The sequence below is a fragment of the Periophthalmus magnuspinnatus genome, chromosome 6 (genome assembly GCF_009829125.3).
Source record: "Periophthalmus magnuspinnatus isolate fPerMag1 chromosome 6, fPerMag1.2.pri, whole genome shotgun sequence".
Taxonomy (NCBI): Eukaryota; Metazoa; Chordata; class Actinopteri; order Gobiiformes; family Gobiidae; genus Periophthalmus; species Periophthalmus magnuspinnatus.
Window position 1 is genome coordinate 2,462,547 of NC_047131.1, and position 144,179 is coordinate 2,606,725.

Sequence of the window (144,179 nt, forward strand, 5' to 3'; positions counted from 1 at the left end):
ACATATCTTACTAATAAATTGTCTGACTAAAAGAAAATGAGAAGTTAATAATGTAACTTGAAACCAAGATGAACGTTACAAATGTAGTGGATGGCCTTGAATGTTCCACAGTATGGCATTATACTTCCATAGAGACCACATTCATCTCTGAGGTGGTCAGAGCTCTGTCCACTTTAACATGAACCCGAGCCTTCTGCGGCCTCTGTTAAAGATCACCTGTACGTGGTGCTCGTTTGGCGTGAGTTTGAAACAGTGCTGTCTGCTCCTTCAGAGTGCACACTTGATGTTATAGTTTTCTTTTTAGCCTCCGGTGCTGTTGAAAGATGTTTACATAATTACCAGTTTGAATTGAGCGTGGGAGTGTCTGGCAGATGTCTCTGGTCTAAATGAGATTCCGTATATGTTCATTGTGGCACATAACATTTTATTAGCGCAATAAAAGTAATACAATTAGTCCATTATTCACCATTTGGTTGTATTTAAAGGTATACACGTTACACAGAGAAAATATATACTGTTTTAAAATGAAAGCCCCAGTGCATTAGTTTTAGCCAAAACATAGGTGAAAATAAAAGCTTTTTGTTTTTATTGCACTGAAAAACTGAAAGAAAAATGGCTATACAGTATATGTTTCCATGGCAATTATGTTCCTTTGGCTATAAAACTTCACAGTGTGGTATATCTATGGTTTTAACTTTCCATTTCCATAGATGCAGGTGACATGCCACCTCCAAAAAGTTACAATGCATAATGCTGCTTTAAGTAAAGTTTCCACTAACTTTTCCAGTGGAGGGTCCGCCACCTGCTGGTCTCATGATGTTATTGTTTTGCCTGGAGAGTTCCACAGTATGGCTTTAAACTTATCTCCATGGAGACGATTAGGAGATGCTGTAAATTGATCAAACAGAGGAGGCAGTTCAATACCATAACATTCCAGGCATAGAAAAGTTACATAGTACTTCTTTAATATGTTGTGTGTCTGCTTTCTGTTTCCTTCTCCTTATGTTCTGTTGATTTCTCTTATCAACATCATATATATTTTTCAGTCCATAATGTTCTATGCGTGTGATTGGTGCTGTGCGTCTGTGCGTCGTCTGTCTGCGCCTGCACGTTGATCCGGGGGGTGCAGAGCGGTGAAATATGAGGCTGGTGCTGCTTCTGTCAGGACTCTTACAGTGAGAGTAGGCCGGCCTGGCGCACTCTTGTTTGGGATAATTGTACTCTGTGGAGCTCTGTGGTCCTCTCCATGTCTCCCTGTGGCTGTCTCATCCGTCCTCTGTCCCACAACCTCCCCATGGAAAGGCCAGGGACAGAGAAAGGTGTCTCAATGTATTAAAGATCCTATATTATGCAAAACGGACTCTTGCGAACATCAAGCCATGTTAAAATGTTGTTTCCAAAGCAGAAACTTACCTTGAGTTGTGTTTTGTTTCATTCACACAGGTTTGAGTAATCTTGTATTTTTGGGCTGTCCACACCTCCAAAGCTCAAACTGCTCCTTGTGATGTCATGAAGTGGTAGTTTTCAAGTTAACGGCAACCTTTTACCTTCAGTTCAACAGAGATTCCAAATTCCAGGGCTGAAATTATCTGAATGATTCTAGTGAAGGTGTATGGAGTTTAAAACAACGGAGCATTTCCTGTATTACCACATGGTGACATCACAATGTGGAGGGAAGTGTTTTCTGTTTGAGAGAAACAGTTAGCCTAAATCTGCAGAGTTTGTGTGTTAAACAGGTGTGAACGAAACGCACAACTCTGATTATGTTTTTTCAGAAGGAAATAACAGATCTGTCATAACATCTGGGAGATCAAAGTTTGACAAAGTTTATTACAAGCAAGGAAAATGTGAATGTTGGTTGATGGAGCGGCGTCTTAGGCTGACATCTTCAAACCAGTCATGGAAGCTGGGTCGGAGGCTGAGGTGTTCGTACCGGTCGTGGAGAGCTGGGTCGGAGGCGGAGGTGCAGGGTAGTTCCAAGTTGCAGGATCTGGTGAAAAACGAGAAAAAACTGCTGAGTACTGAGCCCATAATCCCGAAAACTAGACTGAACCAAACAGAACCGTACCACGGAGGATACACGGTAGACACACAGAAGATCTGGCCCCGTGTGTAGGATCTTCAGTCCCTTTTCACTCCGGAGGTGCAGGCTTGATTGCTTATGAGCAGCAGGTGTGTAGTGGGTGATGCCAGAGTCTCCGCCCAGCTCCAGGCAAGCACACAGAAGAGGGTAAGACAGCACAGAAAACACAAAAACTACAAAAATGGCGTAACATGGACAGTTTAAAGATCCCATATTATGCGCCATTCAAGGTTTTTTTATTAATTAATTTATTATTTATCATTTATTTGTTTTGCCACTATACAGATATATTGTATAAGCAGCACTTGAGGTCAAAATACGTCCGTTGTGTACTGTCTGCAACAAATTACAAAGCATTATTTTGCATGCAATTGTCGTTAGCTTTACCGTAACCACAAACTCTGCTCTTCTGAAAGTTGTGAAAGTGATTATAAACTCCTCACGGTGAATAATTGAAATGCTTGGAATGCAAAAGGTAAGAAAGGAATAACGTTCAATCACGTTCTGCACTTTTAATTATCAACCGTACTGAAATTGAGTTTGAACATTTAAGCATCGAGACAACACCAGCTTCTCGTCACAAACTGTTTAGCGTTGACCCCTCCGCCCCTCTCTTCTCTGCAGGGTCACTCAACGTGCACTTTTTATTACCAGTACAGCTGCTCCGTGGAATCTCCTTATCTCCGGATGAATACAGGAGCGCAGTGCTTTTGACATTATCAGTGGATTCATGTCACTCCATTGTGCCGCACACTTCTTTGATCTTAAGATGGAAGACTGAGAAAATAAGCCGTAATTCTCGGCTAATAAGTGCTAATTTGAAATACGCGTTTCGGACATGGTCGTACCTGTGTTCTGCTGACAGGTCGTCTGCTACTGTCTATCATAAACAAACATGCACTGTGATTAATGAGCACAGAAAGTATTAGCTTTAGGGAACGGCACGTGTAAGACTCTGAAATCTAGTGGTGAAGTTAAGTCTTGTTGCCAGTAAAGAATTAGGTCATCGATGTTGTTTTAGTTAGCTTGGTAAAATGTGTTGTAGTCTTCAGATACAACGGAAAAGCCAATTATTCCTGCTGATTACATTGTGTTCTTGCCATAGAATATCCAAAAGGTAAATTCACAAATACTGACCAGACTCACTACTTACACTGGAGCCTGCTACTTTGGTTACAGGACACAGCTCTTCACCCTCAGGTCGACAAGAGGCCGAACACATTCTGTACTGTACAAGAGACACGGCACGGAGGAGAGTGATTGACAATGGTCTGCAGTCTCTTAGCCAATCAGGACGCAGAACACAATGCGCGTTGATACACTGTAAAAAAAGCATGTAAAACTGTAGTGGTAAAATCTGCAAAATAGCGAGACAGCGAAAGGTGAACCGTGATGTAGCGAAGGACAACTGTACATCTTTTCAGTGACCGCAAGCATCTTTTAGTGACTTATTCTACCTTACTGTAAACAGCTAATGGTATATCCATTTATGACCTTGTATGGAAAGTATGTAAAATGAGTTAAGCCGTAGGACCTTTCTCAGGGTGTAGGTACTGGAAAAACTCCCTTGAAATGTAAAGCATGTGCTGCTGTCTGTAACTTCATTCATCTGATCAGATAAACTTCTTTCATCTCTTTACCTGGTCTGTGATCTCTTCCTTCACAATTACATTTTGTCTGTTTGGGTCCACACTGATCATGATTCAGCCAATAGCGTTGCTGGATTATGGTTAGCGGGTTTTAGATTTGCTACCTTTAACAACTACTTTTCTTGGCAATACTTAATACTTACTTAAGTCTCCAACTTCTTATTTATTAGTGAATATGATCAAATACAACATGTATTTGATACTAAATATTGTACAGTTTACTCTATTTTATTGCCCATCTGTTGTTGCTATGACTAAGTGAAAGTATTTATCGTATATTGGTTTCAACCAGCTGCAAATACTATGCAGAAAGTTCCGCTAAAGTTTATTTATTTGAAAAGTTCAATGGAAGCAGACGGATCATGTAAACTTGTATGTTGAGCAACAGTAGACTTGGAAGAAAGTCAAAACTCAACTCTAAACTCAAACTAAATTTTTGCTTTAGATAGGACATTTACTCAGAGTTCGTCATTAACACAGGTGATATTAATGGTGCGCTATAACTTTTCTGGTTAGGGGGGTCCGGCATGTGCTCGTCTTCATGGAGATATTATTGCGTTGCCTGGAACAGCTCATCCAAGCCTTTCCTTCAGTTGTGGTCAGATTACTGCTGGACACTGCCTTATATCTGTCTGAAGGGAGGAGCTAACTACACACAAACTGGAAACAGCTATTGACTCCAGTTTCAGCCTTAATGACCATATTCAAACGCTCTCATTCTCTGCTAATTTCTTGCTCTTTTCGAGCTCTCTTAACAGTTTGACAGTGGTAGGCCGTAGTTCTTGAGAAGATGTCTATGTAAGACAATAGCTGCCATACTGTGGAAAAACCCAGGCAAAACAATAACATTTCCATGGAGACAAAACAGGTGGCAGACCCATTCACCAGAAAAGTTCCATAGAGTGCCTTTAAATAACTAGTAAATCATCATATTTTCCTCAACACATCACTCATCACTGACATTGACCTTTTTACATCAGAAAAACTCTAGATTATTTCTTTTATCTGTCGGCTGTTGGTTTTGGTCTGGTTTCAATAACACAAAGTGAGATCTTGTTGGATTCCAAGCTGCAGCCTGCAACGACCTGTTCACCTGTCTCCCGCGGCAACAGTGCGCAGTGCGGCAGGTGTTCAGGAGGTGAAGATTCCATTGGTCCAAGTCCCATCTAGCTCTCTCCTTCCCTCATCTGCAGTTTTCCAAATACTTTAGCGTTCCTGCTTTTGGCGTGGAGTTTTTTAGTCAGCTCTGATTGGGTTTTGTAACCGCTGGGCTTGGATTCTTCCCATCACTGAGTGAACTCATCCATGATAAATACAGGGCCAAGTGCCAGGAGCATATATAATATATATATATCTATCTTTTCGTTGTATTTATAAAACGATAAAGTACTTTAATTAGATCATTTATTATTGATGACCTACTTCTTTGAATGTAACAACCTCAAATATTCTTGACATGGAAGAACTTTGCCAACAACATACCAACTTCAGTGTATGGAATTTCTGTGCTCTCTCTGTGTTTCTGATGGTTCACTCATCATCTGAAAATGTTCTAGGTCAGCCCAGTCATAATTTATTGCAAAAATTAAATGTGTTGAATGGAAAGCGAGCTCAGATATAAAGTCATGTTTTCAGAATGCATAAACTGCAGCTATTGTTTTAACTTTATTTAAACTATTTCTTCTTTTGTGTATTATTTGTCAGTTTAAATGTGTGTGTCAGTGTCAAAACCAGTGGTGGAATGGAAAGTAAAAGCCATAAAGTAGTGTACTTAAGTAAATATTCTAGGGATTTGTACTTTACTTAAATAGTGGATACTTTTTCCTTTTCCTTCAGTACATGAGCACTGTATCTGTACTTTCTACTCCACTACAGTTTTGAATATGACTGAAAAGTAAAAGTGTTTTGGGTTTTTTTGAGACCTGCTGAAAAGGCTGAGGGTTTATTTTTTTTGCACAAACAAAAATAAATAAAACCAGGCAGAAAAAAAAGATTGATTCAATTGTTCCTGTTGAACAAAATTCAGCTCAAATCTGCATCAAAATCACCACAGTTGAATCTTTATTAGACTCAAAATATGCTAGAAATAATTACATTTTTTACTGTTTATGTACATTTTTAAAAGGGTACTTTTACTTTTACTTTTTTCATGTGATACTTCTTCCCCCACTGGTCATAACTATTTTTGATATAATATTTAGATTTCAGTCCTTTATTTTAACTATAACCCTCTCATACTGGAATACACTGGGCATTTGTGGTCAGAAAGCTGTGGACAAGGTCTGAATGATTTTGCACAAATTTATCTTTTATCTAACCAGCATTGTGATTACAGTTGCAATTCCTGTTCAAAGTTCATATTTTAACATCCACAAGCGTTCACTTTTGAGAGAAGACATATTAACCAATAGAAGAATCACATGTCTTACACAACATGTTTTTAGAGTTACACAATAAGATAATGCATTTTGTCTTGTACAGACTAAATTATTAAAATTAATTAAACAAATTAATTAAATATGTCATCATTCAAATTGCTATTTCGATTAGATTTATCATGCAGCCCTAGTGTAAACAATATCACAATAGAGTCAGCAAATTACAAACTCTCTTGAACTTTATTCTGCACAGAGGTCCCAAAAAGCTCTCTGAACTGGACTGTGGGTGTTCTGCATGTATGTCTATGGCGCAATGTTCCGCAATTTCCATGGTGACACAATGCACACTTTAGCAAACAGCCAAAAGAGTTTTAAGATTGTCTTAAATGCAATAAAAATACAAAATGGATTTAAACAGCACATTTTCAGGAGCCTGTGATTAATCTGAGTGTTCATGGTCCCTCACATTCAGATGTGTGATGTTCAACAAAAAGACAGTTAACTAGCTAACTAAAAAAACCTGATGCTAGCTAGCTTGTGACCTTAATGTTATTCTAGAGGGACTTGTTTAACAAATCATCTCACCTGTTGTAGTTCCAGCTCAGTCCGCTCTTTCACACTCACAGGGAATGACATCAGCTTCAAACTCAATAACTGAATGAAGTCGTAGTTCTGTGTTCTCACACAGACACAGTGTCACATCACTACACACACCCACCCACCGCCCCCCCCCCCCACACCCACACCCACACACCCCCACATCACTACACACACACACACACACACCCACACACCCACAGTGTCACATCACTACACCCCCCCCCCCCCACAGTGTCGCATCACTACACACACACACACACACACAGTCACATGATTACACACACGCCTCCACAGTGTCACAGCTGCTCCTCGTGCTTTCGCACAGATTAGACCAAGACCAAACTCAGAACAAAAACAAATCTAAACATATGCTACAGTGTGTGCAGAGCACTGCGACATCTGGGCTGAAGTTTGCATAATAAAAGTGCACAAATCCAGTGTATTTGCTGTAGTAAATGTGCAGAGGCTGGAGAATATCACTGCACGTCCAGTAAGATCATACAACTCCAGTTATGAACAGACTCTCAAAGTGTGGGTGAGGGTCCAAACAAGGACCACAGAGTGTTTCAGTATAACACAGTTTGTTTGGCTTTGAAGCTTAGAATTTACTATCCTTTGTTCTGAACAAACTACCCGATCCACTCGTTTCTCTGTAAACTGAAATTGCATAGTTCCAAAAAGATCCTCGGCCTTTGCTCAATCGGCTTTTTCTTATCAAACCATTAGGCAGTGGAATCAGCTTCCAGACAGTCTGAAATTGTCTGTGGATTTTAATAGTTTTACTAGAAATTTGAAAAAGTACATTTTAAATAATCAAAAGTGTCCATCAGTCTAGTTAGTTGGTGCTGCTCTGTGCTCACTGTATAAACCTGCACATAATGATTTTTATATTAGTCTGGACTGGGGGGGACATACTGTATTGGACATGGGGTCATTTTTTTATTGTATTTAATTGTTATTGTTGTATGGCAAATTGGTAGTCGTATATTGTAATTGTTAATTGATATGTATTTTTTAATGTGTGTTCACCTGCCCAGGGACTGCAGATGGAAAGTAGCAGTAGCTAAATCTGGTACAAATCATCTTTTCCTTGTAAGATTAATGAATTTGTACATGGTCCCTGTCAAATAAAGAATAAAGGAAGAAAGAAAACAGCATTAATCTGATGAAATGAAGGTAGATTTATATGTGTCAAAATGACAGTAAAATACAAATAAATGCAGAAAATAACCAAGTTGGTCTTGGTCCCGATGGGCTGTGGTGTCTCGTCTGGACTCAGAGGTTTTGGTCTTGTCTCTTGTCCTGGTCTTAGGACCCTGTGGTCATGGACAGGTCTTGGTCTCGATTAGTGCGGTCTTGAATACAACATTACTTTATTGCCTAACATTGCCTATTTCCTCATCCAATGTTCCTACAATTTCCCAAAACCAGTTTGTCTGTGGCTCTGTGCTCTGTGCTACCGCGTACAACATTTTACTGGTAATGACTGACTTCTTGTTATTGTTTCCTAACCTCATCCCCGTTTTCCAGTCAACCCCATATTCTTTTTGTATTCACTGTCCTGTTTCCTGTAGATGCTTATAGTGGGGCTCCTAACTGGAATATCCATACACATTTTCCACTGAGTGTCTGGCAAGAGTTGTTCAGCACGAGATCATCCCCTAAAGGCATCCTCTGAGATTAGAAATAGTGAGGTGCTTAGTAATCATCGAAAGACTTAAACATGCAGATCAGTCATGTTCTGGGGAAAACCATCATTATGAAATGTAGTATGGATTTCTTGAACTGGATTCTTGGATTTCTACTGAAACGTTGCGATGTTTGTAAAATGTAACGTAAATAAAAGTACTTATCGTGTAGTGAAGGCTTTATGAGATGTAAACTAAGATTATGCTAAACTGACGATTTTAAGCTTTTAAAGGTGCACTTTGTAACTTTTACTTTAGACGACCAGCTGGAGATGTTATTGCTTTGCCTAGAATGTTCCACCATATGGCATTATACTTGTCTATCCTGCATTTATTCAATTACTCATGTGTTTATTGCTGAAAAATACCTTGAAAAAAATGTAGTAGTCTAGTGGCTTCAAATGCTTGTGTTTATGAAGATAGAAGTTTAATGCCATACTACGGGACAACAGCAGCTCAGTTGGTTGAGCGGTCAGACGCACCACTCATTGTGATTGTGTCTTTGGGCAAGACACTTAACCTACCTCACCCCCAGTGTCTGCGTGCACTGGTGTATGAGTGTGTGTGTGTTTTGCAGCTGTAAAACCCCTCACCACACACTTTATACACTTTTCTCACACAGGCAGTGACATTTTCTCACATTTCTCTTTTGTTTAAACTCTCTCAAAGTTCAAACCTTCGTAGGCGCCTTTGTCGGTGCAGAACGTTTCATCGACATTGTGGGTTTTGTCGGGGAGAAAACAAATTGCAAACGTATAGCACTTCAGAGTCACACTGAGATCCAACGTTTATGTAAATTTGTCTGAACACATTCTGTACTGTACAGGAGACACGGCACGGAGGAGACTGACAGTCCAACAGCCAATCAGGACGCAGAACGAAGAAGAAATGATCTAACACACATCCAGGATCATCCAGACGCTTGGTCCAAGTGACAGTCAACACAATTCACAAGGAAATTATAAACATACAGTATTGAAATATGTGAAATTTATAGATTGCACAATAATCTCATCAAGGTCAGTGTTAAAAAATTCAGTTGACTCAGGGCTCTGACTTTGGGGAATATTTGTTACAGGGTCGTAATTGGGTGTAGGCAGAGGAAGCTAAGATTCTCAGCGCTGGTTCATTATGACTCACAGGTCAAGCCCTCGTGTGTGTAAACAGGATTTTTCTCACAAGTCCCATTCTGATTCACTCTGGAGCTGGTTTGAATGAGCAATAACACAAGAGCAGGTGAAGTGTGGTCATTTGAGACACTAATGGAGACTCCGCAGGTACAGTATTCCCAATTGGATATAAGGAAACTGGAGGGGTCATTGCTGTGGAAGCGTAAACTAAAAGACATCCAGTTTTATCAACACCTATCACGTGACTGTACTGAAGAACTAAGACTTTTTGTCCATTTCAACCACTATTGTGAACACTTTTTTTTATTTTACTAATAAATATTCCCATTATTATTATGAATATTAGGTAAGAAGATTAATTATGGCTGTGCCCAGAAAGTGCAATGACAAATATATAAAAAAAAAATGCATAAAAGAAAAGTGAATTGTCTGGATTATCTGGATTTTTTTATTCAAATTTTGCTTATTTTACAACCTCAACTGCCAGATCAATTATTTGTCTATTTGAAGAAAACACAGCTTGAGTACCTATGAGATGATAAACCCAAATATGTACAGAGTGAACATCCATTATTATCTTTTATTTATGTACTTTTATGTAAGGCTTAGCTACAACATAATCACGACACTAACTCCAAAAGAAAAATGTGCAGCGTGGCCTCTTCCATTTCTTTATTTGTCAGTTCAAACAGACCAGACCCTGCTGCTGTGACATGTACATGACGTCATTCAGAGTCGGGGTCATCACTTGTTGGTGGTTCGCACTTGTTGACCACAGGCACATTCACAGGATGTTGATTTGTGGCTCAGCTGACTCCTGAATTTAAACAAAGCGAGAAAGACACTGACGTTAAAAATCATCAAATGAAACCTAATCCAATCAAATCTTTACGAGCGTGTTTACAGGTGAAGAGTAAAGAGCTGTGACCTCTGCTCCTCTTCACAGATACATCTAACAGCTGACAACAGTGTGTGCTGTGTGTGTGTGCTGTGTGTGTATTCTCTGTGTGTTGTGTGTGTGTGCTGTGTTGTGTGTGTGTGTGTTATGTGTGTGCTGTGTGTGTGTATTCTCTGTGTGCTGTGTGTGTGTGTTGTGTTGTGGTGTTGTGTGTGTGTCTTCTGTGTGTGCTGTGTGTGTATTCTCTGTGTGCTGTGTGTGTGTGCTGTGCTGTGTGTGTGTGGTGTGTGTGTGTTGTGTGTGCTGTGTGTGTTTGCTGTGTGTGTGTATGTGCGAGTGTGTGCGTGCGTGTGTTGTGGGGGTGTGTGTGTGGTGTGTGTTTGCTGTGTGTGTATGTGCGAGTGTGTGCGTGTGTGTGTGCTGTGTGTGTGTGCGAGGGTGTGTGGGTGTGGTGTGTGCTGTGTGTGTATGTGCGTGTGTGTGCTGTGTGTGTGTATGTGCGTGCGTGTGCTGTGTGCGTGTGTGTGTGGTGTGTGTGTGTGTGTTTGCTGTGTGTGTAGGGGTGTGTGGGTGTGTGTGTGTGGGGGGTGTGTGTGTGCGTGTGTGTGTGCTGTGTGTGTTTGCTGTGTGTGTGTGTGTGTGTTGTGTGTGCTGGACTCCTGTAACAGAAACCATTCATGTCATTGCGTTTCATTTGATTGTTTTCCCTCCTGACTTGAGGGATACTTACATCCTTTCTTACTTACAAGATACTTTCACATCCTCACTGATACTGATACTTTTTAAGAACATGCAGAATTGCAATAATAGATAACAAATGTCAGTTGGATCCTATTTGAACAATTGTTTGTTACATCAGAAGAGCAGAGTGGTGAGCGGTGAGCTTTGTGCAGTGTGCGCCGTCTCCTCTTCACTGTCAGAGTGATGAAGAGAAGGGTTTACACTGATCACCTGTATGAGAAAGCATTTAATACGAGACTGTAAATACAAATAAAGAGAAGGTCAAATTCAAACCTGATTGAAGAGTTGCTTCCTGTGAGTCGTGTTGAGATGTGTCCTGTTCATGTGAGGCAGGAGGGACAGTGTTTTAAAATGGAGACTGCTCAAATGTAACTGAAAGCTCTTTACATTATACTGACCCATATTAATGTTAAATTTTAATTCAGTGCACACTTACTCAAAGTATTCTTCATTTGGACTTCACACACCTCAGTATTCACTGTCCAGCTGGAATCTGTCTGAAAAGGAGAGAAAAAGAACAGCACAATGAGCAGGTCAATTTAACATGTTGACACATTCCTTTCATTTTCACAGGAGCTGATGTATTTTGAGCCAGTATAAAGTTTGTGCTGGAAAACAAACTGCACATATACAAAGTACAAACCACACTATAATTATTACATTAAAACAACACGTGGTCTGTCTTACCTTTTCCAGACTCTCTTTTTTTTTTCTCGCGTCTGGTGATGCAAAAACAAACTGGGTCAAAGCCGTGTCCTTGGGGCTCCGTGTGACCTTAGCCTTCGTTAAACTCTGTTTTTCATGTTTAAACTCAATGTCCATCATTCCATAACTATACATTTTAAAAGCACGGAGCACAGACAGGACCAGCTCAGATCCACTGACCCACAGGTTGGTGGTGCAACTCCAGCTCACACAGATTAATACTGTCATTGTGTCCTTGGGCAAGACACTTAACCCACCTCACCACCAGTGTGTGTGCGTATGTGCCTTGAAGGTGGAAAAGTGTTATATAAAAAATATGACCGTTTACCATGGAACACTCCAGTCCTGGCATTAACCTCTCCATGGTGACAAGCTTTTCCATCAGAAAAGTTACACACTGCCCCTTTAATCATGATAATGCTGTTCACTCATCAAACTTGTTGTGTTTTGTTACCTTCTTTTGTTTTCTCCCACTCTCCACACTTACGCCATCTGCTTGAAATCCTTGAAGTGCATTTTCGTACCTGCGACTACATAATCACTTTTCTGTTCACTTTTTGTTTTTTATAACATCACAGAAATCTGCTCTTGATCTAACACACATCCAGGATCATCCAGACGCTTGGTCCAAGTGACAATCAACACAATTCACAAGGAAATTATAAACATATAGTATTGAAATATGTGAAATGTATTTGTTGCGCAATAATCTCATCAAGGCTAGTGGTTAAAAAAATCGGATGAATCAGGGCTCTGACTTTGGGGAATATTTGTTACAGTCATAATTGGGTGTAGGCAGAGGAGCACGTAGCACGGACAGGACCAGGTCTACAGTCATTTTATCTACTGCTAGTACTTTATAGTGTATTTAGCATATGCATAGTTTTCAAGTTAATCCAGGTCTGTTTGTGATGAAGAAACATTATAACATATATCAGAAAAGGGTGCAATAGGCCCTTTAAGATATACCATGGTATTAAAACGCCACGTTATCAATGCACTAAGGACGGGATTCTGACCGTATTTATTTTCACAGCCTTGAGTTCGGCGCCATTGTGTCGCCCAAAATGCTAAACGCAATGCTAAATGCAATGTTGCAGCAAAATGCTAAAAACTATGTAGACCGTGGTTCTTCGGTCCATTTCAGTGCAGCCATAAGGAATTACTGTATGCTAATGTTCAAATAGACTGAATGGTACGTCGATTCAAAGACTCACCATCTATAAATATCTCGGGTTTTGGCTTGATAGCCTCAGAATTATGTAAGTTTAAAGTCAAAATGATCATTTTATTAGAGAAACAAATATTGTATTCCATTAAATTACAGAAAATAAATTGTTGAAACCTTTCTTTCTGTACTGGATTATGGAGAGTGGTGCAGACTTCAGCCTCTGCTTTGAAACCGTTGGATTCACTCGTCCCTTCATTTCATCACTGTATTCTCTGTGGTAAAGTGAGTTGGCCATCGCTGTTAAAAGTGAACCACACTGTATGAAATGTATTGATAAGGGACTACTTCACAGACAGCTGGAATATCTCACTTTTTGTTAATCTTTGATATGGGATTAAATACAAGATCACATGACTGCACAAGGCTAAGGATGAGTCACAGCAGAAATGAGACGGGAAAAGGGCTTCTGGCTGTTTTGCTTCACAACAATGGAATATAGTGCAAGGACAAGCAAAATGTGATACTTTAGTACCACAGATGCAACTTAATAATGTGGTAACAAAGTTTTATAGTCACACCTGCTCCTGATTTTAATGTTTTATATGGACTTATGGACTTGTTTTTGTTTTTTGTTTTTTATTGTAATGTATTTTGAACAAGGCCCAAGAAGAAAGAATTGTTATGAGAAAAAAGTTGCATTCAGCACTAGCCTCTTTTCAGTCTGGCGATTAATACTGTGAGAATTTGGTATCCTCAGAAACTTGGTTCAAAGTTTAAAATACAGTTCTTCAGAAGTTGTCGTGTACTGCTGTTCCAGAGCTACTTCCTAAATGAAGCGTGACGGCTTGTCTTGAGTGATCAGCGGTGATTGTAGGTAATATTTACATCCTCAGAGAGACTCTTAATCCCTGCGGAGCTTGTGCTGGTCAGCTGTGGAGTAGAGCTGTGTGCATTCTTCGGCCTTGTCCAATTCAAGCCAATTCTACAATTGCGGTGTCATGAAATGCATCACGACATTTCTCAGTGACATATCTGGAGAAGCCGATGCGTTCATGGATACCTGCTGCATGTAAATGTACATTTCCATTGGGTCTGACTGGCTGAGGTGTTCACTGCAAGGGTAAAAAACAGCCAGGAAAATATTAGCCATGTGTTTGGACATGTACTCACTCATTTTAGCTGCAAAGTTTTAGAGCTAATGCTAAATGACTTGACACCCCTGAGCGCTTCACAGCCCCCTGTTTGCACCTCTTCTGTTCTGACTGGGACAGTCGTGGTCTGAAAGGTGATTTGAGTTGTGTTGTTTAGTGCAAGTATAGTAATAAGTAATAGTTGCTTTTACTTCTGCTGCAGCTGGGGCCATGTTGGAGAATGTCAAATGTAATGGCAAAGGAGATGGAGGCTTGTTGATTTAGTGTATGTATAATTATTTTCTGATGAAGGCAACTATTTTGACAATATGTATGTGGTGGGTAGGTCATTATGTGATACAGCTCTATTGTCATATATTATATTTCAATCATATTTTATTTTGTTATTTATCTTATTTAAAAAAAACGAACAACAAACAGTATTAATTTCCTGAACATACACAAGACGAACTTGGAATAACAGCTACAGTAACATTTCTTCATCCTCTGATGATTTGAAATGACTGGATCTCAGTCTTGATTCAAATGCCACCCTAAAGGTCACATTTTACTGACTTTGTTAGCATGTAAACAGCGTCTAGTGTGAGTTGAGTATTGTTTTATTTATACATGTATGAGGCTGGGTTCAGAACATCAAAACGTTTGCTCCCACTACATTATGTCGTCCAGTGCTGATCCAGAAAGTGTTCCTTAAAGTCTTTTTAAAAGTCTGTTTACAGTCACCAGCCGCGTCCGGTGCTCAAATCCTTTTCATCATTCTGCTAACTAATTAAAGTGCTTGAAGTTCTTGTTTTTGGCATAATTTAAATCACTTCTCAGTGCACCAGTGGGGGGAGTTCTTGCATCCTCTGCTGGCACTTTTTGGAACAAAAAAATAGGACTAAATTTGACTAAGTTTTCCATATATGTCCAATATTTAACTTGCACAATGAGAAAATACCAAGGTTAATGGGTACAGAAGTATTATAGCTTAGATAATGTATGACATAAGACCGTTTATCGTTAATGCCTCTTACATCTTTACATAATCAGAGTCTGTACGATCACGGTCTGCGGGGCATATGCTCAAGCTACCTAAGCATTTCATAGAACTCCCTATTACATTCCTTCAGTAAAGGTGAGATTTATAGGCCCAGTTTAAGAGACAATGGGCAGCACATTCCAGACAGAGCGCCTTAAACAGCCCAGCCAGCGATGGACCTGTCCTGCCTCTGCTCCACACCCATGGGTGCACACACATGCACCCAAGGGAGCAGGGCGTGGAGCCCAGCTGTTCCCCAGAGCGCAGGGAGGCCGGGCTATCCCAAAACACATCACCCAGGCCTGTGTACTTATTTAGAACGCAGAGAAAACTACCACACTGGTTAGAGCAGTCGTCCCCCAATCTGAAGGACAGAGGATCACGTCCTGCTCAGACCACGTTCTGTTGGTGTCTCTTTAGGCAAGACACTTCACCCACATTGACTTGTATGGAAGTGGCGTGTGCGTAAATGCTTCTTGGTGGCCAGAGAGGCTGTCAGTCTGCCCCAGGGCCACTGTGGCTGCAGTAGTAACATACCATGAGTGAGTAGAGAGTGAATGAATAATGATGTAGCGCTGTGAGAGGATCTGACAAACCTGTAAAGTGTAAGGCATTATTATTAGTAGTAGTATTAAAAGGTATAGCCTATAGTGAAATGATTTGAATTCAAAACGTTCAATGTTATTCAGGCCTTTAAAGTGTTTGTGGATACTTTGTCACTGGTATTCTTCATTGTATAACTTAAAGTAATGCGTACAGTATTCATTCATATTAAAAACATGCATTAGAGCCTGTTCCCAGCTGTATAACAGGAGCAGAGCAGAAATGTGGTCTGTTTGATGTGTATGAGAAAAGCCCTATGTTAGAAAAGAAAAACAAAAAAACATATTGATACCATAAAATCTGTGAAATATTTTAGGATAAATTCATAGCTAGGTCATAAACTATACTGCAAAGACCAAGGGAACTATATTTAAAAGGGGGATTTAAACCTGCTCGCTCACTGTTTGGCACCACTCCAAGAAGCCCAAAAGCGTTTTGAAGGACCTCTATAATCAAAGCGTACTGTGGCCAGAAAGTTGAAAGTGTGTGAAGGACTCTCCTGAGGGCATTTGAAGCCTCTCTCCTCATGATCATCCAGGGCAGGGGTATGGGCAGGCGGGTTGGTCCATCCCTCCTTCCCTCTCTCCTTCCCTCCCTCCCTCCTAGAACAGCAGCGAGTGCTAGACTAGGACTGGAGAGACTACACTACACTACATCCAGGAGTTTGGAAGAGTATTTGAGAGAAAGAGAGAGAGAGAGCAGGAGAGAGGTGAGAGGTGCGATTCCCCTTCAGATCTGCATTGGCTTTGCTGTGCATGTGTGTTTATGTACCTGTGAGTAAACATGCCGGATTATGCCTGAATTAGAGCATTGAGCAAGTGGCTGCGAGTCTGGTTTGGAGGCACTGAAGGCTGCTATTCATTCTGTGTGTGTGGATGAGACCGGAGAAGGCAGCAAAAGTTGGAATAGAAATCGCAAGTTATGTCATTTACATAAAAATTTCTGCCTTGATTTGTAGTTTAGGTGTGTAATTCTGATGCTGGATAGTTATGCACTCTTCTCTAAAGCGCACTATGCAAGTTTTACAGTGGAGCGTGTACCACCTGTTTCCGTTTCCATGGAGATATCGTAGCTTTAGCTGGAATGTTCTGCAGCGTAAATGAAATGAAATCAAGCCCACGTTTCTTAAATTACAATGCGTTCTTACTGCGAGCGGGGTTGCCTCTTTCCACAGATCTGACCTGACAGAACTTGGCTTGCCGGTGTCACCTGCCTGCGCGTCTCCATAGTAATACACATTTTTCATGCAGAGGGCTAAAAAAAAGTTATATAGTGCACTTTTAATGTCCTCTGCATGGACATTTTACTTGATTTGTTGCTAAAAAACTTGCAGCCATCTTTGACAGCAAGTGCGTTTTTGCTTTTTTCCCCCGAATGCCCCAGCCTGGACACGATGATTTCAAGAATTTCCCACCGCGTTATTAGTCGTAAAATTAGCCGTTTTGTCCGTAATGGTTCCAGCCTCCGTTCAGAAGCATGTGCAGCTATCGTCTTTTGTATATGGCTGTTTGGTTGCTAAGGCTGGTGCATGTAGCAGTGAGTGGTCATGCTTTGTCAGCAGTGGGCTCTAGTCGAGGAGATTCAAAGGCTCATCTGGCCACAATATGTTCTGTCTGCTCAGGATGCTTCCACGTTGAAAAAAAGGTTAGATTTTTTTGTTGGTTTCCAGACATCAGCTGTTATGGCGGTGATGAAAAGCAGAGGAGCGCTGATGTAAATTGATATTATTTGTATGCGATGTTTACATGAGACGTTTGGTCCTGGTCTGTTGTGCTGAGTTGGATCATGGTTTAGATCTGCTTTGAACCTGGTTTGTCTCTTGTAGTCCTGATTTGGTTTAGTCCTGGTTTGGTCATGGTTTAGACCTGGTTCTGTTCTGGATTAACTCGGTTTGTACAGGTTTAGTCCGGGTTACGTTGTGATTTAATAAGTCTATTGTTGTCTTATGTGTTTCATGTGTTTTCTGGTTTAATTCATTCTTGGCTCTGTCATGGTTTGGTCCTGATTTAGATCTAGTTTAGACCAGGCTTATTCTGTAATGTCATTTTATCTATGAAATGTAGTATATCTAAGCAGTTTATCTTTAATTTATCCTGGTTCAGTCTTGATTAAATCAGATTAAGTCATTGTTAAGTTCTGATTTTAGTTCTGGTGAAGTCCTCATTCCAGTTTAGTCCTGGTTCAGTCTAACTCAGATCTAAATTAGCCCTGGTTTGATCCTAGTCCAATATGGCTGTGTTTACATGGACACCGAAATCTGATCATTATCTGGTTTCTGGGGTTATCAGATTACTGAAATGTCATAAACAGTTACCTCCGATGTGACTAATCTGATTTCTTTCTGATTCTTCACATCTGTGCAGGAAAAATATACAAACATGTGACAAACTAATGTGGCATAGACAAAAATGAAAGAGAATAAAATGTTAAAGGTGCATAGTGTAACTTTTCTGATGTGGCCTGCTTGTCTCCATGGAGATGTTATTTCTTTTGCATGTTCAACATTTTATTTTGCCTTTGTTCAATTATATGGTTTTATTGCTCAAAAAATCTTGAAAAACATGTGTTAGTGCTGTGTGACCTTGCCTCTCCACGGATCTGACCTCCTGCAACTTCCCCTGATACGTTGGCAAAGCTGTTACTTCTCCATGGAGACAAGCAGGTGACAGACCCTTCTCCAGTAAAGTTACGTAATGTAGCTTTATGATTGAAAGAGTTATTTTAAAATGTCGATATCTGTTGTCTAACTGTCAAATATCAGACGGTGATTTTGAAAAGCAGATTTTTTTTTAAACAGAAGACAAAAATCAGACCTGGGTGATGTGATTATTCTAGTTTCAGATTCGTCCTGATTTGTTCTGTCCATGTAAACTCTCTTTTGTCATCACGAACTTTGTCTGCACTGCTCTCGCGCCTCTTCAGTGATTGAGCCGCTTCCTTTCACGGTGATTTATGCCTGTTGTGGTGAGCCCTTGTAGCTCCGCCCCCTGCTGACAGACTGGAGTGAAGACCCCGAGGCGTGGTGCGGCACCCAAGGGTGGGGTGCAGGTAGAGAGAGGTCACTGTCAAATGTCTGGCATTCCTGTTCCTCAGTGGAGCAATGAACACACCCAGCTCTGCACACTGCAAAACATGGGGCATCTACAGGGGTTAAAATGAAGTCAATCTACAGCAGAGGTGCCCAAACTCTTTTATCAAGGGCCACATCTCAAAACATATTTGAAGCGGAGGACCACAGACCAGTGATCAGTGCAGTGCGGTACTTTAAAAACAGCTTTGACAGAGCCGCTGTGTATTAATTAGGCTTGAAACACATTCATTTTAGGTCTGTATCACACTGCAATTTGATGTTTGAGGTTATAGTGGGAGAAATAGTTTAATTTGCTGTTAAAAGTACTGCTTAGGATCAATTGGGCCGGTTCAGCAGGAGGCTTGAGGGCCAATCAAAACTGGTCTGAGGGCCGCATTTGGCCCCCAGGCCTTAGTTTGGACACCCCTAATCTACAGTATAGGTTTTAGTCTGGATTTCTTTCTTCTTCTTTCTTTCTAACTATTTTCAAGGCATTTCATTTTTATCCGGGGTCATTTCTGCAGATTGGGGTCTCAAAATGATGCTTAAGAAAAGAAGCATTTCAAATTTATAATGAGTCAGTGACGGCCTGTGAAACATCGCATCGAGCCACTGATAATTAACTTATTTTCTGGACTATAAGTCACTCCGGCATCAAAAAATGCATAATAATGAAGAAAAAACGTGGTTGTCATTGTGACCATAGCCAAGATGTGAAATTATATACTCAGATGCAACTTATATTCCACATATAAGTATCTAAGTATATAAGTATAAGTCGCACCCTGTTGATGAAAAGAAAAAAAAAGTGCTTATATGGTAAAATACGGTAAAAGTGGACTATGTAACTTTTGTAGAAGAGGGTGCACTACCTTTGTTTTTGGTGTATAGAGATGTCGTACTATGGCAATGAACTTATCCATCTCCACGAAGTTAGACGTCAAGTCCGTGGAAAGGCGAACCCGCTCCCAGTAACAATGTATCCTAAGGTATTTTTGATAAATATAAACACAGTCAAATTATAAGTTAGATAAGTCTGTGGAACATTCCAAACAAACTAATCACATCGCCATGGAGACAAGTAGGTGGTAGACCCTCCATCCTTGCACTTGTAAAAGAAGAAAAATGTAGTTAAGTAAATTATCTGGGTGTAATACATCAATGTTTCTGAGCTAGTCAAAACAAATCAAGATAAACATTTTATAAAGTCCATTTTTTACAGGCCCCTTCCACACCCACACACCCACACACCCACACACCCGCCCCTCTCTCCCTCCCCTCGCTGTGGGCCTGCTCGGTCCTGCCAGGCTGCCTCCCTGTGTGCCAGCTGAACACCCATGCTTATTTAAAGGTGGAAAATCGTGGCGGGCGCTGCCAGGTGTGGCATTCCCCCGTCTGTGCCAGGTGGTCTGTCCGTGTCTGCGGGAGGAGACAGTTTAGTGCGCCGCAAATACACAAGTGTGCCATGATTTGAGGCAGATCATCACGTATATGCAGGTTTTCAACATTCTTTTCTGGTGAACTCCTTGGCCTCAGTGTTCCAAATAGGTCTTCAAAAAGTGACCAGTTGTTTCTTAGGGGAATAAATCAAGCGTGTATGTTCAAAATCAGCAACCCTTCAGAAACATTTAAGGCAATGAACTTGTTTTTGATATAAATCTACTAAATGAAAAGGTTTCTCAGCGATTACATTTAAGCCTGTTTTATGATTTTTAAAAGTATATTGTAATAATCATTTTTAGACACAACCAATTAAAGGTGCACTATATATTTTCTTCTGGTAGTAGGGGTCCACCACCTGCTTGTCTCCATGGTGATGTTATTACTACAGAATGTGGCATCGAACCTTTCCTTCTTACATGTTTTCAGTTACAATGGTTTTTATTGCTCAAAAATGGCTTAAACATTTTTTTTTTGTTTGAACAGACTACACGCCTTTTCACAGATCTGACCTGCAACTTGACCTGGTCGTGTCAAGCAGTAACCACAGAGACAAGCAAATGGCAGTCCCTACAGCAATAAAGTTACATAGTGTATCTTTAATGAGTAAAACAATGTCCCATCTCTTTACAGACTGTAGTTATTCTTTTAATGCAGTGGTTTCTTGTTGAAGCTTTTTGTAAATTCAGACTTGGATTCATTCATATACTCCTTCAATACTTGATGAAGATGTGAGTCTGGTCGAATCTCCCTGTTTTCAGATGGGTGTGATTGACAGGTGGATCAGCCAATCAGGGACACACAAGGTCCACAGTATTGGAAATAAATATGACAGGGGGCAGAAAAACATGACGGATTTCTGCAGAATCAATGGACGAAGCACTAAAGTCTGTTAATCTGAGGTGAGAGGTGAGGTGATTAATGAGCTCCTTCGTTTCACTTGTGTCACTGAAAAAAAAATCCTCTTTGACCAGACTTGAGAGGTAAAGAAGGACCAGACTGATATCAAGCTGTATAAAAAAAATACACAAATATTGCCAAACAAGGACAAATCTATTCTGAAAAATTATATTAATATTATTTCAGAGTTAGGATTTTTATTCGTATTTGCTCATGTTTGCCTCTGTATGTCGCCTAATGTATTTCCTCAAAATGCCACTAAATACATGTCTCGTCCATGACTTATTTGACTTACAAGACAATACAGTTACAACATTACCCCTGTCTATCTCCATTCTCAAATACGTGACCATCATCAGGGGACTACACAGTTAGCCCTTTGAAAACTTTATGGCCTAAATGATAGATTTATGAGATTGGAATCCGCAGGTGTATCACACCCTTGCTACCGTGAGTGCCAGATAAATAGTCCATAGAGACAAATTCAACTTCTGGCACTGGTGATTGGCGAAACAGATTTGACTTGTCCCAATGTAAGCAGAAATCTCACCCTGAGTGACGAGAGCTGAGAAGAGTGAAAGATGATGGAGGATGACCACAGTTTTGGCCCAGTAAACTCTGAATATAACCGGGTCCAGTCTCCCTAGCCTTTACCTCACCTTACCTCTGCTGCTCTGCGCTTAACTCCCCACTGCCCTGCGCACTGTTTGCCTTTTATTAGTCATCTATAAACTAAAGTTGGCTACATCCCTGCATCTCTAAAGTCAGTCTGTGTTTTAAAATGTTACACATGACAGAAGCAATGACGCGCTCCAGTTAGCTGCAAATGCCTATATCTGGAACAGCTATTGTCAGATTTTTACCCTATAGTGCAACACATTCTGTGAACAATATGGTGCTGGTTAAAATATTGCTGAGTTTCAGATGACATCACCACATTCTATAGGCCAATAATATTTAATACAGATGGGGGCAGCTAAAATAAATATTGTTAACATGTAGCTTTTTGTTGTAATAGAGTGAGTTCTCAGGTCTAGTGAGTAATAGAAACGAACAGGTTCAACATTTTGGTGTTTCATGGCAAATTACAATGTGATTAATGGGAAAATCTGGCTCAACGTGTCCCCATCTGGGAGTTTGACATCATCACATTCTAGTATCTGAAAATCACCAATATATTAGCTGATGCAATTGTACTGAAAGAAAGTTCTGCAACAAAACTGCCACTGTGAGCCAACCTCCCCGGCTTGTTTTTTTAGGTAACTTCTTGCTACAGTATGTGGTGGAAATCATAACCACTGCACCACCATGTCAGATTTTGTAGTTGCTCTTGAGGCATCTATCTTCTGCGTTTGGCCCATCCTTTATTTTAACTTTTCGCAGCCGTCCAAGCGTATGCCATGAGTATTTAGCATTACTTTATGGTTTGCGGATGATAAAAGCGCTGTACAGTGGTCCCTCGTTTATGGCGGGGGGTTACGTTCTAAAAATAGCCCGCAATAGGCGAAATCCGCGAAGTATCAGCTTTATTTTTTACAATTATTCAATATGTTTTGCAGCTGTAAAACTCCTCACCACACACTTTATACACTTTTCTCACACAGGCATTAACATTTTCACACATTCAAAACATCCACACATACACAGGAAGAACATGCATCAGGTCACAGAAGGTCATGGTGTCAAACCCAGGTAAATCTAAACACTTTACCACAAAGCAAACCAATTTATATTTCAATAAGAATACACAGTCAGTCTTTGAAAAGTCCCATTATGCTAGCTTGCACATGTCTCCGCGCTGTGGGAAGAAGCCTTATTACTCACCCGTGGGCTCTCACCTGATGGAAATTATAGATGTAAACCAGCCCGAGGAAACCCTTTTAGATTCTTAACCTCAGATAGTCAGATCGTGTGGTGCAGAGGAGAATCAACAGCTCAAGGCTCTCTAAGCTCATTGGTCCACCTCCAGCTCAACTATTACAACAACTGCTATTGTATTGTGTCTGCTTGTACTTCCTACTTTGACAGACGGCGTTACATTGTAAGCTTTTGCGGATCAAATAAAGTGGCACTGTTGTAAATTGCAGGAAATAAGAAGCAAATGGCATGGCAGTTCACAGAGAAAGCGCGGTTGGCATACTGCGCTACGATCACTAAACACTAAATAGTTATCCAGCTAAGTGCTTCCCCTGCTCTGAATCTGGTTGGGCCTCCACAGAACGGCACAGATGTGGAGACACCAGTGCCAAACACTTTCAAGTAATTTAGCCTTGTTTTGGTTTTAGGCACAGCTTGTTCTTAATCTCACTGTTAGTCTATGGGTTTGGTTAAGATGCAACCTGGATGTGCAAAGTTTATGGGTATGTTGTCAAATAAGGTTAAGATAAGGTTATGGTATACTTACTTACTACTTTATTGATCCCTAGGGTGATTAGAACGCAGCATTTGATCCAACTTTTACTGCAGCTGGGGTAACAAGGGGGGTAAGCTCCCATAGGTACTTTACTTAAGCGTACTCCTTTGACAATTATGATATTTTCAGTTTTGTATGTAACTGTTTAACTTTTTTCTACAAATGACTCAAATAAACTTAACTGAACTGAACTTGTCAGGAGCAGCTGGCAGTTGCCCGTAGAGACTCATTCCCAGATCTTGAGCTAGGCTTAGTCAGGACTACCTGAATGAATTACTGTTGTAGGAATTTGCCTATTGTAATTTTTTTTAGCTTACTAAGGGAAACCTGAGTGCCCAAAAGAAAATTCAGACCCAGTCAGTAGCATGCAAACAGTGCAAAGCTAGGTCTAGTTTAACCTGGGTATCAAACTTGGGACTATCTTGCTGTGTGGCACTCAACCAACATGCCACCATTAAAAGATCTCACATATGCAATACAAACATACACTAATTAAATTAGGTTAACTATGAGGGATCTATGTGCACGGTGGAACATATTTAACAGTGTTTATGGCAAAAATAAAGACAAAATAATTCGTGGGAAACTTGTATAACTTTCTTTACAGTAGCAGTGACGCCAGGGGCCACAGCAGTAAGTGGTGACCTTTGACCTTCTCCTGCGTTATCAGTGAGAACACTGGGCTGGGGTCAAGAGGTGGCACCAGCACCTTTTGTAGTTTAGTTTTTGATCTGGAGAGACATTCAAAATGTGAGTAGTAAAAAAGTTAAAAAGGCACTGCTGTGTGCTGTGAAGTGACTGTAGATTACTTTCGTCCAATGACTTAAAAAATAAACTAAACTAAACTCAAAGCTTGTCATTTCAATCTCTTCTTCTGCCAAAACATGCAGCTCTTGTGTCCTGGGCAAGACGTACAATCCACCATGCCTGTGTTCATCTGACAAAGGTTATTGGAAGTGGTTGGCGAGGCTGTAGGGAGGGAATCACAACCAAGCTTTCTTTACCACGTGCGGCTGCAGAGTGAACAAATAATACACCATGATAGTGCTTGGAGATGTCCTCGTGATGACCTATCTCTATTTTTTTATTTTATCAAAAACAAAATAAAAATATCTTTCAGTACTGATTTCATGAACATAACATTTAGGATGGATCAATTTCCCTATAGGGACAATAAAGTGCACCTTAACCTTAACCTGAACCTTAATCAATGCCATTTAACACAAAGTCCAAACTCTGCTTCAAACCACATTAACCAATTAAAGTTCATTTTATTGGCCAGCCCTACAGCATAACAATAGTATAACCTTACTATATTACATCAGGGAATGCCTCTCGTTGTTGCTCCTTTATACCAGGAGTAAAAACAACCTCACTGTCCTTGATATACTGTCCTGCTAATGCTGACGGCAGCTCACCTAAAGTGGCTCCACATGGCACGGTGCCCAGTGTGTCACTAGCCACAGCGGTGCATTCCCAGACTGTGAAGAGGGCTGAGTGGGTGAGGAAGGAGTATTTGCAGTGGAACAGTTGCATGGCTGGGCCGCGCGTGTCAGTCTCTGATAGTGCTTGTGTAAACATGTTTGTACGAGTGCGTTGATGCAGAACCTAATCATGTGGTTCCCAGCAACCCATTTTACCACTAGGTCCTGGCAACCCAAACATACTCCTCCAAACGGGCATTATCATTATCAAATAGTTTATAGAGCTAGTTAACTTAACATGCTATCTTCTTCATCATTCAAGCTGTCTAGTTTGGACCTTATTTGGTAAACCCTGAACTGACCCAAATTTGGTTCCTGACTCTTAGCTTGGGAATAACTGAACATATACAAAATGAGTGCTATTCCCTAACTCACTAACCATTACCAATCAAGATCCTGCTGATAAACTGTATACAGTGGTTCCTCGCTATATCACAGTTTACCTTTTGCGTTTTTTTAGTGCAATTTTACATGCTTTTTTACAGCATATGAACGTGCATTGTGTTCTGCGTCCTGATTGGCTGTTGGACTGTAGACCATTGTCCATCAGTCTCCTCCGTGCCATGTCTCCTGTACAGTACAGAATGTGTTCAGACAAATTTACATAAATGTTGGATCGCAGTGTGACTCTGAAGTGCTGTATGTTTGCAATTTGTTTTCTCCCCAACAAAACCCACAATGTCGATGAAAAGTTCTGCACCGACAAAGACGCCTACGAAGGTTTGAACTTTGAGAGTGTTTAAACAAAAGAGACGTGAGAAAATGTTAATGCCTGTGTGAGAAAAGTGTATAAAGTGTGTGGTGAGGGGTTTTACAGCCTTAAAATGTGGGCTATTTTTAAAACGTAACCCCCCCCCCTCGATAAACCAGGGACCACTGTTGCACTGTACTGATTTTGGTGCACAAATGCTTCAATAGGGTCCCATGTTCCAGTCTAGACTCTATTACATTGGTAGAATGATTGAGTAACTATTTTTATTTTATTCTGTGTCCTCTGTAAATTATTTAAATTTGCAAGGAGCCATCTGTACATCATGGCAACGGACAACAGATGAAAACTAGCCTCTTGGCTAATTCTGGCATGTTAAACAGTTATTGTTGGTCAACATGCACTGTCCGCTATAAATAAATAAATAAATAAATAAATAAATTACACCTTTAAGATACTTGTTTAGAGTGGCCCATTGGTTCTGTGGTCAAAGTGTGATGTTTGGACTGTGTGTGTGTGGGTGTGTGTCAGCGTGTGTGTGGGGGTGGGGGTGTGTGTGTGTGTGTGTGTGTGTGTAAAGTATAGACTGTATGTACGGTCTATGGTTTGGACATGTCTTTTCTGAAACCATTTTGGGATGCATTATGACGAAAGTGCTATTATTTATTTGCTAAGTGCTAACAGTTTGACAGTTCACCTGCGTCTTCACCTCATCTCAAAACACTCTCTTATGACGCTGTTCTCATATCGGTCTTAAGCAGAGAGCTGTGTCCTCTTCTCAGCTGCGTTGACTTGCAGACAGAGCTAAGCCTTTGCCTACGGGCCTTAACTTGAACCATAAGGGTGCTTGAGGTCTGGAGGTCTTTTAAGTGTTCGCTGAGACAAGCGCAAACAGCCTGGTGAAAGTGAGACTGATGCGCCTGTGTGTTGTTGAAAACTTAATTATCAGGAGTTAGTGCTGATTACGGAGGAGGGACCACGTGTTCAAGATCAAGTTAGAGACCAGGGCCGTTTCTCAGTAACTAGTATGCACACTCTGTCTCTGCACTACATCTCTCGTGTAGACTCGGAGAATGGACACACTCGGCTCTCTCAGCTTTTGGCGCAGGTGGACTTGATGACATCACAGAAAATAAAGCTCAAAATAAAGTGGGTGCTCGCTATGATAAAAGCTATTGGTCAATTTTTAACTATGTAACAGATAAAGCAAAACATTATCCCTCCCAATGTGCCCAGTATAAATGACATTCTTCTAGGAGCAGCATATCAAAGTAACTGGACACATGTACCAAAAAACTTGCTGCGTTTTAGCATCGTCGCAAATAAAACCATTGGATCATCAACTGCACTGATTTCCATATGCACTGTATCTTTCTGCTCTTGTGCACGTGGAGGAGACGGCAGCAGGTGGAGGCTTTACTGTGATTGGCTGCCAGTGTTTGCGCTATGTGAAGTGCATTGTGGGAACTATACTGGGCTGAGTACGGACATGTCTCTTCCGATGCATCCCCAGGAAAACGGGAGGAGCAAGTTCTCATCCGGGGATTTCCAGTAGACTTGCGGAGAAGCAAACTTTGAATTGGAATAGGACCTAGGTCGCGGACCGTGACGTTTCACAAATCCACAAGCACGCAAGTCTGCAGAAGTGCGTGGATTAAGAAGCAGCTCAGGTGACAGAGGAGCAGAGGAGGGAGGGGAATGAGGAGGGAGGGGAATGAGCAGGGGTAGGTAGAGATAAAAAGTTACTTTAACTAACTACCTGAGTAATATTAAAGTTAAAAGTAGTATTGAAATATTTAAATTCACAAACATCAACTGCAATGAACACTAGATAAACTTTTTTTTTTCTCTATGTGAAATCTAAGGCCCTCTATAAACAACACAACATAAATCTATATATATATTTGTAAACTATGGGGTCATTTCGTTGGACATGGCATGGATCTGATTGCAGTCAAAATATTTGATTACATTTGTTGGATCAGCTATACTTTCTAATCTAATCTAATTTGTCAGCATAAAGTTTTTGCACTCGTAATCAAGAGTTTCACAACCATTTCATCGAAACTCATATTAATCCAGTACAAGTAAAAAGTAGCGGGTGTGACGGGCCACTCTTACATGCAGAATCGCTTCAAAAGGTAAATGTAAGTAAAGTAAACAGATTACTACCTCTCCGGGACTGAGTAAGCAGAGATGTGTTAAGTCGGAGAGAGATGCCACCATCTGCTAACCACATGCAAGCCCCACAGCAGTCACATAAATCTGAGCTCTCCACAGCAGGGCTAGCATTCCGCCAGGCCCAACGTGCACTGGCTAGCTAGCTGCCTCCTCATATAAATCTGCTCTGACGACCACAGACAAACACAGAGGTGGGCACTAGGACTTTGAAAGAGTTTTTTTTTTTTTTTTTTTTCTGACAAATATTGCAACTTTGAATAATAATGATGCAAAAACTGAAAACCTGTTTCCATGTGCATATTATTGTGATTTTAATGTGTCCTACCCTCATAAATAAAGGCATTAACTAACGTGGACATTCAATATCCCTTTACCTTGCATAATTCATCATCAGTCCAGTAGAGCTGGGTACTGAAACTCGGTTCCGAGTAGGGACTGACCGAAAAGGTCATGGGACAAGCAGCACTCACATTTGAACATAGGCCTGCATGAGTCCAAACAGTGCAGTGTCTCATCTTACCAGTAAAAACAGAAGAGCTGAAGAAACCACGTGTCCGGAGTTGAAACTTGCATCCACTCAAAAACACATCAAGTCTCCAGTGCGGCCCCTTGTCTCATAAGTCCACATCCAGTCACAGTCTGCAGTGTGTGTATAAAGCTCAAGCCAATCATGTAGTATGAACTAAACTCCTCCAACATCCTCTTCTGTCCTGGTAAAAGCATTATTCTCAAATAAATGTGATGTTGTAAATATCCAGTCTGGACCATTTTTGTAAAGATGCAGCAATTTCTGTAGCCACCGCTGCCCTGGGGCAGGCTGACGGAAGTGGCTGCCTATCTACGGCATCGGCCCCTGTCACACCACCACTGATCAATGACACACATTATATTAACATGTTCAGAAGACCCTACAGGGAAAAGGATGGCTCCTGTGCAGCAATGGATATCACCTTATTTCAACTTTCCAAATTGGATTTTGATCAGTTATTCAACCTTGAAACATTTCCAGCATTAGAGTTTACAGTTTCTTAAAAAATGTTAAGTTCAAATGATTCAAAACAGCTGAAATGTGCTCAGATTCATCTCAGGTAAAGCTATGACAATCCAGATAAGACTTCCCAGAGATATGGTCAAAAATCTGACCTCTGACCCTCAGTGACAGGCTCCTCCCTCTCTGTAAATGTTGCCAAATGGTGCCGTAAAATCGTTCGTTTTTCCCCTTGTTGATTGTTGCCTGCGTTCACCTTTGACAAACTGAATGTCAGCGTGATGTTTGTTAGACGTAAAACTTGCTTTGAAGCCAGGCTATGCAGAGGACTTTCAGGGGTTTTAGTCATATGTACTAGACTTTAAAAGTATTTGTACTTCTGAGTAGTTTAGTCTTAACAAACTTTTACTAATTCAGCACTTGGGTCACATTTCTGTTCACATTCAACAAGAGTAGCAGTTGCAAAAAGAGCCAATTTATGACATTTTTTCTTTTCTTAATAAAGTGATTTATTTTATTTCATTTGTATATTTTGTGTTTAGATTTTCATCAGATTACACAAACCCATTGCACTCGAATACTTTGCTACTTTTTCTTGGGAACTTTTTTCAGACATTTGCTTGAGTAGTATCATTTTAGTAAGAGTACTCGAGTATAATTTTTACCTACTCTAACACATACTCTTTCACCCGCTTTGACCCCTCGGACTGACAGGCTACAAGAAAGAATAAAATCCCTCCCAATGGTAAATACTTCTGGGTTTTTGGGTCTAATTTAGTGGATCAGAAGATTGATTGGAGTCTTTTGTTGGTGGAGAAATGATAATGACATGTTAGAAAGCAATGACTCACCACTAATTTAACGTTTTCTGTACATATGCGCTGTGCCGTCAAGCTCTGTGGGTAAGCCAATCAGAGAGCCCGGTGATGACATCATTGGCATGCCCTTTGAAAGTTATGTGGTCCGCAGAATGTCTTCAAAGTCGATATTTAAAAGCTTGCTCATGCCAGTAAAATGACCAAAAAAGAGGAAAAGAATCTATGAATCTGTATAGCTGCCCAAAACAAAGTATAGAATTAAAGTTATTTTGACAATTATATGCAGAGGCAATGGACAAGTTGAAAATAGCAACAACTTGTGATGTTTTTTCTTGATTATTGAGATGTTTTCTGTTAAAATTTTCACTGAATCTACTGCTAATAGCGCCACGAAATCAGGGAATGTGAAAGCTTTGAGGTGCACAAATGCTAACAAATACCTGTCTTTTACATAATGGGAAATGTTAGCAATATTAGCAGCGAACAATAGCAGTGAAGTCATGTCAAAAACGCATATCACTATGGATACATGGTTAGCTTCCATTTGTGCCGCACAGACAGAACGCCATAGGTTTATTTGGAGGTCAGAGTGGGGCTTTACTGTGTGGAATTTGCTTGGTCTCTGGGTCAGTTCCCTTCTAAAACCTGCACAATAGCCTAAGTCTCCAGTTAATAGGTATCACTGTACTCAGCCTCAGATCTGAAGAAATGTACCTGGCCAATTCTCTCTAAAGGGACATTAAAGTGTACCTTATTCCCTTTTGACCAGTATGCTTAAATCTCATTACTCCTTCCAGTATTGTTCTTGTAGCTGATGGTCGACACAATGAATCTCCGCTCTGAGTCCATTATAGCGAAATGGCTTCTTGATGAAAACTTTGGTATGCAGTGTTCTTCTTCTTCTTCTTCTTCTTCTTCTCTACTGGACTGACTCCAATAGTTAATCCAGCCAGTTGTGCCTGTGCCAGTAAATCTATAGCTTTAGCGTCTTCCTCCTGTGAATCTGGTTAATGTCACATCATTTCTTGAGGAGCATTTGTTATTATTATCCTGGAGAAATCTGCTTACTTCTTCAGCAGCTGGGGCCTATACAAAGACAGCTGTGACTTCCTTATACTCCACATTCTAAAGCTGCTGCCAAGCCAATAATCTCCACTGTAAACCTATTATGCTGTGATATGATAATGTGAAAAAAGCAAAATTTTATCCTCTGGCTTGTTACTTACTTAAGACCTGGGATAGCGTTGCATCTTTTGATCTTGTCGACAGAGTTGGATGGCTTCCAGATATGAAGAAATTAGCGTCTGCCTGCTAGCAAGAAAGTTTAACAGTGCAAAGTTGATTCGTCTTTAGATGCCATTGCTCTATGACATAAAAGTTTGAGGTATATGAGCCGGGAGTGTAAATCTATCTGCTTTTATTGTCAACGTAACCATCAAAGAACAGTTGAGAGCATAAAGCATGTCAATTGTTTGTGGAATGCTAGCTGAGCTTTTATGGCGCATACGTCTTCCAAAGTAGCATTGCTGGACACAATGCTATTTTGTTTAGCAATAAGTTATTGATCTAACTAGTCTTTATGCATTTCTTGACAGTCTCTCATCCAATGCCAGATTTTTTTCAATCTGTAAGAAAATTTTCAAGAAAAGAAAATTAAAAAAATATGCAGGAGGGAGAAGAAAGAGAGGACAGTTCTAAAAAAGAAAATGTGGCTTGTATTAATCGGGACGAAATACAGCTTTACCTCATCTGAACCAAATTATACTGGTCTGCTGAACTCCGTGTCCTCGGAGAGCGGGCACAGGGCCACCCATGGGTGCAGATGGGTGAGGAGCGGCGCAGGGCTGTCATTGCACTGCCGGACATATGAACACCCCCAGCTGTTTAGGCATCACATCAAAAGGGCTTATTTATGCTGGCTCATATTTAAAGGCAGGGAAATCTAAAAATATACAGAAACCAGAAGATACTAAGACAGACTCTGGCAAATGAATGAGGAGGAGAGTTTTAAGTGGATGAACTTTGGCGAATGGATCCTGGCAGGGAAATGCTCGCAGAATTATACATTTGCGTCAGCCAAAAATCAGTGTTGATGGAGGAAGGACAAAGTGAAGTTGTATGAGAGAGCGAGTCTGCTGTTCAGGATTGCTGGCAAGACAGACAACAGTGTCCTCGGTGGATTTCCTGATATGAAGTTTAAGAGTTAACGCTTTAAAGTAAAGTTAATTTGACATAGACAAAAGCTCTTTACATTTTGGAGAATGGATTGACCTGAGATGACTTATGTTTGCTGCTGAGAATCTCACAATGATATGTATTTTAACAGCTTTTATTCATGTTTTTATGATTATATAGGGACCAGTATAATTATAGATTAACCAGATAATCTTGACTTCACTTTTTGTGGCCTTTGCACCACATCTGAGGCTCACTGCTGGGCACGCCACTTTACCAATCTCTACCATCGACTGTATAAAGGAGTGGACTAAGTGAGTGTGATGTCATCCATAGCATTCAACTCGCGCTCATTTCTGCACTATTCGTTTCACCCCTGTAACTGTAGCCTCAGAGTTCCATGTTTGGAATTCAGACCGCGAGTATCATAGCAACCAAAGAGCCAATCCAGAGCAAGGCTGTTGAAGGTAATGCTCCTTCCCTCCCGCACCACTGGTTTAGCAGCGAGCGAGCACTTAGCAACACTGTCAATCAAACCTGTTGCTAACGCTACTGGGAGCGACATCGGGGAAAGAAGGCGCCTGATTTGTCTGTTATTAATGTTCACGTCTTGATTTACAGACAAAATAGCGTAATAAAAACATCAGGATCACGTAGACCGGGTTAATACGAACATTTTAAGACCAGAATGATGAGTCTGACAGCAGCAGTTACAGAGAGAGAGGACACAGATGTTTTTATAGAAAGTGAATTGGAGCCAATGGAGCTGGAAGTGCGCCCATGATCACGTCCTATTTGAAACACAGTGGCTAGTGGGTTCGCTATGTCCATTTATATATACAGTCTATGATCTCCACCGACTTCCTCCTCTATACCAATCACTCAAACATAGGCAATGACAGGAGGAGTGTCTTGCCCAATGACACACTGGTTGGACATATAATCTTTCAGCTTTAACGCCACCAGTATGACTCAAAATCTTGCCATAAATGGTTAACGCATTCATTGCCAGCCCTTATTTATCTAACATTACTGCATATCTATTTGTCTGTCTGGTTATTGCAATTAAAATGACAACAACAGGAAAAAATGACAACAAAATTGGCGCTTTTCAGATCACAACTTTACACCTGCTGAATGCAACAGTCGAACGCTCAGTGATGTGCTTTTTTATGATGTCATGCAAAATACCCACTTAACGTGAAAATTATACAGTATGAAAATCACATAGATCCTCAGAGTTTATGAGCACATTTGAACCGTCCCAGGATGATTTAATGCCACAATCAGGGTTGTTCTTGCATATGAGATCCATGTGCACGCAGCTCCAGGCCACCAAATCTATAGTTAAGTGAGTAGAACTGGCTGTGTGGCAGCTTAAGCGTGCCAAGACTTGTGGTTTCAATGGTGAGGAGCAGATGTAGGCACAAGAGACGGCTGCTAACTCTGTCCCTGCTGCTCTGGGTGTTTAAAGGTGTGATGCACGGCAAAAAATGACACTTAAATCTTTTAACGATACAATGACTTTTTGAGTAGTGGACTAGATTTACTTACTCATGGCTTTGGTTTAATGACTGGTTAAGAATTGTTTAAACTATAATCACAACTGAAACTAGGATGCCGTATACTGAACATACATCAACAAAGAGAAAGAGAGAGCACTTGTGAATTCAAAATGGTTTTAATCATTGAATCTGGTAACCCAAAGTGAAGAGTTCATTCTTCTTTCTGACTGGATAATCGACTTGTGAACCAAAATGTTAACTTTTACATCATAACATGTTTTAGTAATTGTGAATAAATCAGTACAGTGGTCCCTCGCTATATTGTGGTCTCACTGTTTCGCAGATTTTTTAGTGTAGTTTTGCATGTTTTTTTACAGTGTATGAATGTGCATTGTGTTCTGCGTCCTGATTGGCTGAGAGACTGTAGACCAGTGTCCATCAGTCTCCTCTGTGCTGTGTCTCCTGTACAGTACAGAATACGTTCAGCTAAATTTACATAAATGTTGGATCGACACTACAGCGAAGTGACGCCAGGACGAAGAGGCACGATCAGAGGAACTGTGAAATACACAAGAGTCACTATTAATGAATTAAAGCAGAGAGAAATGTGAGAAAATGTCAATGCCTGTCTGAGAAAAGTGTGTAAAGTGTGTGGTGAGGGGTTTTACGGCTGCAAAACATATAGAATAATTGTAAAACATAAAGCTGAATACTTCGTGGATTTCACCTATTGCGGGTTATTTTTAGAATGTAACCTCCACAATAAACTAGGGACCACTGTAAGATAGTAAAATGGGAACTATTTTGGACATGTTTCCTATAAAGGACATGGACATGTAATGTTTATGAAACCCTACTTATAACACATTTGACTGGTTTCAGGAAATTGGGGCTTGCATTACTTTCCATTGGAAGATAATCTATCTTGAAATATCTAAGCCACATATACATGATTACACAAATACACATTGGCACGGTTCAGTAAGTGCATATTAAAGATGAATCTGCTCAAAGCCGTATTGACATAGAAGCTGCTTGTTTCAATGCGAGTTACGTTAACTGATTTATGTTTTAGCAGTAGAATTTTCTTCAGAGTTGGAGACATTTTAGACATGTCAAGGAGCATTGATATTTGAGAAAAGACTGAAATATGAAGTGATAAAATAGAATTCCGTAAATTTCAGAGCAGACCCACTCAGTGATTTGCCCATTATGGCCATTCACATTTCGATTTACCATGGGTTGTGACTATATTTGTAGTACTAATATACAAAATATTTGAATTCAAGTCATGTTTTGAAGTGGCACATGCTAACCCCAAACATTGCTGAGCCTTCAACCCTTGGACAGTCAAACTATACCTGATATAGGCCTTGGAGCGACACGCAGTAGATATATGGCTCTTATGTAATGTCAATGGCCAGTGGCACCAAGTCACACAGAACCTGGCGTTACTATGCTAGCTCGTAACTTCACTCATGCTTCAAGAGTTTTACAGCTGCGGAAAGTTCTCTGAGGAGCCAAATACAACCTGCCATGTGCTATGCTACATGCTATACTATGCTATATGCTATATGCTATGTTATATACTATGCTATATGCTATGTAATATACTATACTATATGCTAAAAAAGGAAAACATTTTTGTCTTTGATCTGATACTGAAGGAGGAGGGACCGTTTGATTTATTCCATTGAATGGCCATAGAAGGACTCATAAATAAGTGTGCACATGCCCCTGACAGCGGTCTCTAACAGGAACCACGGAGGAATGCCTTGCTGTGGATTAGTGACAACAAGTGAACGGCACGTTTCATGCTCCGTGTTGTCCGACACCTCACCTCTGACCCGGCTAATATTTGAACATCAAGCTGTCATTCATCTTTAGAGGTTTCAAATGAAGGTTCTGTGCTTGTCAAGTTGAGTTTGAGAGTTTCTTAAATGGTAAATGGTCACATTTTTATACAGCGCTTTTCCACCTTCAAGTCACTCTAAGCATTTTACACCAAGGAACCCCTCACCCTTTCACATATACATTTATAGACCAGTAAATGCAGACACTGGGGGCAAGATGGATTAAATGTCTTGCCCTAGGACACAACAACAGCATTCATCTGTGGGAGCTGGAGTTGCACCACCGACCTGTGAGTCAGTGGATCTGAATGCTCAACCAATGATTCTTATGTTGAGAGTGGGAAATCTCCAACCTTTGGATCAGTGGACAAACACTCTGTCGCCCTATAATAAATATTTTAGATTTGTTTCTACCATTGAAGGCCAATGACTTTGTTCTGTGTATTATATTCTAGTATAACCAGAGCATGCCAAGACTAGAGAATAGGAGCACATACAGTAAGAGACATATTCTGCAGTATGGACAGTATGGATGTCCTGTCCCTCTGAAGTGGACGTGACTGCTATCTGCTCCACACAGCCAGGGCCTGACCTTAGGGAACACTTCCCTGTGGGAGCAGAGCACAGCAGAGCCACTCGTGGGCGGCAGAGTGGTTTTATACTCAGACTGGCATTATCTCCATCTCCTGCTCCACTCAAAGGACAGCGGCACTAAATATACCCTGTGAGGCCTTCCCAGGCTCCTCTGGGCTGCAGAGATGCGGCCGCGCTTGGGCCCATGGCCAACGGCATGGCGGCCGACCTCCACTTAAAGTATTTTTAAGGTCAATTACAGGGTACAGTGCCTTTAGAGGGCCCACTGGTGCTGAGGAGCCTCATATTAAAGGTTTATGTGGAGAAGGACCAGAGACTGCCTCAGCTCACCCCAGCTCCCATTGTGTTAACACACATGGACAGGAGCATCATGAGGAGCACGTGGTCCTGTCACTCCTGAGAATGATAAAACTACTATTTAAGACGATAGGTCAGGATGACCCAGAACCCCGCACAGCTCAGCTGTCCCAGTATGAAAGTGCGCAATGGTTTTCTGCAGGACTAAATGCAGGCCTGTGAGTGCTGTGCCCCATAGAGAGCACAGGTACAGTGGACACATTCACCTCTGTGAGGAGGCTGGTGGCTTTGGTCTCCTGAAGACTGCAGTATTGATGCGACAGTGGGCTGAGGGCTGAAAGAGCAGCTTGTCCAGATGAGGTCTGAGTGCATCACTGTTAGCTCTCCTGTGGCTCAGGGACATTTGAATGGACACACTATTTTCAAACTTTCAAATATTTGTAACATTCTATTCTCCTTTACATAACATACTTATATAATATATATCACAGTCAAATAGATCCACTGTCAAACAGGGCTATAATCATCAAGTTAAAATGTCAATCATTTTTATTGCCTGAGGATTTATTCAGTGCAGAACACATTCCACTCCCTCTCCCAAGTCCAGTCTGCCCTTTGCCCTCTCAGATGTTTAAGCCCTAGCCATAACATCTTGTTTCCAAGGCAACAGGGTGAGTGGTGCTCCGCACTAGGTCAGGTACACATTGCTGTGCTGCTAACTCCAGACTGTACTGCTCTTGACCATTGTGTGAAATTCTTACAAACACAACATGGTGCTGTGGTCTGGACTATTTCAACACCTGTCTGAACTAATGACACAGGCACATGGTACAGGAGATGTGTAGTTCATAAGTTTCTAAAGTCTGTGAACTATAACTCCATTAAAATTTCAGAAATAAACAATAAAAACTAGCAACCCAACCCAATGAGTGGAGCGGAGCGTAAAGGCTATACAAGTCTGAGGCCAGGGAACACAATTTAAGTGAACACCAGGAGAAAGATATGACTATCAGAGTGTAGAGAGCAATTCAAAACTATAGCTTTAAGAGCCAGCCAAACGAATGAAAGAATTATTGTCAAAATATCTATGAACTTACCCAGTTTAGAGACACTTTATTTGCTAGCTTCCCCTTTTCTCAAACTAAAAAAAACAACATAAAAATACGAAAACCAGTTATTTACATGAATAGCCATTCACTAGAGACTGAACCGTTGATTCTAGGCCGGGCTCCTTATGACCTCATTTGACCCTGGCACAGTCTCCCACCTTACAAGTCTTCTTTTTACAGACACTTTTATAAGACTGGCCTTTTACAAGTCTTATACAAATCTTCTTGCGTATGTCTGGACAGTAGAGTGAGAGACCTGGTAAATTTCAACTAGCATTAAAAGGGGTTTGTGGATTCAGGCCTTAGGTACGTCTATTTTTATCCTCAGCGCCTGCACAGTGGCTCAGCTAAACATCTCCTCACCGTTCTTGTTTAATTAGTTTTTTTGAACCTGGTGTTGCTTCCCGTCCTCAGTATTCCCTCTGGACTCATTTACATTTAACACGATTTACATATTATTTTTTCATCATTTAAAGCGTTCTCTGTGTTGGACACTGGTGGACTGAGGGTGTGTGTGTATGTGAGCCAGTTTGAGTGGAAAGTGCTTGTTTAGACTCCAATCATTGCTGTCCTAATGGGCTCAGGGCTGGGCCAGAGGCAGACACTTTCTATATTCACATATTCACAGCACAGAGGAGCCGTCGTTGCTGCTGCTGCTTCTGTCACCAGAGAAAACACAAAAGACCTTCTCTCAATACTACAGCTATAAGTTGTGTTAATACTGTAGAAATGTGATGATGTCATTATTTCAGATGGCAGATGTAATTCTATGGGAGGTTCACTGTTTTGGGGATTGCTAAATTGCTATGTTTCAGATGACATCACGACACTGTATGGTCCAGATGGGGGGCGGTTAAAATGAATATTGTTAAATGCAGATATTTGTTGTAATACAGTGAGTTCATGGGTCTATTCAATAATGTTTCCCGGATTTTTTAATACAATTTTATACGTAACTTGCATTGTGTTCTGCGTCCTGAAGAGGCACAGTCAGAGGAACTGTAAAATACACCTGAGTCACTATTAGTTAATTAAACAAGAGACAAATGTGAGAAAATGTTAATGCCTGTCTGAGAAAAGTGTATAAAGTGTGTGGTGAGGGGTTTTACAGCTGCAAAACACATGGAATAATTGTAAAAAATAAAGCTGACTATGCGAATTTCGCCTATTGCGGGTTATTTTAAGAACGTAAACCAGGGACCACTGTAATGTTATCAATAGGAAAATGTGCTTCTTGCCCCCAAACTGGAATTATGATACCATCACATCCTAGATTCTGAAAACCACCCATACTGAGGTCCATAATATCAAATCCTTATTTTAGTTTTGGGCGTGGTTTATTCCTGGTTAAGGGATAACTTTGAGGTTAGGTTAAGGGGCTAATTTAGCCTTGATCCAGACCAAATTAGTTTCTGTGCTGAATTTAAAATGTGCAAATTACAGCATAATGGTCGATGGGTGTCAGAGATTATAATTATAGAGCAGACACGAGAACAAAAGGTCTTTTAAATCCCCAATAAAAATATACGAGTAAACGTACACTTTTCTGTCTTTGGTTATTCCTCCTCAGTGGTCTTCTGCAACATGGCATTCTGCTCTTTCAGTATCTGCATTCTGTTTCAAGATGTTTACATGCCTGCGCTAAACAATATACTTTAAATGATCACGCTGGAACTGTTTGATACACAGTCGCAGCAGCGTGTGATGTGATACGGAGCACAACATGCATTTACGGCCACATTTCTTCCCTCATCTTATCTTTTGTTTGCCATAAACTTTGATCCGAGCTGCGTTCCACTGTCAGACATTTGGTGAGCAGACATGATATGCTCTTAGCCAGGATAGCATAAATAATGAAGCCTTTTTCGTTTACTATGTCCTTGTGTGGGAATGTCTGCTGTCTGGAGACCCCAGCTCTACTCTGCCCCACGTGGTTATCAAGAGTACTACAACACTCCATTCTGAAATTTCAACCCTCGCAATCTGACTGACACTGTATAATTACTGACAATTGCACCCTATTACATGGCCACTTTGCGTTATTTTGATCTGTTTACAATTGTTCTTGTAATGGGCAGATTTTCTTCATTGTCAACAAACAAAAAGCAGTTTCAGATGTTGGATTAGCACTTTGCTTTATCTCATGGACCAAAACTTCAAACAAAACACATGAATAGTATTTCCAAGTGGTAAAATTACACCCAAATGCATCTCTCTTCCCTCGACTGTCATCCTATTTTTATTTTTTTCACGAGCTACAATGAAGGCAGCCCGTAACTTTAAGTAGTGTTTTGTGAAGCGGTGTAAATTTGACACCATCATGCAACCAAGAGGGTCTGTGGAGGTGTTAATGCTAGTGAGGGAGATTGCCAGAGATCTGCAGACTCCTTAAGCACCTAATCAAGTGCAACCAAGCCCTAGCCCGCTGACGCAACGTGAACCATCTTAAACTTTTATAGTCTTTGGCAAAGTTGTAAATGTTGGCACAGGAGTCAGTTTGGTGAAGCAAACGAGGAGTGGCAATAGTGTGTTATGTATGGTTTCTATTAGGGATGCAAAATAAACATTGTATTCATTTTCACTCTACTCAATCATCTCTTGTCAATTCAAACACAGCAGAGTTAAGCCTTTTTTTTTAGGATTTTCTCAGTATATCTATGTGCAAAAGTATGGCACAATTTACACTGTGTCCGGTGAGAGCCATACTGAACGATTTGATATTGAGTATTGTTGAATCAATAGTTTTGTTTGGGGTCAGTAAATACTGTTGTTAAAGGTTCAAGTATAATGCATTATTGAGGAAACATGTAAAAGTACTTTCAAAACAAGTAAAAGTACATTCAAAACGTTTTGGGTTGCCCGCAGAGGCCGCAAACACTGTGGAGGAAAGTGAAGGAAAAGTGGTACACACTCAGGGGTACACACTCAGAGGTACACACTCAAGGGTACACACTCAGGAGTACACACTCAGGGTACACACTCAGGAGTACAGACTCAGGAGTACAGACTCAGGGGTTCAGACTCAGGAGTACACACTCAGGAGTACACACTCAGGAGTACACACTCAGGGGTACACACTTAGGAGTACACACTCAGGAGTACAGACTCAGGGGTTCAGACTCAGGAGTACACACTCAGGAGTACACACTCAGGAGTACAGATTCAGGGGTACACACTCAGAGGTTCACACTCAAGGGTACACACTCAGGAGTACAGACTCAGCGGTACACACTCAGGGGTACACACTCAGGGGTACACACTCAGGAGTACACACTCAGGGGTACACACTCAGGAGTACACACTCAGAAGTACAGACTCAGCGGTACACACTCAGGGGTACACACTCAGGAGTACACACTCAGGAGTACACACTCAGGGGTACACACTCAGGGGTACACACTCAGGAGTACAGACTCAGGGGTACACACTCAGGGGTACACACTCAGTGGTACACACTCAGGAGTACAGACTCTTCTTAGATTGCCACCTAAGTTTAGTTAGCTAGCTGAACATTAGCATAATCGGGGGCTTAGCAATGGAAAACTGCTTAGACTATAATAATATCGAGTAAAAATCCAGGGTTTGCTCTCAGTGTTTGATATTCTGCTCTGCTCATCTGTGCAGTGTCTCAGGACTCTCTCCAGACCTCACTGGAGGAGTCGTCCGGGTGTAGTTTAAGGAAAATCTATAGAAGAAACCCATCTACGCTCAGAAGGTCCATGCTTAGAACTTGAACCCAGGACCTTTCTGCCACTGCGCCACTAGAAAAACACACAGTAAAACCCGCCCACTTTAAATGGTGAGGTATGGCTGCTTTGATTGCACTGGTCTTGAGTTAAATTACTGTGAAGGGACAGGATTCCAAGCACATTCCTTTGCAAACCGACGGGTATGGCTGCTTTTTAGGCTATAGTTATCTTTGCATATCCTCCATCTTCTACTGATGACATCACAACCAGCTATGGGCTTAAAGGAGCAGTATGGCACTTTTCATGGAGATGTTGTTTTCTTTGCTTACAGTTTGGCATTATCATATCTGTCTACATTAATCAAATACCTCTGTGTACCTCTAAGTCGCACCAGTCAAAAAAATGTATAAAGAAAAACACATATATTTCACATATAAATCGCATCTGAGTATAAGTCGCACCCCCGGCCAAACTATGAAAAAACTTGCAACTTATAGTCCTGAAAATACTGTAACACTGGGTTATTTACGTTTGCCCCAATTTGAAGAAATGACATACAATCTTCCATAATTTGACAATTTAACGGCTGTAAATTCAACAGTGTATGAATCGTGCGAGCGTTTAAAAACCTAATGACAGCTTCCTCATTCATAACTCTGCTGAAAAATGTATTCGACTTTTCTATGGCAAGAATCTCCATCCAGGAACAGGGCACACCGCCAATGTTTACCTTTCAATCTGGGGCAACTTTCCGAGCGACTCCTCTTTTTGAAACATAATCCGGCTGCTCACACTGTGTCTTTCTTGTGCCCGCGTCACTGCAGTGTCTCCGGTCGCCCTGTGGTGGCACGTGGGGGCAGGGACGGGCTCTGAGTGTACCCAGCCCCTCGTAATTACAGACGGTATAGAGCTACTGCCAATTTTCCTTGTCTGAAGACAGAGAGACAGAGAGAGTGTAGTTTGTTAACCTGAAGAAAAGATGCATTTTGTGGGGTACTATTTGAAGTATATAAATGAAAAAAAAAACATGCAATATTGGGGAAAAGGGAAAAAAAAACAAACAAAACATTAGGAAAATTACCAGGGGCGAACCAGTGAAATACTGGTAAAACAAAATTAGCTGGAACAGGTATCGGCTTCCAAATATATCCTGTTTTGACATATATATTGATGTATTATGACTATATCCTGGTCATAGTCGGCCCAGTTTCATACTTTCATGAACTTGTATTTACCCAAAGCTGTGTAGTAGTTACTTGAGGGATAAATAACAGCTACAGAACACGTTTGGATCAGTTTGTATTTTTGTTTACAGAAAGTCAATGCCGGTATTGCTCTCTCTGCCGGTATTTTTCTCTGCTCTGGTATCAGTCTCTATACTGGTATCGGTCTCTTCACTGGTATCGGTCTATGTGCTGATATAAGTCTCTGTGCTGGTGTCAGTCTTTGTGCTGTATCGGTCTCTGCTCTGGTATCAGTCTCTGTACTGGTATCGGTCTCTTCACTGGTATCGATCTATGTGCTGATATCAGTCTATTCGCTGGTATTGGTCTCTGTACTGGCATCGGTCTCTGCGCTAGTATCAGTCTCTGCACCGGTATCGGTCTATGCGCCGGTATCGGTCGCTGTGCCGATATCGGTCTCTGCGCTGGTATCAATTTCTGCACTAGTATTGGTTGATATCGGGTATCGGTGAACACTTAAAGCTGTAGTATCCAAACTGGTATCAGAACTGAAAAAGATGGATCAGTGCATCCCCGAAAAGTACTTATACTGAGAGGAGTAGCAGTATTAGTAGTAGTAGTAGTAGTAGTAGTAGTAGTAGTAGTAGTAGTAGTAGTAGTAGTAGTAGTAGTAGTAGTAGTAGTAGATGGTGGTAGTAGTAGGTGGTAGTAGTGAATAGCCTGGATGTATTTTATTAGCAAATTCTTTTTATTTTCTTCTGCCAGAACCTGGAATACATTTACACTCCATTATAGTTAATTATTCAATTTAAATGTTCTTACTTCACTGACTGATCATTCTGCAGAAAATTGAAACATTAAGTAGGAAAAAGGAAAAAGTAATACATAAATCCCGAAACAAACACACAGGAGTGACCTAATCGAGCCGTTCTGAACTCAATGTCTTGATTATGAACTTTGACCAGTCAGAATCCAACAGAAAGTGGAAATTATGGTTATTTTTCACCGCTATAAAGACTCCTAATGTCTGAGAATATCTTAGTTTTATAAAGTCACATCTGTATTTTCTTTTCTGATTGTCACAGTAGTAGCAGTTTGTTTCCTACACTCAGGTTTACAGACGCAGCCAGACTTCCCCACCCCCTCTGCAGTCTCCACACATGATCATTTCGCAGACTGGCTTTTGATGTAAATCTTGGTGCTCTAATTAGACGTTAGCTTGTGTTAAATGTTTGGTTTTATTTTTTCTCTCCATAACTGTCAAACTGATCGGGCTGAGCGCTCCCTCTCTCTCTCCCTCTCTGTCTCCCTCTCCCTCTCTCTCTTCTCTGTTTTTCTTTCCGTCTGCCCGCCTGTCTGTGTCTGTTCCTCAGCTCTTCCTCTTTCAAGTGCAAAACTACTGCCACTATTTGCCCCACTTTCAAACAATTCATTCGTCTTGGTTTGCACATTTGATATTTTATTTGAAATGGAGCTGCGTTCGGAGTAATCTTCTTTTATATAAATCAGCTCAAGGCATTGATTCTCAAAGTGAGGTGCGGGAACTTCTTCTGGTGGTGCTTCTAGTCTTGGTTTAGTATTTCAGTTTGATCAAGAGCATTTTCATACAGTATCATCACCACATCAACATTGGGACTAAACTGGAACTGAACCCAAACCTAAACCAGGACTAGTAAAGGACCAAACCAAGTCTACATTTGGACAACTGTGAATGCCTCCTCTGAGTATTACTTTTGAGTTATTGCATTTCCAGTTTTAACTTTGGTTAGACACGGTTCAGATCTGGTTTATAACTGATGAAGACATGGCTTAATCCTGGTTGAGACCTTAGGAGACCTTAAGACTTTGAGACCTTTTCTCAGGTATTTAGCGTTAATCCGCAACATATGTATCCTTATTTTAATCTGTGTACATTGTAAAGTTGATATTAACCTCAAAACTACTTCATAATACTGTAACTCTATGGAATTCCTGTAAAAAAAAAAGTTATTTGCTCCTGGCCTTAGACCCGCACTGACATTTCCCATTAGAAAGCAGCAGATTATGTGTTATTATTGTTAAAAAAAATTGCTAAATTGAACATTTTTGAACCCACTTGTATGTGCTGGCACCTGAATCTCATGCGTAATCTGTAGAAAGTACTGCAATGGGCGTAGATAGCATTCTCTGAGATTATTTATGTATTGATTTTTACATCCGTTTATTTCATTGAGCTTATCCCGACTTGGGACAGATACAGAGACTACCTCATTTTATAGCAGCACGCTTTATAACATGCCCCTCTAAGTGCATTTTTATTAAACATACTTTTGACTGCGTTAATATTGTGTAACAAAACTTGACTTGACTCTTTAAAAGTTCTTTTATGAGTTTCACATGATTTATGACTTGATCTTTAAATATGATCTTTCTGTTTTTTCCTGCTTTGATAAACGCAGCACGAGTGAAAAAAAATTAGCTGTGTACTTTTTTTTACTTTTACTTGCGTGGTTATACTTCGCAGTAACAGTACTCTTACTTCAGTGGAGTTTTTTTGGCTTCTTTCCTCTCCTCTGGCTGTGTGGGACTGAGGTTTTCCTTTGCCCTCCCCTCCCTCTCCCCCCTCTGCTCTCCCTGGGCTGTGGTGGGACGGGCCCGGCTAAGCTGCTACTGGCTGGAAGTGTGTGTGGAAGTCAGAGCGGAGGGAAGGAGGGTGGGGAGAGAGTGTGTGTGTGTGAGTGTGTGTGTGTGTGTGTGTGTGTGTGCGTGCAGGGGGAGGAGGCGTGTCCAGCTCTGGCAATGAAGTCTTCTCTTTTCATCCACAGACGGCAGAGCGTGAGTGGAAGGGCCCGGGGACTGCGCTGCTGCTGCTGCTGTGCTCCTCTGTCCTCCGCTGTTGTGAGCGCGTGTGAAGCGTGCCGCCGTCACCGCGAGCCCACCGCCCCCTCCTCGCCCCCCCTATTCCCCCCCTCCCTCCTCATCATCCCGCCGCGCAGGAGAGAGAGAGACTGACAGGGTCGCTCCTGTCATGAGGGCTAACCCGGTCCAAACGCCGTGGCAGTAAGACAGAGGTAGGACCCAATAACTCACGTGTGTCTACCTTTCTACCTCTCTCTCTCTACTTCTGAGTTCTGGTGATTGTTGTCATGGGGATGGGATGGGGGGAAAGGGGGTCATCTGTCAGGGGGGTTTGTCGCTGTAGACCCCTCCCACTTCTGCGTGCACGTGTGTGAGTGTAAATGTACATAGTGGATGTATACGCTCATTCATAAGACAGTGCAGCTGTAGGTAGATGACTCACATTTTAAATAACAGAAACTTTCTACCAAACTCATGTACTAGTATTTCAAAGCACTTTTTGTATCATTGACAAAGTATTTGCTTAGTTTGCTTTTTCACTTGAGTGTGCAAGTGTGTGAGGATGCACAGGCACTGATGTGTTGATAAAACTGTGATTGTTAGTTACTGTTACTGTTCTGAATGTGGAAAATGTGTGTTGTTATGGCAGGTTATAGGCTGTAATTCCACTATGAACTTTGATGCTTTTTGTACTAAAGTGTATTCTAGCAAACTTTGAGTAAACATTTGTCTTTTCTACCTAGCACAGATACATCAAACTTTGTCAGCTTTATTTTAAAATAAGGCTCAAACTTTTGCAACATGCACTAAGTTTTAAGTGAGCTGAAGTTACTGTGCATGTTAGCATCAGTGGACTTCACAATCCCCCTACTGGCCTGGCAGACAAACTACATCTTACCCGACAGCTGTCATTGTACTACCCGTTAGCATTTGCATTTCCCAGCCGCTTCCACTGTTCAACCACTGTGCAATGTGCTGCCTGCTGCCAAACCATCTTCAGTATTCTTTGGTTTTATAACTTCCTAGCCTTGCATTTACTCCCACAAATATTGGCTGCATTTAGTGATCACGATTATGCAGAAAAATACTTCTTTGTCTCAGTCAGTGCAAGAGGTCACAGTGAGGTTACTGATATTATGATTACAGCGTGATAGCTCTTGAGTTTGTTAGACTTTTTCACATATGCACAATAATATAAACACTATGTTGGACTCGTATGCATATGGATAAGTGCGCTCAGGCATGGGTGGGGGTCTTTTATTTGCGTTGCGGACTGCTGTTTAAAGATGTGGAGGGCTGTTAGGGCTCATCTGTGTAAATAAAGGGACAGGAGCTGCTGCAGCCTCTGGACTCACGCCTTGATGTGATGAGTCTGGACTTCTTCAACTCCCTCTAGACACCCAAGAATTCACTCACTTTGAATACAAATATATACTTGGCATATTATTGACTCTCTGATGTAGTGGTGGTAGTGATAGTCATAGTAGCAGCAGCAGTAGCAGTAGCAGTAGTATTAGTAGTAGAAGTAGTAACAAATAGCAGAGTAAGAAATAGTAGGAGTAGCACATGTAAGGCTGATACCCAGGGAAACTAGCTGCCTGCACTGCTTTCAGCTAATTTGATCTAAATAAACACATAAACAAATACCTTTACTCTAGTACCTTTACCTTCTTGTACATATGCTGTGTATATAAAAGGCAAATGTATCCAGTCACATCCTTTGCTTGTGTACTTCTTATTTGTAGGAAACATATATTTTATTTTGTGGCTATTGTGAATGGTGACAGTACTTTAGTTGTAGTAGCAGAAATTGTGTGGAGTAACAATACTTTTACTCACTACTTACTAAAGTATAAGTGCAATGTCATAGCCGATGAATTACTCAAGTAAGACAAAAGTTACAATTGGAATAGTTGGAAGGACACAGCCTTAATTTATGCACCAAATTGTTTAATATTGCCAACATAAACTTTGTCAAATATAGATCTGCACAAAGTGGGAAGATTCTGAAAACTTTTACTTATAATTATTACTCAAAGAAGAGTATAAAAATCTCTTTAAAAAGTGACTCAAGTAAATATAACTGAGTACTGCCCACCTTGGAGTAGTAGCAGAAGGGCTGGTTGTTGTAATTGGACAAGTAGAGGTAATGCAGCAGCAGGGTGACAATAACAAACAGCATTAATACTAGTAGTAGTAGTAATACTGATACTTCTATGTAGTATTTTGACTTCAGCCCATCGTAATCTGAGTACTCGTCCGTCTCCACTGGCGTCCACTGTTGCTCCTGTAGCTGATTCCCTGTGGTGCGCCTCCTATCAGCACTTCCACTTCTCCTAGCCCCTAATTTTATCCTCCATCCACACTCCTATGACACGCTTCCAGGGGCCGGGTCTTTCCGATACTTCTGCCGGAGGAGAAAAAAGAACAACTCTAAGCGACTTTCCATTAGTTTTGTGCTGGGCCATGAGAATTATGGTCTCCCAAATGAAAAGTGTACGGGAGCCGTGCTTAATTGAAAAAACACAACATTGGTCTGCCATGGACGAGACGCTCCTTGTGTCACTAAATGGACTTTCCAGAGCGAGCGAGCAGAGAGGAGGGAGAGCAAAATATTTGGACAAAGTAGACGGAAGGCGGTAGAATTTTGAAATGAAAGTGGCAGCAGAAAACGGTGCGGGTTTTGGCTATACAATTGTGTTTGCATGTAAGTCAAACAAAGGAGGAAGTAGTAGAGTTGTTTTTCTGTGCATAAAAGACAGTTTATGGACTTTGGTTTTGACAGTAAATGTGTTTAAAATTACATTAAGTGCCAGTCAGATGTCTGTGGTCATGCAGGTCAAGCGTGGAATGAAGGTAATTAGCTTGTTTTGCAATAGATGCTTCACATTTTTAGTTCCCAGATTATTTGTTATGCCTGTTTTTGTACAGTTTATAGAAGAAACATGTATTAACTATAATTAATTTATGATATTCTGATGTTTAGATGTTTAGAGTTTGCATCTCTAAGCCAAGTATAGTCTTTATACTGAAGGCTTCTCAAATGGCATGATAACACATCCAGATTTCAACTGTCAACTCATTTATATGCAGCCATGACACTTTTACCTAGTAACTTCAAGGTCGCTGGTTCAATTCCCACTGCGTACTGTCGCTCTGTCACTGCGTACCTTATGTTACCTGTATGAATTTAACAGTTCGACTATGTGACTGGTGCGTTTTAGTTGGAGAATTCAACATTAGATCAACATTTTCAACATTTCCTATTACCTTTTGGACATTTACCAATCAGAGAATACCTCTGAGCCGTGTTAGCTCGCACATACACCGTAATTAGATCATTTTCCAGTAACTGACTGAAGCTAACTATGCCAATGCCTTCTCCGTTTGTTGTAAATGCTTAGCCCCACCCCCACCCCCCACCCCAGAAGCCTTAGCCTGTTTGTGTACTTATTTGTATCCCCACAGATGGTGATGATTGAGAGGCATCTTCAGTCCGGGCTAGCACACATGTTAGCTGTTGTTGCTAGGACTTGGCGAGCAGCAGGGGTTAGCATCTTTCGCTGGACTGCCTCACTTGGGTGGCTCATTTGTTTGTGAGGCCAGAGTCACCTTTGACCTCATGCTACGGCCTCCCGCTGTGTGCTCGTACGGGCCGTGATGTAACTTTGAAACTCTAGTTCAAATGGTGATAGTAGCGGGAAAGTATGCAACAGTTCATTTGCCTACTTATGTTATTTTTGTAAATGCAGTAGTTTTTGTAGAGGTTGTCGCAACAGAACCAGTCAGTACTAGGAATATATGCAGTAGTATTAGTAGTAGTAGTGATATTAGTTTTTTAACATTATTTGTTTGCCTGTTTTTGCACAATTAGGCTAATAAATAGTAGTAACTGAGTGGTAGTACTATGGAGTAGCATTAAAGTACTAGTAGTAGTAGAATTTAGATACGCTTGATTGAACAACTGACTGTGATAATTAAAAAGTACAGATGCACCGATCCGATATTGGTATCAGGTATCGACAGCAGTAATACTTAAACATTTGCTGGATCAAATATTGTCTTCCAAATATTGGTTCAGCAGATATTCTGGCTGGGCCCAAACACTGATGTAATAAAACTATTTACTGGTCATAGTTTGCCCAGAAAGTTTCATAATGTTTGAACTTTTATTTACACAAAGCTGTTCAGTATTTACTTGGGGGATGAATAACAGCCACATAACACATTTGAATCAGTTGTGTCTTATTTTATTTTAGTGTAAAGGAAATACATGCTATTTTCAGTCTCTGCACTGGTATCGGTTGATATCGACTCTCGGCTGATGCCTAAAGCTGTATCGCATCCCTATTTAAAAGAAGTAATTCAATCCAAAAATAGCAAAGCCTATACCCCAAAGCTCTACAAGTCCACCTGGAGGACATTACTCTGGCCCATATTGTATATCATATCAGCCCCATAGCACAAATCAAGAGGCATGTAAGCTCAATTTGGCCCGACAGTGGAATCTCTGAGCATCTTCCATTATCCCAACTGTGGGAATACCGATAAGAGGCTCCCAAACAGTTATTGTCATCTAGAGACTACTTTATATTCATAAAATGTATACCTCTCAGCCTAAAGGACATTATAATGGGTCTTATGGCGGTGTATGTTTGGCATAGCAGACTGTGCCCCAGCGCATTGCTAAGGTTACATAACACAGCTCCTTATTCATGCCCTAATTCCCACGTTGAGTGATGGGGTCATGCCCTTTGACCTTTCCACCCACTCCACTGGCAGAATTTACCTGGCTCTTATTAAACTTCACAAAACTCCGGGGCAACCTTACTCTGAAGACAGTATTTTCACTTTGTAAAAGATGCTTAATCACATTACTTTGATATTTGTACAATGCTGTAGTCCAAATATAGGACATGCTTGTCTTTGCGTACTGACCTACTTTTGCCTAGATACTGCACAACAGCGACGTTGCACTACAAAAACAAAGGAATTTTGTTTTGTTTTGGCTGTTCATTTGTTTATCTTTTCATTAAATTGGCCAATTCTGATTCAATTGGCGATTGTTATGTAAATTGCAATTTCAGCATCAATTGTGCATTGAAAATAATTGTTACAAATCCCAAAAAACAATGGAAAAATATGTGGGGGTTGGTGCATCCACAACCTTTAAGACTTATTATGGTCATAGTACTACCAGATGTTTTTGTAAAGGTAAGTCAGAAAAGAGCAGTTCAGTTACTTAAACTTAGACAGTGAGAGTTCATCACTGGAGCTTTAAAACAGTTCACCTTGGCAACCACTTTTCCCTATTTCCTTTATATTGAATTCCAGTAATGAAACAGCATATTGTGAGCTTTACACAACATAACGTGAGACCAAGTTGATTTGTGACCTAGTTTTGTTGTGATACGTACTCGGTTTTCCCCATCCCACAAAGAACGTGCTACTCTTGACTCTTGCAAAGATGCTCTGGCCAAATCTGCTGATGTGAAATCCATGACTTATGGGACAGTCTAATCCCTGGGCTTCCATTTATTCATGTATTCCTCGAGCTCCCATTGTCCTCCTCCTCCTCCAAACAGGACTCTTCAGCATACTTTCCATTTTAGCATATGTCTGATTTTGGGGTTACACCTTCTATCTCAAAGGGCCCTCACTCTCATTCATTTATTATTGATTTGACCAAACCATTCCAGTGCTGCTCGTTGATAGAATTGCTTATGACAATGATATCCGGATACAATCAGTGGTGACTTTGTATTTTTCTGTGACCCAACAATTTCTGCAGTTTGCCAGTAGATTTGGGGCCATGTTTGTGCGTAGGGCTGTAAAATTCATTGAAATTGAATAAAAACAACAATTTAAATGGACGCATTATTACCAAGCAGCATCATTTCCTCCACAAACAACAAAATATCTGGTCTTATATTGCACAAAGCTGCTATCCCTGTAGTTTAGATCTGTAGAAACATCAATTCCATATGATTCTTGCATGAGTTTGTCCGTTTGTATAGTCTTCTCCTGGATGTTTGCCCATAGTTTTTGGATGCTTCTCCTGGATGCCTTTAAAACGTGAACCTTGACCAGAATCCTATTTGTTAAAACATAAATTGCGAAATTAATTGCAATGCTTGTCAGAAAAATATTATTTCCCAAATCATTCAGTGCAGTGAGTGATAGCAGATTGGAACAAATACTGGTACAAATATATTTTCCAGACTTATTCCGAAAACATCCAGTCAACATCCAGTTTTTAAACGCAAAGTCTATTTTTTAGAGATGTTACACGTTATAGTTGTTTCCCATCACCATTATTTATACACTTTTAAGTTATATTTGGAGTGATTTGCTTATTTCCAAGATGCCACTCCTCTGTACTTACTTCATTCTCCAGTTTTATTTGGGAATTCACACGTTTATAATGATCTAAATATGAAAACAAGTCCATTTTAAGACAGCTTTCTTTGCTGAAATGTGCCAAATGTACCAGTATCAGTAGAAAACAATGTAGACCTATTGACTGTACTTTGAATTGACAACTGACAGCCAAAATATCCCCGTCTTGAAGAGAAGACTTAAATGATTATAGGGTAACACAGCAGGGCTTTGGTTGGCCTTTTCATGTGTGTTTGCGTCATGTTTGTTGTGGTGACATCGGGTCCTGGTTTGAGGAGTGGGAGATGGAGGATGGGAGGCAGAGAACAGAATCACCCAGTAAATTATAGCTCCAGCACATCCCCAAATCCTTAAATTTATTTGTGCAGTGACGCTTCAGAAAAATACTCCAAATTCCATGTTTTATTTTGTTATTTTTGTATTTTTATTGAGTTGGACAGTTTGTGGGTGACGGTAGCTTGGCTGGCGTTCAATCCCTCTACAGTGTTGTTGTTTCGTTGGGTAAGACACATTTTTACACAGCGTTCTGTATACTTCACAGCTGACATGCCTGAGCTGATCCTGTGAGCAGATATATGTAAAAAGAAACCAGCAGGTGTCACCAAACTGCACAGTCACTATAGTTGATCTGCCGCTTTTATATTCACCCTATTCTGTTGCCGTGGGCGTCGTCGTTGTCATTCCGGTTGTGTTATTTTGCATGGGGCTGCTGATCTTGACAGCAAATAAGTTCTATACGGACGACAGAGATGTTTTAAAGCCTCATTGTTGACTCGTTGGTGCACATGAACATTGAATATTTTACACAAATCAACCTATTTTATATCCTATTCTATCTGTAAAACTTCTCGATTGTAATGAATGGGATTCCCAGTTAACCGGAAGTGTTGAACTTGCACACTGAGGCATTCAAATTCTGCTTAGAACGCACGTAGGTTAGCAGAGAAACCAATTTGAAACCAACAAAGCCGTGTAGGATATTCTGTGTAAGCCGTAGAGTCATCACACCGCATGCTTTTGAAACCCAAGGTAGCTGGTTCAAATCCCGACTCAAACTTTCTATAAAGTGTTGTTTTTACTTTTCGTACAGATAATTATGGACATGAAAAACAATTGAAACCAGTTAAATACAGCTTGCGACTATAACAGAGCTAAAACTACTCAAAAATCCAACACACGCTCCCTTTACATTCCTGCCCTCACGCCTAGCTGGACTTTAGCGTCGCGCTCTAGATGCTACATTGTTTGGAGACGCGTTTGTTTGGGGCGGGGTGCAGCGGAGTAAACCTGTGCACTGCTCTGATGTCATGCTCTATTTAAAGGGAACGCCATGAGAACTGCAGCGCTGTGGTTACACTTCAAACGCTCCCGTCTGCTATTCCCAATCTGTGTCACGGGCAGATGACCACGCTCATTCGTGAGTGCTGACTGACGTGTCATTTCGGAAGGTTCAGAGGAGTCCACCTTTCAGTCTATTTTGCTTTGACTTCTGGGCTCACAAATGTTATCTGGCGCTGTCATTATTTCCACTACATATTTTGGGATGGCTCATTTGTGGACAGCGTTTGATAGTCAGTGCCACAGTTTGCAGTAGAAGCAGACAGGAGCAACACCAGTAAAATGTCAGCTGGTGAAGATGAAACTTACTAAAAGTTGTATATTTGTACAAAATATGTGGCGTTGCATTAAAACAATTTGACCTTGTACAGGAAAAAAATATATTTTCAGTAGTTGTGTAACTGTAATGCCAGTAATATAGTTAAAAGTGCACTGCAGAACTTTTCTGGCAGGGGTGTCCTTCAACTCCTTGTCTCCATGGAGATGTCATTCCTTTGCCTGGGATGTGCCACACTATGTCATCAAACCATGTCACATTTATTCATTCATACATGTCTTTATTGCACAAATACCAATACCAAATGCCCAACATTGTTATGATGAATGTGAATGTCTCGTCTCATATCTGACCCGAAACCTGGGCTTGTCACAACGCGTCTCCATGGTAATAGATAAGTTTAATGCCGTACTTTACATGCAAAGTAATAACATCTCCGTTGAGTCTAGGAGATGGTCAGACCCTCCTCTCGTCGTGTAGTGCACCTTGAAGTACCAATGTGACCAGCCTGTAAATTGTATGCATCATCGTGATAGCCACTCTCAACTATTCAGGGCTATTTTCTTGTATTCTGTACAAGTTTTCCCAGGGATCTGAAGAAACAATGGTGGTTTCATGTGGGGTAATTTTTTCTGCATAGCTGAGCAGGGACTGATAGCACCGTGTAAACTGTATGTATAAGAGAAATGAAAGATGTCCTGGATTAAACCTGCTAACCTGACAGCCTGATGCCTCTTTAATTGCCCCTGTCAGTTATGGTCCTGGCACCTCCTGACACACAAGAATGAGATAATGAATCTCTGCCTTTTGGTCATGCTATCATCTGTCCTATCCATGAATGGGGTTTTGTCATTTTTGTTTCCATGCTTAAAATTTGCAGACCTAAAACAAGTTATTGTGTTGATGTATTTAGCCCATGAAGCTCCAGTGCTGCTAACATTTGATGCATTTTCTATAGATGCAAAACAGCATAAATCAGATAACTAGTCTAATCAGATAACCCGATAATTAGGTCTGATTGTACGTGTGCGTTTACGTGCACAAAGGAAATGCGATCAAAAACATCTAGTGACATGTGTTGCTTCATTAAAGGGCCCAGATTACACTGTTTTCTGATCTATGCTGTAATGTTGTTTACTCGGTTTTGTTTTCTTTCAGTTCTTTCAGCTTCAATGGTTGAGACAAAACCCTCTGTTCCACCTTGTGATGTCATCGTGTGGTAATACAGGAAGTGCTCCACTGTGTTTTTAAACTCCACACGGCTTCACTAGAATCATTTGGATCATTTCAGTCCTGGAATTTCCAATCTCTACTAAGCTAAAGGTAAAAGGAGCTGTTCACTTGAAAACTACCACTTTGTGACATCATAAGGTGGAACAGAGCATTATTTTGAGCTTTGGAGATGTAGACAGACTAATAATAAAGGATTACTCAAATGTGTGTGAAGGAGGTAATAACATTATAACCTGGCTTTAATACATTTTTCAGAGTACATGTTGGATTTGAAGTGCAATGATCTTTTTTAAACAACTTTGTCAAGTTTTAACATTTTTCATTTTAGTCTTCGCTATTTGTCCTTTTTCGCATTTTTTCCGGTCAAGTTTACATTACATTTCAATAATCAATAATCTCATAACTCAGAAAACAGATTATGATCAGATTTTTGGGGTGCATATAGACAGTTTTGTTTCGTTTATGGTTCATGAAATTACTATCTCCCGTTATGTGGATTTCCTCTTTTCCCAAATCCCGGCCTTTCCTTTCGCAGGCACTCCACACCTCTGTTGCTAAGTAATTGTGTTAATCCACCGCTGCTCTGCGAACGCACCTTTCTCCTCATGAAGGGAGCTCTTCTGTGTTGGGGATGACTGAGCTTATTGTTGCCAGAGCTGGGATCTTCTCTGGCTCTACTGTCAGATTCCCCATGAGAGCTCTGCCATCCCCACTGTTTGGCCTTCAAACACTCGTCTATTTGCCAGGCTGACGGTTCAAAAGACGACCCGCCCAGTCCCGCCGAATATTTCCGGTTCAAATGGGCATGTTTGCCACTTCCCTCTCTGTTCTCTCTGTGGCTGTTTGCTCAGGGAGTTCACAGGCAGGGGCTTCTCTGTGTGGGCCCCTGCTCCGGTCGGAGAGGGCTGGAATGACGTGACGAGACGATGGAGGTGATGAGGATCTTTCCATTCGGTCATGAGAAAAAGATGTGATTTAAGTGGAAAGTATGGGGACTTATGGCGAGTTTGGAGTAAAAGGCTGCAAGATGTGAGAGCCAATGTGACAAAATAGCAATTCAATACATTTGTAACTGAAAAAGGGTCAAAAAGGGGCTTGATTTCCTGGACTCACTGTGTGTTGTGTCCCTGGACATAACACTTATTCCACTGTCAAATTGTAACTTCAAGATACACTCCAGCTATCTGCCTGTCTCCATAGAGATGTGATTGCTTCCATTCAGTTATGAGAAAAAGATGTGGTTTAAGTGGAAAGTCTGGTACTTCTGGTGGGTTTGGAGTATAGGGCTGCAAGATGCAAAGAGCAAATGTCATGTTTTTGTGATGAGTTATGACAAAATATAAATTCAGTTTATATGCGCTGGTGAAAAATGGTCAACTTAATGGGACTAAGTTGTTATTTAAAATTCTACAAGGTTCAGGTTTGCTTTAGAGTTACTGTTGTAGACGACTCCGCTCACAGTAAGAATACATGTCAGGGCATTTTAGCAATAAATACATAACATAACTATATTGTCATATGGTGAAAGAAGGTAAACAGTGGTGGAATGTAGTAAAGTAAAAGTAGTTTAGTACTTAAGTAAAATTTTAAGGTTTCTGTACGTCACTTAAGTACATTTTAATTTGAATACCTTTTACTTTTGCTTCAGTACATTTGAGAGCAGTATCTGTACTTTCTACTCCACTACATTTTTTAACAGGACTGAAAAGTAAAAGTATTTTTTTTATTGTTTGAAACCTGCAGAAATGGCTGAGAGTTGAGAGTGACATATAACCATTTGTGGTTATATGTTACTTGTTCAAAATAAACTCTCAGCCATTCATAAACAAATGAAAACAGCTAGAATAAAAAGATTCCATTGATTCTGTTGAAAATTCAGCACAAATCTGTATCAAAATCACTACATTTTTTTTAGCTTTATTAAGTCCAAATCTGTGAGAAATACTTTACTTTTACATCAGTAGAAGCTTTTCATATGATACTTTTACTTTTACTTAAGTGTTTTTTTTTTTTGCTCCAGCATCTGTACTTTATCTTAAGTAACAAAACTGAGTACTTTTTCCACCACTGCAGGTAAAGCAATAACATTCACAGAGACGAGCAAGTGAGCGGATCATCCAGGAGAAAAGTTACGCAGTTCACCTTTAAGTAGCATCAAAAATACTACTCTTATGATATGACATTCCACTGGCCCTGTCTTTTTTTTCTCTACGAGGCATGCTTGAGCTGCAGTGTAAACAGAGCCCGGTCTCCCTGCGTGGCCGGCTAATGACCCTGCAGTTGGGCATAGCTGCTTTAAGACTGGCCGTATTTCACGACTTACTCTGCAGATCCCCGGGTTTTCAATGTAACGCTGTCATCTTGTCAAAACACACTTGCCTCACCTATGTGGTATGATCGCACCAAAAATCCATTTGTTTTCTATAGCTGTTTGAACTAGGGCTAAGGCTGTCATACGCTAACTCTAGATTTTTTTTTTTACTTTTGGCAACCGAGAGTGAGTTTTTGTATTTTGGGAGTAGTTATATTTAAAAGTGCAGATGGTTGAGACTCCAAAGTGTGGGTCTTTGTGGCCATTTGGCTGGAGTTCCCTGCCGCTGTGGTCAGCTTCAAAGGGTCGGAGCCAGGCGTGTTTACACTTTAGCATGCACAGACACACAAACAGACTGGTGGGTCATTTATACTTGTGTCCATAAAGGCGGCCGGCATGGGAGAGTGAAGGCTTGTACTGTAGGCCTCAGGAAAATAAGGCATTGTTAGCAGTGGAAGACTAGACGGATGTGCTTTTGGACCAGTAGGGCTGCCGTACCCGTACACCACTTCAAAAATGGGATTAAACCTGGGCTAGACTAGGACCAGAACATGACCAGACAAAGTGTATGCTGGGACTAAAGTAGAAAAACAATAAGGCATTGTTATCAGGGTGAAGACTAGACAGATATTCTTTTGGAGTTGTAACGTTGCCCACACGCCACTTGAAAAATGACTAAACTTGAACTAAAATGAGAACTAAACTTGGACTAGAACAGGACCAGGCAAAGGACTACAGTGGACTCAAGCCAATAAGGTATTCTTGGCCGTGGAAGACTAGATAGATATTCTTTTCAACCAGTAAGGCTCCTGTACACCACTTCAAAAACCTGGGATTAAACCTGGACTAGACTGGGACTAAAACAGGACTAGAACAGGAACAAACAAAGTCCCTCAAACTAATGTGTGTGCTCATTTACATGTTAATTATATATTATTATCATGTCAGCCCATTTTGTACACACAAAGGTCCGTTTAATTCAATTGCATTATGCTAAATTGACTTTTTGAGGTAGCCATCAATGATTCCAATTGAAACTGTCCATATAAAGTACTTTGATTATGATTATTTACAGATTATTTAACAGTTTAAAATGTATTCACTACAAAAAGTGTACCATTGAGCCTCATCATGTATTGAATTAGCCATGCTGCTTTTAGCCTTTTCAACATGGCTCATTCCCAACAGTTACCAGCAGAGGGCCCCAGACACAAATATTATTGTTCATCGTTTGAAGAATTTACAAAATGTGCTGATTACATATTGTTTCCCTCTATTAATGATACATGACAGACTCGGCAAAGTATGTGCCCAAAGTGTCATTGCCTTCATTCTTTCTGATTAACCGTGCAATTTCAGTTTAAGTTGAAGACAAGACACTGACATGAGGAAAGCCATGGACAAGAACTAACCAGAAGTAGAGCACAAAACACATGAATAATCCTTAATTGCCAGTTTAATTCTATTTTAAACAACACATTTCCATACACAGCATATCTCATCTGTTTAGGCAATTCCAAACACATGACAAAACACACTTGAACTCTAGAAACCCAGTGTGAGCCACGTCTCCTCTCACATGCACATCTGGGTGACAGCGAGGGAGGACGCTTCATGCAAACATTAGCTTTAGCGTTAGCTTTAGCATTAGTGCAAACATAACACACCAGGTACCAGCGTCACCTCTGGGTGCATCTTTGTGATCAGCACTTCCACTCCTCACAGTGTTTATGGCTGGGAGTATACAGAGCATGCAGACTGTCAGACACACTGTATACACTGCAAACCCAGCACAGGAGTGAGCACAGCTGGGACGGCCAAACAGAGCCAGAGCAGGGGCATAGACGAGGGGGAAGAAGGGAGCGTGAAGGACACTGCAGTTTCTATTGTGTTGTTGCTTTTTATTCATGGTAACGCTTTTTTTCCCATGTATTTTAACAGAGAATGAATATTACTAGATACTGCAAACCCAGTTCATATGCTTAAGAAATAATAATTTGTAGACAGATTTTTTTTCCCTATATAGATGCACATAAAGCTAATCCTCCAGCTAGGTACTCCTCTTTAGTCACGATAACACTGTGTATTTTATCCCATTTTTAAACTGCATTGACAGTTCACATCTTCTAAATTAAAATGTATGAATTGAAAACCTATTCTTTTGTCAAAGTTCTCTTTCACTTTACTCTTGAATGGTTGGATTAAGTGTCTGACTCCCTCTTCTGGTAACACTGGCTAAGAAAACATTTTGAAATGACGGATTGCCTTTGTCAACACAATGCAAGAAGATACAGCGCAGTTCTGTTGTGCTCATTTGAATGGAATCAGAGTGAAGGGATGAAGCTATTTATCATTTTTTGTGAAATCTTTGCGAGCGGGTTTAGACGCACAGCGCTTCTTTTGTGCTTTGGAGTTTATTTATGTTTTAATGTATTAGCGTAGTTCCTTTAAGTTTTACAATTTCCCCCATAAGATAAGATTTCATTTGCCGTATTGTTCTGAAAAGCGTATAAAATGAGTATAGTGAGCGAGTAGGAGATGCAGGTGGGACGGGTTGGGGTAATGACAATCTTGCCTCTGAATTACAGTTAATCATAATCATTTGGAGGGTGTGTCAGACTGTTTGAATTGCGCTTTAATTTGCTCACTAAAATCCCTTTTTTGATGTCTTACCCAAGCTCCCCATTGCAACGCTTCTCTCCACGAGACTATACAGAAGCTCGGCCATTGTAGTCTTAATGCAAAGTGAATAGGCTTATTTGTACTTTGAATACGTTTTGAGGGCTCATATGAGATTTCTGTGAGATTTGAAGGGTGTGAATAGACATGTCTGCTAACTTACTTTGAGAAATCTCCGGCGTTACAGAGGTATTGCTCAACTATTCAAATGCACCAAATTGTGTCCGTATGTGTGTGTTTCTAGGTCTAAGTCACTCTATTCAAAATAAATCCCAGCATATTTTTGCATAATTGATTACACTTCATTTTATTGTTTCTTATTGTGTTGTGGTTATCAACAGTGGTGGAACAAGTACTCAAGTAAAAGTACAGATAATTGAGCAAAGAAATACTCAAAAAATGAAAAAAAAATATACTAAAGTAAAAGTTAAAGTGCCCATTTAAAAATGAACTTAAAGAGTAAAAAGTAAAATTATTTTGCACCTATTTTGACATGTAATGAAGTTTCAAATGTAGTGATTTTGATCGTTTTTGTGCTGAATCAATCATTTTTTTTAGGGTTTTTTTTTTTTGTTTGTTTGTTTGTTTGGTGTTTCTTTCTTTTCAGCAGGTCTTAAACAATAATAAAATATACTTCTCCTTATCAGTCCAGTTAAAAAAAAATGTAGCAGAGTAGAAAGTACAGATACTGCTCTCAAATGTAGTGATGTAAAAGTAAAAAGTATTCACTCTAAAATGTACTAAAGTTAAGTACAGATGCCTCAGATTTGTACTTTACTGCTTTTACTTCATTAGGTTCTACCATTGGTTGTGCAATAGTAGCAAGTTATTTTAAACTTCTAAAGTGCAGTACTATGTTGGATCTCTGTCATAAATTGTACCAATATAATCTGAGTTACAGTTTCATTCATTCTGCTCTGATCCTTCATAACTTGGCAGTCCTGATATGGCTGCTCTCACATGTGACCTCCTGCATTCCATGTAACGTATAAATGGAATCTGGCAACACCTGACTCTCTCATTAATTTGCCATGGACATTTTTCATGCTTGTTTAAATACTTCATTGTCCTAATTTGTTCTCTGTATTTGACCCATAATTCAATCGCACTTGGGCAACGTGCCAGGAGCATGTGATAACAGCAACTATTTAGAAAACCTTATATTTGAGTGATCATTTTAGTCACGAGTGTCTAGCTGGGGAAAAAAAAACAAAAACGTAGTACCCCAATGAAATCCACTGATATGGGTAGAACATGCAAACATTTGACCGCGCTGTCTGGGGATCAAACTTGAGACCTTCTTGGTATGAGGCATCAACAGTCTCTTCATGGCAAAAGTCTTTTCTCACAGTCAGAGCCACTGTTTTCAATATTCCAATAGTTGAATTCAATAAGCGTGGACATATATGTGTGTTTTATTTGGATCTTGGTTGGGCTGTTTGAGATTTCAGACATGACTTTCTGGTGAGACTTCTTCTGTACTGGTTACAGTGTCGGGACCTTGGTGGTAGGGATCCTTTATATGAGCATTCTCACAGTGCAGCATGTGTTAGCATTTAGATGGGCTCTGCGGGCTCCCTGTGTTATCTGTTGGGCACATCTCGACTGCCGGACTGTGCCCACCCCTGGAGCTGTCTGCTGCAGCCTCAGCGCAGCGGTCCAGATCTCATTTCGGAGTTTGCATGTCGTCCTGGACATTATGTGAACCATGTGTGCCCGCTGACGCACACCGGAGAGCTTAGAGTCCCTTAATAATACAGAAAATGTGTTACTTATATGCAGCGCTTATAGATGCTCAAAGATGGTGCATTATTCTTTCATTCTTTCGTCACAGTCTTAGTGATAGATGTGCGGCTGCCATTATTCTGTGTCAAAGGATTCAAAAGACAAGGTAGCTGAAGAATCTTGCCCAAGGACACAACAGCAGTATGCATCGCTAGCAGCTGAGATTGAACTGCTAACCTTCATCAGTCTCCAAACAGAAGCTCATAGACAGGAGTAAGCCAATGAAAACTGATTATAAATATAGCGTTTTCCACTGTATGTTTGCAATGTTGTTTTTATTGTATTTGCATTACACTAACAGTGCCTTGCCCAAGGACACAACAACAGTATTATGCATTGAATGTAGTTGAGATCGCTTTATATTAGTGGTTAAATGTTGATACACACTACCGGGTTCAAATCCAGCTAATTAGCATAACATTTTCTCATTCTTCTAGAGCAGGGGTGTCAAACTCATTTTCACAAAGGGCCACATCAACAAAATGGCTGATCTCAAAGGGCCAGATGTAACTGTAAGACTGTATAAATGTAACAAAATGCAACCAAATGTAATGTAAAATAAATGCAACTACTTTTTAATCTTGTTAGTTAACCATTTCTATATGTATTACTTATTCAGATTATAAATGTTGCATATGGATTTGCATAGATTTAAAGAAATGGCTGTGTAACTGTGTATCTCCTGATAAACTGATATTTTAAGACCATCATACCTTTTAATTTACCTTGTCGCGGGCTACATAAAATGATGTGGCGGGCCACATTTGGCCCACGGGCCTTGAGTTTGACACGTGTTCTAGAGGCAGAAAAAGCTAATCTGCAAGCTAGGTGCTCTTGGCCTGGTACTCAGCTCCAGATAAGGAGCGGAAGACAGTATTTAAAAGAAGTATTTTAGTCTATTTGGCATTTTTGGTGATCTTTAGCAGTGGAAAGAGCATAACAAAACTAAACCATCCATAGCATTAGCGAAAACGCACTTACTGTAAAAACAACGCGATCCCACATACCTGCACTATTTCCATTGAGCTGATGAGAGAAAGAGGATTCAGTTTTGCGGGGGCTGCACAGTCAGTTCATGCGGATGGAATAAAGCCTCAGAGGTATCATATGAAAACATCTCAAGCTAGCGATGGTGATAGTTTGTAAGATTTTAGCCTTCATCAACTCACAGTGGGCTAAACAGAAGCTATAGATCCATTTGCTGACGCTGCCTTGTGCGATGTTTGTGTAGCCGTAGGAAGGCTGCCCTCACATGTTAGCACCGTATTAAATCATCAGCATTATCATAAGGGTGTATTGACTCTGGAAGGCTATGCATAAAACAGAAAGTGGGTTGTTTTCATAGCAGACAATGGACCCCTGTAGCCTCACTATATATATATGAATGAATGATTGGAGATTTGATGTGCACAAGTGTTGAATAAATGCTTGTGCAGTGAAAAAAGTAGTGCCAATATTTGTGTTTCATAGATTACAAGTCATCGTTTTACTTCACTGTTTGCATTCAAAATCCTATATTATTATTATTAGTCCAGGTTTGATAAATTTCCACTTTGTAAATGCATGAAAACAAGACACTAGCTCCTTTAGCTCTCAGTTTTTCAATGTTTTTTTCAATCAAGAGTCCAGTGATGGTGTGTACTATATGGGGTAAGTGAGGAATAACTTTGGATCACTGCAAACCATTTAAAATGATTCTGTTCTGTTTTTTAAGGCAGTAAAAATGAGGCACTGCGCCTTTAAAAACACACAGGAGAAAGAACACTCCACCTCATGACATCATCTGATGGCACAGAGCGTTTTGTAAAGAATCTTTCTTCCAAAAGTTGACATAAACTTAGTTGGAGAAAATGATGAATTTGTAACAGAAAATCTTCTTCCCTGGGGCCTAAACAATAAGATGGAGAGGTTGAAGAGGTCCACGGCGGTGCTGCTGTGATGTTAATGGGGCCAAGGAAGGTCACAGTAGAAAATATGTGAAGGTGGACAGGGGATGGAGTGCAGTTATATGAATAGTTTGGTAGCTGATTGGATGACAGCAGACAGACGACAAGAGCTAGGAATGAGTTGGTAAATACAGTTTTCTAGGTTGAATGTAGCTCCATTTTCCATCCATTCAGAGTTTTAGCTGTTGTTTGAAAGTATACCACTTCTTCACTGCAATCGAACCTGTCATTCTCTGTAAAACCAGGATTTACACAGTGCTTTGTCTGGTCTCAGTTCAGCGTATAGTAACAGCCTAATGCACTTGAAAAGGGATACCACCAGCTCTCAGACTCATTTTAACAATAGCGCACTAAACAGGCAGATCATCGCCTGAACCACAATGGACTCTCTGTGTGTGCTACCTTTATTTGAGCAGCTTAAGCATGTCTGAGGAGCTTAGGTGTCTTGTAGAAACGGCGTGCTACACCAAAAGGGGAGAATGGGGTTAGGGATTCCCCTGGATTGGGAGACAATCAAGACGCAATGAGATGTTATCAGATGTGCTAAAGCCAGCCAGCTCCTGTCCACTTGTCCATTGTGTGAGGATAAACAGAAGGACGGCTCTGATAGACAGTGTGGTCCAAATTCAACAGGTGCTATGAACATGAAACTGTCTTTGTGGAGGTGGGTGGAAATACGCTGCTATTATTGAGAAATAAAGAATCAGTCTTTTGCAATCATGGACGTAATTTTAAGGTGCATTATGCAACTTTTCTGATGGAGTGTCCGCCAGAGGCCTGTCTCCGCAAAGATGTTAAAAAATGACAAAAAAAAAGATTAGCGTCTCCGTGGAGACAGGCTACAGGAAATCAGCTAAACAGCTGTTTTGTATTGCTTTGTTGCGATTACAATTGCATTCTAACTTTCTGCTAACCACCTGCTTGTCTCTATGGAGACAGATACGTTTTCTACAAGCAGGTGACACCAGGCTACATGTTAGAATGCAGTTGCAATTGCAAGAATGCAATAAAACAGCTGTTTAGTTGGTTTACTGTGTAAAATACTTCTCCATGGAGCGTGTGGCAGACCCTCCACCAGAACAGTCATATAGTGCACCTTTAAAGGGCCCACATTATGCTATTTTCTGATCTGTGTTATAATGTTGTTTCCACATACCCGGGGTATTGTTTGTTGTTTCATTCACACCTTCCTTCACTAGAATCATTGATTGATTTCAGCCCTGGAATTGCCAAACTCTACTGAAATAAAAGTAAAAGGAGCTGTTAACTTGAAAAATACCACTTCATGAATGAAACAAACACAACCCCAGGTCTGTTTTAAGTTGGTAACAGTATTATAATCTGGCTTAACTCTCACAGGAGTGAGTTTTGGTTAATATAGTACCTTTAAACTCAGTAATCTGAAATGTACAAATTGTCAAACAATGCTTTGCCGTAGCTGCAGTAAAATTGTAAAGTAGCCTTCACTTTCATTAGAAACATCAACCTATGTTTAGCCTATATTGTATCATTGTCCTCATATTGTATAAGAAATACTTCGTCACATTTGTAAGACACTCAGTAGTGTATTACTGAGGCTGCTCGAGAGTCGTAAACGCAGTCTTAAATGTCATTATGATACTAAACAGATCAGTTCCAGTCAGTTCTTATGAAGTATCTGAGGAGCCTTGATGTTCCTGTGTGATTGCCCTGCTTTGGTGTGCCTTTATCACTTTCTTTACTCTGGTAGTTTATGACTCCCCCTCTCCCTCTTTGTTCTGGGTTTGTGAGGATATCAAAGTTCAGGGGCATAGCCATCTTTGAAGAAGCACCCTCAAATATGGCTGCCAATGGAGTGCTAACAGCTACACTCATTTTTTACAGACCCACCCTCGTGCTCCCTGGATGGATCTGCCAGCTTTTTATGGACCCTTGAAAGAGACGCCAGAATGTCCTTGTGTCGCGTATTAATTGGTATGTAATCTTCAAGCTTTAAATAGAACTGTGTTTTTAAGTCATGTTAGACAGGACGGTGGCTATTTGATGTACTTGGGGTTTTAATTTTATTTACTTAACATACCATTGTATTTAAGCACTATGTAACTTTTCTGGTTTGGGCCACCTACTTGTTTCCATGGAGCTGTTTGTGCTTTGTTAGGGATGTTCCACTCATACTTATCTATCCTGTATTTACTCAGTTACAGGTGTTTTATCACTAAAGATACCAAAGCATGCATTCTGTTCTGCACTGTGTGGGCTCACCTCTCCAAAGATCTGGCCTGTAAGTGGGCCTGGCAGCATCACCTGTTTGTCTCCATGGCGATATAAAGTGTATGTAAATTTAATGTCATTCTAAGCAACATTTCCATGGAGACAAGTGGGCCAGCAGAAAAGTTACACAGTAAAAGCTAAAAAAATGTTTAGTTGTGGCAATGGTTTTGTTGTACTTGTGTAAAATCTTTGATAATCCATGTCAAAGGAGTCAGAGAATCCACTAAACAGGGCATTTTTAGGTTTTGGGTGGCTTTCGTTTTACCATTTTTACATTTACATTCAGAAATTTGAATCCTGGTCCGTTCATTTGTCATTTTTCTTCTGTATATATTTTGGGACGCACTAGTGAGAATCATTGTGGTACGTTGCTAACACTTCACTCTATAATTTCTGGAAGGCCACAGAAGTTTGAGAGCAGTTGTCAGGACCCCTAAACATAACAATTGACTTTTACCACCAGGTCAAATGCATAAGTTTGTCAAGTGTGCATATCATGGCAACCAAAGCCCGTTAAAAGTACTCTCAGTACCACAGCATCGCAGTTCGTCACGTTTTAATGAAAGATTTCCTGCCCCTTTAGCAGCCAGAAAGTCTACCACACCATGTCACTCCTTCAAATGAAGTGTGAGGGGAAAAAAACTCCCTCCTGAGGATATTTTTAAAGGGAGACATACTTAAGCTATGGAATGGAAGCTTGTATTCTATATAGTAGCATGGGTTAGTTAGCGCTGGGCTAGTAAAACGCACAGGGGCATAGCGCTTCTTTCAGCTTCAGTGGTGTTGAAGTTATACGCACACGACTGTATACTCAGCATTTCAGTCATATTGGCGCTATTAATACAAATGTTTAACTCAAATTTCTAGTGGATGCCTGCTACCAGCTTGTCTCCATAGAGGTGCTAATGCTTTGCCTGAAATGTTCCACGGTATGGCATTAAACAATCTACCTTGCGTATGTTCAATTAGTTTGCGGGGTCGCCTCTCCACAGATTTGACCATCAACTTTCTCCAAGAAGATGTATAAGGCTAATTCCATGCTGGGCAAAGTAAGAATATCTCTAAGGATACAAGCAAGCAGCAGAAATGTTACATAATACACCTTTAACTGTTATATTTCAACGTCGGATCATGACTAATTATGAATTTTAGATGCATTGGAAGTATCAACTTGGGAAATATGGATTTTTTTTGTCCTGTATTATAAGGAGGCCAGTCAAAATATAATAATAATAAAATAAATAAATAGACCTCTGCAGAAGTTTGATGAGTTTTAGGGTTAGCTACATCCAGAGTTACCCACCGTCCCTCGCCATATTGTACCAGCAGTGCCAATCCAGGTTTAGACAGCAGACTTAGGTGTGGGTCCAGGGCAGGAAAGCAGTGAAGTAAGTTCCCAGGCCTCCTCCCAAACAGCCTAAATGCTAATTGCTTTGCCACCATACAGTATGCTTTAGCACAATTCTCTGAGCAGGTCATACGAGGAGACTGGGGAAAATGATGTGATGCACTTGTGCTTTTTTGTGTCATGGCAAATTGGTGTTTTTGAGTTGGCTACCATTTTTATTTAAGCTGGAGTTTTATTAGCTGTACAATGGAGTTTTTGTGGTTGCGGATCTGCCTGAGACTTGTGTCCTTAGTCCTGGTTTATGCTCTGATTTAGTCCTGGTTTTGTCCTGATTTAGTCCTGGTTTAGTCCTGGTTTTGTCTTGGTTTAGTCCAGGTTTAGTCCTGGTTTAGTCCTGGTTTATGCCCTGATTTAGTCCTGGTTTAGTCCTGGTTTAGTCCTGGTTTTGTCTTGGTTTAGTTCTGGTTTAGTCCTGGTTTAGTCCTGGTTTAGTCCTGGTTTATGCCCTGATTTAGTCCTGGTTTAGTCCTGGTTTTGTCTTGGTTTAGTTTTGGTTTAGTCCTGATTTAGTCCTGGTTTAGTCCTGGTTTAGTCCTGGTTTATGCCCTGATTTAGTCCTGGTTTAGTCCTGGTTTAGTCCTGGTTTAGTCCTGGTTTAGTCCTGGTTTTGTCTTGGTTTAGTTCTGGTTTAGTACTGGTTTAGTCCTGGTTTAGTCCTGGTTTATGCCCTGATTTAGTCCTGGTTTAGTCCTGGTTTAGTCCTGGTGTATGCCCTGATTTAGTCCTGGTTTAGTCCTGGTTTAGTCCTGGTGTATGCCCTGATTTAGGCCTGGTTTACCCCATGGTTTATCTCTGGTTTAGTCCTGGTTTAGTCCTGAGTTAGAGCTAGTTTATTCCCTGGTTTATTCCCTGGTTTAGGCTTGGTTTAGACCTGATTTAGACCTGATTTAGACCTGATTTAGACTTGATTTAGTCCCGGTTTAGTCCTGGTTACTCCCCTGTTAAATCTGTTTTTTTATACTTTGGTTCAGTCCTGGTCTATCCCCAGTTAAATCCTAGTTTAGCCCAGTTTAAAACCTTGGTTAACTTCTGATTTATGCCCTGGTTTATCCGCTAGTTTGAGTAGACCTGGTTCAGTTCTATTTGAGACTCAGTTTTGATCTAGGTAGTACATGTTTTGACTCTGGTTTAGTTCTGTTTTAGACCGTGCTTAGTTTTTACCCAACCATATGTCTTTCTCTGATTATCTTTATTTTACTAGTTTGTTTAATCCTTATTTAAACTATATTAGTCCTGCTTTCGCCCTTGTATAGTCTGGCTTAAGTTTTGTTTTATCCAGTCATAGCAAACGTAGTGATGTCAGAGTTTGGCGAATCTCCTCCGTGGTTCAGGGGTCAGATGAGTCAAAGCGTTGGGGGAGGCTTGAGAGATCCCCCATCAAACTGTTAAAAGCCCATTACCAAAAGACCAAGAAAATAATGTAATCTGTGAGCATCTAAAAATAGGCTCTGTGTCTGTCTGCTGCCCGCTGGGACAGACTTGTTAAAGTGTCTGTCTCCAGTGAAGCGAGTGGGAGGATGGTGAACTCAAAGTCAAAACTACTGGAAGAAGTGCTGGGAAAAATGGGGCTGAATCTTCTCTACTCTGCAAAAACACACTTAGATGTACTTGACTTAATTAAAATGCAATTCCACTGGCGAGTTGTTTTGACTAGTTTAGATATATTTATTTACTTATTAAGATTGTTTCAACGTATTTGTGGGTTTCAACATCCAATTATATGCGATATTTTGAAGACTTTTGTCCCACTCAGAAGATATTTTTTCATTGTTTATTACTTCAACAATGGTCCTAATTTTTATCATTCTGAAATTGATGGATATAACTCAATATATTTTATTTTTATTGTAAGCTAAATTAACTGCTTGTTTTTTTTTTTATATCAGGGCTGTCCAAACTACGGCCCTGGGGCAAAATGCGGCCCTCAGATCATTTTTTGTTGGCCCTCATGCCTCCTCCTAAACTGGTCCAATTGATCAGGAAGTTGTTGTTTTTTGTTTTTTACTACAAATTGAAGAGATTCTCCCTCTATAACCTGAATAACATCACACTGCGTTGTGACACAGACCTAAAAATAATCTTCCAAGTCTTTTTAAAGGTACAATGTCTCTGTCAAACCTGTATCGACACTGGTTTGTGGCCCTCAGCTTCAAATATGTTTCAGTACGTGGCCCTTGGTGAAAAAAGTTTGGACACCCCTGCTTTATATGGTCATTTGATATACTACTATTTGCATTAATGTGTTTGGTTTTTTTTTTATCTTATGTGCTGTGAACCAAGCAAACCAGGTTTTTGTAAAGTCTTACCATGCTAGAAACAACACAATTTGAACCAGCAACCAGATGGTAAGGCAAGGCAAGGCAAGTTTATTTGTATAGCACAATTCGTACACAAGGTAATTCAAAGTGCTTTACAGAATAAGAAAGACATTAAAATCACACAAATCAAACATAAATAATCACAAATAATCATCATAAAATCAATATTAAAAGAGAAGAGTGCAGAATAAAAACCTGTCATGGTAGCCGGTAAACACTTAACCCACAGTGACATAGTTGCTCATATTCAAATCTGAGTCAGAAATAATGTTAACTGGTGAGTTCAACTGTTCCCCATAAGCAGTGCCATTACTCATCAATTTGGCTTTTGCAAGTCTTGGGGCCGCCATAAAAAGCTGTCCGCAATCGGAAAAGTCGGAATAACAGGCTCAGCTTTACGAGACCTGCTGGTAGCGTGATGTTGAATCATGCGCCCCACATAGACACTCATTCCATAGATGCTTCCCATTGGTTTGACTCATCCTCCGCTACTGGTGATCCCGGTGTGTGGTTGTTTCCTGCAGATTAACGGGAAAAAGAATGCAAGTGGATCAGTTTGTTTTTAGTGACGTCTGGGATCTGGGGAATTAGGTCAGAGTAGAATGAGTAACAAAGGAATGATGGCTAAAATAAGCTTATAAGGCTAGACTGGGATGTCCTCACTGGAAAATGCTTCCATAGTTACCTCCACACCGAAGTTTTTATAGTAACACCACAGAAAATATTTGGTTTTCAAAGTGCTTAAAGGGGTGGAATGACTAAAAGCAAGACTAAATGATGTTAAACACATAACCAAATCTAAACCATGACTAATGTTGGACTAAGGAAAGACTCTGGAAAGGTTGGGGTATTTTTTCATGTCACCGTAAAAAAATTTGCCCTCTGCGTTTGACCCTTTCTTCTGTATGAGACTATTGTACAACAGAATCCCCGAGAGGCAACCTACCCAGACGTGTGGAGAACATGCAAACTCCTCACAGAATCCACGAGCTTTGTGTTAAGAGGCAGAGTGATAACCATTTTATCTCGATTCATCCAAAACAAACTAGCAGATACAATGTTATAGTAAAAATCAATATTCAAAGTTTAAACGATGCTCTGTGTTCAGCTCGCTAGGATGTTTCATGTCTCCTATCCAGAGACTTGGCCTTGTGGAGCCACCTGCTTGTCTTCATGGAGATTAATCCCAAACTATGGAACATTCTAAACAAAGCAATACCATTTCCGTGCAGACAAGCATAGTTACATAGTGCATCTTCAAAAAAATCTCCTCTTCAGCACCACCAGAAGAAGTCTAACCTCAAGCTTGAACCACAGCTGAATTGCGTATGACGTAAAACATTGAGTTTGCATCTATATATGTGCAGCGGTGGAGCCAAGTGTCAGTGTTCCAGATCAGACAGTGGCGACTAAAGCCCTTAGTCATGTGTCTGACAGCAAGTCCACGTACTGTTCACAACGCACACGCAACACAAGGCTAAACTGTTTAACTGCCAAAAGCACAATCTCATCTGTGCAATTATTAACAATAGCACTTCTAGATCACACCATTTGTAATGTGGAAAAACGCTGCTGGTTAGACACTGGCAGGTAGAGAATTCAGTGACGCAATAAAGGCAGAGAACAATGAATATCTGCTTTGGGGCGAGACACTGGGTACGTTTACAAGCCCAATGAAAATCCTAAAACCAGAATAATCTGATAACCCGATAATAAGATCTGTTTTGGTGTGCGTTTATATACACAAAAGAAATCTTCAAAAACTACAAGTAACTGTTGTATTTGGAAGGCAAAGTACAATGAGTTTTAAAATAACTTGTCTCTTTCACACTTCTGGTTTTGCCCTGCTGCTGACGACAGGTTGCTCTCACAGGCTCCAAAACTCTCTTTAAATTATGTTTATTGAGAGATCTCAGTGCTAAAGTAAGGCATTTCTCATGTTGGAAATAAGACTTGGGAGTCTCAATTGCAAAAACTGTAAAGGAAATCAAAAGTTGTCTAAAACACCAGTCCAAATTGGCAGAATGACTACACGATCTACAGCAGCTGCTGATACTGGGAGGAGTGCGTACCCCGAAGAGAAACACTCCGCACCAAATGAAGCGCCCTCCAACAGTCATTTAATGGGGTGTTTTAAAAGAACTACACTAACAGATAAAAACCCACTCCAGTGACACGTTGGCGGCAATAAAGGATTTTAAATCAGACCTAATTGCACAAAGTAAACGAAGGGAGGAGGTAGAAATGAGAATAAGCCGAGCAGAAGACAGTGTGTTGAAACTGAAAAATAAAGTTGAAAAACTTGAAGCGCTCAGTGGACTCATGCAGTTTAAACTTTAAGACCAAGATGACAGAGCAAGGTGTCCAAATGTGACGATGGTTGGCCTGCCACAAGGTGTCGAGGGTTTGGATATGTGCGAGTTCAAGTCAGCTTTTATCCAGATTTGTGAGCTGAAACCTGAAAGCAGCAGCATCAGTTACATGGAGTAAAACCCTGTTTCTGTGCTTTATACATATGTAATATTGTACCCAGGACAACTGCATCTGAATCCATCTACTGGGATAGATACAACCCATCAACAACCTCCATCAGTTATACATCAAATCATGAGTGATCTAAAGTCGACTGATATTTGGAAACACACTAATATGAATAAAAATGACTTCTCCTATTTTTCTAACAAATACAAAGCATATTCAAGAATCAGCTATTTTTTTTATATCCAATGGTCGGTTATGTAATGTAAGCAGAGGCTGGTATGAGAGTGTACTATTGACCATGCTCCAATCTATTTAATGTAATTTTTCAGAAATGGCATCCCCTCTATTTAGAATTAAGTTTCAGCTGGTTTCATAATCCTGAATTTGTGAAATGTATTCACTTGATAGATGAATATTTTTTGATAAATAAAAATAAGGCTATTGTTTGAGTTTGCTGGGAAGCCTTCAAAGCCTTTATTAGACATGAAATCATGAACTACACTGGATATAAATCCAAAAGTTATAATAGGACAGTTAAAAGATTGGAAGTAGAATTAAGGAGTTGGAAGAGCAAATATACCACAATATAAAACTGGATAAAGAATGTGAACTCTTTCCACTTTCAAGTCAGAATATTTTCAGTTGACAGCTGGGAAAATATCTGTATTATCTCTGAAGTAATCATATTATGATCAAGGGGAGAAACCAAGCAAACTTTTGGCGCGGCAGATACAAAAAGACTCTGACAGAGCCATTAATATTATAAAAATAGAAAATGGAAATATACCAACAGATCATGAAGAAAGAAATTACAGCTTTAAAAGCATCTATACACATCTGAAAGCCAAAACTAACAAACAGTTTCAATTTCTTAATAATTTCAACATGCCTACTCTGTCGGAGAGATCTAAAGATCAATTGGACACTAATATAAGCGTTGAAGAAATGATGGATGTTCTTAAAAGTATTAATGCTGGAACCAGTGGAACTGTAGAAAAAAGTTTTTATGAAAAAACTGATATTGTCACAATCTGTAAAATGTGCAGTAATCTCCCTTTTGTTAAAACCATGAAACTCAAGACCATGCTGCCCTGTCACTCGACGTAGAAAAGGCCTTTGACTGGATTGAATGGCCATATTTGTCTGAGGTCCTGGACAGGTTTGGATTTTGAGAAAACTTTCTTATGTGGATCAAGTTGCTTTACTCTGACCCAATAGTTCCAGTCTCCACAAATAATCCCATTTCCAAACCTTTTACTCTTGGCAGATCCACAGGGATGTCCTTTGTCTCTGTTATTATGTTTATTTGCTGTTGAACCCTTAGTAGTAGCTCAGTCATCTGTAATCAGAAGCATCTGCTCTGGGAACAAGGAACACCACCTGTCACTTTTTACAGATGACACTGTGTTATTTTTGACATGTCATGATACCTTCATAAAATAAACAGTAGCAAATGTCAGTTACTTTTATTAAACAATTTAGAGAGATTATCCCTCCCAATCCAATCAAAATTCACCGTTAGCTCTGATGGGGTCACATATTTAAGTATAAAGTTACACCATATGTGAAAGACATCATCCCTACAAATTATGACCCACTTGTGAAAGAAATGGAGGATTTGCTAAACAGATGGAGCAGCTTACCTATTTTTGTGATAGGATTATTAATGTCATTAACATGTTGCTTGTATCAAAATTACTCTGCCTGTTTCAGTCCATTTCATTTCCTCTCCTGGCCTTGTTTTTTGTTTGACTAAGTAGAACATTTACACTATTTATTTAGTATAACACGTGCCCTCAGCTTTCTGTCCTACACCTGCCATATGAACAAGGAGGACTCAAATGTCAAATATAAAACTGTATTATTGGGCAGCTCAGTTACAAGTCCCAGCTTGAGTTTGCATTTATACATTTATTCCTCACAGCTGAACTACTTGAAAAAGCATAAAAAACACAATCTGACATCAAACCCACTCCCTGTTTGATGACCGTATTAAACTATTGCATTTCTTCCCCATTTGGGGTAAGAAATGCAATAGAAATGAGTTTTATTCACTGGGGAAGCTTGGTATACAAAAAATGGTGACTTTTCTGAGGATTCCCTGATGTTGTTTCAACAATGAGTAGAAAAACATGAACTTCCTAAATGTGTAACTTTTCTAACCTGAATTTTCCTAATTTAAATATCTACATGAAAAAATGTTACATATACACAAACAGAAACTTTTGTTGAACCAATACTGTCATTGGAAAAATCTGCAATCACTCACTTAAGGGACGGGGCCAATAAGCAGTGTTTTACAATATGATTATTTCAGCTTTGAGACAATTTGTTCTCGTACTCGTCAGTCTGGAAAAAAGATCTTCATGCAGACGTTTCACCAGAGGAATGGGAAAAAACATGCCTTCAAGCACATACTCGAATAATGAATACTAAATGCAGATTAATCCTATATAAATGGTTACTCAGGACGTAGATTACGGCAGTAAAAATGCACCACTTTGAGAGTACGGTAAGTGTTCGAGTAAAGGTTTTAAATGTAATACTGAAACTGGAAGCTGAAACTGGTGAATATGCTGAAATATGGCAATCCTTTACAAAATTCTTGAAATAACATAATTTATAATAGCCCTATCTCCGCATCCCTGTGCTTGCAGAGAAGGACTGATTGTTATACACAGAGTCCAGGAATGTTGGGTAACAGCGATCCATTTACTTATTTATTTTTAATATTCATAATTATTTTTCCTTCAAAATGAACATGTGACTGGAGTTTCCTGCTTTGCTACAGCACCATTCTATTTACTTTATTTATATTTTACTATTTAATATACTTTTATTATTATTATTTTTTTAATGATAATTTATATTATTATTGTTGTTGTTGTTTTTTTTGTTTTTTTTTTATCTGATCATTCCATAATGATTTGATTTTGCCGTGTATGTAAACATAGCCGCTGATGGTTGAAGAGGCTGATGTTACTCCAGATGTGGTTGAGATCGTATGCAGACAAAGGTAGAAGACTCTGATTGGCTGACAGAGACAGATGGAAGGAAGACAAGAAATACTATCTTCCTGGTTGAATCTGGTTCACTTTGGGTCAGCTTCTTATGCACTATGAGATCATTCCCACTTAAGTGTCCCAAGACTTAATATTTTTACAACGGAACAACAGACTGCAGACCGCAAGTGGAGGTTGCATCACTGGGGGCTAGAGTAACACAGACAGTTCAGCTTTTGACCAGTCAAACGTCATTCATAACTTTCTCTCTTAACTTCAAGCCAAGTCTCGACTAATGCTGTGTCCAGTGGTTAAAGTTAAGGTCATGTTGACATGCTGTAGTCTGAGAGAAAGTCCATTGGCTCACACCCTCCCCAGACGCTTCAAATAGATACAAGTACGACTTTATTAACTGTTTTTTTCCATTCACTCTATGGGTTAGCTTTTACAGATCCTTCAAAACACCACAACAGGCACTTGGGGTTTTCGCCTGCCGAGATTGGTCAGAGCTTTTGCCATTTTATGTTCCCTGTGTTTTTACGACTGAATATATCATTTTAACTGCTCTGACTTAACTTTAGTGAGGTTGATACTGGTGTGAAAACATCAGAGGAGAAGGAGCTAATTGAATGCTACACTATTATTGTAGTATTCACCTTATGTTACCCTATTTCAAATTAGACAGGGACGTCGCAAATGTTTATGACAGATGCCTTTCCTATCTCACCCTGTCATGTTACTGTGACTGGACTGGCCAGTGGGCACAGCAACATTATGTGCTTGGATGGGATTTGAAGCGGCTACTATGTGGTTCCTAGGCTAATACTTAACCCACTGCGCCACTGTCACATGATTTAACACTATGTAGATTTCTGCTCATGATCATATAATTCTCTGTGCTTTTAACCATACAGCTGCAAATAAATCGTATTTTAGACTCAGAAGCGATACAATTTGAAGTATAGTAAAAGTTCAAAATAATATTGAGACTTGCCAATATTGTAACATTCCTAACAGTTATTCTATTCAAGTCTATGATATGTTTAGCTCAGTGTTAATAGCTTTCCTTTTGCAGTGTGCCAACTCAAATGCTGGTGCACACGCTAAGGCTCCAGCTGTGATGAATTCTAGTGGGGGCAAAAGGACAGAGGGCCACCTACTTACACAAACACTAGATTTGCCGGCTGGATATAGTTACTTTTGAGAGCTTGTTATAACTACTGATTAGTGCATTGTAGACGACATATAAAATGCTTCATAAAGTTTTGCATGCAGTCAAGTTATGCAAGTTAAAATGTTTTCCATCTAAAATATGCCTTCGGGGATTTTGTTATTTTATACTATATATAAAGATATAAATTCATGGACTGCTGGGTTTAAAGGGGCACTCCGTCATCTGCTTTTCTTTGCCACTGTATGACAATATACTTTTCCCTTATAGGAGTTTTTATTGCTAAAATATCTAAAAAAAAACACGCATGCTTACTGTGAGTGAAGTCGCCTTTTCGCAGATGTGGTGCGTAACTTGGCAAGAAGGTGCTACGTACTTGTCTCAAAGGAAATGGCGGACGACAGCAGCTCAGTTGGAGTGTTTGTCGGTTGATCTTAAGGTTGGCGGTTCAAATCCTGCTCTCGACATAAACATTATTGGTAGAGCAGATAGATCCACTGACCCACAGGTTGGCGGTGCGATTCCAGCTCCCACAGATGAATATTACTATTGGTGTTGTGTTCATGGGCAAGACACTTAACCCACCTCACCCCCTGTGTCTGTGTACACTGGTGTATAAATGTGTGAGTGGTTTCTTCATGTAAAAGTGCTTTGAGTGTCTTGAAAGTGGAAAAGCGCTGTATAAAAATGTGACCATGCACCATAAGAATAATGACACACTGTGGAATATTCCAAAGTATTAACATCTCTATGGAGACAAACAGATAGCTGAACATGCACCAGAAATATTACATAGTGCACCTATAATTGCGTAGCTCAGACGCATGACTAGTCCCATATCTATTAAAATATTCTGTGTATTTTTATTAAATGAACTGTGCTGCCAAAGATAGACTTAAATAGATAAATAACCACACAGAAATGGACAGATTGAGTATATCCCACAGCAGTCTTCATGTGAGGCCGGAGTACCCCTGCGTCTCCACTCACCCCAGTCATTAGAGCTGAACATTTTGTATAGGCTTTAATAATCCCTATGTTTTATTTGGCTTTGAACGCAACTTCTGGACAATATCAGCACTGAAACTCTATTTATTCTTTTCTCCCACTGCTGTTTTTCAAAAGTCCCTTAAAAAGTAACTTCACCTTTTGCGGGCTGGGTGTCAATTGTTGCAGCCCAAGTATTAAAACAGAAAGCCATTACTCACGTTTAGATAAGATTGCGGTGTGCCAGTTTTCCACGTGTACTCATAATGCTCAAACGGCTGGGTGCACGTCGGGGTCAGCACGGAGTCAGTGGTTGTTGATTAGGCAGAAAGGCTGAGAATTGCGGAGTGACTGTGAGAAACTCCGGCGTTCTTGTCTGTCCTGGTCGCGGGGAGCAAAAGTGATTGAGCAGATCTAACTTTTCAACAGCTGTAAAAATAGGGAAAGGCCAAGGAAAGTATGATTCATGTGTGATGGAGGAGTGGGCCAGTGCAGCCTTTTGGATATAAAACTGTGCACATGAAGAGGATTCACACAGGGATGCCCTATCAGCCTTATCAGACAACTCCCACTGTCTGTACAGGCCAAGGCAAAGGATCATGGGAAGAAGCACTCGGAGGTTAGGACTGTGCAGGGATGTAAGATATCTAAGTGCCACAGTGAATGCAGATTATTGACCTGCTGTATAATCTGCAGTGTTAGCGTATCCACTGATTCGAAAGATGGTGGTTCAAATCCAGTTTTTGACGTGAACATTAACGTTTGAGCGGTCAGATCCAGCTCCCACAGATGAATGCTGCTGTTGTGTCCTTGGGCAAGACACTTAACCCACTTGACTTAGCTCCCAGTGTCTGTGCACAGTGGTGTATGAATGTGTGTGGATAGGTGAGTCGTTTCTTGATGTAAAGTGCTTTGAGTGAGCGGACTGAAGGTGGAGAAGTGTTGCCTGGAGATGCACAATATTATGTGCTCTGGCAAGTTTGACCTGTTAACCTTGCAGTTGCTGGGTAGACAATTCGCCCACTGTGCCACTGCATATTTTCGTGTATAGTGCAACTTATAATCAGATGAGATTTTTGTGTGAAACGTATGTTGTTTTCTTCATTATTATGTTTTTTTTGGCTTATACTCCAGAAAATACGGTAAATATATTCTCTGCTATGACGCTAGAGCTTAAGATAGTATTTTGGTCCATAATATCTACCAAAAGGATCAGTTCTTTAGCTTGATTGAGGAAAGTTGGGTTAAGTCAATACGAACCAGCCTAGACACAGAGAGAACATGCAAATGTAGCCTCAGTTTAGCTCAGGTCAAACTAAGTGCATCTAAACATGCACACCTGCTCTGCATTTTTAGGAAAGCATAAACCAAGCTGATTAGGTCACTGCGCCTCTAGCTAGCTTGTTTGTCATTTGTTTTGGTCGGATCATAACATATTGTTCACATATCTGAGTCAACGCGTCTTTTCCGCAGCATTTGATATTAGCTCATATTTTCAGTCAAAGAAAATGCTTCAAATGTGAACTGTGTAACCTTTCTCGTAGAGCTGCCTGTCTCCATGGAGTTTGCATCTCTTTGCCTGTAATGTTCCGCAGTAAGGCTTATCTATCTACATACAGACAAGCAGTACATGCCACCAGGCCAAATTACACGTCAGGTTTGTGGAGAGGTGACCCTGCGCACCGTAATAGTGTTAGTTTATTAAGTTATTTTTGAGCAATAAAAACATCTCGAATTGAAGTGATTTAGATAAGACTTAAGTCATTTAGTCTGATTTCAAGACGATATCCATAATAAATAAGTGTGGTAATCCGTCAGACAGCACAAGTGAATTAAGGAGCAGTTTGTTTGTCTGTTTTAGCGACTTTACTTCCCCCTGAATGGACAGATTGCTCAGTACAGTCTTCCAAAGTACACAGGTCTCTCTTTGGGTTGGCCCTCTCGGCCTCCTCGCACACAGGCTTTACTTTGGGCACACTGGACGTACAGAAGCCACTTTCTCTCTGACCGCTGCCTCCATAGCTGGTCTCTAGTGGGTCGGTCTTACCTCCTCCGCCCCACCGCCCCCCGCTTCACCACCAGCCATAATAAGCCCTCCTGTTCCGCATGGCAAAGAGTGGAAAAAATGCACAGTATTCCAGGTTGTCAGAGTTTGTTGATCGAGAGCAGATTAGTCTTGTAAGTAAACAGTGGTTTGGGTCCACACTGTAGCTCAGTGAGGGACAACAGGCTTTTTAGGGACCGTGGAGCGTCTCAGAGTGGATAGCAGAGCAGTGACAGTGAGGCATTAAATAGACTACATTGGTATAGCGTGTTCTCCCTCTGTCTGGTTGTGCGTCTTTTAGCTGCTTCAGTCTCCACTGTCAATGTAAACAGTAGCTTAATCCTTCAGCTAACGATTCCTGACCAAAATCCTTACCCTGGAGATCCTTAAGTGCTGCAGTATTGTTGACCACAGCTGTTGACCATTTGCCCTTGGTGGTGTTAAACTATGAGTTGGATACAGATAAGAAAACTTCCTGTGGGGAAAGTATTTACTGTTATTTAAGGATTTATGTAGTTGGAGGTCAGATGAACCCACACTACTAATAAAGACATTTAAGAGACATTTGTGCTGGATTCATGGTCTCATCCTTCATAATACTTAAACCAAAGGAAGAACTTTTCAGGTGGAGGGTCTGCTTCATGCTTGTCTCCATGGATATGTTATTGCTTTGCTTAGAATATTCCACAGTATGGCATTAAAGTAATCTATCTACGTGGAGACTAACAGGTGGCACCTCAACACCCAGTCATTGGTCAGATCAGTCGAGAGTTGCATCTGATCACTGTAAGAAGATCACCTGTGACTGAATAAATCCACAATAGATGAGTTTAATGCCATACTATGGAACATTCCAGGACTAGGCGTGGGTGTCAAGTAATCAAATAATTGCGATTGACGATTATATCACGATAATTATTACCGTTGCTGACATGGACATGAATAATTGTCAGTTTAATGCCATGAATATGTTGCATGTTTAAACAGTGTTCCATCGTTATCCATGACAGAAATATCTCCATGGAGACCAGCTGATGACAAGGCGTACTCCGAAATGTGACGCAGTGTACTTTTAGGTTGTCGTCTGCGCTAATGTCTCTGAAGTCCACTGGAGCTCCTGCGCCTCACGTCTCTGTGTGTTGTTGTCTGTCATACCTGTAGTGCCATCCTGTATCAATAGTGTTCTTGTGCCGTCGTATATATCGCCTATGAATGCCTTCTTGCAGCAGGTTGCACAGAGCGTCATTCTTCTCAGCCTTCATCTGAGGCACGATCCACGGGGAAAGCCCAGGGAACCGGCGGGCTAAATGTTTTTCTATGCCCCCCTTAGGTATAGCCCTGCGAGTATCGAGTGCTGTTTTAATGCGTAGAAAAAACAGGGCAGTAACCATTGGCTGAAGGATAGTAGTGAAGATAGACCTCTCCTCCTCACCACCACATCCACAGGGAGAGGCTGCGACAGACTCATCATTAATACCTTGTTTGTCTTGAAAGTTATTTGCCCACTCTACCATTTCCCCAAGAATCTTAAATACCCCTGCCCTCTTGGCCCTCGGTGGCTGTCTGCATAAATAGTCGCACACACGCTCTCTCTCCTTCCCGCTGCCTCGCAACCGTGGCTATACCTCAAGACGGGTTAGCATTCCAGGAATAGCAACACCCCAACCTTAACCGCCTATAGCTTTCACTGCACCCATATATTTAACACGAGCTTTAGTTACCTGTGAAGTTTAGCAGAATCCATACTGTTGTGAGTCGCTAGGCAAATTATAAGTATCCAACTGTGCATCGATTTTTTAAAATTTGAACGTTAGTGACAGTCCGGAGAAAGTGTAGGGACGGTAGAAACTCGTTATTGCGGAGTTATTCGACCATGCATGAGTGAGACAAAACAACTCCAGATAGTTAGCGATAGCATTCCAGGAATAGCAATCTCCCTCAAAGCCTAACTACTCCTAGCCTTGTGTTGTCACGATTTTCATGCGAAATGTCAAACTTGATTGTAACGCTAAGGAAAAGGCCTGATACGCAATGCCAATTTTGAGTCCACATACAACAGAATATCAGTTTCAACACAAAATAATAGTAGTTTGTTTAATATCAGCATCTGGTCTTACTATAGTTCTTATATTAACATTTTAAGCATAGACAAATGTGACTAGTGAGTGTTTGTCCTCTGATCTGAAGGTTCGCGGTTCAAATCCCGCTTTCGACATAGACATCATTGGAAGAGTAGTTCGATCCACTGGCCCACAGGTTGGCGGTGCGATTCCAGCTCCCTCAGATGACTGCTGCTGCTGTTGTGTTCTTGTGCAAGACACTTAACCCACCTCTCTCCTAGCGTCTGTGTACACTGGTGTATCAAGACTTGAGTGGTTCCTTGATGTAAAGTGCTTTAAGTGGCTAGAAGTACCATAAGTATCATTAGTATGCGTTAGGACCTGGGTATCGGTTCTTTTGACACGGAAACAGCTTTTAACAGAAATGTTGGTCATGCATGTAACCTCCCCGTAACCCCAATGAACTGCTTCAAACTGTTTTCTTATGTAACTTTAAAAATACCAGCAAAGTGGCAGACAGACACTCACATTGTACAAATAGTTGACACCAAGATGCTTCACCCCTGGAGTCTGGGGGGCAACCGCACACACACACACACACACACACACACACACACACACACACACACACACACACACACACAACATCACTGCAAAGCTGGTCGACTTTTTTGTTTTTTTTGGACCTTTCCCCATTCAAAAGATATATGTGACAGTAGCTCAGTCGGTAGTGTGTTTGTCCACTGATCCAAATCCCGCTCTTGTCGTAAACATCGTTGGTTGGGCGGTCAAATCCACTGACCCACAAGTTGGCGGGACGATTCCAGCTCCCACAGATGAATGCTGTCATTGTGTCCTTAGGCAAGACACTTAACTCACCTCGCCCCCAGTGTCTGCGTACACCGGTGTGTGAATGTGTGTGTGAATGGGTGAGTGGTTCCTTGGTGTAAAGAGCTTGGAGTACTTTGAGGATGGAAAAGCGCTATGTAAAAACGTGACCATTTACCGTCATTTTATTTGAATTGCTTAGTTGCTATGGCGATGGAGGGCTATTGCGTAACCTGGAACTCATGAATAGAGAACTTTATTAACCAACTATCTTAGCCAACAGTATAAAAAGTCGAGGATTTGATTCCAATAACACATTAGGCCTCTCCGTATTTTGCATTTTCTTCCTGTGTATGAGTGGGTTTCCTCTCAGTTCTGTAGTTTGCAAGAATCCACAACTTGTCCAATATTAAGCTAATCCTCCAGCAATGTGCTCCTGACTTCCATGCATAGTTCAAAATCTTGGGAAGGAGTTTCAGACTTTCTCTCTTTTTTCCCCCAAATCTTCAAAGGAAAAATATTTGTGATTTTTTAAAATAAGCAGCAGAGGGCTAGCATGAATGGAGTCCTGTGCTGGACTGAACCACTCTGTTTGGGCACTTCTTTGGTCCCGCGCACACTGCTCCGACTGTGAGGAGCGAGGGGTCGGAAGCAGGAAGTGGTGGTGTAAGTTGATCTGCACTTGTAGCACAGAGACCCTTTTCAAGAGCACGGACTAGACCCCCGGCTTCCCTTTGGGCGCATGCGGCGACACATCAGGTAGGAGCAACAGTAGGTCACAAGCCACGCCCACACGGGACCGGGGAGCACGGACAGATGGGAGGAAGAGAGGGAGGAGAGGAAGTGTAAAGGATGCTATAGGAATGTGGGGATATAATGGGTCTATGATGCATGGTCACTGTGGAGCTTTGTATATGTGACAGGTTTAGATAAGTCATAGGCAAAGTCCTGAGAGGGAGAGACGCTGTCCCCTGTTCAGTTCAGTCAACGGTGGGAAAAAGTTTAGAAAATATGCGAAAAATGTAATAATCTTGGTAAAGTGTGGGGGTCATCCTGAATGTTTTGAGAGTTTCAATATGTTTTTTTTTGTTTTGTTTTGTTTTTGTTTTTTTAATATATTAAGATACATGTTTTTCATGTTTTTATTTTATATTAATTTGTTTTTTTGTTTTGTTTTTTTAAATATATTAAGATACATATTTTTCATGTTTTTATTTTGTATTAATTAGTAGATTTTTTTTGTTTTTGTTTTATTAATGAATATATTTATTTATTTAAAAAAAATATACATAATATTTCCAGATCTTGTTCTTTCTTCTGACTAGTTTTGGTCACCTTCAGTCAGCTTATTGCTATAGAACGTGGAAAATATAAACACATAAAGCATTCTAATCGATTTGACAGTTTCAATTCGAATTCAACATTTTTGGATATTTTAAAATAGCCTCATTCCAGCTGAGATTTTGTATCGGCTTTATTGAATAGGACACGCCCAAACGAGACAGAAAGGAGAAAGAGCTGAGAGAAGTATCTGGCAAATTCTTGGAGGATTTCTGGAGGTTTTAACTGTGTCATAATGTTTATTGGACCCCAAAACGTACCTGAAGCAGTATTTGGTTTCAACCGCACTCTGAGCTCATTATTGAGAAAGACAGTTGGTCCTTTCTAAAATTCCAACATTCACAGATCATCCCACTGCTTGAAATTCATTTAAAATCTGCTTGTGTTATCCATGCTTTTTGGAATGATAAAGAATTAGGAGCGTTGCCATAGCGATTTGCAACTTAAAACTTCAAAATTATATCTTTTTGAATGGGAAAAAGTCCTCACATTGTTGCATCTAGCAGGAAGCTGACACCCATGACTAATGTCGGCGTGTTGTTTACTGTCTCCCCTCTCATTCGACATGTGGTTAGGGTTAGTTGCATCTGTCAAAAATTTCTGAATTATTGATAATTTGTTTGGTGGCTTACCCTAATCCCTCCATTCAAAAGGTATTACGGGCTGTATAATTTAGTCCATTTTTCTTTGGAACACTGGCTTTCTGTTTACAAACACAGAAATGGTCTATTGACAAGTTCACCTCTGTGCCTTAAACTTAGGTTATTTATCTTTCAGTAATCGCACTTTTAACTTCCAGGGTAAACACGCTGGAAATGTATAGTATTTCCTTAATTATAGATTCACTAATTGTGTCTCACTTTAAGGAACATGTGCGCATTGTTTAGTGTAATTAGCATGTGTGTTTCCACGGTAACGGTATAAACGATAATGGCGGAGGAGGAACTGCTTTAGACTACAAATTACGAGTTTATAACCGTATTCAACGCCTCTGTCTGCTGTCTGCTCAACTATATCGACATCTTAAAGGGGCAATGTAGGGCTGCTTTTGGGGGGAGAAAAATCAGATTGTGATTAGATTTGCAATATTGTTTACAAAAAAAAAAAAGTGATTCTGTTCAAAGTGGCCTACACATTGTAATCAACTCCTGGAGCATTATTTCTGTGATCTACTGTAGTGTGCAGTGAATATAATCTATACACTGAGCATATATTTGACTGATATGTTTTATTTTACTAATTAGTTCATATATACACATCCAACTGGATTATATTTCCATCACTCATTGGTAGTAAGAGTGTGTGATATTAAAAATAAATGGAGCTGTCTCCAAAGTTGAGGGTTCAGTGTCTTGACCCTGTTGTATTCAATCATCTTTAGTGATTCATTCGTGTTAAACTGCCCTGAGGCGACTATGGCTGAAGCTAAAGCATCATCAGTGTGATTTATAGAGGGCTATGAATAATGAACCAGGCTAAAAAAGACACTGAAGAAACATGCATCCTTACTGGGACGACTCAAACATGGCCTCCACCAGTTCGTCGCCATGGAAACTGCATTCAATCTAAAGGTCCTATATTACACCAACATGACTTTTGTTTTTATGATGTTGTTACCTCCTCAAAAACAGACCTGGAGTTGTGTTTTGACTCACTCACACATGTTTGAGTAACACTTTATTATTAGTCTGTAACATCTCCAAAGCTCAAAATGCTCTGTTCCACCTTGTGATGTCATAAAGTGGCCGTTTTCAATTTAACAGCTCCTTTTACCTTAGAGATTGACAATTCCAGGGTTAAAATGATCCAAATGATTCTAGTGAAAATCTATGGAGTTTAAAAACACAGTGGAGCACTTCCTGTATAACCACATGGGGGTGGAATAGATCATGCTGTGTTTTCTGTTTGAAAGAACTCAGCCCAAATCTGCAGCGTTTGTGTGTTGAACATGTCTGAATGAAACAAAATAAAACTCCAGGTCTGTTTGTGATGAGGAAAAAATATTATAGCATAGATCAGAGAATAGCATAATATGGCCCTTTAACTTTTAAAGAAACTCAGTGTATTGTTACTTTTCTCTTCTTCTTGCTCCTCTTCCTCACCCCATGGCCTTGTCTCCTCTGATGACATCACTGTTGTAGGTGAGGTGCTGAGGTAGGTGACTGCCTGGAGCACCGTGCCTCCTCCCCCCGGTCGAGGTATTTATAGATAGTTTGCAGCTGCAAATAAAAAAAGGTCCTGGTCACAAAGGTCATCGACTGACCAAGTACTTAGCTCAAATGGTTTAAACACCCGACAGGAATGCCAGGAACTTCAGCCAGTGATCGGCCTCTGATGAAGCTTTAATTGAAATATAAATATACCAGAATGTGTGGAGATTTAACAGGACGCATACCCCCTCACCTCCAGGTCACTGTGCTAATGAAAAAGTTGCTATACCTGATTTTTACTCTCTTAAAAAGTGTGAGAAAAGAACTAGTTCATTTTAAATGGTTTGCAGTGGTTCAAACTTTTCCCTCACTGACCCTTTGCATTCTGAGCATCCTACTTATTCACCGCAATGAGTTTGTAAGTTTATAACCCTCAGAGACCAGTGCACAGTTTTGCCTTGGCAGTAATGTTAAAAGTAAGTAGCATGCTAATGTGTACTTCCAGATTATCAAACAAAAAAATGCTTTCTCAGCAGATGCAGACAGCACACACCAGACTTATTTTGACCTTAAGAGCTGCTTATTGTAAATCAATCAAATCTGTAAATATATGTCCACCTCTTAAATAGTTTTTGTACATTCATTAGAAATAGGATGAATCTGCTGAAGAAATACCAATCTATGGCTTTCAGAAAAATGAGGAAAGTTGCCCTATAGCGATTAACAATTCTATCTTTTGAATAGAGAAAAAGTCTTCAAAACGTTGCAGATGACAAAAAGTAGAAACCCAACAATCCAACTGATATCAGCAATACCAATATTTACCCTGATATATCACCTGACCCTTATTCTTTCTTTCCATCATTTCAAAGCCTTTACCTGCAGCACAATAGTCTTGTTCACATTGGGAGCGTCGAGACAGACAGACTGGCCAGTGTTATTGTCGTGGCCCTAAACAGTGCTCATGTGTGCTTGGGTCCCACCACAGCCTGCTCCTTCTGCCCACGGTATATTTTTAAAGTGTGGCTCACGCATCCCCTCAGCCTGCTCCTAGGAAAGCCTGACTCGTAATTAGGTCATTTGGATGTTTCCTCAGACTATTTAAAGGGAAGCTCGCTTAAAGGTTGAAGTCGGAAAATGCATTCATTCAGTCGGTGGATTGGAATTCCCTTTTTTGTCACTGCCTGGCTGGAGAAAGACTGAAATATGACTTTAACCCTTGGGAAGACCTAACTTACTTCACGTTCAAAAAGAGCATCTCAAGTTTTGTTATTTTGGCTACTGCTGTCCATCATTTGCTCATTCTTGTAGTGTTGAGACACCCCCAGCCCCACTGAAACTTCCTGTGATGATGTAATGGCAAAAGTCATGCTGGTATTGGCTTACATATGTTTAGGTAATATTGAGAGGGACTGAACGCAAAGCAGGGCCCACTTCGACCATGTGGCACTGTAGTGGTGAGGACAGAGATGGTAGTTTACATCTGGTGGCCTATTCTTTTCTTTGTATATACTTAGGTTTTGAAGTCACCTATTACTCAGTGGTACAGAGGCAAGTGAATGCGTCATATCCTGGCTCAGGCAAAGGCCATGTTAGGCTGTAGATTATTTCAATACTTTTGGAGATCTTGGCATTGGTATTTCATGTTTAAGTAGGGCAAGACAATTAATGAAATTGTACTCAAATTGTGATCTAATTGTTTCAAATTGTCAAAAGCAATTTGTTTGGAGCAGAGACATTGAACTTTGGTGCAGTAAATTGCTTTTCTTTGTGCGTTAAATAACAGCGATTTGGAAAGCATTCATTTATGACTTAATTTTAAATTCAGTCTACTTTCACGAACCCCAGTATTATTATGATATGAAAATAATATAGCCAATTTGAGACCAATCATTACAAAGGAAACAAATGTGGTTGTTTTTTTCCATAACCCCAAACCTGTGTTAAGACTTGTGCTCATGCCCTGTGCAGGGGGTCATAGTATCAAAAGAAATATTATAACTGCACAGATAGATACCTCAATCAAAAACACTAGAGACTTTAACATAACAATTTACCATTTTTACAATATGTGGTCACATTGGAGACATCTGAAGAGTTTTAGGGTGGTGAACTAAGGTAGCCCATGAGGGACACACTACTGGACAGATTTGAAAGCCCACAGGAAAGTTTATGTCTCCTCAAAGAAATATGAGTCTTTTTTTCTAGCAGTGAAAGTTGGCTGGGGTCAAAGGTCAGTGTGGGTCAAGTCGTTCACTCAAGGCAGTTGGAGAAAGAGGAAGAGGAAGTACGAGTGACAAGATTGGTACTAGGTTCTTTGTCTGTATGGCCTTAAAAAGTCAACTTATTAGTGTAGTATAAGTACCAAGTGCTAGCTTGGTTATGATGATCATATCATGGAAGTATGAACTCTTCTGTTTGTGGACCTTTAACAAATTGTCCTCCCTGAGTCTGTCATTGCAGTGTCTAAGGCTGCCTCTCTTAATTGCTGTAAGTACCAAATCCTTGGTTCATTCAGAAACATGGCTTCTGTGTATCCACTGGCAGAATGTATTTGATGAAAATGAGTTTGTTTCATTTGGCATTCAGATGTGGTTTATTTAATGAGTGCACTTTGCCCAGGCCTGAGGAAAGCCCCACTCGCACTCACGTGTTGGAACTTGGCTGTGTCAGGAGATATATATATACACGAGGACAGCTCCACCTACACCCCAGTGTCTCAGCAAAGGTCAAAGGTGAAGACCTGGCCTGCAGCTAAACTCAATGCTGAGGGTCACTTTCTCTAAACGCCTCGTGAGCCACAGCTCCTGTTATGCTCTGCTCCCTCCACAACTGCCCAGGACTAAATCTGATACACTTTGTACTGTACTTGTGTCACTGCTTCAGAACACATCAGATGCCACAGATGTTAGCGAGCTTGCATTTAGCTCTTTCAGTGGAATCTAGAATTTCCAGACTGCTGAAAACATTAGCCTTTTACGGAGAGCCGCCTGCTAAAGTCATCAGTGAACTTTGGTGCTGTCAGAAGGAAGCATGTCTGATGGGGAGTAAATGCTTGTGCCTAATAACATTAGAGTAGTAGAAGCCAGAGGAGTCTGATGAGAAGTATGTGGGATTAGTGACATAAGCAAAGCACAGGGCAGCCTGCCCATGCACGCTGCTCTTAATGAGTCGCTCCATTGAAAGATGGCTGTGAGGTGAGGGTCAGCAGCGAGAGGCTGGGCCTCGGGGCCCTGCTGTTCAGACGTGCACAGCTCAGCTCTGGAGTTGCACAGGTATGTGCTCAGTGCTGCCTCCACTCTGTGACTGATGCATCTGCACCTGTATGTCAGTGGACCAGAACCTTGTCCCTGCTCTAACATCAGAGCACACGACAGCATGGATCAATGCTCCTGTATGAGACAATCACCGTGTGATCGGCCGGGCAGCATCTGTGGACTGTTTTATGGCTTGTGTTTAAGGCTTATGTTGTTTTTGCTGCTTGAACTCTCCTGAGCGATTTGAAGCACGGTTGAATGAGAGATTTATGATTTCCTCTCTGCTCTGAGCGCGGACCACTGTAGCTCTTCTGTGTCATTTGTTTATTTGTGTTTTCGATGCAGTCACCATAACCACCTTCTTCTCTGAGCACCTTCACAGGGCAGCCTGCCTGCAGGGCCACTGTACCTTCTGTTTGAGGTCTCACCTGACAAACAGTCAAGTGTGGAGTACTGCAAAATAATACTCACACAGGACTGACAGAATGAGTCTAATCTGCTGCCATCACAAAGGCTCTTTTACAGTTAATCAAACTTTTGGTTCTTCTGTGGAGCAACTAAATACTTTGGCCTTTCAGGAGAAGGGACACGCAAATATTGATATGCAGAGGGAGGAATGTGGGAGAATTAAACCTTGAGTGGTATTTAGTTGATTCAGGGTTCATTAGGGTTCATTAGGGTTATCATGGTGATGCGTCAGGAGATTGGGTCTGCTCTGGTTTCCTGTTCGCCTTAATCACTCTTACAGCAGCTCAATAAGTGGATTTATGCCCTGCCACACAGGTAAAGCATATATTTAAGGAAACCAGGTCAAAATGAGGAACAAATGACCTTTAAATACTCTAAAACAAAGATTCCATCATGTTTGTGGAATGCTGTGGTGAGCAATATGGAAACTGACTGTGTCCAGGACCATGTGGTTAGAAAAAAATAAATAGGAGAAAAAACTCGTTGTCTGAGAAAGAGGAAAAAGGAGTGGGGGCTGGTCTTGCCTCACACATGCACAGGCAGCACAGGGAGACAGGCAGACGTCCCTCCACGCTCCCCACAGCGCAGCCAGCTAACCACAGAGAGGTATGGAGGCTCCAGCATAACACAACCACACTGTATTCTGCGAGGGCGTCTCAAACTGCGGCGTAGCTACAACTGGTTTAGACCTGGTTTAGTCCTGGTGAAGTCCTCATCTATGGTTAAGACCAGTTCTCAGTCCAGTAGAGACAATTCCTGCTTCATTTATGCGGGTTGATCCAAGTGTTAATGGAGTAGAAATCAAAATATTAAGTTGAGTAATTTTCACTACTTTTTGAACCTATAATATTTGACTTTTTAGGGTATTTAAGGCTTGTATATTATTTTGAGTTGTTAACTAATGGTCCTTAAAGATACACAATGTAACTTTTTTTTGCCTCGCTTTTGCTTTGCCTGGTTTCTTCCACAGTATGGTATTAAATGTGTCGATCTAAACTGAAATAAGAAGGGGGCACCAGCGAGGCCGAGTTGCAGATCAGATCTATGGAGGGGCGGCCTTGACCACTGTAAGAATGCATAGAGATATTTAATGTGTGACATAGAGAAGTTTAATGCAGTACTGTGGATCATTCCAGGCAAAACAGATATCTCTATGGCGACAAGCAGGTGATGGACCCTCCACCATAAAAGTTACATAGTGCACCTTTAAATGCTTCAGCATCAATACAAAAATCACGCTCTTGTTTCTGACACCTGCCACACTTCCTCTCTCTCGATGTAAACAGAGAGACAGCACAAAGCACAGGGCTCCGGACCAGAATGCATCACTGCAGCCGAGGTGTGAGCTGAGCCGCCACGACGGTCGATACATCTGCCACATACAGCCTGATTCAGCACACACATCCTGATGCTGCTCCACATCTATACACAGTGTTAAAGGGTCAACCGCGGGGCTTTTCTGTGGACACTGATTAAACAAATGTGTACAAAATGTCGTCCAACAATAATAAGCCATTAGTCTTATTCAGCACTTCTGAAGGTCAGGAGGATTAGTCAATAGTGAATGTTTTAGGAGGAATCTCAAGGAAAGACATCTAAACTTAAGTATGAAGTATGAGTATGTTCACACTTGGTTTACTCCTGGTTTAGTCCTGGTTTAGGTCCTGGGTTATGACCTGATTTAGTACTGATTTAGTCCTAGTTTAGTCCTGGTTTAGTCCTGGTTTAGTCTTGGTTTAGTCCTGGTTTAGTCCTGGTTTAGATCCTGGTTTAGGTCCTGGTTTAGTCCTGGTTTAGTCCTGGTTTAGTCTTGGTTTGGTCCTGGTTTAGTCCTGCTTTAGGTCCTGGTTTAGTCCTGGTTTAGATCCTGGTTTAGGTCCTGGTTTAGTCCTGGTTTAGTCCTTGTTTAGGTCCTGGTTTAGTCCTGGTTTAGTCTTGGTTTAGGTCCTGGTTTAGTCCTGGTTTAGTCCTGGTTTAGTCCTGGTTTAAGTCCTGGTTTAGTCCTTGTTTAGGCCCTGGTTTAGTCCTGGTTTAGTCTTGGTTTGGGTCCTGGTTTAGGTCTCGATTTAGGTCCTGGTTTATCTCCTGGTTTAGTCCTGGTTTAGATCCTGATTTAGGTTCTGGTTTAGTCCTGGTTTTGTCCTGGTTTTGTTCTGGTTTAGTCCTGGTTTAGGTCCTGGTTTAGTCCTGGTTTAGGTCCTGGTTTAGTCCCAGTTTAGCCCCAGTTGTGACTACATCTATAGACTAAAATGTTTTATTTCTGTAGTCTATTTCTATTATTTCTATTTCTATTTCAATTCCTGCTAAACTCCATAACGCCCACAACGTAAACACTGTGAAATACAGGGATTCCAGACATGATATTTTTTTTACTCTTGCCAACTTATTTAGCTAATGTATCTGTCCTCCAGGAAACGCTTACTCAGCACTATTCTATCACTCACTTTGAACTGCCCCGTAGCATCAGACAGGCCTCCTCCTCTCCTCACTGACCACCCCGGCTCCTGTCAAAACCTCCTCTCCTACACACTCCATCTGATCATAGCTCATCCTCCTCTCCAAAACACTCACCCAGGATAACCATTTCAGTGCCGAAACATCTGGAAAACTCGTAATACCTTTTAATACCATGTTATTGCTAGCTACACTGTAAAAGGGACTATTGTTTTTTGAAGTCATCTACCGGCCACATGGGAGTTGTCAGAATCATGTCTCATTACAATCGCGCTCACCTGCTATGCTAGTCTGCTACGGTCATTTATCTTAGCCAAACTGCGATTACAAGACAGACATCAACACGATTTGTCCAATAACTCCGATAGAAAGAGTTGTAGAGCCTGGCATGGTCTAAAGTTAACTGACTTTGAATGATATGGAGGCTTATGAGGGGGCTTTGGCCATCTTGGAAAATGTGAAACTGCAAAAGCAATTATGGGCTTAAAGGAATGATTCGACAGAGATTTTCGCAATGCAACCAGTGTATTTTAACTGAAGCCAACACCACATCTATCAATATGAGAAGGCCATGGAAAGAGCCTTCCGGAAATTGAGTTTTTAGTCATGAAACCTTTTACCAACAGTGTAGAACGGCAATATGTAATAAATCATATATAATTTCTAGCATTTACACTGAGATGTATTGACTCAACTTTCCCAATATGTTGTACTAGTTTTTTCATAATGATGTTTTGAAGTAAGAAAACCTTTGACTGCTCTTCTTAGGTTCTCTGTGTAAGTCGGGAAGTGAAAAGGATATGAAAGGTTGTGTTTCTTGTGCCCTACTTAAAAAGAAGTGTTGTATTTTTATGGCATAGTCTTTGGAAACACCACATTTCATACATTATTTACTGTTTGTTTGGTCTGCATCAAAAGGTTTCCTACTAAAAAGTAAGTGTGTAGTGGTTTTGAAAGTTTGGTGTTTTTTTTAAAGCCACAGTATGCAATATTTTAACCCAAAAATAGGCAATAAAATCATGTTTGTTTTTTCATTTGTTGCACGGAAAACGTCTGAAAAAACACGCCTCATTACTGTGTGTGGGCTCGCATCTCCACAAACTTGACTCTTATTTGGTCTTGAAGGTTTTCACTTGCCTCTTTCTATGGAAATGGTGTCGCTTTGGCTTTAATCTTTCACAGTATGGCTTATCTATCTCCATGGAGAACGTTCCAAAGTAGGCTGCAGTTGACATTCCACCTCCAGAAAGTTACATACTGTACATTTAAGTAGATGATTACACACATTTTCCTGAATTACCACTCAATTTAGATGACCAACTTGAGTAATTATTTGTCTGACTACTTTTTACTTCTTCTAAACCCATATTATTTTAAAGTAACAGTCATCTGGCTTCTATACCCTCCTGTTCTTGTTCCTATAGACATGCACCTTCACCACAGTTGTTGCGTTCTTCTCGACTCAGCAGTCTCCGAGTCGGGCCGTTGTGGTAGAGCTCCATGCCTCCCCTCACACACACACTGCCTTAATTGACTTGTAAAATGCCTCTAAAACACATTTTATGGAACAAATTTGAGACCAGTGTATACAGGATTTGATAAGTTGTGCCCAACTTGCAATTCCGCCACCACTGAAAATTCTTTATGCTCAATCCAACTTTGCAAGATAAAACTGGAAATTACCACCAAGCACCAATATACTGCTAAACTGGTGAGTTCACAGGCGAGAAGCGTGTGAACTAATCCTGCCACAGTCCAACGTTGGGAAATAGACCTTTTTCAGTATCATATTTATCCATCTATCTATGTATTACAGATTATTCAAGTATCTATCAAGTCCATATGGTAATAAGTCAAGTTATTGGCTAATTTGCCCAAGACTTGTAATATGCATCACGTAGACTTGTAATATACATCACTTTCCCATGTATCTTTATCTGTATATTTGTTTTTTGTTGACTTTTATGGGCAGCTAAAGTTTTAAATCTGTTACATGAACTATAAATTAAATTTGACTTTATACTAAATCATTTATTTGCTGAGCGTTTGTCATTTTCCAGCTACTTTGATGTTAGCTATAGCCTGAAGCAAAGCAGCAGGTAATGCACAGTGGTACTTTGAACTCTGTCACTACTGGATCTGCCATCGAGTTTGTGCTGCAGCTGTTCTTAGTGGTGTGTTTTCATGCAGAGTTTGATAGATTCTCTGGAAATATTGGTTAAGGTACACTTAATTGTTCCCGTAGCGAAATATATCCTCTGCATTTGACCCATCCTTTGTCTTATCATCTTAGCAGAAGAAGTGACCCATCTCCAGATCTTGTGCTACACTTGGTCAGGACTACCTTACCTGGAGGATTTTACCAACAGTACTTGTTTTGGCTCATACTCACATATATTTACTTTGCTGTTCTGCTTCACCAAAGTTGGATTGCATTGGCACCACATGGGCCAGTGTAGAGTTTGCATGTTCCTACTGTGTCTGGGTGTATGTCTCCACACTGGTACTCAGGGCCGCAGCATATTGAGCAGCTGCTTAGGGCCCCGTGGCTAGCAAGAGCTCATACATTTATATTGAAAATAATAGAATATATAAAGTTTTACTGGAAACAAGGCTTGTGTGTTTACAGCAGCCATGTCCCTCTAAAACAATTACATTTTGTTTTATTTCTATAGTAGCACAATATTTAGTGCAGCCTACGTTTGTTTTTCAGTCGGGCAGAGGTGAGGGCAGCTATGTGTTTACACTGGTGCAAAGACCCTTTAAAATGTAAATGTAAGACCACTGTCGCCAACTGGAACACATTCTTGTCTAGAATTTCACAAATCTGGAATCTCCCGTTATATGTTTGTGTTCTGTTCTTGTGACTGTGGTAGTTGTGACATTTCGAATGTTTTCAGTCTGATGTTGATCATATAAACACAAATACAATCGGTCAAGGTGATGAGAGCAGAGTCATAATGTTGTCAAATGTGACTCACCAATACCTGAGCCAGGATATGTCCGCTGCCGGGGGGCCCAGATACAAATTCAGCTTAGGGCCCCCTGAAAGCTAGGGCCGGCCCTGCTGCTACTGATACTGGTTCAAGATCTTACATTGACGGGTGTATTGCAGTTGCATTCATTCATTTATTCATCCTTCATCAAGTTTTCTACAGGGACATTACCTTAAACTTGACCAGATCTCAAACTAGATCAGGAATACTTGACTGTTGAATTGAAGCGTTAGAAATTGCCCCATTGAAATATAAATACTACACACATTAGTTAAAATGAATGACAGCCCCGTCTTTGTAAATTGTGGGACTGCGCTGCTACTTCTGTACAGGCCTGTGATCTTCATACTGCTGCTTTTGTTGGACAGATCCAACCTGCGCCCCCACGCCTCGTCCCAGATACGCTCTCACATGATGTATGAGTGCCACTGTTGACTGAGGCGCACTAGATCAAGCCGTGCCCAGCGCAGTGAGCCCAGCTGACAGCCGAAAGGAGGGAGGCGGGAGGTGGAGGGGGGAGGAGGGGGAGGAGGGGGAGGGGTAAAAGCTGAAGGAGGCATGCGAATTTTCACAACCAGGCCTCACTGTGCGCATCTCCGGGACCCCGACCAGATGATGAGACAAGGAAACGCTTGCCAGAATATATGCATGGTATAGCTCTCATTTATGTCAAATCTGTGAGAGGAAATAGTGAGAGGGTGACAGCGGCTCAGTTTGTAGAGTTTTTGTCCATTGATGCCTGAAGGTTGGTGGTTCAAATCCTGCTCTTGACATAAACAGTTGAGTTGAGTGGACAGTGCCAGTGTGTTTATAGCTCCCACAGATGAATGCTGTTGTTGTGTCCTTGGGCAAGACACTTAACCCCCCCTCACCCCCAGTGTCTGTGTGCACTGGTGTATGTGAACGGGTGAGTGGTTCCTTGATGTAAAGTTCTTATATAACTGCGCTATATAAAAATGTGACCATTTAACATTATGGTTCCAATTGTTCGCACCATAATAGAAACAAAATGTATATATTTATTGTATATGCCTATACTTTATTATTCCTGTAGAAAAATGTATCCTCTTCACTTGATCCATCCTGCAAACGCCAGGTAACTTGTCAGGAGCAGTGGTCAACCAAAGACCCTTCTTCATTGGGATTGGGATTGGGTTAGGATTATATTGATATTATTTAGTAACTAGTTGCAAATCTAGTTTTACATTCATTTAAGATTTTAGATTGTTCTTCTAAAATGTGTATTGTAATCGCAATTAAACCCAATGAAACCATGACATCCCCACACATTTAGTCAATAAGTCCACCTACTATTCTTCCAGGCTATTCTCACCCCTTCATGGTTTAAATGGTCTTGATTTATCATCACTAAATAAATTCAGCGTATGAGCACCTGTCTGGAGAACGTGCCCCTGGAGGCTACTCGCTCCAACTGTCTGGGTCTCTGTGCTATTATTTACACTGTAAAGCAGTCAGCGCAGCAGGCAGCAGGAGAGCCATAGCACTGTAGCAACAGGACTGGACTATCCATATAAAGTGCACCATAGTTAGCACCACCATAAAGAGGTGGGTGGCAATGAATTACATTTACTCAGTAGGCAACATTTTAAATACATTGTTGTTCTTGGTATAGTTGTGCTGCACCATACTTACTTACTTACTTTGAACTCGTGGTAGTATTTTGACTAATACCATTGGTTATTTTGTGGATAACAAACGTAATAATACTGCAGTCTTATTGTAAAGTAACAATAATTTTACATTCATTTTAACTTCTCTTCCCACTTATGCACAATACTATTATCAAATGCAGTGTATTCAGGATTTAAAATGAATGCACAGGCTGCTTTTAGTTTGATATATTGAAAAGAAGAATGTCAAAAAACAGATCTGGAGTCATCCTGCAGTCAATTTGGCATGGTACATTTTTCACAGTCACGTTTGCAGCCAACCTGCTGATCTGACTTCCAGGTTGAGACCTTCCTAATTCATAAGTTGCCTTGTAAAACTGGCAGGAATTTTGCATTCTGCTGGAGGGCCCTTGAGCGGTTTGGATGCTCTCCAAATCTCATGTTTTCCAGCACAAATCTGAACTCTTTTTGCCAGCACATCAAGGCACAACGCATTGGTTTGGTTAGTTAGCATCTCTAGAAGTGGCATTTTGGTGCAAGCTGCGTCTCCATGTCTGACCTCACCACACAAAGCACTAGAGTCCAAAGGCCAAAGAAAACTGTCTGGGATGCACAACAGTTGAATGGTGACGGGCTAATCCCCGATATTCCCCTAAACCATCCAGGCTGCTAGCATTAGAACAGTGTGGCATTGTCCCTGCTCACATAAGGAGGCTGTGATTCATTTACTGGCCCTGGGTATTGGACCCTTTAGCTGTAGTTTAGTCTGTCCTCTGTGCTTTAACACTTTATTGGGTTGTTTGCAGCATAATATTGACCATAATACAGCCCCAGTCATTGTTTCACTCACATACGTAACACTGTTTATTTCAGCAAATGTCGTCTTATTTCGGTGTCAGTTCCATCTCCAAGTGGACTATGAGTGTTGGCTGTGTGAAGATTTCCTGTTGATTACACAGGCTCTTTGTGCTGAGGGAGTTTCTGTGTGACATGGCAATAGTGCTCTCTGCTGGCAATTAGCAGAAACTGTCATTTCATTTACATCTGACTCCTCTACTGCGAGCTATACTGCTGCCTTCTTCTGATGTCTGCTTTTCTTTGTAAAATATATCTTAGTGAGACATTTTATAATATTTAATTTAGCATTTTGTTTATAATGGTATTACCTGCTTATTTAATACTTTCTTTCTGTGTGTCCATAGGTCCCTGTGCTGCCAGATGAATAGTCCACGATGCGAGTGAAGAGATGAGCTTGCAGCGAGCAGCCCTGTCCCTGCAGTCCCTGCCACTGGAGATGTTCTGATTGATGCAGACGGTGCTCTTGTCTCCCAGACAGCCCCTGTGAGGACCTGGCTTCACCACAGCATTCTGCACCATGGCAGGAGAGAGCCAGCACAAGCACGCTGTCAAACAACTGGACTCCGAGTCCACACTGCGGGATGAGAGGCCGGCGCTGGACACACACAAAGACAAAACCACAAAGGAGTTTTCCGAGCACTTTTCACACAGCAGCACTGAGGCCAGAGTCAGCCGAGCGCTCCCGGCCGACAAAGAGAAGGATAGGGACGTTACGCAGCAGCGCGAGGCTGTGATCCGACCACAGCAGGCGGGAAAGATCGACTTCAGCTCTCTGCAGCACAGGACCAAGTTCTCCTCTGACAGGACCTGGCCCAGCGGCAAAGCCAGCCCCCAGTCTCCCAGCGGAAAGGGACGCAGCCGAGAGAAGGGCAGGCGCACTGGAAAGTCTGAGCGCGGCAGCCCACAGCAGCTGTACAGACTCAGCATTACACACCCACGACCCAACCCCACCATTGGGATCGCCTACCCACAGCAGAAGGTTTCCCCACCCAAGAAGCTGGAGGCCAACCGCGGCCCTGTTACGGGCAGCTACCGCTTCCACGTCCCTAGTTTACCTGAGCGAGAGGCTGAACTGCAGCAGGACGAGCTGAGCTACAGCCGCTGTTTTCAGGAGAGCTCCCAGGGCCTCACCCCCCAAAGCTATACCTCACAGCCCCCAGCCCCCCCGCAGCCAGCCTCTATGGAAAACAATAGTGCTCCAGCTGGCAGCCAGCTCCTTTTGACTGACTTTCCGATAAGCGGATCTAATACATGGCAGTCTTCAGACAGAACTTTCTCTGGTGCTAACTTTGGACAAAAGTCCACTCCCCTCACAGACAATAATAAATCCAGTGCCTTTGTGTCTGGTCCGTTCCAGTATGGATATCACATGCTGGAGGAGTCAGCCTCAGACGCGTTCTCCTGTGAACAAAGTGCACCGTCCCAGGACTTCACAGACTCTCTGAGCACTGCCCATGTCTCTCACTCTTTCCCCTTTGGCTCTGGGCCAGGACAGACTGTTGGCCAGAGCAGCACACAGTTCAATAATGAGCCTGCGTTTGTCCCTGCGGCAGGCTCCTCTGCACAGTGCCCCAGTCTGAGTGAGGACTCTGCCAGCAGTGACAGCTCCGGCTCCAGCTCGCAGCAGTCGGAGCAGGGCAAGGCTGGGATGCCTGAGTGCAAAGATGCTGTTGGACAGACAGACGCGTCAGGGAGTAAGAGGAACTGTCATCCTAAAGACACAGCTGCCAACCAGAGGACACTACAGGGAAGTGTGCACTATGCAAGAAGCCTTCCACAAGGGCCAGGGACTCAAATGCACTTTCCGAACAAAAAAATGAACGGTAACCCCACAATCAACAACATGCACAGGGGCTCTGTGAATTTTGACAAAAACATGAATAATAAGATTGTAAGTAGATTACCACACAACTGGGAGGGAAGCAACAAAACATATCAGTCTAATGATCAAGGCACACAGTATAATGAAATGAATGACAAGTTTCAGTTCCAGAATCAATCCGTTCATGACCAAAGATCTAACACCTCTAAAAACAGCCGGATGCAGTGGCAGCAGATACGGCCAAATACTTCTATGCACAACCAAAACGTGTCTCTGCAAATAAGCAATCAGAAAGTGGCTTACATGGTGTCTCCTTCAGACTGGCAGGAGGATAATAAGTCACATAAACCGAGCTCACTAAAAAACTCCAGCACATTTCAAAACGGGAGACAAGAGCCCATCAAACATGGCACTAGTGCTGTCTCGACTTTTAAAGTGGAAATGAGCCATACACAAGTTTGTGAGTCTAAAAATAAAACTGTGTACTTCGGCCTTAACCAGCCCCTCACAACAACATCATCGAGAAACTACAGCTACCCACCATTGCAAGTGCCACCCATGGGACTCATGATGGTATCACCCTACGAGTCCCCCCTGCCCTCCCCTGTCCATAACCCCGCTTCCAGTAGCACCTGCTCGTCTCTTTCCCCTGCTTCCACCAGCCCAGTTAACTTCAGCTCAGAGGAAAGCCAAATGTCCAAGCCAGCCCCCCCTCTCCCCTTTTATCATCCAGCTCAAGCCAAAAGCACCTCCGATCACCTGAGCAGCCACCCCCACACGTTCCACTCCGACAGAGCTCTACCGTACACAGCAGACAGGAACAAAGACGACATGATGGGCTACTTACATAACAGCGTGCACACTAAGAGCTCCATGGATGTAAACAAAACCTACATTGACAGTTTTGGAGTGGAGCATCACCAGCCTCCCCCTCCCTACTCCGCACACCAGTTAGCCACCTCACTAGCCACGGCTAATCTCGATCAGTTAGACGTGCTCCTCACGTGCAAGCAGTGTGATCAGAATTTCAACAACTTGGCTTCCTTTCTGGGCCACAAGCAATACTGCTCCCAGCATGCATTTGCACAGAACGAGCTAAAGGAGATATCAAAAATAGATGATAGTAAAAAGTTTAATACTGAACCAGTGAAAAACATTTCTGCATGTTCAAATATATCTTTGCCTCGCTGTCCGTCTGAACTCCACCTGTCACTGCTGGGGTTAAATAAAAATGGAGAGCTTATTCCTGACACTAAAGGAGAAAACAAGGACGATTCCATGAAACTCAATCTGTTTACTGGCTCTGGGAATCTCCCTGTGCCTCTGCCCGAGCTGGAGATGGAGGACGCCAAATTAGACAGCTTAATTACGGAGGCTTTGAACGGAATGGGCTATCAGTCTGACAATGCTGAAATAGACAGTAGCTTTATTGATGCATTTGGTGACGATGAGCTAAACAACGTCAAAACAACATCGACTAAACAATCTTTGAAAACAAAAGAATGTGAGAAGAAAAGTAAACCAAAAGCCGATTCCGACAGATCTTTTACACAGGGAAAGTATTTTTATGATTCAGACGAGGAAAGCCCTGACAGTGAGAAACAGTACACAGAATGCAAATTAGAAAAGATCTCTTTGAATTTAGAACAAGATGAGAAAATTAACATTAAAAAAGAAGTTTCTCATAAAAATTCAAGAGGCGCCTCAAGGGAGAAGGCACGGGAACAGGATGGCAAAGCGAAAGAGACACGAAAACTGTGTAAAAGTGAGGACAAAAACACTCAGCGACTTGTGCTATCCAGTAAGTTCTCCGAGCGCTGCGAGGTAAAGGGCTTCCAAGAAAATGGGTCCGGCCCCTCCTCTCAGGCCTCTCTATCACCGACCTCCAAACCCACCGTGAAGGAGAGCAAGCGAAAAAACACCGCTGGGGGATCCTGGAGCAAAGAACTGATTCATAAAATAGTGCAACAGAAAAATAAGCTCCACAAGCTTCATGTCAAAGGCACTAAAAATCTGCAGTTTTCCTTAGTGATGGAGAGACTGACGCCTACTGTACAGAACCCAGCTTTCGGGGAATATGACTATGTATCCGATTCTGACGATGAATGTGAACCGGTGAAAATTGCAAGCCAAGGAAGGTTGAACCAAAGTAGCCGGTGCAAATATACATATACCAAAGAGTGCAAGTGGCGGGCGAGGAGTGACAGAGACCAGGCCGCATGGAGGCACGAGTCGAAAGAATGTTTTGAGGTGAAGAAAAGTGAGGAGCTTTCACTGTTTCCAGAAAAACCCAAATTAAAGCGAAGAAGTAGTAGATCATCAACAAGCAGCGATCTCAGTACATCCGTGAGCGATGGCACCAACAGTCCCAAAAGCACTGACCGCACCGACTCGGACTGTGAAAAGAAGATTGACGTGAAAAAGAAAGAGCCAGCGGAACACCGAACATATGAGAGGTCGTCCCCTTACAAATTATGTAAAGAGTCAAGCAAACTAGCACTGACATTCACCAAGTCTGTCAAGAAATACAACTCTGACAAAGCTATTGTTTCGGAAAAGAAAGAGGCAGTGGAGAGTCCAAAGAAATGTCACTCACAAGTTTCTGATACACCGAAAGCAGCAGACACGACAAAAAGTGCGGAAAAGCGGAAAAACTCCCCATCGAAAACAAAAGACAAGCTCCTCAGCAAAGACTCACAAAGCAGTGTGGATAAAAATAGCCAAAATGAAACCGTCAATGTGTGTGCCGCGCAGGAGGACCAACAACAATGTAACAAGCCACTACACAACGATACCCAATCTCTGAGCATTCACAAAAAGGCCGATTCCTCCACAGAGAGAGGGAGTAAAAAGGGAGGGGAGTCTGGTGTCACCCAGTCTGATTTATCCACTTCGGGGGCATTTGAAAAACAGAATGACAGTGCACTGAAAGAACCCATTACTTTAGTCAATGACCTAGACACACACAAGGCCTCACCCCTTTGTAGTTCGCTGATGGATAGTGTCTGTTTGTCCCCATCTGAACCACAAGACGCGCTCATTCAAAAAGATACGCTTCACCTTATGCCCTACAGTCTAGAGCCGGAGCAGGGCCTCATCAAATCCCCTCTCTCCTTTGACACCTCATCTATGTTTGGAGAACTGGCCGGATTTGACAGCGGGATTTACTCGGATATGCCCATGCAGAAAGAGGCATTCCACACCATAGAAAACACTACGACCAAAAAGGAAGAATTTGTCTCCACTTTCTCCCCATTTCTGGAGCAAAGAGATTGGAGCATGATTGTTAGCCCTGTCCTACCGGATGAGATATCACAGTACAAAGCGGAAAAATCAGGGGAAAAGAAAGCAGATTACAATCACGTTTCCCTGTCTCTACCGGAGAAGATTATGGACTACAGCGGCAACCTGAACAACTGCGTTTCCGATGATGAGTTGGAGATAAAGCGAATAGTAAATGAGCTTGAAAATCAGCTGCAGACGACGAAGTTGGAGAGCCCACCACTGCTTGTACAAGACTCCCCCAAACCTCTCCAGATGAGCAAATTCTCGCCACTTCGTCTAAGCGATGAGAGTGAAAATGACAGTTCCAGTTTGGACATGAGCTGCCCAGTGGAGCCTATAAATCCACCCATAGCCAACCTTCCCAGTGAGCACTACACTGAATCGGCTCTCCCCTGGTCCAGTCCTTTCCCATTTGAGCTCATAGGGGAACACACAAGCCCCCCCACTCCCCTCCGGAGTGAAGCAGTGGTCCTTGAACCTCTGACAGAAAAAGAGAACAATGGATTGAGTTTAATTAACACCAAGGAGGAAAAGGTGGAGAGAGTTGTGTCTGCTGAAACAAAAGAGGACGCTTTGGAGCAGAGGAGATATGCTGAAAACCTTAGGAAAAGCCTGGAGGTGATTTCTGATTCTATATTCAAAGAAGATGCTATTATCACAGAACATAAAGAGCCCAGTGCCACTTCTCTCATGAGTCAACAACATCAAGAAATTGAATGTCAGACAACCGATGCGTTTGAGACACAAGATCAGAGTGAAAAGGAAGCAATTACTAGGCAGGCGAATATATTATCACCTCCAAATATCAATGAGCGGAAGGATGAGATTGAATTCATTTTGAATGAGTCACACTCATCTCTCTCCGAAAGCAATGACCCCGCCGTCTGTGGAATCGAGCCAATTTCATCTGAACCAGACATGCCCACTGAAAACAATAGTAGGGAAGAGGCGGGAGACAAAGTCCTATCGAAGGATTGTATCAGTGAAAATAGTGATTCTATCAAGCCTGATGATGGCCCCAGAGACATGACACTTGACCCACGTGTGGTGAAAGAGGCCCAGGGGAGCAGCAGTGCAGAGGAAAATGAACAGTTATTAAAAAACACGTGTGTCAGCTTAGAACATTTAAGCATGAGACACGAGGACGCAGAGGCTGTGAAAGGAATCATTGGTCAGTGTGATGACAATCCGCTCACACCAGCTCTACTGGATGTCTCATTGCACACTGACGAGAAAGAAGAAAGTGTCACACAAATATTAATTGCGCAATCCAACACAATTTCAGCACATATTGAAATGAACAATAATGAATATTCACAATGTGTGGCAAAAGATAACTTTTCTAATCTGGGAGGTGACATGTCATTAGAACTAATCACAACATATAAACCCTGCAGCCCGATACTGGCTGAAACAAATGAAGAAAACATTGATCAGTGCTCACCTTTCCCCAGTGCTCAGACGACAGAAACAGCCAATCTTTTAATCCTCTCGTCCTCAGAAAGCCTGATGGACACAGACTGCAGCAAAGTGGATCCATTTAACAACCCATTACAACATGACACACAGCTACAATTTGACAGCATTCAGAAACAGGAGATTCTAAATGTCCAAGACATCAAAGAGCAACTTCCTGTTGATTTCATGGCCAGCAGACAGAACTCCCCATGCAGAGAAATAGAAGACAGTCCCTGTCTCTTTATGCATGTTACCCAGCCGAGCATTTCCCTCCTGACCACCTCAGACCAGGCACATGTAACGCATTGTGACAATGGAGAGGATGCACAGGCCAGCGCAAGCAATAATCAGTCTGTTGAGATGAAATCACCTCTGGACAAAGATGACAATCACAATGAGCTGTTAGCAGCAGCAGAGATTGAGTATTCTAAGATAAGCCCACCTCACCCTGACCTGGGGGATATTATCGAGTGTAAAGTCTCCAAAGCCAGCGTCCCCTCGCCTCTATCCATAACTGGCCCAGAGGTATCGGAAGCATCAGAAAGTCTGGAAAAGACAAATCCAATGTATGATTTGAAGCTGAGCCCACTAAACTACAGCAGCATATCAGATGACCCTCCAAAGCTACATCAGTACGATTATATTCCAATTTCACCAGTGCAGCAGTCTGATGATAACAGCGACCAAAGGGAAGACATAGAGCTTAACAATAATTCTACACACATTTTCAAAAACAAACCAGACCTGACCCCTGAGCTGACTTCATCCCATGACCCTGTGCCAATTAATGAAACCGAGCAACTCACATGTTTTTCATTGCATGTCCCCTCAGAAAGCATTTCTTTGGCTTCTGAACTAAAAAGTCATTTGGAGGATTGCCACAATGCAGCTGAAAACATAATGACCGAAACTGAGAAAGCTAACTCCAACGAGGTATCTACTGAAGACAACACACAAAACATTTCAGATGGTCCGCCCACACCAAAGATCATCTGTGAAAATGAAATTCAGTCTCTCCCGGAGCCGTCCGACAAGCAACTACTAACAATAGAGACTGGCCAGGGTTCAACAGCTCACAAACAAGATATGGCGAAGAAGGTGCCGAATGCTCAGCAGGGGAAAGTTGTGTGTGAAATCTGTTTCATGTGCTTCAGGACTGTACCAGGGTTAAAAAGGCATAAGGCTATGAAGCATTCAATACGGGCTGAAAAACACGCTGGCATTCAAAATGTATTAACCAGCCAGCCAGAAACTCTTCTTATTTTTGACCCTATAGAGAAGACACATAAAGATGATTCACATACTAGCTTGGAAGCAATTACAGAGACTATTGATATGTCTAAAGCTGTAGAAACTGGTTTGGAAGAAATGCAAAATGAGAAAAGTGCAATTAAAGTGAATGAAATAGACCCGCAAACCCCAAAAGTAAAGAAGACGAGCAAAGCTAAAAGGAGCAAAAACACAGAGGTAAACATCACAGCTGAGCCCTTCTCCGATCAGCTTCTAAATATATTAAAGACAAACATACTGCAAGCTATCACTCCTGAATTTCAAAACAATGCATTACAAGTGCAGTCTAAATCACTAGAGAATCAAGTGCACATAACTGAACAAGCAGCAAGTGAAATGGAAGAATTCCCTGAATGTGTAACAGAAAATTTTACATCTCAACCAGTTACAAAAGAGACGGAAAAACCAAACCAAACCACAGAATACAATGAGGACGAGAATGTGATTGCAAGTTGTGAAATGTGCACAGATAAAGGCATGGACAATCCTATATGTGTGAACAGTGATTTAGTTGGACAATGTGTGGGGGAAAGTGTGGAGAATAACTCAGATGGAGGAGAGAAGCAAGAGATTTGTGAAAATGCTGCAATGGACATCAAAAGCGAGAACAATAGTGACTCGACTGACAACCATGCTCAATCCAGCTGCCCCCCTATGGACTCACCTGTCATAAACCCAGATTTGAAAGCGATATTCGATGACGACAATACATTTTCACAACTTTTTCCCAGAGATGAAGAAGCAAAGAGAAAAAAGTGCCCACGGGTTTATACAAAGCGAAACAAAAAGCAAAAAACTGACCCCAGTGTCCCTATTAGCAACGTGGAACAGTTTATCGAAGGCCAAGCGGAGCAGACAGCAGCAGCCTTCAGTGACAACCCAACCACTCACTGTCAGTATGAGACAATTTCTATTGACGATGCCATTATGCTAAATATGTGCCACAACAGTGCTCTCAAGGCCGACGCACTTCCGCAGACAGAAAGTAAACAAAATCAAGATGAGAATGTTGAAGAGATTCAAAGTAGTCTCTTGAATGGCCTAGAGAGCACCATTGATAAGTCCTTATTACATTTCAGCAGATTAAATTCAAACTCTGCCATGAGCTCTGACCCCAGCACTTGTAAAACTGAAGACGAGCTAACAGGCCCATTTCCGCCACCTCTCTCTACTGACCCCATAGAAACAAGAGTGAACGAAAGCATACAAAACCTGCACAGTATTGACATTCAAAATATTAATACAACATTCCAGCTGCCCGATATTCAATTCTTTGATTCTGGGAAGGACATAACATTAGCTCCTCCTATCGAAGCAGCAGAAGTTGAGAAAAAGGAAGAGGACAAGACCAACAAGCACCAAGAGCGTCGTGGCCGCAAGCGTCAAGATGGCGGCATGAAGGTCAAAGACAAGCAGTACAAGTGCAAAGTGTGCTTCAGTTGGTTTCTCACACTGGGCGAGCTCAACTTCCATAAGCTCTCTCACAACCCCTCTCCTCCCCCCACCTGCTACATGTGTGTACAGCGCAAGTTCAGTTCTAGGGAGCAGCTCCGTGACCATCTGTGGGAGAAACACGCTAAAAACAAAAGCGGAATATGGACCTGTGGCATGTGCCTAAAGGAGATATCGGACGTGTGGATGTACAATGAGCACTTACGAGAGCACGCCACTCAGTTTGCCCGCAGAGGTCAAACGCAAGGCTCCATGCTGGGTATTTCTGGCATCATGCAAGAGACAGCTGTGAAGAATTTTATTACCTCTATCATGCAACATCGGCCCAGCAAAGTCAGCAGAGAATCCAGTAAAGCGCAAAAAGAACAGGACAAAAATGGTGCTTCGGAGAGCGTGACGGAGGAGTCAAAAGTTCATAAAGTTAAAAGTGGTAGTGTATCCTGCGGGAGGCCGGGTATTTTGACTCCGCTTGAGGTCCTGCACAAAGTCGACACGCCTAAAAATGTGGAGATCCATCCCAACTGCAAAGACCCCTCCAGAGACTGCCACCACTGCGGGAAACAGTTCCCCAAGCCCTTCAAACTGCAGAGGCATTTAGTAGTGCACAACTTAGAGAAAATCTTCCTCTGTCACAAGTGCCCTGTTTCATATCAAGAGGCCCAGGAGCTGAAAGAGCATTTGAGACGAGAGCATGAAGACGCAGATGAGCTGGATTCAAAGCACACCACCCTCTATACGTGTGAGCTTTGCGCGGATGTAATGCATGTCATCAAAAAGTCATTTATCTGCAGCACTTGTAACTACACTTTCTCCAAAAAAGAGCAATTTGACCGACACATGGAAAAGCATCTACTTGGGGGAAACAAAATCTTTAAATTCCGAGGTGTTCTGAGGCCTGTCAAAGCATCCATCACAGAAGACAATGAATGTGACTCTCCTGCAAGTAAAAAGAGGAGACTTCTTTCTGACAGCCTGCCTGAAAACAGCTCAGACAGCGGGATCGCCAGTGTCAGTCCGTTGCACCAAAACTCTGAAACTCAACCTTCCAAGTCATGCGTATCCATGGCCGACGACTCCACTCAAACGACTGTGAACGAGTACAATGACGCAAGCAACAATGTAAAGACAGAAGACGTGGCCGAAGACTACTCTGAGCTACTTATCGAGCTGGGGAAATGCATTCACATGAGCAGCACAGATCTGCCCAAAGAGGAAATTGAGCCAGCGCTTTCACCTAATCCTGATGAAGAGGGTAATGGAAAATTGATTAGCGAAGCATGTGATGTGAAAGAGGAGAATGAGTCAGTATGCATTCGAGCAGCGTCCAAAGAAAGCGATGGGGAGGTGGAGATTGTTAATGCGAAAGGTGATGAATTATCTGGCAATGTCACAGCAGAAAAAGAAGATATCCCTCTTATTTCTAATGTCAAAGAAAATGTCACAAATTTCAAAACACATGAGCCAAAAGTACATCAGTTAACTACCAACTTATCAGAGCAACAAAGAGAGGAGGAGCAGAGGCCTCAAGCTTCAAAATCCTCCAACGGTGACACTAAAAAACAAACTGCCGGTGTTAGGACGGAGCCAGACAACAACGGCAGTAGCAAAGACAGAGTGAAAGCATCGGATCATTCCAAATCAACATCTGTAACGCAACCCAGAGTCTCAAATGGTCTGCAAAATGAAGACAAAGAACCTCCTAAACTGCAGAAAAAGAGGAAAGACATTAAATCTTCTCACAGCTCGCAAAAAATCTCCTCTCCAGTCACGCAGGAAAACTTCGACATCGAGGCGCAGGCCAGGAAGAAATTCCGACCCGGAAAATCTATGACAATTCAAAGGAAGTCGGACGGACCAAACGACTACGCCGTGCTCTCCTCCATGCACGGCGACATCGGGAGCAACAAGATCATATCCAAATGCAAGACTTCCAACATGCAGTCCAAGAAAAGTTTACTTGAAAGCTGCATACCAAAGAAGAGCGAAGTTGTGAATTCGCTAAACGTAGATTTCAAAGCCAAAAAAGGAACTATGGGGCGTCCTCTGCACTCGCCCATCTCTAAAGTTCCGATGAACAATTCTTTCAACAAATCTAAGACGAAGATAGGCGTGAGAGCTATGGACAGTCATTCGTATCGGACAGCTGAATCGCAGAACCACCTCCTGAGCCAGCTGTTTGGCCAAAAACTCACCAGCTTCAAGATCCCATTAAGAAAGGACACATCTGAATCCATAAACTAATGTCATTATGGGAAATGTGTGAAAAATGGACTATTTAATGGCTGTTGATTCTGGTGAAAGAGATTGCACAGCTTCTTCTGTGAAATGCTATCTTTAAACACTTAACGTAGTCACTTTATGTCTTCTTTATGTTTTATATTAAACAAATGTGAGGACTAATAGATGAAATGAATAGTGGGAAAACCATTACTGCTTTTTCATTGTCAATAGTACCGCTTATAGAGATTATATTTCATAAAGGGAAGTTAAAAAAAAATAATACTTGAAAAGAAAAGTAAAATATTGTCTGTTTTAAAAGATGCATGTTCATTTTGCATTGCCCATATGTTTTTAAGTGTCAGAATGGACCAAAGGACATCATGGCTGACTTGGACTCTTGTCTGCGCACCTTTTCATACATGCATAATCCTACTTGTGTATACTGTCCAATTTTACTGTATTGCATTGACATTCATCATATTATCATCAATTACTTGGTGCTACGTTGTGTTTTATTGTAATGTGAATGCCAATGTTCTCGGAAGGGAAGACTTTCTGTAGCAGTTACAGTACTACACATTTTGTTTTTTATACTGGTTTTCTGTAGACAATTCAAAATACTGTGCAAACAACACTCCTCCGTATGTAGGCTGGTACATCTCACCAAGTGTCCTATAATGTAATCTCAGGTGCATATAAGGACACCATTCCAAAGACCTGTATTTGTGCACTGAAACCACCATACCGCAATCAAGACAAACTCATATCTGTGTCTGTAAAACCCAAGTGTTTATTATAAATAGTATTTAGAACAGCAAAAGGTGCTTTATTTTGTTCATACTTGTTTATACCTTTTTGTATTATATTGTAGCTATAGAGAATTGTTGGTGTAATGCTTCATGACAAAGTTTTATTTTAATAATGTGCAAATGAGTAAGAAGAAAAGGGAAAGTGAGGTGCCCCTTGCGAATTGTTAAGTGGTCCACTAAGTGCCTTTATTGTTGTTATTAAAGATCTGTATTGCAATCGAAGTCATCTGTTTTCTGTTGTTTTTGTTGTTGTTTTTTTCAAATGTTGTGAGTCCCTTTGCTGTCACCGTTCACATCAAGCAGTGAGAACGCCTAGAGCCTAGAGGCAAAAACAGGTGCGCATAATCCAAGGCTCACTTTAGTTTAACATCTTCAAACCTGCAGCGACCATTCCCCAAGCACTGCAAAAAGTAACTCAGCTGAGAGTGTTACTGCTAATATGAGATATAATTACTGGTTTAATAGTTAGTCAGTTAATTAGCCAAATCATTAGTTAAAGTTCATTTTTAGATCAAATTCAAGGTGTTTCGAACTTGTTTCTATACATCTGTACATTTTTAAGATTAATGCCATACTGTGGAAAACAATAACCTCTCCATGAAGCAGTGGTAGATGAAGTACTTAAGTAAAAGTCCAGATACAGTGGTAAAAAGTTCAAGAAAAAGCAAAAATATCACATGGAAAAATCTATTTCAGGAAAGGTATTTAAGTACCCAAGTGTTGTACGTGTAAAAAAAAAAAGTGATATTGATTAAAACAGGAAAGATATTTTGGTCAACAGTTGCAATATGAGTCAATCGCCTAATTTTTCTTATGAATTTGATGTATTTATTTAGTTTTGCTCAAAGCCGAAGCTTGAGCTCGAAAACTTTAGTCAGGATGTTTCCACGAACATGGTAATAACCCCTCAAATCATATGAAAAGTACTTTTTACTTTTACTTTTTACTCCTGTTCAAAGATGTAGTGGAGTAGAAAGTAGTGGAATACCTGCTCTCAAATGTAGTGAAGTAAAAGTACAAAGTATTTCCTGTAAAATGTAGATAAGTAAAGTATAGATACCTAAAAGTACTTAAGTATCAGTGTTACTTTGTTACTTTCCACCACTGCCATGGAGACATGATTGGCAGACCCTCCACCAGAAGATTTACCTTCATATTTTGAGCTAAGTTATTGTGAAAATGGTCAAAAATGTCAGTTGGTGGTTTTCCAATTATAAAATATGATGATATTATACTCAGGGACGGGGGCAAGAGCCAGACTCGTCTATTGATTACATGACATTTTCATATATAAAAATCTAAAAGGCAAATTAATTAATGGACTCATCATCATTTGTATCAGTGACTAGACCCTAAGTCGCCATATCACAGCAAAGATCTGCATTTCTGAAAGATCTGAAACGAGCAATAATCTAGGTTTTAATTGTCAAATCAGATTCAAGTGGCCCATACATGCTTGTACTTTCTTTCAGTGTGTAAGTCAGTGTACTTCGGGGTCGTCCATCGGCCGCTGTCTCACCACGTATAGCATGGCTTGTATCCCTACATGAACATTTGTGAACACCATCACATAGGAATAAAAAGCCATAGTACACGGCGGCACATTCAGGAAACAGCTGACGGAGGGCGGGACTTGCACCTGTCTGACGGATGGATCCTGAGAGAAGAGAGAGACACAAGAGGAACAAAACTGTTATTTTCTTTGCAGAGGCCTGGGGCATAAACAACTACTGTGAAATGAAATGAAAGAGAACGTGGCAGCCATTTTTAAAAGTCAGTTTATTATTGTCGTGCTGAGGTAGATAATGCATGGCGAGTTATTATTCAACATGTGAGCGGTGAGATCCAAATGGTGGGTGGGGTGACGAAAGTAGGTCACACGCAGGCTGAATATAGCTACTTTGTAATAGGAAGCGTTAAAACAAGTGTCACCGCTAAATATCAGGGTAAAATCTGATCAAATTAGACAATTTTACGGCAATGCTAGAAACGGCACATAATTATCACGGCTCGTCTGGTGCTAAAGATAACTAAGTCATTATTTCTATAAACACTACTCCACCTTATTTTCAAACGTGAGATACAAAGAAAACTGTTGATAAAAAGTGTTATTATGATGTGATTCTGTCCATAGTGGTTCAAATTGGTCATCTTTATACACAAATTATTGCTTTTACACACAATGAGATGGGTGAGTTCTATTTCTTGACAAACATGAGACAATATTAATTTAAACCAGTTCGTTTAATTATTTTGTTGGTTTAATTATCGTCACAGTTGTTGTCGGGTGCTAAGTCATTAAGTAGTCTAATTATTTCTATAAACACTTCTCTTTCATGTTTTCAATTTTAAAACTGTTAACATTTGTGCCTGGGATCCAGATTACACACTTCTTTAATACTTTGTGAAGATGTGAGTCTGGTCACCCTGAATCTAACTGTTTTCAGATGAGCGTGATTGACAGGTGGATTAGCCAATCAGGGACAGCCATGGTCCATCCTTATTGGAAAAAATAATGGAAAAAATATCACAGGAGGCTGAAAAACATCACTGATTTCTGCCGAGTCAAAGAGTGAAGCACCAAACTGTGGTCAGACTGATATCAATCTGAATATGAAAAAGTACATACATATCGTTCTGGATTTGCCTCGCAGTATTAATATGGAGCTATTTTACTGTGAGTCGTAGATTCAATCATTACTTTGGACATTAGCTTCTCTCTATTGTGATTAAAATCGATAATCTTGGTTTGCAAATGATATGATGTGATTATAAGATAAATATAGAGCAGAATTGTTACATTTCTTGACAAACATGAGACAAAATTCATTTAAACTGATGTAATTTGTTAAATTAGACGCATAACTGTCACACTTCTTGTCTAGTGTGATACAATATAGGCTAAGGAGTATTATTTTTTCTATAAACACTAGGCTACTACTTGATTTAAAAAAAAAAAAAAAAAAAAAAAATCTAAATACTATTCAAATGGAGCCATCTTTTCACAACTGGTAAATTTAACTTTATAATTTTATATTCATAGCATTCAGTCCATAGAGCTTCTAATTGGCCATCTCAGTATGAAAATGATGCATACATATTCTGCATGTGACAGTATTTAGCATACTGCCACATGCAGAATAAATAAATACATAAAGATGAGCCGCGTGAGACGATAATGAGACAAAATCATTTTAAATAGTGCAATTTGTTAAGTTATAAGACACTTATACAACATCATCAGTATTTTTGCATAGTAGTGATATGGGTTGAATTATTGTAAATAGAAGCAGCAGCAGTAGCAGTATTAGTAATAGATGTTGTAGTAGTAGTAGAAGTAGTAGTAGCTGTAGTATTAGTTGTAGCAGTTTTAGTTGTAGTAGTTGTTGTAGTAGTAGTAGTTGTACCTGTAGTAGTTGTAGCTGTAGTGCTAGTAGTTGTACTACTAGTTGTAGTAGTAGTTGTTGTAGTAGTACTTGTAGTTGTAGTAGTAGGAGTAGTAGTAGTCGTATCTTTAATGTACCCTACATAGATGTTCCATACTGTCACACTTGTAGTTGTAATAGTTGTAGTAGTAGGAGTAGTGGTAGTAGTAGTAGTAGTAGTAATACCTTTAATGTACCCTACATAGATGTACCACACTCTCACACTTGTAGTAGTAGTAGTATCTTTAATGTACTCTACATAGATGTTCCATACTCTCACACTTGTAGTTGTAGTAGTAGTAGTAGTAGTAGTAGTAGTAGTAGTAGTAGTAGTAGTAGTAGTAGTAGTAGTAGTAGTATGTTTCATGTACCCTACATAGATGTACCACACTCTCACACTTGTAGTAGTAGTAGTAGTAGTAGTTGTATTAGTAGTAGTAGTAGTATGTTTCATGTACCCTACATAGATGTACCACACTCTCACACTTGTAGTTGTAGTAGTAGTAGCAGTAGTAGTAGTAGTAGTAGTAGTAGTAGTAGTAGTGGTAGTAGTAGTAGTAGTATGTTTCATGTACCCTACATAGATGTACTACACTCTCACACTTGTAGTAGTAGTAGTAGTAGTTGTATTAGTAGTAGTAGTAGTATGTTTCATGTACCCTACATAGATGTACCACACTCTCACACTTGTAGTAGTAGTAGTAGTAGTTGTATTAGTAGTAGTAGTAGTAGTAGTATGTTTCATGTACCCTACATAGATGTTCCATACTCTCACACTTGTAGTACTAGTAGTAGTTGTATTAGTAGTAGTAGTAGTAGTAGTAGTATGTTTAATGTACCCTACATAGATGTTTCATACTGTCACACTTGTAGTTGTAGTAGTAGTAGTAGTAGTAGTATGTTTCATGTACCCTACATAGATGTTCCATACTCTCAAACTTGTAGTTGTAGTAGTAGTAGTAGTAGCAGCAGCAGTAGTAGTAGTAGTAGTAGTAGTAGTAGTAGTAGTAGTAGTAGTATGTTTCATGTACCCTACATAGATGTTCCATACTCTCACACTTGTAGTTGTAATAGTAGTAGTAGTAGTAGTAGTAGTAGTAGTAGTAGTAGTAGTATGTTTCATGTACCCTACATAGATGTACCACACTCTCACACTTGTAGTAGTAGTAGTAGTTGTTGTATTAGTAGTAGTAGTAGTATGTTTCATGTACCCTACATAGATGTTCCATACTCTCACACTTGTAGTTGTAATAGTAGTAGTAGTAGTAGTAGTAGTAGTAGTAGTAGTAGTAGTATGTTTCATGTACCCTACATAGATGTACCACACTCTCACACTTGTAGTAGTAGTAGTAGTTGTTGTATTAGTAGTAGTAGTAGTATGTTTCATGTACCCTACATAGATGTTCCATACTCTCACACTTGTAGTTGTAGTAGTAGTAGTAGTAGTAGTAGTAGTAGTAGTAGTAGTAGTATGTTTCATGTACCCTACATAGATGTACCACACTCTCACACTTGTAGTAGTAGTAGTAGTTGTTGTATTAGTAGTAGTAGTAGTATGTTTCATGTACCCTACATAGATGTTCCATACTCTCACACTTGTAGTTGTAATAGTAGTAGTAGTAGTAGTAGTAGTAGTAGTAGTAGTATGTTTCATGTACCCTACATAGATGTACCACACTCTCACACTTGTAGTAGTAGTAGTAGTTGTTGTATTAGTAGTAGTAGTAGTATGTTTCATGTACCCTACATAGATGTCCCATACTCTCACACTTGTAGTTGTAGTAGTAGTAGTAGTAGTAGTAGTAGTAGTAGTAGTAGTAGTAGTAGTAGTAGTAGTATGTTTCATGTATCCTACATAGATGTAGCACACTCTCACACTTGTAGTAGTAGTAGTAGTAGTTGTATTAGTAGTAGTAGTAGTATGTTTCATGTACCCTACATAGATGTAGCACACTCTCACACTTGTAGTAGTAGTAGTAGTAGTTGTATTAGTAGTAGTAGTAGTATGTTTCATGTACCCTACATAGATGTTCCATACTCTCACACTTGTAGTTGTAGTAGTAGTAGTAGTAGTAGTAGTAGTAGTAGTAGTAGTATGTTTCATGTACCCTACATAGATGTACCACACTCTCACACTTGTAGTAGTAGTAGTAGTAGTTGTATTAGTAGTAGTAGTAGTCTGTTTCATGTACCCTACATAGATGTTTCATACTGTCACACTTGTAGTTGTAGTAGTAGTAGTAGTATGTTTCATGTACCCTACATAGATGTTCCATACTCTCAAACTTGTAGTTGTAGTAGTAGTAGTAGTAGTAGTAGTAGTAGTAGTAGTAGTAGTAGTAGTAGTATGTTTCATGTACCCTACATAGATGTTCCATACTCTCAAACTTGTAGTTGTAGTAGTAGTAGTAGTAGTAGTAGTAGTAGTAGTAGTAGTAGTAGTAGTATGTTTAATGTACCCTACATAGATGTTCCATACTCTCAAAGTTGTAGTAGTAGTAGTAGTAGTAGTAGTATGTCTCATGTACCCTACATAGATGTTCCATACTCTCACACTTGTAGTAGTAGTAGTAGTAGTAGTAGTAATAGTAGTATGTTTCATGTACCCTACATAGATGTTCCATACTCTCACACTTGTAGTAGTAGTAGTAGTAGTAGTAGTATTCGTAGTAGTATGTTTCATGTACCCTACATAGATGTTCCATACTCTCACACTTGTAGTAGTAGTAGTAGTAGTAGTAGTATTCGTAGTAGTATGTTTCATGTACCCTACATAGATGTTCCATACTCTCACACTTGTAGTAGTAGTAGTAGTAGTAGTAGTAGTAGTAGTAGTATGTTTCATGTACCCTACATAGATGTTCCATACTCTCACACTTGTAGTAGTAGTAGTAGTAGTAGTAGTAGTAGTATGTTTCATGTACCCTACATAGATGTTCCATACTCTCACATTTGTCTTTGCCTCATCCATCTTTTCAGACAAACTCAGGAGATTATCACAACAACGCTCACACAGACCTGCTGCTCATTTGAATATTTTGCATAAACAAACAAATTAATTATGAAGCTATTTATTGACTATATTTTGTCACCAGATTTGTGTTTGAAAGCTTCAAAGAGCCTGGCTCCATTGAGAGGGACGTGTGAGGGAAACAAAGGCAGCGCTAATTAGCAGCTTAGCTATAATAGACTTAGTGGAATAGCAGGTTGGCAGTGGCATTACACAACATATGGATCCACTTTACACTGGCACATGACACCATGGACTGGCTTTAAAATGTCTCAACAAAACATGGATTTTTTGACCTTATCTCCAAGAAATTAAGAAGTGCCTTTTTAATAATTGAATGGAATCACCTTGAAATGTTTTGTATGGAAATGACTTTTTTATTTTTATGCGTTGCAGTCAAATTATCAGAAGTGTCTGGAAAGGTTGTTAAGATTCAAGTCGTTCTTTTAATCTCTGCCGAGGAAGACAGAACAGATCAATGTGACTTTAGTTGTCGGTGCCAAGTAGATAGATTTTTGTTTTGTTTTAGTTTTTTTAATCCTTTTTTATTGCACCTAAAGCAAAACGACCCAGAACCAAAGAATAATTTTGATTACACCTTAACTGCTGAAAAAAAGAATACACAATAAGATTAAAGAGCCTGTACGTGATTATTATTGTCTCCTAAAGTTGTGGAAAGTGCTTATAAACTCATCTTGGTGAATAATTAGGATGTTCCAAAGCCTCTGAAAGGTAAGTGAGGAATAACTTTGGATCACTGCAAACCGTTTAAAATGAGCAAGTTCTGTTTTTCACATTTTTAAGACAGAAAAATGTGTACTGCACCTTTAAGAATGGTCCTTTGTTGGTTCGTTACCATTATGATAACAACAGTTGATTGGCGGCTCATGTGGTAGCGCACACTGCATAACATCTCAATTGACACTACAGATTTATAACAGAAAGTGGAGTCCCCAGGAAACCAACAGTTTATTTCTATAGACTCATTATAGAACTATATGTGCTGTGTGCAGAGGTGGAAGAAGTGCAGATACTGGAGTAGGTAAAAGTATCACATGAAAAAACTTGAGTAAAAGTATCTGTTTAAAAATATACTTAACGGGTAAAAAGTTGAAAGTTTTTGAGGTCTTATAAATCTTGATTACTTGATTTTGATACAGATTTGTGCTGAATTGTTCATATTTTCCTGTTTTTATTTGTATACAGTTGTCCGTCACTATATCGCGGTTCACCTTTCGTGGTCTCGTTGTTTCGCATATTTTTTTGTGCAATTGTACATGCTTTTTACAGTGTATGAAAAAAAGTGCATTATGTTCTGCGTCCTGATTGGCTGTTGGACTGTAGACCATTGTCCATCAGTCTCCTTCGTGCCGTGTCTCCTGTACAGTACAGAATGTGTTCAGACAAATGTACATAAATGTTTGATCGACACTACAGCAGAACATATAGAATTATTGTAAAAACTAAAGCTGACTACTTTGCAGATTTCACCTATTGCGGGTTATTTTTAGAACGTGACCCCAGTGATAAACCAAGGACCATTGTATTTTTGTTTGCTCAAACTATGAAATTATTAACAAATTATGTTAAAAATAAATCCGTCATATTTTAACTTTTGAGTCCAGTTAAAGAACGTAATGGAGTAGAAAGTACAGATACTGCTCGCAAATGCAATAAAGTAAAAGTAAAAAAAGTATCCATGAACTCAGTAAAGTACAGATACCTGAATTTTGTACTTCACTGCTTTTACTTTGTTTCATTTCACCACTGGCTATATGGGGTAGTTTGGCCAAGGGTGCGACTTATACTCAGGTGCAATTTATATGTTTGGGGTTTTTTCTTCATTATTATGCATTTTTTTTGGCTGGTACGACTTATATTCCAGTGTGATTTATATTGGAAAATACAGTAAATCACATCAAAAGTGGGGTGAAACTAAACCTGGACTCAACCAAGACTAAACCAGGACTAGACCAGGACCAAAACAAGTCTATATCTTAATTAAACACGCACAAACTGGGAATAAATCATGATACGTGTGAACACATCTCAAGATTCTTCCACATTTGAAATCCGTGATGCAGATAAGAAGGTAAGCATTACGGTTCATATATTTGTAATTTCATGGATCGATTGCCAAGAAACAAAAACTCAGAAAACTCAGTGTTTATCCTGCCAGAAAAAATATATTCAGATGTTTTTGGAGTGACAAATCTTCACTTGCGTAGGCTTTGGATACAAGATGTGGATTCATCTCAGACCAAAAATACCAGGCGCTTTCATAGTTGCACACCGAGTAACATCGCTTTTCCGTTTTAGAGATTTTGACAAATACAAACTGAAACATGAACCTAACCTACTGCAGAGCGACCTTAGGCACAATTAATTAGAATTTCCCCTGTTTACAGTGAGCGGAGCCATCAATCTGCGAGCGCACACACGACGCAGTAATGCTAGCTGCAGGTGCATGTGCTAATTAGTCATTCCACTCTTCGCCTCGTAATTAGTCTAACATCACCTAATCGCTCACAACACCTACTACGACTGTGCTACATGCTGTTTAATATGGATCTGCCATTCACCAAGGGGAATATACAGACGAATGAAAAGCGTTGGGAGCCCGCGGTCTGTAATCCTTTTGCTCTTTTAACTGTAAAAAATGGAGCTTAAATTCAGCCTGGAAGACCTAACTGTGCTCCCGTTTACCTGCTCCTCAGCCTTCATCACCTCGCTCTTACTGCTCCTCCCCGCACCTCCTCGTCGTCCAATCAGCGTCCAATCAGCCCGTTTTAAGCCCCCGTCGCAGCCTCTCCAGTTTGTGCCACGTTCCCCCTCAGCTTCCCATCGCTCGCCTCAGCCTCATCCTCACCTTCAGTGTCCAAGCCCGGGGGAGAAGACATTTTCTACATCTGACCAGCCTCGTCCTTCATCACCATGTCTTCTGCCGGGGTCTGACTCACTCAATAAAGCTCACTAATGCTCCTCTCTTTGTGTCTGTCTGAGTCTTTCTGGTTTGAATTCTATGAGTCCTACATTATAACAGTATTAGCAGTAGTAGTACAAACAACGTAGGTCTATTTAAATGTATGGGTCAGCCTTTTGAGAACTACAATACCCATTTCATATAACTAAACTCTTCATGCTACTACACTGAAACAGCAAAGGATCATGGTCTATTATTTTTGGTTAAAGCAGGCCTATTATGAAAAATTGACTTTCAGAGCTTTTTACCACACTATAGTTGTTTCCTCTTCTCATTTACCCTCACACAGTTGTTTTGAGAGTGATTCATGCACGTTTGAGCAAATTTTTAATTGCTTATTTTTAACCATATTGCCGATCAATCACTGCTCTGGATTTACTTCATTCTCCAGTTCTATTTTCTTAATCGGTGATATGTGTAAGGTTTGGCAGTGGTGTGTGGTCACTTTGGTGCAGATGAAAAAAATAATAATAATCTGCCATTCACTTGTGTGATCTGCAGCTGTCCATCAGAGGTGGACACAGCTCTTTGTTGTGATGACGTCAGCTGACATTGGACACCATAGTGCTCTAACAGGCAAGTCAGTGGATTTGTTTTTTTGTTTTTTTTTTTGTTTATGTTTTACTTGTTTTAGATGAATATTGTGCAAATTATAACATAATGTTCCACAGGTGTCATAGATTATAACTATAGCAGATACAAGCACAATATGTCTTTTTTAAGCAGCTTACATCTATGTGAGACTATGGATAATGCAGTTACATCAAGCTCAAAATTCATTTATAATAGTCATTAACAGCAGGGCCGGCCCAGCCTATAAACAGACTAAGCAGCTGCTTAGGGTCCCAAGGTCATCACAGGGCCCCCAAGAGCCCATACATTTATAGAGAAAATAATATAATATATCAAGTTTTATTGGACATAATGGGCTTGTGTGTTTACAGCAGCCGAAATGTCCCTCTAAAACAATTGCATTTGTTTTATATCTATAGTAGCAAAATATCTGCTGCTGCTACATTTGTTTTTGAGTCGGGCAGAGGTGAGGGCAGCTATGTGTTTACACCGGTTTAAATGTAATCCCACTGTTGCCAACTGGAACACATTCAAATCCACCAGAAATGGAGAAAAAATGTCTAGAATATTAAATATCTTGACCCCCCTTATATGTTTGTGTTCTGTTCTTGTGACTGTGGTAGTTGTGACATTCTGGATCTTTTCAGTCTGATGTTGGTCAGATAAATACAAATACAATTAGTCAAGGTGATGATCAGAGTTATAATGTTTTCAAATGTGAATCATCAATAGCTGAGCCAGGAGGCATCTGCTGCCGGGCCCCAGACAAATTCATCTTAGGGCCGGCCCTGAATAATAGTGTTATTTTGTTCAGGAAATTAATATTTTTTGCTTTTTAAAAAGACAAAATAAAACAGAATAAAAAGAAATCATGACAGATAAACATGAGGGGAGTTTCAATGGTTCAATATATAAAACCCTCTGAGTCATTACAGAGCATCTTTCTGACCACTACAAAGCCCCTGAAGGCTGCTCGAGTACACACTCCTGGGCTCCATGTACCACTGCCTGGGAACAGTGGATGGAGTGGGCTCAAGTCCCCTCACTCGACTCCAAATAGCACCGCACTGGGACAGAGCGGGGAGGGCGTAGAGCAGATTGTGAGTTCCAGACGTTAAAAGACACTATCGATCGCAGGGGCACAAGTATCAACATTGATTATCCCAGACACGAGGGCCCGGCTCCCCCAGCGCACATTCACTGCGGCTAATGGAGCCTGAGTGATGGACTGCAATATTATTTGATCTTATGTTTAACACTAAAACCTCCCAGGGTCCTTTGTGGTCTACTCCCTATTCCATAATGTCATTCTTCTGCATTTGTAAGCAGAAATAACCAAGCACAGAGATCATTGTTGACAAGGTGATGTTGATTTATGAAATATATGTGAGGATTTGATGCAATTTTTATTCAATTATAAGATTAAGATTTATTTAACTGTGACAAATCAAATGTAGCACCAAAATCATATTCATTTCAGGTACCGCAGGACATCTGTATTCTGTCTTCATTCATTAATTCATTTTCTTTTTGTTTTAATTCACAAAATCTCTGGAGGAAGGAGTTCTATTCAAATCTCGAATGTGGTGGTATAAGAATGGAGGAGAAGTCAGTGTTTCTGTGTGGATTTATGGCATTTTCAGAAAGAATATCCAAAAGGAAGATTCAGGGAGTGTTTGCATTTGCCCTGGTTCAGTCCTAGTTTGATCCTGTTTGAGTCCAGTTTAGTCCTGATATAGGATTGGTTTGGTCTTGTTCTAGTCCAGGTTTAGTTCTGGGTTTAGTCCCAGTTTAGCCCACAGTTTCATGTGATATGGGGTACACGTTCTTCTATATTAGTCATAAAGTAATCTATAAATGTTCACAAACCATGTCAATAAATCTGCATACAACCCGAGTCATTTTGCTTGGCCTGATTTCAATTCATTAAGTCATTGGAAACCCATTAAACTACTGGGCTCAGGTGGGATAATAATCAGATAACTCCAGAAATCAGATTACGATCTGATTTTGCTGTGCATGTAAACACGGCCATCGTTCAGTCATTTATAACCAGGAGCTGACTGATGTAATTCTAAATCACCAAAACACCCTAAATTCCTATCTCAAATGTGAATACATGTTTACGCCGCACATGTTCATTTTCTCCAGTATTGACAGTGGATATAAATGAACGCTTCATTGTGCTGGATGTGAGCGCATTCGTCTCGCGGTCGGGGTCCTGGCCACGCTTCAGCTCCTGATGATGGATGACTCCAGAGCGCCATCTCAGGCAGAAATGAGCAGTAATTAATTTGTCCAAGCGCACGTTTAACCAGATCTATGCCTTTGACAGAGACAGCTCCAGAGGTGGCCAGCATCCAGTTGCAATTACTCAGTCAGATTTATTTTTTGGGAACTTTTTGAGAAATTGTACACTCTTGGTCTAGTTTAAAGATGTACTATGGAACTTTTCTGATGGGGGTGATACAGTTTTATGTAGAATATTCCATATTAAGGCGTGTTATTGCTCGTAAATACCTTTCAAAAACATGAATTCTTACCTCTCCACAGATTTGGTCGACAGTATTTAAGGTGCTTCTCTCCATGAAAATATATATGTTTAATGCCATACAGAGGGACATTCAGGGAAAATAACCTAATTTCTATAGAGATAAGCATGCGGAAGACACACAGGAAAAGTTATAGAGTGCAGCTTTAAGCCTATTTTTTGTATGTCTCTGGTGGATCATTTTGCATGTAATAAAACAACCTTCAAATAACTAGTCAAATCATTTAGCGCTACAAGGCTAACTACATAAGCCTGTTCCCATTCACTTCAAATGAATATTGCATTCTTCTCATTCTAACACATGCAGATAGTCCTTTTTGCAGTGTGCTTCATTTTATTTTTCATTTTTCATCCTTTAAGTTACTGCATATTCCCTGAAGTAGGATTTTGTTGGTGGTTTCTGTACCGTATTTACTTTTATTTACTTTTTTTTTTTTTTACTTTAATCTTTTGATTGACTGAGCAAGATGTGCATATCAACTCCCTATTTAATAATAAAAAATGTCCTTGATTGGGTTTAAATGTCTTCTCTCTAGTCCTCTTTATCTGAGAGAGTTACTGCAGCTCTAAACTCCACCCAGATCCCTGAGGTCAGAGGTCAGCTGACCAGCAAAGCCATGCTCAAGATCAGAGGTGACAGAGGCTTTTCTGTGACAGCGCTCAGACAATGGAACAGCGCCCTCTGTCTGTCAGATTCTCTCAATCTTTAGCACAGACTAGTCTACAAACCCACCTCTTCTCCCTGGCATTTAATACTAGCTAGACAGGATATCATGGTGTGTTTTTGTTGTTCTTTTCCTATGTATTTGAGGAGGTTTGTTGACTTTTATGTGAAGCACTCTGGGCAGATGAAGTTGTTTTTAAATGTGCAATATAGAAAATTAAACTGAATCTTTTATCTAATTATCTAATTTTGAGTCCAAACACATTCTGAACATAACCACCAAATATCTCATCATTTTTATCATTCTGCACTGCAACACACACACACACACTAGAGTAAACCGAGTTACCTCATCCATCTCTAATCTCCTTACATTCTAATCGTGATCATTTATTTACCTGATTCCTGTGCATGGATCGGCACGTCTCCAGGTCCCTCCCCCTCCTCTTGCCGCTGTCAGGTCTTCCGGGTGATGCACTGATTAAAACAAAAGTATATTTAGTCAGAGTCGGGGTTCAGAGGCAGAGGCACGGACCCTCCCCACTGTCAGCCCACCGTCTTTTTATCCTCCACAGATCTGGCACAAGGCGGCACCGGAGCAGAGCCGTGGCACTTTGAAGTAGAGTGACATTATCAGTAAGTGTGGTCTCGGAATAGCATCAAACTCTAGGCTTCTCTCCGCTCCCTGATTCATCTCATTTTCAAATCTGTTTTTTCCCCCTCTACCTCTGGCAAGCCCTCACGCTGCAAGAGGAATACCAGAATTGGATACAGTTATTTGAATTTACAAGTAATAACAAGATAACAAGATGCTAAATCTCTCCAAGGTGATCTAAGATTTAGTTTTTTTTAAGTATAATCGTGTTACTTTTATCGATTTCTTTTTTCTTTTTTCTTTTTTTCGATTTAATTAAAACATAATCCAGCTGGTTTACAGGTGACATTTCGTTGTTTTTATTGGCCCACAGAGACTGGCTCATGGACTGCAGTGGTTGGAGTCAGCCATGTGGAATAAGCGTATTGCCAAATGACACAAACACCATTGCATTACTATTACAAAAGCAAGTGGTGTACATGAGATAGATAGAGTTTTTACCCCCATCCTAGAGGATCGCCAGTGCATTCCCCTACTGAAACATTAACTCATGAAAACTGCATTTGCTACATCAGTTTTACCTCCAAATAAATGTCACTATCTGCCAATCACAGCCTGTCTCTTTAATCTTTCATCCAATCAGATCCTTAGACCATTCACATTAAATCACTCTTCTTCCACTGTTTCCCTTTTCCAAACTATCTCCACTGCAGCAGCAAATCTACCAGCCTCCCCATCTCCTCTTCCAGCATCTGTTCATGTTTTTTTTATATATATTTGGGGTTTTTTGACCAATAAAAAGATTGCTATGGAAACAGTGCAGATTTTTCAAACTGAACCCCAAAGTGTCTCAGAGCTTTAGGGGTCAAATCACCCAAATCTCACTCATCTGTTTATTCCATAGACTGTATATGTAAATGGACATAGCTAACCTGCAAGCCACCACAAATAGGAGCATGTGCGCGCTTTCATTTCGATTGACTATGGTTCCATTTCACTTTACGTTGAAAAACATTCGCCCCTTTCTGCTGCTGTTTGCTATTGTCCATAAATCAAGATATGAACATTAATAACAGACAGATCGAGTGCCTTCTTTCCCCAAGGTCGATCCCGCTAGCGTTAGCAACAGTTTTGATTGACAGTGTTGCTAAGCGGCTGTGCTTTAAACAGCCTCGCTCCGGATTGGCTCTTTGGTTACTATGATACTCACAATCGGAATTCCAAATATGGAACTCGGCTCCCAATTCATCGCTATAACCGCTAGCCTCGATGAGCTTCATTTGACTGGAGCCAAACGCTGCGGGTTACGTCATACTTAGTCCACTTCTTTATACAGACTGTGGTTTATTCCCTCCAGTTGAAATCTTACACTGAAGTCACATTTTTAATAGTTTGTGTTCATGTTCTGATAATTACATAAGGAGGGCAGGGGCCAGTTTAACTCTGTGATCGATCTACTGTTCATTAAAGATATATCTAAATGTACGACCCGCACATTATTTGTTAGGAATTGGCTCCACAAACTTGCCAAATAAATCCTTTGTTAGTCCTTTCAACTGACAACAATCACGTCTTTGGGGTTGAATAATGGCACCACTTTCTGAAGCGATTCTGAAAACACTTTTGTTTATTTGTGTTGACAGCGAACACATTGAACATTGTGCCAGTTTTTGTTTCACGTGGATAGGCCCAGTAATTACAGAGATAATAACGAGAACCAAATCTGCATTCTGATGTTTAAACTGCAAATTCCACCACAGAAAACTGCACTTTCCTCCAATGCAGCCCCGTTTTAAACTATAGGTATTCTGCAATGTTGTGATGTCACGTGAACACGACCCATTAGCTCGTTCTTAAAATAGCGCTTGTATTCTCTGGGTTTCCGGTTCGATCTTTTTGACCCCCCCTACCCCCTACACACACACACACTGCTCCTCTGGTCCCTCTTCCTCATTTCCTGATCCTGTCTTCCTCATCCCTTCATCCGCCTGGCTTCCTTTGTTATATCCTGCTCCTGCTTCATCTCCTCCCTCCTGACAATAACACGACCGATGGGCCAAATGAGGCGTGATTTCTATTTCAAATCAATCCAAATTTTAAAAACCTAAAGTGTGAATTATATGCTAGTATGGCTTTTGCGTGCTTTTGACCTCCCTTCCTCCCTCCCTCCGTCCCTGTCACGAAAAGTCACGATGGAGTGGCCACTTGGGATGAAGTGTCTTACACGGTGACATAACAACACTATTGAATTAAAGGGGCTGTATAGGGTCAAAATGAGACCACTCTGCGCTGTCAGCATCTAATTATAAAACATTGTTATTGATCGCAAACCAGGAAGTGAAACTGATTGTGTTGACAAAGTGAGGAATACTCTGCAAACACTTTAAAATGAACTAATTATGTTTTTCACGGTTAAGAAAAACAGGTACAGTGCTGTTAAGTAGTTTTTAAATTATACTGTAAACATCCGCTACTGCACTAAGAACTAAAATAAAATACAACTTGAAGGTATAATCGAAGTGGTATCTAATTATTAGCGGCGTGCAACATTTATGCTAGCTCAAATATTACTCAACACAGTGGGTAATAAGCAAAATAGCAAACGGTTACATTTTTATAAAGCGCTTTTCCACTTTCAAGGCTCAAAGCGCTTTACGTCAAGGAACTACTCGCTCATTCACACACACAGACACTGGGAAAAAGGTGGGTGAAGTGTCTTGCCCAAAGCTGGAATCGCACCGCCAACCTGTGGGTCGGTGAGTCTGACCGCTCAACCGTTGATGTTTACGTCGAGAGCAGGATTCGAACCGCCAACCTTCAGATCAGTGGACAAATGCTCTACCACACACACGCACACACATACGCACACACGAGGGCTGCAGTCAAATTAGCGTCAAATTAGTGCCTTGCCCAATGACACAATGGCAGGAGCATGCTCGATTGAACTAGAGTAAATTTATTGAGCTACTGCAAGCCCCTATAACAGAGACGTACTAGAAGCTCTTTGCAATGGCAGGAAGGCTGTGAAGGGTCGTGGGGTTAGCTCTGTGGAGAGTTGAGGCTCGCTCCACAGTTGAGCAGATACAGATAGGACAGTCACACAGCGAAACGGGGAGGGCTCGGCGCCACGGCAACCCGCGAGTCGTGATGAATCGCACTCGTGGGATTAAATCATTTGTTTTGCGCAGTGAGGATGAATAACTCAACATAAACATACCCCCCCGTGTGAACAAAGAGGACGCAGACATCTTTCAAATCATCAGATCAAAGCAGAATTTTGCCTGACGATGGTAAAAAAAAAACCGAACAAACGCTAAAATCTTCAGAAGGGAGGAAAGCCAGCGCGGTCCTCGGGGATAGCCACCTGTAATGGGAGGCACGCCGAGGACTGGCAGAATCCAAGGAGCTAAATCTATGGACATCGATGTTCTGGGATTGTACTGTGGCTTTGCTAATGAAGAGGTCATCGCTTGAGTTTCAGATGACATCACTGCATCCTATAGTCGTGTACTTTCACTGGGGGAAGCTAACACGTCTAGTTGTTAATGCATTTTGTGTGGTTGGATAAATAGACCGAGAAGTTCATTCAATTTTCTCTTTAAAAATAATAAATAATAATGAAATACGATATGATTGATTCTCTATATCTCTGAAGGGCATCCTGAAATTATACTCATAGATCATTGCTTCTTGGTCTCAGCTAAATAGACATTGCTCACGTATTTATTTTGTGTGAAAAAATAATATATATAAATGATTATGAAGTGCATCTTTAGTGTGCTTTTCCACAAATTATATTATTATTTCATGAGATTGTGCCATCCACATTAAACGCACAATTGAGTAAGCCCATTGCAGTGGTGGAACGCAACGAAGTAAAAATAGTAAAGTACTGCACCTAAGGATACATTTAAGGTATCTGTACTTTACTTAAGTACATTTTAAAGGGGATACTTTTTACTTTTGCTTCACTACATTTGAAATCAGTATCTGTACTTTCTACTTCACTACATTTTTGAACAAGACTGATTTTTTTAAAGACATTCACAGTTTAAGCAAATAAAAAACATGTTAAAAAAAAAAAAAAAAAAAAAAAGTTCCAGCTGTTTCTGTTGACAATCTGTATCAAAATCACTGCATTTGTAGCTTTATAAAATCTGAAAAATCTGCATGAAACACTTTTACTTTTTATTCTTTAAGTGCATTTTTAAACAGGTGCATTAATACTTTTCCTTAAGAAGATTTTTTTATGTGATATTTTTAGTTTTACTTGAGTATTTCTTTACAAAAATGGATCATCCACCACTGGCCTGTACATCATTTATTTTCTTTAAAACAGTAAATCGACATGGTTAAACAATTTTGTATAACTCTGTGTCCACCATTTTGACGCTCCTATTTAAAGCCAGGCCATATAAATAAATAAATAAATAAATAAGGCAGGGGTTTTTTGTTGTTTTTTTTTTAGTTCTCTATCATCAAATACATGCATCTGAGTGAACGCACGGAAGAGTGAGAGCTTAGAGTCAGTGTCAGTCCTGCACACATACACATACATGTTTACTCTGAGTGTGTACAGTACTCCGCCCTTGGATTAAAAGGATTTGTCCATATATTTGATTAAAATAACATTAACAAGCTACTCACGTCACTGTTCTGTGCTAATTAAACTCAAACATTCACAGGGGTTCAACTCACTGTGTCTGTAATAGCTGTATTTTTTATTATATGACAAAAAAAAAAAAAAAAAACAACATTCTTCAGTGATGCCAGTGAAGCAACCTGTTGTAAACCTCTCCAAAGAGCAGGGAGTACCTAACTGGTGTATATTTGAGCACCAGACAAAACCAGACAAAGGAAGCAACTCCCTCATAGAATAAACTTGTTTCTGTACTACAATCAATTATCAAATATTTACCACAGACTTTAACAGATAAAAATCACGAGCATTTCCACATCTTTCCCTGCGCAAATGGAAGCCTTCCTCGTGTCGCCTCTTCTTCCCTCTATCTCCAGACCCCAGCTCACCTCTTATCTTTCCTGCACTGGCCCCCTCCCCCCCTCCTCACCATATTCTCCCCTCTTCTCCCCCTTCTCTCCTCCCCCCTCCCTCCCTCCCTCCCTCCCTCACTCCTCCTCTCTCAGGCTTTATCGCGCCGCATCTGAAGGATCTTCCCGGACATTTGATGTGGCACCAAATTGGATTTCCAGTGTGAATCGGCTCTCCCCTGGCGCCTCTGTGAGAGTAATCCACGCTGGAATAAATTGAGTGGTTTGCCAACAACAGCCCCTCTGTCCTAATGGATAGCCCGCTGATTTGATGCCAGTAACCTGTCTTTCCCCCCCTTTTTTATCCATTTGCCGGGACATAGCGAGCGCGCAGTGTAGTAGTACATTTTCACACGGCACAGATCCCCCCCCTTCCAGTCTCTGTCCCTGCCGTCCTCGCGCTGTATTGAATGTGACCCCGCGTGCGCTTTTGTCTGGCCAGTGTCTGACATTCATATAATCCAGCCTCTGCACTAAAATCAATCCCCTGCTTTGTGCCACAGAGTGCGTCCCGCGGATACGTGAACTTTTACGCGGAGAAAACATCAATTAGCACCTCCCAGACTGTTAAATCACCCTGTTTTTGTTTTTTTTAAACGCGCACGATGTAATTTGGTGTGGAATCATTATGGATAGATGGCCCTCGCGGACAGATGTTGCGCGATGACTCACCACAGCTGTGTCACCTGTCTGACCAGAGGCACAACAGTAGAAAAGGGGAAGCCGCAGGGAACAGTGACGCAAAATGGATGAGGGTGTCTGGAGGTTATCTTCGCGGCGCATCCCTTTATTCTCTGTTTAATCCCCTGCCGTGCTCCAACGCTTTTCTGATCCCGTTTGAAGTTTTGAATACTACGCTCCAATCCAATCATGAAAACTTTAACTTTTTTACAGAAAAGCAATAGCACTTTTCCACATAAACATTTAAAACAACCATTAGCGATTGACTGGATAGATTTGATAGAGAAAAGAAGCATCACATCGCAGAGTGGAGCGGGGTGCACGGGGACCTACCTGCTGCTCGGATGCCGGCGCGCGGACTCTCCCAGCGGCTCGTGCGGGGTCTGGTGGCGGTCAGCCTATCGGAGCGTGCGTGCGTTAACGTGCGTAGGGTGCGAGTGTGTGCGTAAAGAGCGCGCTCGTGTGTGAGCTGGGCACCGGGGCTCAGCTGCAGAGACTGACATCATCCCTTTACAGAGACGAGGTTTTCCCTCCGCTATCTGCACCCTCTCTTTCTCTCTTCCCCTCCTCTCTCTCTCTCCCTCTCCCCATTCTTGCTCTCCCTCCCCCTCTTCTCCCGATTTCCCCATCTCGCTCTCTCTCTTTCTTTTTCATCTCTCTCCTTCTTTTTCTCCCCCTCTTCTCTCGATTGCCCCATCTCCCTCTCTCTCTCTTTCTTTCTTTCTCCCTCTCTTTTTCTCTCCCGTTCTCTTTCTCCCCTCTTCTCTCCATTGGCCCATCTCCCTCTCTCTCTTTCTCTCTCCCTTTTTCTCTCTCTCCCCTTCTCTTTCTCCCCGCACCTCTCTGGATTACCCCATTTCCCTCTCTCTCATCCTCTCTCTTTCTCTCTCTCTCCTTCTCCCTCGCTATCTTCTTCTCTTTCTCTCCTTTCTTCTCTTGACGGCCCCATCTCCCTCTCTCTCTCCTTCTGTCTGTCTCTTCTTCTCTTTCTCCCCCCTCGATTGCCTCATCTCCCTCTCTGTCTCCATCTCTCCTCCCCTTCTCTTTCACCCCTCTTCTCTCCATTGCCCCATCTCCCTCTTTTTTTCTCTCTCTTTTTTACTCTCTCCCCTTCTCTTTCTCCTCGCTCCTCTCTGGATTGCCCCATCTACCTCTCTCTCAACCTCTCTCTTTCTCTCTCTCTCTCTTCCTCTCTTTCTCTCCTATCTTCTCCTGATTGCCCCATCTCCCTCTAGCTCTCCTTTTCTCTCTCTCCTATTCTCTTTATCCCCCCTCTTCTTTTGATTGCCCCATCTCCCTTTCTGTCTCCCTTTCTCTCTATCTCTCAACATCTCTTTCTCTTCTCTTCTCTCCATTGCCACATCTACCTCTCTGTCTTACTCTCTCTCCCCTTCTCATTCTCCCCACTCCTCTCTGGATTGCCCCATCTCCCTCTCTCTCTTCCTCTCTCTCACTCTCTCTTTCTTCTTTGCTTTCTCCCCCTCTTATCTTCATTGCCCTATCTCCCTCTCTGTCTCCTTCTTCTCTGTCTCTCTCTCTTCTCTCTCTCCCCTCTTTTCTCCATTGACTTATCTCCCTCTCTTTCTTTCTCTCTCTCCTTTTCTCTTTCTCCTCCCTCTTTTCTCGATTGCTCCATTCCTCTCTTTCTCTCTCTCTCTTTCTCTCTCTCTCTTTTCTCTCTCTTCTCTTTCTCCCCTCCTCTTCTCTCTATTGCCCCATCTCCCTCTCTCTCTTTCTCTCTCTCTCTTTCTCTCTCTCTCTTCTCTTTCTCCCCTCCTCTTCTCTCCATTGCCCCATCTCCCTCTCTCTCTTTTCTCTCTCTCTCTTCTCTTTCTCCTCTCCTCTTCTCTCCATTGCCCCATCTCCCTCTCTCTCTTTCTCTCTCTTCTCTCTCTCTTCATTTTCTCCTCTCCTCTTCTCTCCATTGCCCCATCTCCCTCTCACTCTCTCTCTCTGTCTTTTTTCTCTCTCCCCTCCTCTTCTCTCCATTGCCCCATCTCCCTCTCTCTCTCTTTCTCTCTCTCTTCTCTTTCTCCCCTCCTCTTCTCTCCATTGCCCTATCTCCCTCTCTCTCTCTCTCTCTCTCTCTGTCTTTTCTCTCTCTCTCTTCTCTTTCTCCCCTCCTCTTCTCTCCATTGCCCTATCTCCCTCCCTCCCCCCCCCCCTCTCTCTCGCTCTCTCTCTGTCTTTTCTCTCTCTTCTCTTTCTCCCCTCCTCTTCTCTCCATTGCCCTATCTCCCTCCCTCTCTCTCCCCCTCCCTCTCTCTCGCTCTCTCTCTGTCTTTTCTCTCTCTTCTCTTTCTCCCCTCCTCTTCTCTCCATTGCCCCATCTCTCTCTGTGTTGATCAGGTCTGTTCCAGTGCTGCTCTCCTCCAGCGTTATTTCCTTCAGATTATTTGTATTGATCTCTGTCTTGTCTTAGTCTATCCTGATGCACTGTCTTGTCTTGTCTTAGTCTATCCTGATGCACTGTCTTGTCTTAGTCTATCCTGGTGCACTGTCTTGTCTTAGTCTATCCTGGTGCACTGTCTTGTCTTAGTCTATCCTGGTGCACTGTCTTGTCTTAGTCTATCCTGATGCACTGTCTTGTCTTAGTCTATCCTGATGCACTGTCTTGTCTTAGTCTATCCTGGTGCACTGTCTTGTCTTAGTCTATCCTGATGCACTGTCTTGTCTTAGTCTATCCTGATGCACTGTCTTGTCTTTGTCTTAGTCTATCCTGGTGCACTGTCTTGTCTTAGTCTATCCTGATGCACTGTCTTGTCTTAGTCTATCCTGGTGCACTGTCTTGTCTTAGTCTATCCTGGTGCACTGTCTTGTCTTAGTCTATCCTGATGCACTGTCTTGTCTTAGTCTATCCTGATGCACTGTCTTGTCTTTGTCTTAGTCTATCCTGGTGCACTGTCTTGTCTTAGTCTATCCTGATGCACTGTCTTGTCTTAGTCTATCCTGGTGCACTGTCTTGTCTTAGTCTATCCTGATGCACTGTCTTGTCTTAGTCTATCCTGATGCACTGTCTTGTCTTAGTCTATCCTGATGCACTGTCTTGTCTTAGTCTATCCTGGTGCACTGTCTTGTCTTAGTCTATCCTGGTGCACTGTCTTGTCTTAGTCTATCCTGATGCACTGTCTTGTCTTAGTCTATCCTGATGCACTGTCTTGTCTTTGTCTTAGTCTATCCTGATGCACTGTCTTGTCTTAGTCTATCCTGGTGCACTGTCTTGTCTTAGTCTATCCTGGTGCACTGTCTTGTCTTAGTCTATCCTGGTGCACTGTCTTGTCTTAGTCTATCCTGATGCACTGTCTTGTCTTAGTCTATCCTGATGCACTGTCTTGTCTTTGTCTTAGTCTATCCTGGTGCACTGTCTTGTCTTAGTCTATCCTGATGCACTGTCTTGTCTTAGTCTATCCTGATGCACTGTCTTGTCTTGTCGTGCTCTATCCTTTTACTCTAAACAGTATTGTTAATAGATAAACACAAAAACATCAAACATATTCACAGAGCACTTCAGTCTAACAAACCAAAACAGATAATTACTGACAGTCAGTGAAGGATGCATGGTTAAATAAATGTTGGCGCTATCACAGCGAGTAGAGAGGTTCTGTAGTGTGATGAAGACGAGGACGGCAGATGTGTTTCAGAAAAATACAACCAAAGTGATGAGGAAATCTGGAGAGGCTGAGGAGGCTGGTTATTCTACTGCTGTGGGGACAATGGGGATGAAACGGGGGAGGAGAGTGGATTTATACAGTGGAGGAAGAAGTACATTTTGTCATTTTTGTTACTGAAGTAAAAGTACAGATACCGAGCAAAAAAACACTCAAGTAAAAGTAAAAGTATAACATGAAAAAATCTACTTAAGTAAAAGTATTAAGTGTCCATTTAAAATATATATTGAAGAGTAAAAAGTAAAGGTATTTTGTACAGATTTTGAGATATAGATTTGTGCTGAAATTTGTTCAACAGAAACAAGTCAATAATTGTTTTTTTGGTTTTTTTTCTTGTCCTATCTAGAATGTGATCCTAGAATATGTTAAAATAAATCAGGTCTCAAACTATCATAAAAAAATACTTGCTTTTCAGTCCAGTTAAAAAATGTAGTGGAGTAAAAAGTACCTTCGCTCAAATGTAGTCAAAGTAAAAAGTATCCACTATACAATTTTTTTTTTTTTTTAGCAATTTGTATTTTATAACTTATACTTCCGTTCCACCACTGGATTTATATCAGCGGCAGTGAATGTGATTTAAGACTGAAGACGCAGTTAAGTGAAATACTCGACACTATTAAAACGAGAAGAGAGTTTGTAAACCTTAAACTCCGTTAGACTTTGTGACCCAAGACCCAAAGCACTTGCGGCGTCCTCCAGCAGCGATTCACAGAGACGTCCAGGTCACGTTGCAGAGTTACTTGTAAAAAGAGGGTGATTCTAGCCATGTACTGTAGTTAGCAACACTTAGCAACATCATGAGTACACATTTCACAGCAGCACTTGTGATTAATTTTAGCTACTCTTCCCACCACTGCATCTTAACACCTACGATTCCCTCAAAGTTCATTATGTGAATTTACAAGACATCAAACTTGAGTCTTGCATTCTAGTCAAACATATTTTTCTGTTAAGAGCTGCGACTTCTGTGATTTTTTTAAGCAAAACATTGAATAGAACCGTTTATATCTACCTTCTTTGTGCATTTTCTCAAGAGCGCCAATTACTTCAGGCTCACATTTTGTGGTAACATAAAATTAAATAAGGTTATAAAATGCTGTGATTCATACTTAAGGCATTTGGAGAAGTCTGCTTGTGCACCTGCTGCTCTATTGCACAACTCATCCACGTCTGGCAACAAAGTGTGCTTGATTTTGAGTGGCCCGAAATCTACCTGTGGTTATTGCTCTGGAACCTGCTTTCTCTTCAACAGTTAAAGGTTCACTATTTCGCTTTTCGGCAACAGCAATCAACAATATGGCATTACACTTGTTGTCTACTTTGGTAAATGGTAAATGGTCACATGTTTATATAGTGCTTTTAAGACACTCAGAGCCGTTTACATCAAGGAACATCGGCTTTCTCTTTTGTAGCTATGAGTCAGTGGAATAGTTAAAGTTTTCTGCTATAACCTGGCACCAAACATCTTTCCTTTTTTTTTAAGGTCAGTGTATTGTTGTGCATTGTTCCTGTCTAAATAAAAGCAGATCATACAATACCGTACCATCAAGGTCACAACGACAGCATTCATCTGTAAGAGCGGGATTCAAACCACCGTCGGATCAGTGAATATGACACTTGCTTGGTTTCATCATTATTAACATTACAGAGGTTTAATATTTCATTCAGATGCGTTGGGTTCTTTTAATTGTTTGTATTTGTACATTATGTATCTTGTGTGCACCTGAATCTTCTACTTTCCCCACAATACTGTTAATTAAAGTACTTCTTACTTCTTACGTTCCTGTCTCCACACGAGCTGGGTCATAACACAGCTAAAATAATATTATTATAATTTAGATTTCTTTTGCGAGTTCTTTGGTCTAGTCTCTAATACTGGTAGAAATGATCAGGTTCAACGTTTGTGAATTTACCTTTTGGATATTTCATGGCAAAATAGAGTCTGGACTACCACATCATCCAATTTAGACACTTTAAAAACCACTACTTTCTCACGTATACTTTGCAAAACAGGGTTGCCTCTCCACAGATCTGACCTGTGACTTACCCTGGTAGCGTCATCTCTTTGTCTCCTTTGTGCGAGAGAATTAAATGTCATACTACGTAACATTCCAAAAAAAAACAACATCCCATTTTTTAGCTAAATGAGTGAAAAGTTTGAAACCGAGACAAGGGGGCCTTTTTACTCTCACACACCTGAGATACTGTCCTGAAGAAGTCGGACTGCAGATGGCGCTGTCGTTCTGCGTCCACCAGTAGGAAGACAGCTGACCGGACGCGTTATAGCAGTATCATGTGACCACTCTGAGGAAGAGCGCTAGTGAGCAACTCAAACTGTCACGTATGAAAACAAACTAAACCTTTGTCTGAAAAAAGAAAGCAACTTGGTTTGGTTTAGATATCCATGGAGACCAGCAGGTGATGGACCCTCCACCTGAAACGTTAAACAGTGCGCCTTTAAAATTGCAACAAAGAGTCCTGTTAACTGCCCTCTTCCTTCTTCTTATCTCCCTCTTCCTCTTTCTTTCTTCTCCTCCGTTAATTGCCGTAGATCAAGCATTCGGAGGGGCACATCAGACCTGGACACCTAATGGGCGGTGGGGGCTTTCATGTGGCCCATTCTTCCATATCAGCAGGAATACTGCAGAGAAAGAGAGTAAGAGAGAAAGAGAAAAAGAGCAGAGAAAACCCGGAGTCTATTGAGATGGATGCCTGCGCTTGTGGCTGTCGCTATCCATGGTGCTGATTGCAACCAAAGGAGACATCAGTGAGGGCGCATCTGACCTGGTAGAGACCTGCACGGAATGGGTTTGGAGAGGGAGAGGGAGGGGGAGGCTGTTTTGCGGTTGCTGTTTATAAGGTAGTAAGGTTGAATGATTTAGGGAAAACATCTAATTGCAATTTTTCTGACAAGCACTGAGATTAGATTTTGCGATTTTCGTTTGCGTAAAAGGATTCTGTTCAAAGTTCACATTTTAAACACATGAAAACAGATGAATTGATTGAAGATATGATTGAAATATGAACTGACAAAGTAATATAAGACCCATTTGAGAACACGCTCGTCCAGATCTAAACTACAAGGGTTAAAAGTATCAATGGAGAATAAGACCAGAGTTTGTTTTGGGAATTATGGTACATAAAAACCGCAGGTTTTTGAGTCCATTTACATTTCAATTCAATCACGATTAATCACGCAGCCCTGTACTGTTTGTAACCAAGCACCATGTGTTCACACAAACACCAGACATGTTTCCCACGAGGCATTTCTCCGCGTCACAACTCATTTCAACTTACATTCATCACTGCTGGCTAACACCGGCATGTGGGATTCAAATGGATTATCCCTATTAAAGATCATGTTACAGCCCTTTCTAAACACATAAACACTTAACTCAAGCTAGGTCGAAGCTAAACAAATGCACAGCAGGTGGGAACGACAGAACGGGGAGGGGCGACCGTTTAAAACCTATATGAAGCTTTACCAGGCATCCGTGGACCGCTTTTTGTTGTCTTAACTCGGCGTCTCGAGAGGTAGCTTTTAGAATCTCGCCTCCTTGTTTCCATAGTGACACTTTTTTCCCTCCTTTGTGCGGGGAGGAGAAAGACAGGCGTGTGTGCGAAGAGGGGAGAGGGGAGAGGTGGGGGAGGAGAGGGGGAGACGGGGAGACGGGAGGGGGGGAGTGGGGATGACAGCCAGATAACTTGGTTCACTTACATTTATTCAACACAAAAGGAATACTTAAAAAGATCTACAAAGACATTCAAATGCCTCCCCCTTTTTTTTCATTGGTCGTCAGCTGTGGAGTTGTTTCACTTTTGACTAACGGTTGGATGACGGCTTTACCTGAAATAAACCTAAAGTGGTATTATTTAAAGGACTAAAGCTATCTGCGCCGTCAACATATTTGTGGTTATACAAAAACAGACCTAATTGAGTTAAAGCCGTGGAGGGAAAGGAAAGGAAATGCAGCGGGTGGGGCTAAACGTATCTCCATTGTGCTTTCGAAATAAGGTTAATACTTTATATAATAAGCACGACATAATAAGAAGAAAGACTGGTGCTTTACCATCTTGAAAAAAAACAAAACTAGTTCATTTTAAACAGTTTGCAGTTTGGTCCAAAGCCATTCCTCATTTACATTATGCATTCAGAGCATCCTAATTACTCACCATGATGAGTTTCTAAGCACTTTTCACAACTCTCAGACACCGGTGAGGGGTTTCACCGTGAAGTTAAAGCGTACTTCCTGATTAACGAACAATAAAATGGATGTAGACAGTGCGCAGTGGCTTTACTTTGACCTCGAAAGCTGCTTATACAATATACATGTACTGGGGTAAGTTAAATTTTGAACAAATGCATCGAAAAGTTGGCTCCAGTATCTTTAATTAAGCATGATCCGAGCTAAACTATTTAATGAATACTCTAATGCCTAATTAAGTAGTTAATAAGCCCGAATCAATCTTAATAACTATTTGTTCATATGAATATTCCAGTTGTAAATGGGGTGGTGTTATGAAGTGTTATATGCGTCTGAAAAGGTTCATGTGTCACCAGTGTGTTATATAAAATGTTCTGTTATAATTCTACGTCTGCGGCAGTAACAGAAAATAGATTTGAAGAAAAGGTCTGCACACACCATATTAGCAATTCAACCAGGAATAGATCATTGAATCGATAAAGTTTGGGCTTTGAGTCAGCGATGCAATAAATGTAGAGCGCGATTACAGTTACAGAATAAACACCCACGCCTGAACTGTTTGTGCTGAAACGGAGCAGATGGAGAAGAGGCTGACGTTTCTGCTGCTGCGGGGAGATGGACATGGGGTGGAAGTTTTAGCCAGTATCTGAAATGACAGGAAGCAGTAGACAGGTGACATTCAAATCATACTTTTTCATCCAATTTGGAGATAAATGTAAATGTTTAAAGCGCAAAATGTTATACCGGAGGGTTAGTAGTTCAACTGCACGCTGCCTGCCCGTCACTGTATCTGTCTCTGCAGCAGCGAGGCTAAAACGCTGACTATAATGCCTCTATATCTCCATTGTGTTACCTTTTATAGGCTTTTATGTAAATGTAGAAATCCATCAGCTCCATAATCATGTAACAAGAGTCTGTATGTGCATAATTAATGAGACTTATCTGCATAGTGTGATTGAGTTTAATGAGGAGACGTGCACCATGTTATGTTGCCTAGTAGCACAGTTTCATTATTACGCAAAGCTGTTTTTTATCTTTTAATCTGGAAATTGTTTACCTCAAAGATACGGTTTGTTTTATTCTGTTTTATTTTGTAATCATGTTTTTGTGGTTAAAGGTGCACTCTGTAACTTTTCTGTTGGAGGAGCCGACACCAGCTGGTTACCGTGGAGATGTTATTACTGTACATCTCCATGCAAATACGCAGGTGGCAGATGCTTCGGTAAAAACAGTTGCATAATTCAACTTTGAGTAATCCTTTTTCATGCCTATTTCCAAACAGTTGAAACTTAAACTAGGATTTTCTAACTTTTTGAGTGGAGGTTGTCCATCTGTCCATTAACTGTAGATCAACAAAGATACTACTAAAAACAGATCTAAAAAAAAAAACTTTTCCAGGATCGATAAATGCGGAGGGAGCCAGTGGAGAGGAGGGGATTGAAGTTACTGTGCCTTAACTGAGATCCGCATCAGCTGCTGCACCGATCGATAACTGTTCTTACTGGGATCAAAACTTCACTTCACTTTTTGAGACGTAAACTTGAACAAATGATCACAAAACAAAAAAAACCCAAAAAAAAGTCAACTAGTGGCTTTACGTACAGTGTTGTCGATAACTCAATCGGTGGAAGGGGAAATTAAACTGCAAAGAAACGTTTCATAAACCAGAAAACAACACAAGACAGTTTCTAATGTACATGTGTCTCAAAAGGCCTCAAAAGTCGTAACACGCCTTGTTCGCACACGTCAGTTATCAGTAAACATTTATTTTGACTAGGCCTGCTTATATCTGTGTAATCCCTCAGTCGTCCAGGTCTGATCCCTCACAAAAGACAAAGTTTAAATCTGTCAATTGGACAAATCGTTGCAGAAGTGAAGACTTTTGGCTGCTCATCCCAGACACTTCTTCAATGAAGGGAGGGGCTAACTACACTGAAACTGTAAACAGCTATTGACTCCAGTTTCAGCTGAAACTATATTCTATACTTCATAAGAGAATGTACCAACACTGTGGAGAGAGCAGCTCAGGTCCCCAGTCTGCTGTGCATCTACATCTCAAAGACACTAACCACTCTTTTGAAGATAGAGAGGTTCAGATCTGAGCCAGAGAAAAGAAATGGTTTGAGAGGAGAGTTAAAGAAGCATTTTTTGTTGGGAAAGACAATCCTTCCTTAAACAAGAATGGGGGCCTGAGACATCATCTATCCTCTATCTATAACCCCATCCTCAGACCCAAACAAAGAGAACAATAGCAGGGCCTTAAGGTTAGCGTAGTTTCAGCTGAAACTGGAGACAATAGCTGTTTACAGTGTCAGTGTAGTTAGCCCCTCTCTTCAGATAGATATAAGATATAAGTATCTACCAGTAATCTGACCAGAACTGAAGAAGCAGCTTGGATGAGCAGCAAAATGTTTTCACTCCTACAACGATTTGTCCAGTTGAGAGATTTAAACTGCATCTTTTGCTATAGGCCTACTAGTAGGTGATATTTTTATACAGCTCTTTTCCACATTCAAGGTACTCATAGCAATTTACATCAAAGAATCACTCACTCATTCATACACCAGTGTACACAGACAACCATTGACATTTACACTGAGAACAGGATTTGAACCACCAACCTTCACATCAGTGGACTCTCTACCAACGCTCTACCAACTGAGCTACTACTGCCCTCAGTTAAAAGTCCTGTATTATCGAAAACTGCCTTTTGGAGCATTTAGCCATGTTTTGAATCATGTTTCCTTATCAAAAACCACAAACAGTTGTGTTTCATTTGTGCATGTTAAATTATCCCTGGACATCATGGTAAACGGTCACATTTTTGTACAGCCACCTTCAAGGCCCCAGGGAACCACTCACCCTTTCACACATCAGTGTACACAGACACTGGGGGCGAGGTGGGTTAAGTGTCTTGACACAACAACAGCATTTATCTGTGGGAGCTAAAATCACCCCATCAACCCGTGGATCAGTGGACAAGCTACTGTCTTCCAGATCATCATTCGATAAGTACTTTTGCCCATCTTCACATTTGCCTACACTTTCTGGTCGTTCCATTGCTCACATTTTCTTCTCTAAGCGACCCCACTTTGACCTAAGCAGCTACTATTCTGAGGCTGATTAAAAGTGCCTCAGATCAGTAATTGGTTTTCCATATGGGCTAAAGACTTGAAAGGCCAGGATTTCTAAATGTTGTATAAAACCCAGGGGAGAAGAGATATAACAAAAACACGCCACGTAGACCAAGGCTTTTATCCACAGAGTCGAGTCGTTTTTTGGGGGGCTCTGAAAAAGAACAGTGCTTAGGGCTGCCACAAATCTAGAGACGGACCTGCGACAACACAAAGCAACCAGGTCAAACACAACCTGATTACTGAAGCAACATAAACATAGTCTACATTCAGGAGTGGAAGAAGTACTCCATTGTGTTGCTACGAATACAGGTGCAAAAAGTAAGTAAAAGTATTGATTATAAATGTACTTTTAGAGTGAACAGTATTTTTCAGGCATATTTGAAATCTATTAGTGCCCAATGTCGTGATTTTGATACAGAGTTTTAATGAATTTTCTTAAGCAGAAAAATGTAATAGATTTCTTTTTTTCCTAGCTGTATTTATTTGTATTTAGCTTAAATTACACATACCTAAAATGTGTAGTTCAGGTATAAAGTAAGGTAAACTTTAGGGTTTAACTGCTGTACTTTTACTTTTGTTCTTTGTTACCTTCCACTACTGTCTACATTCTGTGTCATGCCTCAATATATTTCTGATAGTAACATTATAAAAATGCTCCTTTTTTAGTACTAGAATGTCATTTTTATACACAAATAATAGTGCTCGCTCTAGGTCTGATATTCATTCTGACAAATTTCAAAATCACACTAAAACTGATGAAAAAAGCTCAAATTTGATCCTGTTAATATGATTTTTTGCAGTATCAATACCTGCTCAAACGGGTATTCAGTTGTAGTATCAATTAGTATCAGACTGTTGATACTTTGATACAACCCTAATTTCCACTGCAGTCCACACTTTTCCAAAATAAACTTCTATCAGCTCTCTAACCCTTCTGTGACACTAATTAAAACACTGGGCATTGTCTCCTCTACTGCAGGGACTATACATAATGCAAAACTTTTACAACGACCTTCAAGCCACTACACTGTAACCTGCATGAAAACAGCGGCTAATCGAAATCAGTGGTGTGCCGTGCGTAATAAATTATTAATTATGGATATTAAATGACTGAATTCATCACTTTCAAAACAAGCAGGTGGGTAGTGGGAGATTGATGGCATTGGCTGGGGTATGTGTGTGCGCAGTAGTGCATGTATATGTGTGTGGAGGGATCTGAGGTGGGGAGTACTCAGTTACGTTATTTGAGTGTAATAGTACTCTTACTTGAGTAAAAGTTTGGGTTACTCTTCCCACTGTGAGCACTGTTTTATCCTTCCGTTTGTATTGACTTCAAATTATAAATCAGATATTACGTCCCAACAGTTACTTGAGTAGTAGTTTCTTGGGTTACTGCTTTGTACTGTGAGTAATACTATATTGAAGTAACGGGTACGTACTTTACACGCTTCTGGTATAGAGATAAGCAGATAAAGAGATAGCGCTAGAATGTGGCTTAGCGCGTCTCTAAATCCCCCCCATGTGAGCTCGGGTGGGTCTACACGGCTGGGTTGCCACGGGGACACGGGCTCGGAGATTCAGGGCCGATGCGGAACATAAGGGGATTTTCCTCAAGGAGACAGCGGCCATCTTGAGCTGTCACAGGAGCGGTCTCTAAAACAAGGATACACCTGACAGAGCTAATGGAATGATGGATGAGGTAAATGGTCCTGTAAGCAAGGCTGAACTTTTGTGTTTCCCCTCTTAATCATCCCAACAATTCCCACAATGCAATGCACCACGCCGGCAGCAGAGAGCTAGTGGGTCGTTTTATAGTGTTCAAGCTGTCCAGACAAAATCCATGCTTGCATTAATAAAAATTTTACTGATAATGCAGTATAAAACTTTTGCTGATTGGAAAAGTTGCTATCATTTTTTAACTGGTGGATTGAATGTTGTGTTGTGTGAATGAATAATATGAAGTGGCTGAATTGTTGACAAAAAGACACATAAGTCTACTTCTACTGCCAACTACAACTATTACTATTCAATTCAAGTTTATTCATATAGCACATTTAAAACTACTTCAGCTGGCCAAAGTGATTCACATAAAAGTAAAAAAAAACAACAACAACAAACCCCCAAACATACAGATAATACAATACACAGGAAAAGAAGATAAAATACCTGTATATCCTGTGGAGCTGGTATTAAATGCAAGAAGAGGTGGATTTTTAGTCTAGTCTTGAACTGTGTTAAAGGCTGAGAGGATCAGACAGACTGAGAGAGGCTGTTCCACTGGTGCGGGCGCTGCCACAGAAAAGGCTCTGTCTCCTCTGGTCTTGAGCCTGACTTTGGGCACAGCAGCAGGAGCTGGTCAGCTGACCTCTGACCTCAGGACTCTGGCTGGAGTATTGTCCTGCAGTAACTCAAATAAAGAGCACCCAAAGAGTGCAGCCATTTAAACACAATCAATAACATTTTAAATTGCACCTGATATGAAATAGGAGTCAGTGCAGTGGCACAGCACAGGCGTGATGTGTCTCCTCTTAGTTTGTGTCAGCAGACGAGCTGCAGAGTTTTAGACATTCTGTAAACGCTACAGCGAGCCCTGCTCCAGCTCCACATACAATTAGAATAATCCAGACGCAATGTTACAAATTTCAATATTGCAATCCATACTACAAGTACTGCTACCATCAGAAATACTGTTAGTACTACTAGTAACTTTGCTACCACTTTACAATTCCTACAGCCTTTATTCAGATGAGCCAAAGCTGTTTCCTCAGAGACAGAGCATTTGTGATGGACATTATTCATGCACTGCCCATTTGCAGACCAGCACCTAAAATATGCCTTCATTTCAGAAATATTCCTGGACTTGTAGCCCAGTCCTTCTCTGAACCATGATCTCAGTGGAATGGCAAGTTGGTATTAAATAAATTGGGGCTGTTCCTCTTGAATGCTCGGAGGTAAGTGGTGGTTCTCCTCGAGCAGGTGTCCAGGGAGCAACCGGAGAGCCAGGTACAGAGAGCGGCAGACTGTTCCTGCCAACTATATACTGACAGATGCTCCAGAACTCCTCCACTCTGCCATCTCCATAAAAAAAAAAAACTTACCGTGACAAGAAGCAGTGAACCTTTTCGCTACTCCTAAATGATTAGAACTCATCACCTGTTAACTCCAGTCTGTAGCGGGTTCCCTCCTGCAACTAAATTCGGTTTTCGAAGTCACTCTTGTGTGTGATTTGGCACCGGTATGTGGGTAAAACGTGGCCATAGACAACCTGCAAGGATTTTTTTTTTTTTTCTATTTTGTCTTGAATCAATCTCCCAAGTGTAACAATACCTATTTCTCAGTGTATAATTGGACGGATGACAGGCACATCTGAAGGCAGGGGATGAAAGCGGCTCCTGACAATGGAGTGTCTGGCCTGTGACATGACTTGAATGAGGAAGAGAGATAGAGGGGTGCCATCGAGATATACTGTAGGTGCCAAAGACGAATATAAGCAAAAATATATCCATTTGTACTGAAAAGGAGTGAGAAAGGTGTAGTGGAATGTCTCAAACTGAGTTATTTTACCTCAAAGGTCTGTATTATGCAAATACAACTGAGATGTGATTATGTTGTAGCATACGCATGTACGAGGGCAGGTTTTCATTCAGAATACTGAGACTAACCCTCCACTCTCTGCTGCCAAATTCCTAACCTCAATTACTACATATATACATGTTTATTAATTATTAAAAACATTACACTATTTATTCATGCCACTGGACGTATAATCAAAGTATGATGGCACAAATAAATGGTGAATAATTTAATATATAAATAATACTATACATAATTGTGTTGCGACAGTACTAAAAAAAACAACATTTCCACTTAACACTTTTAGACAATACAGTGTTTTTAGTACAAAATGGGAGTAGTTTCTTTCACATAATCCAAAAAAGCTCAAATTTCCAGTTTCTGTATTGCTCAGCTGAGTCTGGTTTTCACTAGTATCATTTTTGACAAGCTCAGATAAGCCTAAACAGTTCTAATCATACTGGCTCTGTTATCGCTCCTGTGTGACATACATTATATATTCATGTCAGTGCAAGCGTATAACTAAAACATGACAGCAAATGGTGCGCACTGTACTTCACCATTCACACACTGTATAAGGTACTGTTTAAATAATACAACCGTTTTTAGCACAAAATGGTTGTAACTTCTTTCATATTATCCTTAAGTCTTATATTAGATTTCATATGGCTCAACAGTATTCCAACACTCTTCACAAAGGTCCAGTTGTGTGGAAGATCATTTGACAGATTTTAAATATCAAATGTTGTTGAATTTCTCACATGTTTGAATTGTTTTTAGTCTGAATTGCAGTTAGTGTTATTTGACATTCTTTTTTTTACAGTGTATGAATGTGCATTGTGTTCTGCGTCCTGATTGGCTAAGGGACTGTAGACTATTGTCAATCGATCTCCTCCGTGCCGTGAGTGCCGTAAATGTTGGATTGACACTACAGTGGAGTGGCGAGAGTCACTATTAATGAATTAAACAAGAGAGAAATGTCTGAGAAAAGT

At 40.8% G+C, this 144,179-nt stretch overlaps 1 protein-coding gene across 1 annotated transcript; it reads left to right on the forward strand.

Annotated features, from left to right (window-relative positions):
- The first annotated feature begins 45,238 nt into the window (after window positions 1-45,238).
- LOC129456323 (zinc finger protein 469) lies at window positions 45,239-109,290 on the forward strand. The gene is made up of 3 exons (XM_055222515.1): window positions 45,239-45,277; window positions 64,897-64,986; window positions 97,082-109,290. Exon 3 carries the CDS (start codon window positions 97,255-97,257, stop codon window positions 108,283-108,285), a length of 11,031 nt encoding a protein of 3,676 aa, XP_055078490.1. The 5' UTR covers window positions 45,239-45,277; window positions 64,897-64,986; window positions 97,082-97,254; the 3' UTR covers window positions 108,286-109,290.
- Window positions 109,291-144,179: the final 34,889 nt, after the last annotated feature.

Coding starts and splice junctions, on each gene's coding strand:
- LOC129456323 (XM_055222515.1), top strand. CDS start 97,255: ATGGCAGGAGAGAGCCAGCACAAGCACGCTGTCAAACAACTGGACTCC.